The sequence below is a fragment of the Caretta caretta genome, chromosome 2 (assembly GCF_965140235.1).
Source record: "Caretta caretta isolate rCarCar2 chromosome 2, rCarCar1.hap1, whole genome shotgun sequence".
In the NCBI taxonomy this organism is placed as follows: Eukaryota; Metazoa; Chordata; order Testudines; family Cheloniidae; genus Caretta; species Caretta caretta.
Genome location: NC_134207.1, coordinates 71,188,242 through 71,332,420, shown reverse-complemented (window position 1 = coordinate 71,332,420; position 144,179 = coordinate 71,188,242). Strand labels below are relative to the sequence as shown.

Genomic DNA, 144,179 nt, shown 5'->3' with positions numbered 1-144,179 from the left:
TTGTAAGCATAAATAAATATAAAGTGAGCACTGTACCCTTTGTATTCTGTGTTGTAATTGAAATAAATATATTTGAAAATGTGGAAAACATCCAAAAATATTTAAATAAATGGTATTCTATTATTGTTTAACAGTGCGATTAATCGCGATTAACTTTTTAAATCACTTGACAGCCCTAATAATTATATGGTTGACTAGTATATGCTCACTAGCATATATATATATATATCATATTCATAATATATATAATCCACACCATGTGTGTGTGTGTGTGTATATATATATATGTATGTATGTATTAAGTGAAAATAGCATTAAGCACAGATATTAAAGCAGTTACATAGCCTAAATTGGTCCATGATTTTTATATAACCCTACTCACTTATGCCAAATATCCCATAACCGCTGACATTCACTGAAGTAAGTTTTGACACGAGCAAATAGGGAAGCTGTCAAGATCAGGACAGATGAGTGTTTTACCACAGAAGTAGATGGGGAGTTACTCTTACAGGTCTATATTGAGAACAAGACATATGATTGTTCTACCCTAGAATAAACCTAAGAAGTGGCTTCATGCCATTTGGTACCTGAAATGCACATGCTCAGAACAAAAAGATAGGAAAACAAGGTAGAAAGATGATTGATTAAATCTGTTTTCAGGTGACATACACAGCACCTTTTACTTATAAATAGGTACCATATTCATTGGGAGGGCATAAATAGGGTATACATAGCAACTTTCAGTTTAAAGGACTTTGATAAGAAAATATAATATCAATATATTAAGAGCCAAGAACTAAAGAAACCTGAAAGTGGAAATGTAGTTTGTTTCACAATTAAAGTTATACAGAATAACAAATCTAGAAAGGGTAGGCTATTGAAAAGGAGCATAAGATTAGTTCTAATTCATTCTCTACATCTCAGTTCTCCTGACAATCAGTAACAACAAAATCAGGGAAACCCTTCAGCTACAAATCTCCTCAATCTAGTTTCATATCCATCTGAAAATGATTAGAGCAACTGTTTAATCAAGCCTGCAAGTCATCATGAGTTAAATAAGACTTAAGCACATTCAGAGTCTATAATGCTTCATACTATATGTATATTTTCCCTGAACTAATATTTCCAAGGTGTTGCTAGAAACAGCAAGGAGTTAATAAATGCTAAAATTGTGAAAAATATTCTTTCAAACTGTTTATGACAATATTTACTGCCTCAAATTATTGTATACCTATTCAGGCAGAACATGGAGTCAGAGGTGATAGACCTTTATCCCCAAACAATGCCTCAAAGTCAGTCTAGCTCTTTTATTCTTCATCTCTGTGGGGGGGAAGTGTTGTTTTTATAGACTATATCCTTCTCTCATTTTTAAATGCTCACTTACGAGTGTAAATCAGCAGTGACACCACTGAAATCAGTGGAGTGGCTGAGGTAAAACTGGTATGAGAGGGCAATCAGGACCTTTTTATTATTATTTCTTTGTGGCAGGTTTGCCTTTCAGGGATTGGTAGCAAATACCAGATAGTTCATGAGTTTGTCAACATTTTCTTCTCCAAATGCTATAAATCAGTGGAATCCACTAATTAGCTTCCTCAAAAAGAGCAGGTTCACTCTGAGCTAGATTTGGCCACTTAAGCACAGCATTTAGTAAGGGGCAGTGCAGAGGCACACTGCTGTAGGAAGTATTCTTCCTCAGGAATAGCTCCCAGAGCTTACAATATGCCTACTGCTGTATCCTTTTGCGTGCTGCAGCCCTCTCTACCTTGCCCCACTCTTGCCATTTGGGATGCTGTCTGACCCAGGTTAGTAGGGCTGGGGCAGTCCTTGTGCAACTCTGAAGAGCACAGAAGCTGCAATTCTGCCTAACCTCTACACAGCCTTTGGAAGGGTAGGAAACATTCCTCATATCCATGCTCCCTGTACAAATGTACCATCTTTTCTGTAAAAAAAAAAAAAAAAGGGAAAACTGGAAGAACATATAATAGGTACTTACCAGCTGGAAGAGAGAAAGATGCAGTGGCTAATAAAATGGCTACTTTAGGGCTCCAGCTGTTTGGCTCTGCCAGATTTAAAGGACAAGCCCTAGAAAGGCATGCTGGGAAAAATATTTGTTTAAGAGGCCAAGCCTGCACTGTGGAGAGTGAGTAGGGACCAAGAAGTCACCAAAGAAGTATGTTGTGTCCATCATACTTCTGTTAGGGATAGACAGAATTTGCCTTGTAATGAGGATGATTGCCAGGGAAAATATTAATAATTAAGGCACAGAGGGCTAGATTCAGCAGGGAGATTTAGGTACCTACCTCTCTTTAGGTACTGAAGTCTGACATTTAGGTTGCCTAATGCTGGGGGTACCTATGGACACCTGAAATTCCACTGGTGAGATCCCTGAAGTGCTTACATGTCTGCTGCTGGGTGTGCACTCATCTGCCTAAGTCCTGACATCCCTATGTAGCTTGGCACCTAACTAATGCCTAAGCCCTGTGGGATTTACAAACTAGGCATTGCTCCACCTATTTTGCTCTCAGGACCCAATGCTGAGGGGCTGCCTGACTCACACAAAGCACAGCTAGAGGAGATGTTGGTTTCCCCTTTTGTCCAATAGTCAGTGGTTTGAGAACTCACACAGCCTGTGAGAAAAACTGGATCTAAATCCCCATCTGCCTCATGTGCACACAGAGACTTGAACCCAGATCTTCTAAGACAGTGCTCCCACCACTGGGCTTAACATTCTGAGGCAGGTAGCTCTCAGTATGTCCTGTTGAATCTGTCCCCCTGTATGCAAATAATTAAATATTTGTTGGACCACAGAGATAGAAAGTGAAAATGACTATAGCCTACTGGTTAGTGCACTGACCGATGAGACCCAGCTTCCAGTGTCTATTTCATACCAAGTAGAAGAATTGTAGCAGCACCACTATAGCCTACTGGTTAGGGCCCACTGCTAAGACCAGAGAGACCTGGGTTCAAGTCCCTCCTCTATATCAAGCAGAGTGGGGATTTGAATCTAATTCTCTCACAGCATGAGTGAGTTCTCTAACTAATTGGTTAGAAGTGGAGACCACCACTGTTTTCCTTGAGAGAGGGCTGTCCTGGCTAACTCCAGGAGATATGAAAAGGCAGGGATAGAATCCAAGTCTTCAGGATGGTATAGGCAAAAAGGGGACTAATTAAGGTTTAATTGGCAACTTCCATCCTGGCATTTGCTAACTTGAGAGTGTTTGATTTTTCAAACCCTTAATACTTTTTAATCCTTAACTTTGTATTTTCTATTTTTTTATGGTTTAGTTTATTGATGAAAGCAACCTTGACTAATGTTAAATTAAGGGTTTTGGTTTTTCGTATTTCTGTGAATAGTTGTTTAAAATTATTCCATTTCCATAACAAGGAGAGATATTTTTTATGAGAGCTCTTTGTCCCGTGGCATTGGAACAATTTTTATAACAGGGTACTGAAAACCATTGAACTAAACTGTAAAGCCTGTATATGATGGAAACCATTTCAAGACAGGGGATGCTGCCACACCCCCAGTACCCGTATGTCCAGCACCCTGATTATATCTATCTATGTAAATAGTTAATAGGTAAGATGCCAGAAGATGGTGTTCAAGAATATGTAGCATGGTTCCTTGGTTTTATAGGCCAATAAAAATCCTGTTCATGTTGTGCACTGCAAATGGCTTATTCTGTGCAGTAATTTACATCAGCTCATAACAGATAGCAACGTAACTAAAAGAAGAATTTGCGCTTAGTTAATTAATTTTAGCCCCCGAAATAGGCTTGTCTAGTTTATTAGCTGCAACAGAGTGGGAAGACTCAAATAGCACACAAGAGGAACTTCAAAGATTGCATGAACCTTATGCTTTAATCTCCCTTTTTTTCTTTTGTTTTACTTTAAACCATACCTGTTAGTTCCATCATTCTCAGGAAACAAATGTAGGCCCCAGTCCTATAATCAGATCCATGAAGACAGAAAAGTCCCTGTGAAAAAAACGCAGTGAAGTCAACAGGCCTCTGAGTGAAACCAAAGGACTGCATGTGTAGATCTGATTGGAGGATTAGGGCCATGGCTGGCTCTTGAAGATGGTTAAACCCTTTGTGTCATTTCCTTTTCCCAGTAACTTACTCCTTGTGTTTGTAACTATTTTCTTTTAATTAGTTCTCCTGTATTTACTCCACTCTTTGATCATAAATCCTGAACATTTGTATATTCTGTGCCCTTATATTTGAGGCGTTATGTAGCTTAAAAATGTATTTAAGTATATTCTTAACCTTATACATTGTAATTTTTTTATCTGTAGGCCTATTTTAGCATTCAGCTAAGCAATATATTTGAGTTAGGTTTGATATTTTACATTATTTCATGGCTGGAACCAATTTATTATTATTATTTATATTGAGGTAGCACCTAGATTGGCCATGACCCCACTGTAATAGGTACTGTACAAACATGTGAAAAGACAGTTCCTGCTCGAAAGAGCTTACAGTCCAAAACCCTGATCCTGCAAACACATATGCATGTGCTTTACTATACGGTTGTGAATAGTCTCATTTGGACCAACTCCCTGAAACTGTTCATATACAGTTATAAAGTGTATGAAGTTAAGTGTACATGTGTTTGCAGGATCAAGGCCTAAAAGACAAGATTAAACAGATGAGTGAAACAAATATTGGTGACTGGGGGCAATGTCAGGGGGGAAGGAAGCATTAGGTAACAGGAACAAGATGCTTCAGCATAGACTAGCTGTGTGCACAATTTGTAACCAATCAGGAGCAGTAAAGACAACCCACTATCTATCTCGCCATTATTGGATGACAGCTTTCTGTATGCCCCATGACAGAAGTGAATTTCAACGAGAGGCAGGGAGAAGGAGAAGGTGATGACTTCTTGGATTTTGACAAAGAACTTTTCCAATGCATTAATGCATAGAATGGACAGGGGTGCAGAGGAGCTTGTATCACAAGTGGAGAACTGTCGATGTTAGCTAAGGATACTGATATATTTTAATCGGAGTAAATCAGACTACTTTTAATATTATAACACTGATGTTTACTTGTGCAAGACTAGCATTCATTTATCATTGAAAGATTAAAAGAAGAATTTCAGTCATGATGATTTCCCAAGATGTACAACTTCTTTTTTATTGTTCCAAACATCTTTCATTAGCAATATTTTGATTTAGTATTAGCGGCAAAGAGTCCTGTGGGTGAATACCCACTTCATCAGATGTATACATCTGACGAGGTGGGTATTCACCCATGAAAGCTTATGCTCCAAAACGTCTGTTCGTCTATAAGGTGCCAAAGGACTCTTTGCTGCTTTTACAGATCCAGACTAATATAGCTACCCCTCTGATACTTGATTTAGTATTGTGTCATCAGAGGACAAAGTTAGCTTCAGGGAAACATGTGGAGGCTTCTATAGTCTTAACTCGTGTAACTTGCTTTAGGAAGATAATCTTGCTTTGGTTAAATTCTTGATCTTGACTAATTGACTTATTTAGGTTCGATTTAATTAAATATAAACACAATTTTCTTCTTCTGTTCTCTCTTCTGCCCAGCACAGAAGTAATCTCATCAAAGTATGAATTAGTGCAGGTATTGATTCTCTTCTTAAGCAGTGGTGATATGTCTTGATTCCTCACTTACTGCATACCTCTTCTGGTGGCAACAGCCCTGTTCAAGAATGCAGTAGCTTCTCAACTGGCAGCTCATGCCAAAATCATCATGGAAAAAAAAATCTGCTTTTAAGGTGTTTTTTTTTAAAGCACAGTGTGGCAAAGTAATTTGGAATACATTATTTCGATTTGTTTTCAAGAATTAAAATTCAGTAACTTCTTTTAGAAATAAAAATGCATCTTTGGTTGCTTGACATCCCACCCCACAGCTGAAAAAGGAACTCCACAATTCTGGGGGGTCCTTTTTTGCATAACAAGATAACTGACTCACATATTAGTCATGTGGCTGATTTAGCCAATGAGTAGCATTATGTGACTATAAACAAAATGATCCTTTAAAGGGGATCAGGTTTGGTGAGAGTCAGAGAAAAGATCCAAGGCAAATCTTCACATAAAGATCTAGTTTATCTAATCACACCGCTATGAACAGTTATCTGTGCAGCACTTTTTAATGATGTAGCTGAATGATTATCTTAAAGAATTGAAACAAACCCACCATTGAAATGCTTATTGGATAGTGTTGGTCCAGTTCCATCCTAAATTAGATCAGAATTTACACTGGAAGTTCTTTATGGCAGGGACCATTTTTCTATGTGTTTTTATGGTGCCCCTATGTGCTGCTACAATAAAAATCAAATTATATTAATATTAAAAATGAGGGAAGAGGAGCTGTAACCTAAAAAGGCTGATTCCACTGCCTTTCATTCCTACTCTCCCATATCAGGCATTTAATTGGTTCCAGTGCAGGGCTTACAGGTCTTCTACCATAAAACCTGCAACTCAGGGTAGATTCTCCTCAGCCTACCCGCTGGACTCAGCACACTCTGAGTCCTACCACCCTCCCCCCAGAATGGGGACAGAGGGTTCAGAAAGGTGGGGACATTGGCCAATGAGGGCCACAAGGTCTGACCCTATTCCATGAGCCCAAGGCCCCATCACCAAAGTTCCAGGCCTTTTACCTCTGGGAACCATTCATTTTACCCATTTAACCACACTGGAAACCAGGCACAAGTTGCAATGAATCAACAACCAAGACAAGTATCTCGGGTAGGTACCAAGTTCATTCCTACTTAACCTATTGTGGGTTGCAGGCACTGCAAGGAAAGCAAGAAACTGCCCGGTCCTCTGCCAATTGGCCCTTGGGGGAAAAAATTCCTTCCTGATCCCCAAACAGGTGATTGACTAGTCCCACAGCATCTGCCAGGCTAGATTCCCCCACCTAGTCAGCGTGAATAGGGCACAGCTGCTGAAAATAGAGCCAAAAGAGGGCCCATATGGACCCCAGTCAGAATTAAATCCTGGGAGCTAGTAAATGCTGGCCAATCCCCACTCTTCCTCTTCCACCCCCAACAGACAAAGGGTGCTAGAGATTCCAAGAGGGGGCAGCATGGGGAGGCACTACCTGATGACCGTCAGTGAACATCTCCTTCCCTCACTGCTGGGGCTGTCCCCATCATATTCCCCCATCCGTTGAGACATGTGAATGGCATTTCTTATGGCCATCTCCACAAAGTGGCAGCAGGAGCAACACATTACACACATATGTACCCAGATGACACCTTGGCTGGGATTTTTCAAACTCTCTGGAATTAGGCACTCAAGTTTCATTGAATTTCGTAGGCTTTGGGCACCTAACTGCCATACACTCCTTTGAACGTCCTTTTGCATAATACTTCACAAATGTGGGGTATTGCATGCTGTTCCCCTGGTAGGGCAGCCCCAAAATTCTCTTCCCACTAACCCCTTGGGGGTGTAGTTGCAACCACTGGGACACCCACCAGGAGTCGATGCAGACAGAGCTAGTTGGAAATTTTTCAGCTACGTTTTTTCACTGGAAAATGCTGATTCATTTAAATGGTGTGGGGGAAAGGGCTGGTTTCAACGAATTTCCCATTTTGAGGAAAAAAATTAAAAGACATTTTCAGCATTGTGAAAATCTCCTGTTTCGACATTTTTCAGCATGAAAAAGTTCCACTTTTCATTTTGAAATTTAAGTTAGTTTTGAGTAAATATATATATATTAATGGTCAAAATCAAACCAAAAAGTTTTGACACAACCATTTCAACTGACCCAGTCCAAAAATGTATTTATTTAGGATTTTCTGTTTGCAAAAATTGGAGATTTCAATAATAGTCAAAATCTTGAACATTCTTACAGCATGTCAAAAATGTTTGCTGCCCAGCACTAATGACAGATACTCTACACACCAAGTGGAGATAGTTCTTCTGATAAGAAAAGGAATGGACATCACCTACTTGATCCAGCACAGGTCAGTGGAGACCATAATACACTCTTCCGCCCCGTTTTTGTGTGTCTTTTAAAGGCATTAAAATGGTTCTATCTAACCTTCCTCTCCCCTTTTTTATAGAGTGTGTACTTATTCATGTTTTCTATTCTTAAATCTCCTGCTTATACAGAAATGCCTCTACTAAACTTCAGAGACTATCAGCTACTATATGTCTTTTTCCAAATTAAAGAATAAAAAGCAGATGTCGTTCTGCTGAAATATTTTAAAACGGTTTCTGCATTAGGGTTCCGATTGCTTGTTTTCTGCTGTTTGGTTGCTATCAGTGGAAGAGAAGCAATGCTATCTGATTCAGACACTGTGTGCATGGCTACACTTGCAGACGTATAGCGCTTTGAGTTAAACCCGCCTTCGGAGAGTGCAGTAGCAAAAGTGCTGCAATCTGTCCACACTGTCAGGAACGCACACTGGCGTGGCCACATTTGTGGCACTTGCAGCGGCATTGGGAGTGGTGCATTATGGGTAGCTATCCCACTGAGCACCTTTTCCCATTCTGGTGCTTGGCTTGTGGGAAGGGGGTGGGAGGGTGCAGGACATTCTGGGTCCTGTCCCAACGCCCCGGATGCATCGGTTCACATCCCAGCAATCCTTGTGCTTCTGTCCACATTTGGCACCATCTTTCAACATTTTTTGTACTGCGTGCTCTGTCTTCCCTTTCGGTCTGTGGGAATGGAACCCGAACTGCTGAGGAATATGCTGACGAATCTCGCCAGCACGTCACATTTGGCAGTTGAGTTATTCCTTATGATCCAAAGTGACAGTGAGGGCTCCGACGATGATATCGACTCGAGTAACTCATATGAAACGAGTTTGCTTGTGGCATTCACAGACATGTTCATCACCGTGGAACGCCGCTTTTGGGCTCAGGAAACAAGCACTGAGTGGTGGGATCACGTCGTCATGCAAGTCTGGGATGACGAGCAGTGGCTGCAGAACTTTCAGATGAGAAAAGCCACTTTCATGGGACTGTGTGATGAGCTCGCCCCCACCCTGCAGCACAAGGACATGAAATTGAGAGCTGCCCTGACGGTGGAGAAGCGGGTGGCTATTGTAATCTGGAAGCTGGCAACTCCAGACAGCTACCAATCGGTCGCTAACCAGTTTGGAGTGGGGAAGTCGACTGTTGGAATCATGTTGATGCAAGTTTGCAGGGCCATTAATCGCATCCTGCTCAGAAGAACTGTGACTCCAGATAATGTGCATGACATTGTGGGTGGCTCTGCACAAATGGGTTTCCCTAACTGCGGAGGGGCGATAGATGACACACATATTCCAATTCTGGCACCAGCCCACCTAGCTTCCGAGTGCGTTAATTGGAAGGGGTATTTCTCTATGGTTCTCCAGGCGCTTGTGGATCACTGTGGATGTTTCATTGACATTAACGAGGCTGGCCCAGAAAGGTACTCATCTTTCGGAACACTGGCCTGTTCAGGAAGCTGCAAGCCGGGACTTTATTCCCAGGTCTGAAGACCACTGTAGGGGAAGTCAAAATGCCCATTGTGATCCTTGGAGACCCCGCTTACCATTTAATGCCGTGGCTCATGAAACCCTACACAGGGAGCCTTGACAGCAGCAAGGAGCGGTTCAACAACAGGCTGAGCTTGTGCAGAATGACTGTAGAGTGTGCTTTTGGCCGTTTAAAGGGCCACTGGCACTTTCTGTATGGGAAACTGGACCCGGCCAATGACAGCATCCCCGTGGTTATATTTGCGTGCTGTACCCTCTATAACATTTGTGCGGTAGGCATTTCGCAGCTCCTTCACTTTAATCCTGCACTACAGTACATCCTGGTCATGGTCCCTTTCCATCATGTTCTTTGCTATCTGCCTGAAGGCAGCATAATTCCTATGGCTGGAGTGCAGCTGGGACTGGACACCTTCCTCCCCGCAAACACTGATGAGGTGCACCACCTCGCCATTGCTCCATACTGGGGATCGCCTGGGACGTGGAGGCATGGTCACCTGGAAAGATTCGCTGAGAGCACTCCACGCCTGGCTGAGCAAATAGGAAGGGGATTTTCAAAATTCCCAGAGAATTTAAAGGGCGGGTCTGATGGTTGGTTACCTGAGGGCAGGGCAGTAGAGTTCAAAGTGATGACCAGTGTGGCTAGAACAGGCATTGTGGGACACTTCTGGAGGCCGATCAGAGTGCACTAACAGACCAGGGCATCCACACTGGTGCTGTGGCACTCCAGCGGGGGTGCACAAAATGTTATTCCACTTGCCGAGGTGGAGTACCAGAAGCGGACCAGCCGTGGAGTCAGTGCGCTCTACGTGCCTTGCCAGTGTGGACAGGTAGTGAGCTAGTGCACTCGGGGCTCCTTTAATGCGCTCTATCTTGCAAGTATAGCCTGGCACACTTTTAGGCAAGAGCCATTATTGTCTCTTTCTCCTCCTCTTAAATTGATATGCACAGTTTTGTTTAAAAACATGCAAGAAGACAAGATCCCTGCTCTAGGAGCTTACAAAACTAACATATGTTGGACAATTGAGCAGGGGGTTGGACTAGATGACCTCCTGAAGTCTCTTCCAACCCTAATCTCCCATGATTCTATGAAAGCAGCAGGAATATATGCATAATCAGCCTGTATTGCAGGTAGCTTAGGAGAAGTAATGTGAGGGTCTGAATTTTGATGCTAGAACAAGTGAGAGATTTGAAATCTATAATAATAATAAGGCCCATCTCAGTTTCTTAACAGAACTTGGTTTGAGCACCTCCACTTAAATCTGCCTCTGCTATTCCAGTCCTTATGGGGTCCTCACTGGAGACTACCAGTTGTGCTGATAAAATATATGGTGCTTTTGTGAAGGCAGCAACTGTCAATTGTGGGGCAGATTCAAGTCTGCCTCCAAACATCAGGTTTGAGCCAATATTCAAGACAGTTTTCCCACAGAAACAGAATGAAAGAAAAAGAGGCAGAGGTAAGAAAGTAAACTGCTTGAGCGAAAACGTGATAAATATTGCATAAAAAGGAGGTCTCTCATCATGTCCCTGCCCCACATGCCTCCTTGTAACAAAGCATGGGCCTGCACCCGCTCTGACTCAGTTTTCCCAACAAAATTCCCAGCCCACTCTTGTGGCTTATGTGGCTCAGCCCTCTAGAGAAGTTACTACAAAAGGCTCGCCCATTTAGCCCCTTCCTTTAGGCCCAACACCCACTACAGGTATATTAGACAGCAGTGATTGAGCTTAAAGCAGTCCAATAACCCTACCCAGGTTCACGTGAGGTTTGTACACCCCCATCACATGGTCCAGTATAAATAGGGTTGCCACCTTTCTACTCACACAAAGCAATGACAATTTAAAAAATAAGTTTGAAATGTAATACCTTCTTAGCCAGCCAAAAATCATTTGCCAGCTATTTAAAGAACTGTTTAGACACCGAAAAAGACCTATTTGTTACAGAACAAATCTTACTGTGCATAATATGCCAGAAGCCATAAAATGTGTACCAAATTTAGAGATTCTAAAACAGAAACAAGATGATTAGGACTATGGAAAATGGGATGGGTAGCTAGCATCAGCCTCGCAAATGGATTGCTGCCTTTTATAGCAGAATTACATAAGCTGCCAGATTTGTTTGGCATTATCTTGGCATATTATGTTTTAGCAAGGCATTCTTGTTTGTATAACTAAAACTTTCTTTTTCTAAGTTTCAGAGGAACAGCCGTGTTAGTCTGTATTCGCAAAAAGAAAAGGAGTACTTGTGGCACCTTAGAGACTAACCAATTTATTTGAGCATGAGCTTTCGTGAGCTACAGCTCACTTCATCAGATGCATACCGTGGAAACTGCATCTGATGAAGTGAGCTGTAGCTCACGAAAGCTCATGCTCAAATAAATTGGTTAGTCTCTAAGGTGCCACAAGTACTCCTTTTCTTTTTCTAAGTTTGTGGAACTTCTTTCACCCTCACTGCAATAAAAAAATTCAGATTCCTGTACCATTTGGAATCTAATGACACATAGAAAAGAGGTGGGTTGGGCTTCTAACCAAGTTATAAGAAGATTTTAAACTTTGTTTTAGGGTATTAGTGAGGGGTGATATTTCTCACTTAATGTAGATGGACTTAAACCTGTTCAATCCTCACTTAAATCAGTTTAGTTTAATTTAGTAATTTACTAGTACATGCTAAACAAGGTTTAAATGGGTTTAAGTGCACGTACTTTAGGGGCATCACCTATTTAACTACACAGACTTCAAATTAATTTAGTTAAGACTGTACAACTTTTCTGATATATACAAGCCCTAAGTATTAGGACACAATTGCAGATAGATGCACATTGGGTAAACGTCAATATGTATGTGTACAATACCACACTGAATCTGCTCATTAGGTTTGCTTTGTTTGAGTGGGTAACCAGTTTTCTCTTTTAAAAATAAAAAGTCCCTGAGAAGGTGTGTGGGGAAACAGGTGAGGCATTTAATGAACGCTCCTAAGGCTAGAGGGTTTTTTTACATGATTTTTCTGTGGAGTTTTATTGTAGAAAGGAATCAAGCATGAGAAAAAAGTTTTCCAAGAGGCAAAGAACAAACCCTTCTTTTAAACCTCTCATGCAGTTCTAAGTCTCATGAATTAGCACTATCTTGCTCAATCACACTAGCTTCCTGGGAATGGGGAGCGAGCAGAGGGCGGGGCCTCGGGGAAGAGTCGAGGCAGGAGACAGGGCCTTGGGGGAAATGGGGCATGGCCTCAGGGAAGTGGCTGAGCAGGGGTGTCCAGTTTTCGGCAATTAGAAAGTTGGCAACCCTACTGCCTTACACCACTCTTACAGCTGTCTGGCCTGACTTTTTCACAATATACACAGACAAGTACAAACTTCAGATGATACATGAAATTCAATTTTAAAATTGGATGCCCAGATAACCTGCTCTGTCTGAGGACATGTATGGGCATATTTGCACCTTGTACACCATAGGACCCCTGTGGTTGTGTGATTCAAATATAATCAGCAGAAGGGAAGTTGCAACATTATTTTTATTTATGGGACACATTTAGTAGAAAATTAAAGTGCTATACATATTTTGTGTGCAAGTGACAGGTGGCTAGAAGTGACAGAAAGGGTTTAATGTACAGGTTTGGGTTGGCTGGATTACTCACAAATATGAGTCTATGAGGGAGTCAATCGAATTCAGGAACAATGAAATCTTTGTATCAGCACAAACCATCACCTATTTATGCCACATGCTTTTCAGAAAAGCTAATATAGAAAGGTGCAAGAACAAGGCAATTTATATCACATACTTCTGCAATTTCATATGCATTTTTCAGCAAGTCACTTATGTTATGCCCACTAAACTATCTCCAGACACCTTCTTTGACAAACTCCTGATCCATTTTCCTTCTGTAATTTAGTTCTCAGACGTGCACACGCAGTTTTTGAGAGCTGGTGAGGACGTCTGTTTAAATGCCAGTTTCTCAAATACGGCCACCAGGGGATTTCCCTGTGACCACAGCAGTTTCCTGGGTAGTCGGGGGAAACATCAGCCCCTTCCTTTCCTCCCTATTGCTCCTGCATGCGCCACCTCTCTGCAGACACAGGTGGGACACACAACACTTAAGGAGCAAGGTGAGGGGGCGAGGAGGGGGTGAGAAGGCGAGTGGTAAGGCAAGCAGGGGGGCGTGGCAGAGGAGTAAGAGGGCAAGCGGTGAGCCAGCAGCAGGTGAGGAGGTGAGTAGGGGGGGCTGGCTGCAAGCAGGGGGAGTGAGGAGGTGAGCGGGATGGTGATGGTGAGAAGGTAAGTGGAGAGACAAGTGGTGGGGGGAGGTCCTGGCGGAAGAGTAAGGAGGTGAATGGTGAGGCAGCAGCAGGGTGAGGAGGTGGGTAGGAGGGTTTGGCTGCAAGCGGGGGAGTTAGGAGGTGAGCGGTGAGCCACCACTGAGCGGGAGTTCTCACGGTGGGCAGGGGGGTGTCTGTGGCAGGGGAGTGAGGAGACGAGCAGCGGGTGGGGGACTGAGGAGGGATGCAGGAGGTGAGCGGAGGTGTGAGGAAGTGAGCATCAGGCGCATGGACAGCGGGTGGCGCCCCCCTTTGAGGAGGCTAGCCCCTTACTCCACCCTTCTGCCCGCATTTCCCCCGCCTCAGCAGATGGAGCCCCAAGACCCCTGCCAGGAGAAGCCCCAAGTGCCTCCCCTCTCGCAGCCAGAAGAGCCCCAGGCTGGCTGAGGTCCCAAGACCCCCCCACTCGCACCTGCCCGGAGGAGCTCCAGGCCAGCCACACCCGTGCCTTTCCTCCCCTCCTCAGACCCAAACCACCCAGGTATGTTTTTCATTATTATTTGGACTTCTATTATGTCAAAGCATTTTTAAGTTTACTTCAGAATTGTTATAGAGACAACCCCTTTTACTGAAGAAGCAAAAGAAACAATAATATAAAAGACAAGAACATGCAAAGGACCTTATTTGTGTTTCTATTCTGTTAGGTCCAGTAAAGAATAGATATAACTGTGCATGATTTTTATTATTGAGTCTGCAAAAAAAAACCCAAAACCTTACATAAATAAATTACAATGATTTGGATGTATATATGTGCATATTACTTTATTAACTTTAGGAAAGATACAAAATTTGAGGAGAAAGCGTCAGTGTGGCCACCAGGAAGAGTTGGTGGCCACACTCTGAGGCCATCAGAAAAATTGTTTCCAGAACCCCTGGTTTAGATGGCCCTCATCACTATAGAAGAAGAGGGCCTTTAAGGAGAAACATCTGTTTTACACCACCACACAGCTGAAAATTACTTGTTTCTCCTCTAGATCAGTAACAAAATATGAAAACTCAGAAATGTAAGAGAGAAAAAAAGAACATTTACTTGATAGCTTTACAAAACTCTAAAACTATTTCTTGTGGAATAATTTTAGAACAACAATCATATAACCTCAGCAAATTGCTTTTGCACAGAGCTTTACAGATTAGTTTATCCCTGTGACAACATATCCTTGTAGACATCTCATTGAAAATTCCTGCCCAATGTGCAGCAGCAGTGAAAAAGCAAAAAAAAAGGTTAGGATGTAAAAACAATGGGATTTAAAAAGAATACTGAGAGTATTATAATGCCATTTTATATAGTAATGGTATGATCTGAGTAGCAGATTTAGTTTACAGAGGAGACAAATGAGAAGGGATCTGACAGCAGATCTAGGAAAGGTAGATCAGGCACTGCTCTTTACCCCCTTTTGCAATACAAGCATGAGCAACAGCCTGTGGAATTGAATGGCAACAAATTTAAAGCAGTTAAACAACAATAACAACACCGCACATAATTATCCTGTGCAGCTCACTGACAAAATGTAATTGAAGCCAAGAGCTGAGTAGAATTTTATGTCTATAAATAAGATTATCTATAGGCTAGGTAAAACTTCATATTCTTCATATTACAGCATCAAGAGCTTCTATTTAACAGCTACATTATTTTTTAAGATCACATAGCTCAAACATAGGAGAAGGCAGAGCCTGGAATTGACTACAGCCTGCGCCTCACTCTGCCCCTGAACTCAAGGGCTGTACCTTCCAAAATGAAGGGCATACCCTTTGACCTTAGCACCCTACAAACTAGCACAACAAGGGGCTGTTCTACACACATGGGGAGCTTGGGTACTCCCATAATATGAATAATTGACAATAAGCCTTTCACTAACTGCCTGGGATTCAGAAGAAACAAGGGCTGTCAAGCAATTAAAAAAATGAATCACGATTAAAAAATTAATTGCAATTAATTGCACTGTTAAATAATAGAATACTATTTATATAAATATTTTTGAATGTTTTCCACATTTTCAAATATATTTAGCATATATGGCATGTAAATACCTTGCAATGCCAGCTACAAAAGTGCCATGCAAATGTCTGTTCTAACTTTCAGGTGAAATTATAAATAAGAAACGGGCAGCATTATCTCCCGTAAATGTAAACAAACTTGTTTCTCTTAGTGATTGGCTGAACAAGCAGTAGGACTGAGTGGACATGTAGGCTCTAAAGTTTTACATTGTTTTGCTTTTGACTGCAGTTCTGTGATAAAATAAATCTACATTTCTAAGTTGCATTTTCATGATAAAGAGATTGCAGTATGATACTTGTATGAGGTGAACTGAAAAATACTACTTCTTTTGTTTATAATTTTTACAGTGCAAATATTTGTAATAAAAATAATATAAAGTGAGTATTGTGCACTTTGTATTCTGTGTTTTAATTGAAATCAACATATAATCAACTGTTTAACAGTGCAATTAAAACTGTGATTAATTATGATTAGTTTTTTTAATCACGATTACTTTTTTTGAGTTAATCGCTTGAATTAACTACGATTAATAGACCACCCTAAAAGAACCCTTTGTTAAAGCAAAGTTATTCTATAATTACCAGTAATGGAATTTTTGCCTCTTCCTCTGAAGCATCTGATACTGGCTATAGTCAGAGAATACCAAACGTAATGGACCAGTGGTCACATCTAGAATGACATTGCTTGTGTTCCCCTGAAGAATATTTATTCCTCTCAGAGTATTCTTGCTACCTTTGAACAATTCCATCTGACCCTCTGGTAATACTGCTGAGCCCAAAGTTCCTTCATCCTGGTGATACCTACATTCCTTTAATGTACACCTCTCCTTTTCTCAGGAATAATGTTAACTCTTATGGTTCTGTTCTTTAAGGGTCATTGGATGCCTCTTCAGGAAGGAAATATTTTTCAAGTCACCTTTCTTCAGAGTGATATTATAAATATGGCAGTGAGGCTAAGTAATAAGAATATAAAGATGGCTTACTTGTGAAGACACTCTTATTCAAAGGAAACCAAACAGTAGTTCAAATTTTCTATCCATCCTACATTTGGAAAATCTTAAAGAAGAGACTTTGATTTTTGTAGCAAGTGTCATGACCCCATTCCAGTTTATTATCTATTCAACACACTACAAGCTCTATTAGGCAATGGAATAAGCCTGTTTCTGCAGTGAAATAATCAGTAAAAAAAAAACAGATGTTTTCTTAAATATCCACTTTCATGGATGTAGGATTAGTACATTCAGGTCTGAGAGAAAACTTATGATTTTCACTGTACTGTGATAGATCTTACATCTACCAGAAGTTTTTAAAAAGAGAATCTTTTTAAATTCATTTTGTTGCTTCAAAGAGGTTACAAAACATTAAGTGCCATTGGTGTAAAAGCAATCAGAACTTCTGGGCCCTCGTTAGCTCTGGTTTTTGGGTGTTTAAGAAGTAGAGTAGAGTAGATATCCTTCACTGTGCTTCCACCCTGTGTAAAGCTTGCACAAAACTGCTGGAGATCTGAACAGATTCTACAGAAAGACAGAGACTCTAGGTGGCTCTATGGATATTTTTCCCTGCAGAAGACAGTGGAAGCAATAAAGAAGCATCATTTTTGTGCAGGGGTACTGAGGGCTAATTTTAAAACTTATTATGAAAGCTCAGTACTTGACATTTTTTATTGGACTTCTGGTTCGTACATCTTGAGTAGAAAAGAATAAGTTGTCTGTCTTTTTTATTACTACTGAGCTCACTTCCTTTTTCTGATATAAACAAAGTAAAATTCCAGATACAATCAAACATATGGGTTAACAAAACTCCTATAATTTGGCAACAAATCAGGATAAAAGTATCTCTTACAGGCACTGTTTCCAGATTCATAGTGGTTGTAACTCCTATTTTCTGTAATGAGATTAAAATTAATGGATGCAGAAATGTAGTGTTTCTGGATCAAGAGAAAGAACTAAAATATTTTAAACACCTGGATCAAGAGTTTAAATTCTCAAAGGCTTTTTTTCTCCCCACAAGTTAAAATTCTCAGCTAAAAGCTTCATTAAAATGGAATTAACATTATATATATATATATATATATATATATATATATATATATATATATATATCAAAAAACAAAGTAGAAGAAAACTCTGAAAAGAGTTAGGGTAATTCTCTGTGTGTGCACTCTGATGTCCTGCATCCACAATGGAAAGATGCCATGCTCTTTAATATTTTCCATGTATATATATATATATATATACACACACACTTATATATAAGTGTAAGTCAATTTTAATAAAGCCTGTGTAGAAAGAAGGAATGTATTTATCTCTACATTTGCCAAATGTTAAGGTGGTATGTCTGTCATCCATATGAGAGCTGGACCATCAATATGTGCATCAATATTTATAAATTGGTAGAGCTAGGTGGGCAGCTATGGTAAAGAGTTCCTTCTCTATGGCTGAAGGTTAGAAAGGGGTTTGGGCAGGTCCTCGTTCCAAAACAAAACAAAAAAATTCAACTTAAATCAGACACCAAGCAAGGGAAATTTCAGCCTGAAAAATTAAAGTTTGTGAATCTTATAAGCAATGGAAAAGGGGAGATTATAATGCAAAGTGTTAGGCACCCTCAACAATAGGTGTCACTACCGTGCCACCAACAATAGCAATATATACTTGAGGAACAGCCTACACTCCCATGTTCATCTTTATAAAATGATTGTGTGGTATCCAATGCAAAGTTTGTCATATTGGGTGTCTTTAGAAAGATCACGATGCATTGATCATGGTTGTTATAGTGATGTTACAGTAATTGTTATAGTGATGTTATAGGTTATAATTTCATGTATTAAGTTATATGGCTGAAAATGTATCCTCAAGGCTTAAAGCTAGCCCAGACAAAAACTTTCCAGAAGCAGAGGGGCAGTTCACACCTCGTCAGGGCATGGATGGGGCAAACTCAGCCCAGCCTCACAGGAACAATAGATGCTGGCCTAGGCAGCAACAAAAGAATCTGTTAGACTCTCGAGTGAGACACCCCCTTCCTTTGGTCAGTTTGAGACTACGATGAGGTAATGCTCACCTGACTCTGAAAGTGGCGGAGGGGGGAAGCCAAGAGGGAAGAAAGGACATGATAAAAGGGAGAGGCATTTGCCATGCTCTCTTGCTCTCTTCCACCTATGTCTACAGACACCACCATCAACAAGTGACTGAAGCGCTGATCGAAGGGGAGAGTCTGGCTGAAGAGCAGCCAGCCAGCCTGTGATGAGAAGCGTCTAAGTTTGTAAGGGCACTGAAAGTGTTAAGATCAGCTTAGAATGCATTTTGCTTTTATTTCTTTTGATCAAATCTGACTTGTTATGCTTTGACTTATAATCACTTAAAATCTATCTTTATAGTTAATAAATTTGTTTGTTTATTCTACCTGAAGCAGTGTGTTTGGTTTGAAGTGTGTCAGAGGCTCCCCTTGGGATAACAAGCCAGGTACATAACAACTTCTTTGTTAAATTGACAAACTCTTATAGCTTGCAGCATCCAGCGGGCATAACTGGACACGGCAAGATGGAAGTTCCTAGGGTTCTGACTTGGGACCAGAGATATGGGCTAGTGACATTCAATTGCACAATCCAAGGAGCAGCTTACATTCCAGAGGCTGTGCATGAACAGCCTAGGAGCACGGGTTCTCACAGCAGAGATGGGTAAGGCTGGCCCCTAGAGTCAAGGATTGGAGTGACCTAGCAGGTCACCAGTCCAGACAACACCAGAGGGGAACGTCACAATACTTATGGTTATTTTATTTGAAACAAGCCCAGAATCATTGTTAAGCAGACATTCATATCTTTGTTTTGAGTATATTTTAGGATTTTAAAGCCATACAGCTGGTGGTATATTTTCAGTAAAAGTTGTAAAGTTCAATTTTTGCATCTCACACTTTGCCTTTCTTTTTTTCTAATGGACCATGTGTGTCAAATTGATGGGTTAGATAAATGGCTAAATTCTACTGATCTAATATTGACAAGGCTCACATTGAGGTAAGATTCTGATGGAAAAGTTTCCCTGAATATGGACGACAAGATTTGGCTCTGTAATTGATACTCAAATTCAATCATGCCTTCATTCTGCAGAGGCTTATGTATGTGCTTAACTTTATGCACTGAGTAGTCCCATTATGCATGTGCATCTTTGCAGGATCATGGTCTTAGACTGCTCCCACTCGTCGTGTCTGTATTTCCATGAATCTCTTCCCATAACTGGTAATTTGGGAAATATGCACATGAGTAGAAGTTGTACTCCTCATAAATCATGATCTTTCACTCATATTACAATGCATTCACATACTGTACTGTGCTTATAGTACTGTCATAACCACACCAAGATATTTCAGAGTGCTATTTAACATTACTGCACAGGTGGGGGCAAAAGGAGGTAAGTTATAGAGGAGACAGTCATTTATACACAGTTTCATAATCATTTTGTTGGCAAAATGTAACATGGGGCTAGGTGTTAATGGACTTGTTAGACATTTGTAAATCTGATTGAGTATAAATGTTTAGCTTCAAATCATTCCTGCTGTGAAAGGGTCATATTTAAAAAAAATACTAGTGTAATCAGTGTTCAAGAAGCTGTCTCCTTATGTTTGGAATAATATACTTTAAGACAGATATGTATTATACTGTAAAATTTTGACTTAACAGTGTATGTGATTAAACCTTGCCTTGGTCAATTGGCTACTAACGCATAGAAGACTCAGGATGTATGCAGTCTGTCTATGAATAAACTAACTGTTTCTGTTATCATAGAATCATGGAAATGTAGAACAGGAAGGGAACTCAAGAGATCATCTAGTCCATTCCTGTTCCCCATATGCTGAAGGCATGATTAAGTATACCTAAATCATCTCTGACAAGTTAAGAACAGGTTAGACAAACAACTTTCTGATGACAAGAATTCCACAACCTCCATCAGAAGCCTATTCTCGTGCTTAACTATCCTTGTAATTAGAAAGATTTTCCTAATGTACAACCTAAACCTCCCTTGCTGCAAACTAAGCCAATTACTTCTTGTTCTAAACTTAGTGGACCTGGAGAACAGTTGATCACTGTCCTCTTCATAACAACCTTTTATATACATGAAGACTTTTAGCCCACTGCTGTCTTCTCTTCTCCAGACCAAACATGCCACAGTTCTTTCATCCTTTCCTCACATATCAAGTTTCCTAAACTTTTTATAATTTTTGTTACTCTCCTCTAGATTCTCTACACCAGGGATCGGCAACCTTTGGCACACAGCCCACCAGGGTAAGCCCCCCTGGTGGGCTAGGACAGTTTGTTTACCTGCTGTGTCCACAGGTTCAGCTGATTGCAGCTTCCACTGGCCGTGGTTCGCCAGCCCAGGCCAATGGGGACTGCTGGAAGCGGCAGCCAGCACATCCCTCGACCCACACCGCTTCCTGCAGCCCCCCATTGGCTTGGAGCGATGAACCGCAGCCAGTGGGAGCTGCGACCGGCCGAACCTGCGGACGCGGCAGGTAAACAAACTGGCCTAGCCCGCCAGGGGCTTACCCTAGCAGGCCACATGCCAAAGATTGCTGATCCCTGCTCTACAGTTTTTCCACATCTTTTTTAAGGTGAGGTGTCCAAACCGAAACACATTACTCCAGCTGAGGCCTCACCAGTGCCAAGTAGAGCAGAACAATTACATCCTGTCTTACCTACAATACTCCTGTTAATACATCCCAGAATAACATTTTATTTTTTTGAAAGAGCATCACTTCGATGACTTATGATCAATTTGTGATCCACTGTGACCCCCAGATCCTTTTCTGCAGTATTGCTGCCTAGCCATTTATTCCCTATTTTGTATTTGTGCATTTGATTTTTCCTTCCTACATGCTGTACTTTGCACTTATCTTTAATTATGTTATCTCGTTGATTTCAGACCAATTCTCCCATTTATCAAGATCATTTTGAATTCTAATCCTGTACTCCAAAGTGCTTGGAACCCATCTCAGGTTGGTATAATCCACAAATTGTGTAAATCTACTCTCCACTTGATCATCCAACTGATTTATGAAAATATTGAACAATATCAGACTCAGGACTGACTTCTCTGGGATCCCACTTGATGCACCCTCCCAATTTGACAGCAAACCAGATAACTATTGAGAATAGTCTTTCAAGCAGTTATACACTGACTTTATAGTAATTTAATATAGACAATATTTCCCTAGTATGCTTATGAAAATGTCATGTGTCAAAAGCCTTACCAAAATCAAGATACTGTTTCTCTCCCATCCACTGTTATGACCTTGTGCTACAAAGATGTTGCACTTCAACAAACAGAACATACCCATTTTGACCTTAGTAGCAAAGCCACAGTATGTTTTTGGCCACAGTAGCTTTAGAAGCTGTTCAAGCTGCTGATAAATTGTCCTGTTTCCAATCTAGTCACTCATTTGCTAACATGCTGGCCCAGGGACATACACACTCCCCTTAACATTGAGTGTTTTGAGGATGTACACACAAAGGGGCTGAAGATGGCTGCCTGGTGTAACCTTTGATTTCTGTCTTCCCAATTAGTAGTATAAAAATAAGGAATAAAACCAAACTAAATTCTTTAAGGTTCAAGCCTCCAGGGTGGTTACAGATAATTTAGTGGAGGACTGATTAACACAAAGAGTGATAAAATTAAAGACTTTAATATAAAATAGTTGGCTAAGCAAAGAGGCATTACAATATAATCCTACGCTGCATTTATCCTCAAATTCTAAGGTGATATGATGCATTTAGGGGTGATCAGTCCCTAAAAAATGAGAATGAAGGTAATCCTCTCTCTAATGGTACCTTGATGGAGGATGGAGATGCCTAATCTAAAGTTATAATCAATTATAATAATGCCCCTTAATTAACATTAAATAACCTTTTTACCATAATCAAATGTTAATGTTAAATAGCTAATTAGGAAGTAGAAAATATCAGCTTAATTACCATCTGCTTAAATACCATACGAATAACTATCACTATCGATAGCATTTTCCAAAACATTAACAATTTATCTAAAACACTTGTAAAAAACAGTTAGGACCAAAACACATTTAAAACATGACCTGGGGCTATGTCCTTACTTCTCCCTCTAACTTGCTTTTGAGCCATCTTCACTATATTTTATGAGGCCTGCTTGACTATGGTCAAACCTATTTTTAGGTAATAGTATTTGTAACATAAGTAAGCATCATTTCTATAGGATACACTAGACAGATGTGAAGAAAGTAGAAGGATGAAGGCCAAAGGAAATAAGATGAGGTGGATAGTGTGTAGATATGACTTAATCTAGGGAGTGTGACAGGGAGGATGCACCACTGCAGGAAGAACAGGTGATATTAGTCAATATGCAAAGTTCTGTGGAGTGAAAATAAAAGATCCTAATGATGTCACTCGCTGCTGATTTTAAGCTTACATGCCTGATGCTCTCTTCCAGCTCCTACTGGAACTGCTGCTGCTACCTGAGATTGTTTCAAACAGCAGTACGTCAAAAATCACTACCAAAAACTTTTAGCATGTAGTAGCATGATCTACATGGTCAGTAGTACATGGCAGCCTAGAGTAATGTGGATTTACACCCTGGCTTACCATGCACTGACTTTTCAGACAAGCCCGAAGAACCACTTGTCCCTTTAGAGAAAGTCCTGTGTGGGAGGATGGTGGTTTGACCTAAGCCAGGAAGTTAACTGAAGTATACCCTCATGCATTAGATGGGTCTCTAATTTCAGTGAGCCAGAAGAGTGATTACACAAGATTCTCACTGAATACAAAAAAGCCTGAGGAATTTGGCTCATTTTGTTATATCTAGGTACTTATATGGTCCTCATCACCATAGCAGCTGAGCATCTTGTCGTTCAAGATTTCCATTGATTTCAAAACTTAAGCCTTTTAGTTGGTTCAGTGAGCCTTCCAAAATTCCAGCAGTGCATTTTGATGTTTCTTCTGATGGTGGCTTAATATTTCAGTTTACGTGACACATGGAGCAAAGGGCAAATCAAAACACTTATTACACAAAGCTAGGCCTCTTCCAAAACAAAACAACACAATTAATGGATAAACTGAACACAGTTTCAGGTGCAGCTATAGTTCCCCCCTCTACACCCAGTTTGTCCCATATTCTCTGGGTAATTCTCTCCATTCTAGTACTTTCTTTTGCCTCCTCCCACACATGACCAAGTATTCATGCTGCTCTCTATGGTAAGAGCAACAGCACATGATCTCACTCTTTCCAATCCCTGTCAAGTAGTTTCTTTGATTTAGCCATTTAAAAAACACAGTGAACAAACATCAGAAAACCCTGAAGAAGGAAGTTTTATATATAGAACAAAAACATTGTGATTTACTTTTCCAGAGAAAGCATTGCTCTCCCAAGATCACCATTCCTTTGTCATCTTTACTGTTTTCTCTTCATCCTCTCTGCATATCCTGGTCTGTTTTCATTGTGTTACCTATCTAATTGAGAAAGCAAATTCTTTGGGCCAAGACCCTTGTTTTATGTCTATAAGTTCCCATGAATACTGTCATAAATATAAAGGGAAGGGTAAACCCCTTTGAAATCCCTCCTGGCCGGGGAAAGCTCCTCTCACCTGTAAAGGGTTAAGAAGCTAAGGGTAACCTCGCTGGCACCTGACCAAAATGACCAATGAGGAGACAAGATACTTTCAAAAGCTGGGAGGAGGGAGAGAAACAAAGGGTCTGTGTGTCTGTCTATATTCTGTCTTTGCCGGGGATAGACCAGGAATGGAGTCTTAGAACTTTTAGTAAGTAATCTAGCTAGGTACGTGTTAGATTATGATTTCTTTAAATGGCTGAGAAAAGAATTGTGCTGAATAGAATAACTATTTCTGTCTGTGTATCTTTTTTGTAACTTAAGGTTTTGCCTAGAGGGGTTCTCTATGTTTTGAATCTAATTACCCTGTAAGGTATCTACCATCCTGATTTTACAGGGGGGATTTCTTTATTTCTATTTACTTCTATTTTTATTAAAAGTCTTCTTGTAAGAAAACTGAATGCTTTTTCATTGTTCTCAGATCCAAGGGTTTGGGTCTGTGGTCACCTATGCAAATTGGTGAGGCTTTTTATCCAACATTTCCCAGGAAAGGGGGGGTGCAAGTGTTGGGAGGATTGTTCATTGTTCTTAAGATCCAAGGGTCTGGGTCTGTAGTCACCTAGGCAAATTGGTGAGGCTTTTTACCAAACCTGGTCCAGGAAGTGGGGTGCAAGGTTTTGGGAAGTATTTTGGGGGGAAAGACGCGTCCAAACAGCTCTTCCCCAGTAACCAGTATTAGTTTGGTGGTGGTAGCGGCCAATCCAAGGACAAAGGGGGGAATATTTTGTACCTTGGGGAAGTTTTGACCTAAGCTGGTAAAGATAAGCTTAGGAGGTTTTTCATGCAGGTCCCCACATCTGTACCCTAGAGTTCAGAGTGGGGGAGGAACCTTGACAAATACCAACAATACACAAATTATAGCAACAAAATATCAATAATCAATTGAATATGAGCTCCAAGTGTTGCAGTGTGGTTAAAAGGACTAACATGGTCCTTGGATGTATGAACAGAGAAATCTCACGTCAGAGTACAGAGGTTATATTCACAGTTGTCAACTTTCATGCCGTAAATAAGCACCCCAACTTTCACAATAAGCCCAAAATCAAGATAATCCCATTTCAAAACAAGGCCAAAACAAGCCAATCCCTAAGAACCCCAACACTCTATGTGACTAGATCCTCGCCTGCAGCGTGCAGTCTGGGACTGTGGTGGGACCGCTTTGCACCCTGACTCTCTCCCCACCCTTACTTCTGCATGTCCCCCTTTGCCCCGGCTTGCCGGGAGCCAATAAAAAAAAGAAGCAACAAGCTGCAATGAGCAACAAGCTATAAGCCAAAAACTAGCCAACAAGTAGCTCACAAGCCAATTAAGCCAAAAACAAGCCCAATTTCTGTGTTTTTTTCACGGGTTTGGCATGTCTGGTTATATTACCTCTCTTTTTGGCACTGATGCAACTGCTACTGGAATGCTATGTCCAGTTCTGGTGTCCACAATTCAAGGAGGATGTTGATAAATGGGAGAGAGTTCAGAGAAGAGCCATGAACATTATTAAAAGATTGGAAAATATGCCTTATAGGGATAGACTGCAGGTGCTCAACTTAGTTTAAAGAGAAGGTTAAGGGCCATAGTCTATAAGTACCTACATGGATAGGGTGACCAGACATCCCATTTTTAAAGGGACAGTCCCGTTTCTGGGGACTTTTTCTTATATAGGCACCTATTACCCACCACTCCCGGTCCTGTTTTTTCACAGTTGCTATCTGGTAACTCTATACATGGGGAACAGAAATTTGATCTAGAAGACAAAGCTATGGGATGACCCAATGGTTGGAAGTTGAAGCTAGACAAATTCAGATGGAAATAAGAGTGAAATTTTTAAGTGAAACTAATTGGCCATTGAAACAATTTATGAAGGGTTGTGATGGATTCTCTACAACTGGCAATTGTTAAATCAACACTGGATGTTTTCTAAAAGATATGCTCTAGTCTGATCAGGAATTAAGGGAAGTACCATGGTCTGTGTCTGACAGATGGTCAGACTAGTTGATCGCAGTGTTTCCTTTTGGATTTAGAATCTGTTACTCTAGATCTCCTAAAGTAGTTAATAGACAGCAAGTGTTAAATCTGTGTTTGGGTCAAAAGCATCCATGCTTTTAAGATTAATTAGGTCAAAATCATGATGAAAGATATTTGTGGCCACTTCAAGCACCTATACCATAAATCTCAGCCAGTAAGTTGATATAAAAAGGGCTGTATTAAAAAGATATGTAAATTAGTTATAATTTTATGCCCCTATAAAATAAACCACCATACTTATGCATCTGTGTTTCTTTATTGTCTGGATGAGACAAAAAGCAGATTTCTTATCCACAGATATTGCTAGTGTGGTGAATCTCCTGAGCAGTCATAAATGAGGAGAGAGAGGGAAATGAAGGTTCTATGACAGTAGAGAAGTTGATTGGTCAAGGCTGGATCCATGAGGCAGGATGGCCAGGGAACCCAGAAGTATTATGGTGTTCGGAGGCAGCTGAGCTATGAGATCTGGTGCACGAGGATCTAGAACAGCTGCTCCAGCATTGACTGTTTAGTTCAACACCAAGCCAAGCATTTGTGGAGAAGCCTGCTTGTGGGAACAGTACAGAGGCTGTTGCATGTGCACAGAACAATGTAGAGTGGCCCCCCCCAAGGAGATGTACTGCACAACTGACCCCTGGCCAAGAAACCTGCAAGATTCCTAAATACTTCCAGTGAGGAATGGACTAAAAGGAGGCATCCCATGTATTAAGCCTGAGGAGCCCTAACCTTTCGGCAGATTTCTCAAGGCCAAACTAGACACCTTGTGACAGGGTCACTCATCTCTTGAGAGCCTCCTATTGGCTGGGTGTGGTGCTGCAATCCTTTTCCCTAGCACCCCCATAGGTTTTTGACCTTGTTAGGCAGGCCTTCAGTGCTCAGTGCTCCAGCCAAGTCACACAGATGAACCCCACCCAGGGTAGCAAAGAGTTCAATAAAACTGTCTGCCCTCACGAGAATCTTCAGCCCTGTCTCTGGGCCCTTTAAATATAGCCCCTTTTCTTGGGGCTTTTTAAACTAGCCATGCCCCCTTTCTGGGGCTCAGGTCACTCCAGCCCTGGCTGATGGGAGGAAACCTGGGCCCACCCATGACTCCAGGTCCAAATACAGAGACCCTATAAATAGCAGCCACATGTGGCTTCCTTCACTTGGTTGCTGCTACATTCCCTGGGACTCTTTCCACCTGGCCTCTTTACCTCTGTCCATTACCTTAGGTCTACAGCTCTAGGGTCTTCTCACTCCCAGGTGTAACTAATGCAGCCCATCAGTCACTCTTTCGCCAGAGCAGAGCACCCTTCCTTGCCCCTGCCAGGAATTGAGCAGCTCAGCCCCTACAGCTCCTTTTATCTGAGCCTGCTGGGCTCTGATTGACTCCTTCTATGCAGCCTCTCTAGACAGGCCTTTGTGGCTCCTTTCCTGGGGCAGGATGTGGTAGGACCATGGGGCTTCCAGCAGGGATCCTCAAAGGGCCAAGTACTCCCCATCACACACCTCTATTATTATTTGTAATTTTAGGTTACTAAGCTGAGGGTGTTTGCAACCATTACTCCCAGCCCTTATAAACCATCTTTTCATTTGAATCATATGTCTGAGTGCATAGTGGGAACTACCAGGCACTAGAACCTATTGGGCCTAGAAGCTGAAACACCTTTAATGCTTGTCTCTGAGTCCTGGGATACTTGGCACACTAGCAAGTACTGAAAGGGTGAGTGTATCTCAGTGTAACACCGACAGAACCCAGGCATCGGTGGGCAGGACAGAACCTGAGGCCTCTGGAGCTTAGTGCATGAGCCTCTACCACATGAGCTAAAAGCCAACTGGCTGTTAGCCAAGGCTGTGGAGCAGACTCATTTAACTCTCTCTAAGTGGTCTTGGTGCCACTAGCTGTGACAGAACACCACACCCAGGAGGTGTGTGGGTTACAGCAGCACTCCAGAGACCCATAAAGAACAGGGGTAATTAAAATATCTTTAGAAGGGCCCCAAGCAAAAATATGAATGGGACAAATATCTTCCCTCCCTCCCCCCCACACATATACATTTCTTTCCCATTTCCTCATGTTCCTTTCTTCTCTTTCCACCCAGCAGCACCTCCCGGGCACACATCAGTTGATGCACAAACCACCGCCATTCATCTCTGTCCCTGGGCTGAGAAAAGTCAGCAGAAGGCAGGCTGCCAGTTGGTTCCTCCTTGGACTCCTCCAAGGAGAAGGAGGGTTTCAGCCCTCAAATGATTCTTCTCAGTTCCAGTAAAGAGAGTGTGGATTCTTTTTGCCCTCTCCAGAGGGAGAAGCAGGTGGGAAGAGGAACCAGAGGAAGGAGAATGTCCCTGCCCTCAGGAGGAGGTTGCAGAGTTATTCCTTCTCTCCACTCCTCCTTTCAGAGACCAGGGAGAAGAGAGGCCCAAAGGTGGTTCTTATCCCTCCCATCCAGGATGAAAATGGTTATACACAATCATAATGATTTAATAAATGTGTACTAGGTGCAATACAGGCAAATATGAATATTGAGTTCCTGTCCAATGAGCTTACAAAGCTAATATGAGGGCATTAGCTAATATGTTAATAATGTTAATGTGATGGTACCCTCTGACAGTGAATACAAGTTAGCTAATCTGACAATAAGTATGACAGACTGTATAACTCCTCAGACAATATTATTTGGTTTATTGGTACTGAAAAAACCTGTCAAAGTCAGTTCTAGTGTGGGATAAAGAGAGATCATAATATGGTTGACTTTTCAGGTGGTTTGTATTCCTTTAACAAGCCTCTTTCTGTCAGATATGGCATATTTATTTTTGTTCTTCAAAGTGTTACTTGTTGGCTGGAAATTCCACATGAATTACAAAGTTAAAGAAATGTTTATTGCTGCATCAAAGAACAATTTCTAAGTAGCACTGCTGAATGAACGGAAGAAAACCCTTTGAAATAAGGCATTCGCCATGGCCGAAGAATTGGGTTTTTATATAAACTTAAACTGACTTGTTAGTTTGAGATGTTTCCAATTTTTAATTTAACCAAATGATTGGCTCTATCTATTATATGGGATTTTCTAGTGTCATCCCAAAAGTTTTAGGTGTCCTGTTACCCAGTGTTTCCCCTCTCTCTTCCCCACCCCCAAATAAAATAGTGCTGTATTAAGGTACACTTGGGCTGGAGAAAAGTTCTTATCTGCCCCATAGCAATCTGAGCCATCACTGAAGAGCGGTATTTGTAGATGTGCAAGTGACAAACACTAAAGAGGTCAAATAATCTAATCTTAGGGTATGAACGATATTCATTGGTCTTAATATTCAAGTGAGAGTCAGGCATCTGAATCCAAAGAGTTATAAACTTCCCTCCTCTTAGTCTTTGCCTTAGGCCTGGTCTACACTACAAAGTTAGGTTGATGTAAGTCATCTTGTGTCAACTAGTTGTGCGTGTTTCCATTCTTAAATTTATCTCACAGTGATGTAAGAACCTTGTTACGCTGATATAGTAACATCACCTCCCCGAATGGCGTTGGGCTATGTTCATTGTATTGAGGTCAAAGCAGTGTGAGTGAACACTGTGTTACTTATGTCGACCCTAACAGTCCTCCAGCAGCTGTCCCACAAGGCCCAAGACTGACCACGCTGGTCACAACTGTGACCTTCATGGAGACCGGAAGGCCCACCTCTCCTTTAAAGCCCAGCGAATTTTTGAAATACCTTTTCTTGATTGACCAGCTTGTCAAGCAGTTTGTTTATGAACACAGGGATGTCCCTTGAATCCTCCTGAGAAATCCTGATGAAACTTTCATGGAGGTACTCTGCAGTCCTCTCCCAAAGATTTTAGGGATGGCAGCCTTATTTCTTCCTCTGCAGTAGGAAACTTTCCCACGCCAGTCAGTGATAACTTTGGCTGGCACCATTGCAGTACACAGGCCCAGCACAGCTGTGATCTTTCTGCTTTTGTTACCCTCAGGAGTAAAATATCAGCTATAATCACCACCACCTGCAGCAAATAGGTGCCAGTATTCAGTGTTATTGCCATATACTTATCTTTTCAAGCAATTCCCTGACCCCAGGTGGGCCATGCTCACCATGGCTGGTGCAGTGAGTGGTACCATGCACAAGCACTCCCAAGCACAAGTGTAAATGAGCCTATATTGTTTAAAACTTTAGGGGAGCAAGGAAAGGGAATTCTGAATCTTAAGTTTCACTTTCCGTTGTGACTCTACTGTCTAAATTCTGCCAAAAATCATATTCAACTGTCATTCTGCACCTGCGGAGCTGGCAGTTGAATCTTTCCTTGGTGCTGTGGAGGTGGCCAGTGAACAGCTTCGTGAGCCAGGGGAGCAAGGAGTAGGCTGGGTTGCCCAGGATCACTATTGGCATTTCAACATTCCCAATGGTAATCCACTGGTCAGGAAAGAAAGTCCCTGCTTATAACTTTCTGAACAGTCCTGTGTTCTTAAAGATGTGAGTGTCATGTACCTACCCTGACCAGCCCACACTGATGTAGGTAAAGCATCTTCAGTGATCCACCAATGCTTTCATAACCTTAGAAAAGTAGCCCTTTCTGTTGATGTACTCTGTGGCAAGGTGGGCTGGTGAAAAAATAGGGATATGCCGTCTATTGCTTCACCCACTATATGCTGCACATTGCCAAGAGGCACAGTCCTGGGTAACAGAAGGCAATTAATGACTCTGCACATTTGCATGACAGCAGCCCCTGCACTGGATTTTCCAACTCCAAAATGATTTCCCATTGAGTGGTAGCAATCCAACATTGCAAGTTTCCAGAGTGCAATTGCCACTTGCTTCTCCAGTGTTTGTGCAGCTCTCATTTTGGTGTCTGTGTGCTGGAGGGCTGGGGTGAGCTGAGCACACAGAGCCAGGAATGTGACCTTGTGCATCCAAAAGTTCCTCAGTCAATGCTCATCATGCCAAACCTGTATTACAATGTAATCCCACCAGTCAGTGATCGTTTCTGAGGCCCAGAAGTGGCACTCCACCAGCTGTTCTGTGCACACAACCACCAACCTTGTACTGGTTCTTGCTACGTCCCACAGCCATCTGTCCTCCAAGATATTATCATGTTCCCCACTGATTCAGTTCTTCGTGTGGCTCTGCAAATACCAGAAGATTGTGCGTCAGAGATGGTGGACAGTGAAAAGGGCTGAGTGAGTTTGTGGGATTTTTTAAAGTGTGAAAATTATGGGATATAGATAACATGATGAGATGAAAACACTTGCACACTAGGAAGTTGACCCTTGCTCCCAGTCACTCCTGTGTGACTCATTTATGCCCTACCATGCATTGCCGAAACTTCACGAGACAGTGTGCTGGAAGGTGGTGGGCTGCACAGTGAGATAACTAAATGTGGTGCACCACCCCGTGCATCAGTACAAGCACTCCTGGTGAGCACACGCACCATCGACACAAGGAGCCAAGTGTGCATGCATACAAGCAATATACTAACTGCAGCAGCTTTATGCTGATGTAATTTGCATCAGCCAAAGTTTGTTGTGTAGACATGGCCTTAGATCCCTGGGCTTACCTCCACAAAGACAATCAATTTGCCCTCTCCAGACCCTGACGGCCTGCAAGTCATCCACGTGACATCAGGCAGCTGCTGCCTTCCTTCACTGATTTTCAGGGGATGGCAGATAGCCATTCTACCTATCAGCTGTTTTCAGGAACCACCAGATCTGTTTATCTACATTTTTATACCACACTCATGTTAGCATGTATTTGGTGGGTTTTCTACCTGCAGTGCACCCAAAATCCTGGGAAGATTCTTCTTTGCAAGCTGACCATTCTGCAGTAGGAACAAAAGATCTTCCTGTTATCTTTCCACTGCTTTAGCAAGTTATCAAGAGCCAAATATTTTCCAGTTATTTCGACAATCTTAGTTTCCTCAGATAGTCTTATGTAAGGGCCTTTCAGGAATGATATTTTCTCAGAATTCATATCACTATTAGTGATTCTCTCATACTCTAAATGCCACAATATATTCAGGATAGGACTTTCATGAAATCTAAAGGTTTGAAATGCCTGTGAGTAAGTCTGCAATTTAGTCACGGAGGTCACAGAAGTCACAGATTCCATGACTTCCAAAGACCTCTGTGATTTCAGCCAGCACTAGCTGGAAGCTGCAAGGTCCCCTGCTGTCTGCAGAGACAGGGAGCTGCGGGGCACCCCCGCATACCCAGGAGCCCCCCCCCCCACCCCCTTCAGCTTCCAGCCACCGCAGACAGCAGCAGGGACCCCTGCGGCTCTCTGCCTCTGCATATGATAGGGGGGACCTCCAGAGCTCTCCACCTCCAGGAGCGGCAGGGGAGACCCCTACCACTCTCCACCACCCCAGGTGGCAGGGGGGATCCCTGTCCCTCCCCACGGCTGTGGGCGGCAGGGGGGACCCTTGCTGCTCTCATCCACTGTGGGCAGCAGGAGGGACTGCTGGAGCTCCCGGCCACCGCGGATGGCAGGAGGGACCCCCAGAGCCACCAGCAGATGGGGACCCTGGAGCTCCGAGCCCCCAAAGGTGGTGGCCAGGATCCTCATTTTGTCATGGATATGTTTAGTAAAAGTCAGGGGCAAGTCTTGGGCTTCCGTGAATTTTTCATTATTGCCCATGACCTGTTCGTGACTTTTACTAAAAATATCTGTGACAAAATCTTAGCCTTACCTATGAGGTCATCGCGATGCCAATGTGAGCTTCTTCCCTAAAGTGCACACTCGAGGGCTTTGTTTTTTAAGAGTGTTCTTATTAGTCTCGATTAATATCCATACCTATTATAAACCACTAAAAATCCACCATGCAAAGAAGAGTAGGAGGGTTATTCTAAAATGTTCTACAAGATTTCTGCCATTAAAGTAACCCTACCTAAAGCCACATTAAATGCATTTGACTATCTGGGAAATTTACTCAAGGTTACATAGCCAAGGAAGTAAAACTTTTCACAGCTTCTGAACATTGCATTTGGCTGTTGCTGAGCTTTCCAGATGACTATTTCTGCAAAATAAGTTCTGTGTTTAACTTACATACACGCATTATAGAGGCCCTATTTATTCTCTGGCCCCTCTTTGCTGCCTTAGCCATAAAACTAGAGGATCCCACCACCAGTGAATGTCCCTGCTGCAGAGCAATTCCCATGGTAATATCTTTATGCCACCTCCTCTCATATCTGTCAGCACTTGAAACACAGCAAAGAAGCGGCAGTGGTGGGAATTGACTCTTCTTAGCTGCCAGAATGACTCCTTAGGGCAGCTGAGCTTAATTTAGAGCAACCCTGAGAGCAGAGCAGGCTCCCAGACAGTTATGTGTCTTGGCATTTTTAAATTAAAATATATATTATACATATAAAAGCAAAGGAAATAAAGATATACAAAACCTGTGGAGGAAGACATGGTGCTGCTCCCCCTTACACCCAGTATTCCAGTGGGGAGGTCACTCTGGATCAGGCACTTGAATGCAGCTCTCCCACATTGCAGGCAAGCTTCCTAAATCCCAGGCTAGTGAGTATTCTGAGGCATGGGGAGACCTCAATCTTTCCTTTTGAAACTGTTTCACTCCATATGAAATATCTGAACAGTCACTGGGCCAGAGAACGAGCCCAGTGAGAATGACTGTATAGCCTGGTGGTTAAGGTACTCCCTTGAAAGGAGGAAAGACCTACCTTCAAGTCCTTGCTACTGTGTGGGGATTTGAACCTGAGCCTCCCCTCCATCCCAAGTGAGTGTCCTGGATATGGCATTTAAGTTTCCCGGCAAATCTAGTGCCCCCCCACCCCCGCTTTTCCCCCAAAGCTATTCACCAAATTCACAAATTTGACCTGAAACTGCATTCTTCAGTGAATAAACTATTAGTCTGGCCAGGCACAAAAGTGAAATAAAGCCACATTTGTCCCCACTCATCAGTTCCTGCACTGAGCAAAGCTCATCCAGAGGTGAAAAACCAGGCCCCACTCTCTACTTAAGACACATGATAGACACAAACATATTTATTCCAGCTAGCTAATCCAGAACAGGCTGCCACCTTATGTTTTTATTGTGCACAACTCTGGCCTGCAAAGAGCTGTAGTTAGTACATGAGGAATAAACAATAACTGGTTGAAGTCAAAAACATCTTCAATTTCTCATACTAATAGATCTAGAAATATAAAGTGTATCTACTGTGCTGTAGATGTATACTCCAGCTTGTTGTGCAGTAACTCTCTGTGTAGACAAGCACAACATTTTCCATGACATTTAACCAAAACTTTCTCCTTTCTTAATTCTAATTAGCCCTACTTTCAGCCTCGGGTATTATTCCCAGTAATTCCTCTTGATCCTTGATATTTACTAGAAATAGTAAAAAAAAGAAAAAAAAATCTAATTTTGAAAAGTTTTGCCCAAGATGGGAGATGGGAAGGAGAGAATAAATTTGTCATGGAAATATTCATGTAAGTGCATCCCAAATTGGAGCAGCTCTAGTGATTACATCTTTCAAATACTTACAGATTGTTTCGTCCCTTCAACAGCTGTCAACAAAATGCATTTAATTCTTTTACTGAAATTCTTTTTTCATTTCAGTCAATGGGAGCAAAAATTAGACTAAGCATTCTTGAAAATTCCAGTGTATGACTTAAAATGAAGAATTCCAAGTGAAAGTTAAAGATACACATGCAAAAGTGAGGTTGTACGTCCCATGCAACTTTGGATATATACCGCTTCCAAAGCATATCAGTCTTGGTATGTACTACTTGTGTTACTGTGTATATACAATAATTGCAGACAAACATCTTACAGAACCCAATCAGTTAGAATCAGCAATAAATGTGCCAGGATATCATTTAATTGGTTGCTAATGATTTGCCATTACACTTACTGAATTGGGTGGATTATCACTTTTTATTGCTTCTTAGTCCCAGCCAGGGAGTACTGTGTTTTTGATTTTCCTCATTTTCATCAGTGGTTCGGTTCTACTCACTTGCCTATTCTGATAATGAAGTCAAGAGATTAGATATACTATTTGCTTTTGTGGATTCTAGATTCATCCAGCTAAAGTTATGAAAGGAATTAGCTGAAAGCTTGCCAACTGTCTCTCATGGTTTTCCTTGTGACAGATGGATTATTTTTAGATCGGACAGTAAATTCCACGTGACCCTCTTTCCCATGACTACATGCTCTGTTTTTCCAGTGGCTTTTGGTACCATATTTTAGTTAAATTAATGAAATGTTCAATTTTCTCTTTTTGCAGATTGGAAGAGATTGTTGACTTGTAACACAAGAAAAACAGCTTCCATTCTAACTAATTTGTGTATAACTACTGCATCCGTATTATAAATATAGTGCAGAACTGATCATTGGCAGAAATATATTTGGCACTCAGGTACCATTCATACATAATGGACTTGACATTTCCGCATGGATTCTGAACACACCACACAGACAGTGTTTTTTAAAAAACGAGAATCTAAAAAACCCCCGAAAAATGTGTACCATCTTAGTAAGACACGGTGTTCAGTTATTCTGCCTGGGATGGTACTTTCATTCTGAGCTTCCAATTTTAACCCGTCAATGACTAATTTGCTGTAAATGATAGAAAACTATTTGTTCACATCCTCTGTGCATTGATGAAAGCAAAGATTGATGCCTTCAACCATCTGAGTGGTGCACTAATAGCTTACTAATTCATCCCATGGTTTTGCCTATTGCTATTAGAAGATGGTATAAACTTTCATCTGTTGGTAAGGAGTTGAATCTAAATTCCCAAGTGATCATCAATACGTACATTTACCATGCAATTCATCACCAAAACCTGTCACTGAACATCTATTTAAGTTGATAGGGGAACTTGTGGTAATATCAGTCAGATTTTTATGAAGAAGGGTACAGAGAGATACATGAATTTAGGGCCCTACCAAATTCACAGCCATGAAAACTGGATCACAGACAATGAAATCTGGTCTCCTCACCCCGTGAAAGCTGGTCTTTTGTGTGTCTGAAATTTTAGCTTTTACTGACTTTGCTAGTGCTTTTTCTGTAGCCTGTTGTAGAACTAGTCAACTATCCAGATGAGTTGGTGTACCCATTGGAAAACTCCTGTGTACCCTCAGGGGTACATGTACCCCTGGTTGAGAACCACTGATCTATTCTACAGAATGTTGTATAACTAAAAAGTGTGAGATGGGCAGAGAAAAACCTATAGGGTTACAGTAGCTAGGCAAATTATTTCTACTGTAGAGACTAATGACCTGATTTTCAAAGGTGTTGAGCCTCTGCAGCTCCCATTAACTTCATGGAGTTTGTGGGCACTTCTGAAACATCAGGTCCATTAATATTATACTGTTATTGATATAGTACCTATTGTTGAGGTTATCCCCTCACTATTCACAGTAAACTTTAAGCTATCATTGGACCGAGTGCCATTTTCATAGTTTGCATGTACTATGAGGTACATAGATGAGCCAGTGAGATTTAGATTGCATATGCAATATAACCATTCTGCACACTGATAAACATGATTTCCCAGCCCTGGCTGACTGGGGACATCGAAGTTCTATAGTGACAAAGGTTGAGATTACCTAGCCCAGCTGTACTGTACTTATATGAAGTATTTCATTGTGTGAGGTTATACATACAAGCACTGTATTTGTGTGTATTGTTTAGAGAGTTTAATACCAAACAGCCTACTGCACATAAGTTATTTTTGAGTGTCTATAGCTTCATATACAGGATATTATTTAAGCCATCTGAAAATGAAGTTATCTTTTAATTATCTAAGTACAAAACAAAAAAATCCCACCTTTTTTCATACTGGTGATAGTCATTGTTTCATTCTTTGATTGCACAAAAAAGCAACCAAAGAGAATTTTGTAAAATATTGTGTGTGTGTGTTTCTGTCTGTCTCCCTGGAGGGAAAGGAGGGTGGTAGGGAGAGCTGAAAAGGAGAGCGTAAATTCTGTGCTGAAGACAAGACTCTTAACTCAAAGGGGTGGTTACATTTAAGTTTAAAAAAACAAAAACGCATGTTCTTGAAACAGACGTGCCTTCTTTGTGATAACTATTGTGTACTGATATTATAACAGACTCACAGAAACTGACCTAGCAAAACTGTAGTCCCTCTTGGTACCCAAGCGGAAAGAACAGACTTAATATGGAAGATGAATTGTATTTGAAATTTAAAAAATTGTATGATTTGTAGGTGAACAATATAAATGTTCAAGTATTAAGGCTGTGACAGAGTACAGCAGCAATGTTGTCCAATAAAGCAGTAAGACCCAGTTCAGAGGTTTTCCTTTAAAAAATATGCCAAGATTTATTTTAAATAATAGTAATTTCTAAAAATTACCTTCCATAACAACTACAGCATATCCAGATTCCTCCATGTGACTTTTCCTTCTGCAACTCTGACTCCATACTGGGCACCAGGGAATTTTATAGAGTTTTATACACAGAATCCTTTGCAGGGAAGGAAAATCCCTCCTCTGTCTAACTGGGCGATGGATAGCCAATCCAGCCAATTAGTTTTCTTTCCCTCACTCCTGGTACACACAACTGTATACAATATAAAAATCAGATACATGCATATTTAGCTTGAAAAAATAATGTAATATGGCCCAGTTTTGAGCTTGATTACATCAGTGCAAATCCAAACCACTTCTCTAAAATAAAAGCAGTTTAAGTCAAACCAGTTTCTAGTCCCAAATTCTTAATACTGACTAGAAAATGTTCTAAGTGTCTTCATACAGTATAATGTAATGCTGAGCAGTAATCATATTTTAAAATATATAAAAAAATAAATAATTACAATATCTGAAAAGTAGCTCCAAATAGATCAATATGATATTGATGTAACCAAAACTGACAAGACAAATAGAAATGGCTAGTTAGTTTTTCTAGTAACATTTTACTATTTATCAGGTTTTCCAAATGTACCTTAAAAGCAAAAATCTGTCAAGAAATGATGGGTGATATCCTGGCTCCACTGAAATCAATGAAAATTTTGTTATTCACTTTGGTGGGGTCAGAATTTCACCTTAGACCTACAACAGTGATACTAAACAGTTACTGTATGCTTGCTTTGCCATACAGCCAAGTGAAATGAAGGTATTTGCTCTTCTTGGTCACTTGCATGTATATAAATTTTAAATAGATGAACTAATTACAAACTGCTGGATAGCTAATGTCCACATTTCCGCTGTTGGTGTTTTGTTTCTCTCTGGCTCTCTCTCAATTTAGGGTTAATTCTTACCGTGACTTTTTAATAACCCTTAATTATAGATGTGCTGCAAGGAGTCTGAACAAATTATTCCTTAGTGACTTCATCTGCCAGAGGCCTTCTGCTCAGTTGGTGTCCTTTAATTCACATATACCCACTCATAGTTATGTTCCTGCTACTGAAAACTTTTCAATGCCATTTTACCCTTACTAGTCTATTATAACATTTGTCATATCAGCCATTTAAGATCTGGAGGATATTTTTTTTTCCACAAACTGGGTCTGTTTAATGCAAATCTAATGGGCTCATTTGTAAAACCTTCTACTTTGTTGGCAAGCGGCTACTTACACATATAGCCCGATGATTTCCACAATGGGACACTAAAAGTTCTATATTAAAATGACCTGGTTCATCAGCAAATTATCCCCCAGATTGTAAGTATTTAATGCGATGAACATTTTACAGTAGAAGATCAATGGTAAAATGCTGTGAAAAAGCTTTCAATTTCAGAAACATTACTTTGTGCGGCTATATGTGAAATGCAATAAATTGCTGGATCCTAAAGGACACTGAAGTAGGTAATAAATGTGAGCACTGTAAAGACTCGATTCCCACTGCACCACATCTGTTCTGGGAATTGCTGTCTTACTGTTCCTAATTTCCCCATGCTGTTGTCAGCTTAAAAGACAAGTATAGGATTTACATGAGAACAGGCTAATTTTGGAAGAGTGGGATGCAGTAACACTTTCTTTTAGAGAGCATGTACTTGTTTCTGTCTATTTTAGGGTTTTATCTTGCACTCACCACTACAGCTGGTTGGAATATTTTCAAGAAAATGAAATTTCATCATGGAGATGGATCAGTTTCAGTGAAGTTTTCAGCCAGAAAGCATGTTGAGAGAAAGAGACTCCACTCTATAGCCAGGTAGTTAGGACACTGGTCTCAGATGTGGGAGACCCACATGCAAGTCCCTTACTCTGCCTGAGTGGAGAAGAGTTCTTAAATCCCCAATCACTCTGAATGAGACATGGACTTGAAGCTGGGTCTCTCACATCCTAGGTCAGTGCTCAAACGGATATAAGTTCACACACACAGTTTGATCCAAAAATGGACATTTCTACACAAGTCTCTTGTCGCAAAAATGTTCAAAAGGTTTTGTTTTCCTTCCAATACTGAATGCAAACAAATTTTGAACCTCAAAAGTTGTTGGAAAATGGAATTGTCATCCTCTAGTCAGCTCTACTCATCACTAAAGCTCTGAAATCAATGGAAATCAGGCACTTAGGTGCTTATGAAAATCTCACCAGTCACCTTATGTAGAGACCTAAAGCTAAAAATCTTTAAAAATCCAGCCCCAGGTGTGTCTAGAGATACTGATACTAATGTCACCAAGTTCTAGCTCTCTAATGAAAATCAGGACTAAAAACTTGAACCAGCAACAAAAGCAGACGGTGAGCCCACTGTGGGACCTGAGCACAGGGGAAATATGCTCACAACAGCCCAACCCATTATGAAGCCATTTGGCACAAACCTGAACCTCCACATTGAAGCTTACCTTCAAACATTGACACAATGAGTTACAGTAATCGAGTCTGGAGGTGCTGAATGTGTAAATTGCTGTGGCCAGAACCTTGTTAGGGAAGAAGGGACAAATCTCCTAGTAAGATAGAGGAGGAAGATAACATCTATGTCACTGATGATACATGGTGTCCATGTCATGTCACTGCGAAAAATATTTTTCTGAGAAGAGCAGTTGTTCTTTGCCACTTTCAAGGTCCTGTTGGATCAAATGACTGGTCCTACCATAATGCTATGCAATCTCCTCCAGCTAATGTAAGTGAATCAAAAAAAAAAACACCAGATCACCAGTGGATGAACCCTTTTCACAAAGTGATCACTCTATATCTGACCTCTCAGTCTTCATCCTCAAAGGAAACCTGCACAACACTTTCAAAAGATGAGCCTGGGAGCTTAAATGCATAACTCTTCCAGACACTAAAAATCATGGACTGAATGGAGACAGGATTTATGGATGTATGGCTTATTTCAATCGTCTGTAACCCACTAATCCCCTCTTTTTGTCCTATGACTGGAGGGGTATTAGTGGGCCACTCTACTTGAATGTGTGCTAACTACTTCTGCTAAAAGAAAAAGAGTACTTATGGCACCTTAGAGACTAACAAATTTATTTGAGCATGAGCTTTCGTGAGCTACAGCTCACTTATGCTCATATAAATTTGTTAGTCTCTAAGGTGCCACACGTACGCCTTTTCTTTTTGCGGATACAGACTAACACGGCTGCTACTCTGAAACCTGTACTTATGCTAAACAATCTCTTCCACCTTGCATTTAGCTGTGATGCAAGTCCTAAGCTGCTGTTATCCACCTGTAGAGTTTCAGCACTTTTCTTTTTTTCCCACTCTCTTCCCTTGCAGTTCCAAAGAGGTTGCTCTCATTTTGGTTCATTTATGTGCAGTTGGCTCCTTTGGATCACTCTTGTGCTCCAGAATCTTTTGCCCCAGTTCATGGGACACCGGTTTTGAAGCTCAGCTGATTCAAATGCAAATGATTCTGGATTGCTTCAGGAAAACAAAGAGGGACACTGCAGAAACAGTGAGGGAAAAGACACCAGTAGGAGACTAATTGGAAAGGAGAGAGCAATGAGTGATTTTTTTTCCCCAAAAAGGAGGCACCAAATCTTGTCTTTGTCTAGGGTACAAACAAACATAGGGCTGTTCTAGCTACACATACATTGTTTGTCTTCATTTATTCTCACTATAGCTGCAAGAAGCATTTTACCAGAGATCCATGTACTCAGGAGATGAAAAGCAAGCATGAAGTCTCCCAGTGGCTATTGACTAGCACTTGGCGAGTTGGTTGGTTGTAGATTTGGCATCCCTGAACCCAAGTGATTCCTGGCTACATTAATGGCCTCTCAGGGTCCTTGGAAACTGGTGCCATTTAAACCAGCTTTAACCCTGATCCAATATGTGAGGAGACGAGTGGGGGAGTGTAACAGACTAGTGCAGAGCTGCTCAGGGTCAGGAAAGGGCAAAAGACATCTTTCTGCCTCTTCAATGACAGATGAGGATCTGAGCCACTGTATTTATGAGCTTAATTTTGTCAGTCTTGTAGATTTCTCATTTAATCAAATTAAGCTCCGCAAGGGTTGGTGTGGACGTAGCGAGCTTATTAAACAAAAATGGAGACCTTGCTTGCCAACTGGGTTTTTTCCAATTTCCCATAATGATATCTGTACCATCTGTCTGCAAATCATAAATACACTAATCATGAAGTTTATCATTATAAACCCTAATCTCACAGCTCAGTCCTCTCAAATTATCTTTGATTATTTTTCCCGACACTGTTTGCTACCTACTCATCAGCTGTTGTAAGACTTTGAGAGTGAGAGCATCCCACAAAAATAGTCCTGAGACTTGACTTAGGTCATGCAGTTAAAAGGTTCTCTTTGAAACATTTGTTGTTAGCAATTGGTCAATTCATTTTATACACACACTCAGAAAAAAGGCCCTCAAGCCATTGATAGGAACACAAGTTTGGTGTGGTAATTAGATGCAGTATCAGAATCACAGTCAATTCTGCAGGGGTGGATTTGTGTGGGAGATATGGAGGGCAGAATTTGTCCCATAGAAGTTAGAAATATCAGATCCATTGGTCATTAATCCATCTTCCTTCCATTTAGGATTTTTTCCTGCAATATATTTTTTTTCTAGTGATTTGTGCAGTCAGCTTTTAAATATTCCACATGAAGTGGCTTCCACCTCACTCCTTGGAAGATTTTTCCATAAAGGTCTTAATGAAATTGAGATTTTTCTGGTTTCAGTCTTCATTTGTCCTTTTCTTTTGTTAAATTTCATGGAATATCTCAGGCTCTAAAACTGTACCAGCAATTTCTATTACAATTTTTAAAATGATTCTTGGTCAACCATACCACCAGATTGCTTGAATATTACATAATATTAAAATGCTTTTATTTATTTTAAACCTCTTTTCACTACAGTCCCCAAGCAGCGTTGCAAGTAAGTAGGGAGTAGAGAGAGGTAAGATAAAGCAAGCCCCCTTGGTTTGCATTGGCTTGTGCCTCTGATCTGGATTATTTTCACTTCACACAGGTGCAGATGACTATACAAGGTGCAAAACAGGGGAAAATATATTAAATTAAATGGAAGTCTTGAAGATTGGTTAGAAGGAATAGTTCAGCAGAGACAGAGAAACTGGAAAGCTTGAGAAAAAGTGAAACTGGAAGGCCAGAGAAAGGATGGGCCAAGACTTGGAGCAGGCAGAATGTAGCAGCATATCTTTGCAGATATAACCTTTTCAGAGAAACAATGCATGCACCATTCTTTGCCCAATTCACAGTCAAGCAACTATATACCTTTCAGTGACAGATCATGTTGATCACCTCCAAATTAGTTTGGAGAGAAAAAAATTAAAGGCACTATGATACGGTGATTCACGATGTTTTTTTTTAAAATTAAGAAATTAACACCCCCCACACACACAAAAGTAAAACCCCTCTGACAACAGTGCTCAGTTCACCTCAGAAGTGTGGTTTTATGTCTGCTTTCTTTTCCCAATCCTAGAGGTTGCAGGGGACCAAACCGACCTCTGGTGCAAAAGAGAACAGTCCCAGAGCTTCTTTAACTTATTCTGACGGCTAAGACCCCAGTATAAACATGGCAAAACTGAAGGATGTGTAAGTGACTTGCCCATTGTTAAGTGTCCATGTCAGAGAATGATAGATCATGTCCCCACAGTGTTGTTACACAGTAAATCTCTGAGTATATTTGTTTTGGACAAAATTTTATTTTCATCTAAATGAACTGAAAGTTTTTAAAGCATGAAATAAATGACAAATAATGATTTTTAAACTTAAAGGGAGCAATTATTTTTTCTTCATGTAAGAAAAGTAAAAGCAAATTGGTTTTGGTTTTGAAATACAACAAAACTTCCCTTATCTTCCATGCTGCTAACTTATTCCAAGAGAAAATATTTACTGTAATACTCTGAATCCCTTAAAATGTTAGGAAAGCCTACAATAATGATTCAGTCTTGTATCTTTGCCATGATAACTAGGACAATCTTAATTCAAAGATTTGCTGTAAATGTCTGAAAGGGAAAAGGGAAAAGAAAGCAGGAAACTATGTAACTGGTGGTTTAGCTCCTGGTGTTATATTATATATACATATATATGTGCTGTATCATCTATCAAAGTGATTATTGTTTTAGTCTATGCATATTTTAGTAATTTTGGTTCCATGTGCTATTCCCTCCCACCACCGCCATGCTGTGAAAATAGATTCAAGACATTTAGCCTGTGCCTCAAACTTCAGTTTAAAACATTATCCTTTACTTATGAAATTGTAAGTACTGAGCAATTTGGGCCAAAATTATTCTCTCTGTGAAATAAGACAAATTCCATTCAGCTTCCCTTGATGATACCTTCAGTTTTAAAACAATCTAGCAGGTTTTTTTTAAAGTAAGAAGATCATTTGTGCCCTTAATTATCCACATGTTGATTAAGTGGATCACAAGCTAAATATGAGTGAACAGTGTAACATTGTTGCAAAAAAAGCAAACGTCATTCTGGGATGTATTAGCAGGGATGTTGTAAGCAAGATGGGAGAAGAAATTCTTCCACTCTACTCCATGCTGATTAGGCCTCAAATGGGGTATTGTGTCCGGTTCCAGATGCCACATTTCAGGAAAGATGTGGACAAATTAGAGAAAGTCCAGAGAAGAGCAATAAAAGTGATTAAAGGTCTAGAAAGCATGACCTATGAGGGAAGATTGGGAAAAAACTGGGTTTGTTTAGTCTGGGGAAGAGAAGACTGAGAAGAGACATGATAAACAGTTTTCAAGTACATAAAAAGGTGGTTACAAGGAGGAGGGAGATAAATTGTTCTCTTTAACCTCTGAGGATAGGACAAGGAGCAATGGGCTTAAATTGCAGCAAGGGCGGTTTAGGTTGGCCATTAGGAAAAACTTCCTAACAGTCAGGGTGGTTAAGCACAGGAATAAATTGCCTAGGGAGGTTGTGGAATCTCCATTATTGGAGATTTTTCAGAGTAGGTTAGAAAAACACCTGTCACCGATGGTCTAGATAATACTTAGTCCTGCCATGAGTGCAGGGGACTGGACTAGATGACCTCTCGAGGTCCCTTCCAGTCCTATGATTCTATGTGATGAGGCTCTGCAAGTGCTCATGTGCACAAACATGACCACTTCCTTTCTTTGATGCATGTCATGCTGTAATGAAACCTGGATTTCCAGAAATCTTTAAAGATTTTCCTTAAGGAAAACTTGGGATCAGTTCTCACATGAGAGATACAGGTGTTCATTAGTAATTATTATGGAGGCCAAGCACACAGGAAAGTCTGTAAACAGGGAGGTGTGTGACCAGAGCAATAAGACTACACGAGAGGCAAGGATGGCCAATCTACCCCTCCCGCCCAAAGATATATTACGATGCTATGCTGAAATTCAGCATAAGAGAGTTACTTAATGCTCCTGTCATTTATAATTCTGTGTTTCAGGTAACAAACTCACTTCATGTCTTTCAGCTAAGGGCTTCCATGCCTCTAAAAGATTCCCGATGAAAAGCAAATAGCAGGCAGCCGAAAGCCTCTGCGTGCTGTGGAACCATATTCCTGCAGGAACAACACTGATCCCACTGTAAACTAGCAACTTCAGGTGGAGGCTGAGGATTCCATCACTCAGCTCTGTAACTTTTCTATGCATATTCTTATTTTTAGAATTTGATGCTTCCAGAATTTGTATTTTATTCTTCTAATATGCTGTGCCTTTGGTGTATAACATTGCATGAGGGGTGATTCAGAGGAGAGTTAAAAATTTTGTACTTGTCTGATTTCCACCGAGGCCATTTTAAAAGCGTTTAGCTCAAAAAGTAAAATCTGAGGAGTGTTGAAAATAAGTTTAATATCTGCTATATAAATAACTCAAACTGCTGTTACCCAAATCTAACACAAACCATTTGTTTTAACTAGTTTCACTGAAACCTACTATATTTTGTAGAAGACAAAAGACAGCCACTAAACTAGCCTTTGAGGTTTCTTTTAAAATATTTTAAACAAGTGGTGACAGTTGTGCCTAAATAAAACATAAAAAAAATAAATTTTAACAGGGTAATAAAATAACAAAAATAAAACTATAAGAGTTTAGGTCCTAGAATCTACTCGTCTTGAGATCCATGGCAAAATTCCCTACTGACATGGGTGGATCCATCTTTTGGTTATACAGGATAGTTACTACGATAGGAACTTAAGAGGTTCTTTCCTTCTGTTTCTAATAGGAAATTGTCCAGTCTTCACTAGTTATAAAAGACTAAAGTGTTTTTGAGAAGGGGTTATGTCCTATATTTAAATCAGTAAAGTTCTTTACAACCAACTGAAGTAGGTATTATTGTAACTGGTGCTTTTTATCCTTTCTTGACTTACATTTTTTAATGCAGTGGTTCCCAAACTTGTTCCGCCGCTTGTGCAGGGAAAGCCCCTGGCGGGCCGGGCCAGTTTGTTTACCTGCCGCGTCCACAAGTTTGGCCAATCGCAGCTCCCAGTGGCCGTGGTTCGCTGCTCCAGGCCAATGGGAGCTGTTGGAAGTGGTGCGGGCTGAAGGATGCGCTGGCTGCCTCTTCCAGCAGCTCCCATTGGCCTGGAGCTGCGATTGGCCAAACCTGCGGACGCGACAGGTAGACAAACCGGCCCGGCCCGCCAGGGGCTTTCCCTGCACAAGCAGCGGAACAAGTTTGGGAACCACTGTTTTAATGTCTCCTTCTAGGAAGAATAGTTTAAATGACTTCTTATATTAGAATAGGGTTACAAGGGAACACAAGGATCATCTGATCTAACCCCCTGCTGAGATGCAGGATTTGTTGTGTCTAAACCATCCAAGACAGATGGTTACCAAGCCTCTTTTCGAAATCCTCCAGTGAAAGAGCTTTTCTATGCATATTCATATGCATAATGACAATGTTAAACCAGAAAATCCAATAAACCACTAGTAAAATAAACAAACTGATGACTTTTTGCTCTTAAAAATGACTGAAAAGGAAATTAACAATGTGTAAAGTTGTTGAGCACGGAGAAGATACTTCCCTTTGCCCCATCAGTGTCTTCGGTGACTTTTCCTCCAGTGAGCAGGAGGTTCCCTACTGAGACTAGAAAAGCAATGTTTCATTCTGCCAGGGGTTGCCTGTATAGCGATATGAAACATTCTCCTTCAATGGGTCAAAGTGCTATCTTTTGACTAACCATCCTGAGAGCTATGGCAAAGATTTCAGTATTAGTGCATGATGCTGTCACTAGCCCAACAGGGCTGATCTCTAATGGAGCATCTTTCAAAGATTATGGTAGTTATAGTAGCATCTTGAAATCTCCATTGAGACTGAATTCCCATTGAGCTAGGTGCTGTGCATATAAAGGCTTGTCTACCCTTAAAACACTACAGGGGCATCTGTGACACTGCAGCGCTTCAGTGTAGACACTACCTACGCTGAAGGGAGGGATTCTCCTGTCACCAGAGGTAATCCACCTCCCCGAGAGGTGGTATCTAGATTAATGGAAGAATTCTTCTGTCGACCTAGTGCCGTCTACACAGGGATTTAGTTCGGCTTAACTATGCCGCTCAGGGGTGTGAATTTTTCACACCGCTGACCGACTAAGTTAAACAGATCTAATTTTCTAGTGTAGCTCATGCCTAAGAGGCAAACTCTGTCCCCAAAAGTTTATATTCTAAACAGACAGGACCCCCCAAACGTGGGAGGGGAAACTGAGGCACAGATAAGGAAACTGACTTGCCCAAGGTTGCAGAGCAAGGAATAAGATCCAGATCACCTGACTCCCTATCTTTCTCATTACTTTTCTTTCATATTATATATGCAGATATACTAAGTAGCATGCGCCTGCTTCTGATCTCGCTTACAGAAGCATTAAACCAATGTCATTCCTTTTGGCTTCAGTAAAGTAACTTCTGATTTACATGAGTATACACAAAACCAAAAATCAAGGGCTGAATCATTGATCTCAGTTCTATTTTAGATATTCCACTGTGCTGCCATTGGTGCCATCTGAGAGAAGTTGTAGACTTCCAATTAGATTACAGTCTTCGAGTTAAAAGGCAACCTAGACAACTTTAAGACAGACCAATTTGTCATGTTATTCCCTACAGCAGATTCTGGTCATAATTACAGCGTGAAATAAAACAGAACACATTCTCCAAACATATCAGTTCATTCATATCCAAGATATTGTTAGAAAGCAAATCATTTTTTGACTCAGAGAAGCAAACATTGCACAGATAGCTTTGCTAAAATGCGGGAATGATCATTTGAAGAAACTTAAATGACTGTTTATTTTAAGGGAAACATCCAACAGCCACACACACGAAGTAAACGCAGATTAGTATCTCACTGCTTTGTCAGTGGAATCCACCAGGTGTCAGCAAAGTTTATGGCTGAATTTTTAGCATACACAAGCTATGTGCTACAATAAAATTAACGAGATGGTTGGGCAGCAATCACCTGAATCAGATGCACCTGGACCACAAACCAAACTAGCATAAGGTCTCCTCATGCAACTGCGCTGGGCTGTTCGAGGAACCAAAACAATTTTGCCATGATTTTCATGTCCTTTACCTTCCTATATGCTGGTTTTCAGCTACCTGCTCATAGCATACCATTTTAACTTAAGTGAGTCTGTATTCAAACATTTCCCAAATTTTCATTCCCATTTTACTAGTTGTTCTAGTACTTATCGATACTATTACCAGCTATTACAGTACAGCAAAATGTTATCTTATGAAACTACCTCTAGGTGTCAGTAGTGACAAATATACGCCAGGTCATCATCGGAGACTGCTATAACATGAACTATATGACAGAATGCAGGTAAAACACAGCAGGAGACATACAATTCTCCCTCAAGGAGTTCAGTCACAAATTTAACGAACACATTAGTTTTGTAATGAGCATCATCAGCATGGAAGCATGTTCTTTGGAATGGTGGCCAAAGCATGAAGGGGCATATGAATATTTAGCATATCTGGCACACAAATACCTTGCCATGCCATCTACAAAAGTACCATGCAAATACCTGTTCTTGACATTGTAAATAAGAAGCGGGCAGCATTATCTCCTGTAAATGTAAACAAACTTGTTTGCCTTAGCAATTGTCTGAACAAGAGGTAGGACTGAGTGAACTTGTGGGCTCTAAAGTTTAACATTGTTTTGGTTTTGAGTGCAATTATGTAATAAAAAAAATCTACATTTGTAAATTGCACTTTCACGATAAAGAGATTGCTCTACAGTATTTGTATCAGGTGAACTGAAAAATACTATTTCTTTTGTTTACAATTTTTACAATGCAAATATTTGTAATAAAAAATAATAAAAAGTGAGCACTGTACACTTTGCATTCTGTGTTGTAATTGAGCTCAATATATTTTAAAATGTAGAAAAACATCCAAAAATATTTAATAAATTTCAGTTGGTATTCTATTATTTTTTAACAGTGTGATTAAAACTGTGATTAATCGCAATTATTTTTAAGTCATAATTAATTTTTGGAGTTAATTGTGTGAGTTAACTGTGATTAATTAACAGCACTACTAATCACCACAAAGTTTTTACCCCATATGAAAGTATCTAGTGCATGATGTGAAAAGTTTTTGTACTCTTCAGGTAGGTCTTCCCATCTTGGCTGACAGTACTTTTATGGCACTCATGCAGAAAAGCTGCACCAGAAATCCTAATGTTAGAAGGTTTACCACATGCAGGTAGCATGTAGAATTGCTATATAAACAGAATACAATTGTATGGTGTGAACGCACGCAATTGTTAGTACATGATATGTCTATACTGAAACATTGTTCTCATTAATTTGTGTGTTGAGAATGTGTCCTTTATAAGATTCTACAGTAAGGGTTCAGTGCTCAGGGGTAACGTTGTAAGATGTGTGTTTGGGACCTGTAATATATTTAGGATTTCTAGATTTTGTGGGGTTTATTGATTTCATTTGGGGGGTTATCTTTTACCAGTTTTTTAGTTTTATGTAGATGTCCAAAAGTCAGGGGTTTTCAGGTCTCTCTTTGTCTACACTGTAATGTCTTTGTGATGTTCCCTAGTGTGCTTTAACATAGTACTGTTTCAAACAGCGCTATATTAAAGCGCACTAGGAGAACATCAGCATGCACCGGCAGTGTCTACTCGAACTAATTAATGTGCCACACATTAGTGTGCAATGACACCCCTATAGTCCCTAATGATGCTCCATGTAGATAAGCCCTCAGATGTAAGTAACCATTTCTGGTGTTTTTCAGGTGTTTAGTGGATAAACAACTTTTTGTTGGTTTGGTTTCATGTATTGGGGTATTTTATCAGTGTTTCTCAATTAAAACCTAAAGTCAGAAATCTTATATATACTGCCGTGCGTTTTTGTCAGTGGTGTCCCATAGAACCTCCTTTGGTTGAAGGGTGATGGGGAATATGTATGTGTGCGGTTCAAACTTTGCATAACATCCTACTTTAAAGCACACATGTGTCAGCTTCACTTTGTGCATGGTGAACAGATGTGACTAAATGTCAGATCTGGCACATGCAGTATGTTAATACTGTATTGTTTTTCCTCCACAGTATTTTCGTATTGCTCTCTCTATTTCTCTCTTCTCTTTCTTTTTAAGACCAAGGGTAACTCTGGGTTCTCCTAACATGAATTAGGGCAAAACTGTCTCTTGCAATAATAAGTTTCTCATGAGCCTAGCCTTCTCTCACATCATTATAAAACTGATGTTTTAAACTAACTATTCCTTGCCATGATTTAGATTTCCTGACAGTATGGGGCACATCACTAGTGTCCAGAGACTCCTATTAAAATGGGGAGAGAGCCAGACAAGTCAAAACAAAGGACAGGATATCAGATCACCAGTATCTGACCCATGGGAGGTATGACTGTCATCATTACATAAGCTAAGACTGTTTGAATTAGACCAGAGATTAATAAAACCCTTATGTAGGAGTAGTTTAGCATGGATGGATATGTCCCCAGGTATGAATGCATAGCTAAATCTCTGATGGCCAAAGGATCTGTAAGTAAAATAGCTTTCGGCTCCTCCCTTAAACAGCTATAATTTTGTACTGGACATCAGAATAAGATGTTTATTGTGACAATGAAACAGTATTTATATACACTGTATGTACTGCCCTGTCTTCTTTCATTTGCAATATCAGTATTGTCAGAGGATCTTTCATGTGGATGCAACTGTGGCCAAGGCCTGTGTCAAACTGTCTAGAGTGGCTCATGCCCATGGGTGCCAACCCCAGGGCAGACTATTAAAAAACAGGGCACAAAACCCAAATAGGTTGCGTGTTCTATAACTAGATTTTATCAACCGTGTATCAAGTGTGAACACCTCAAGCACTACAACAGCCTGAACATGGAGTCACAGACAGTCCCCTGGGGTTCTCCAGCCTATCTTGCCATCCAGGCAAGCCTGCCTTTGTGGTAGATGGTCCCTTACACCCCAAATCACAACACTATTCAGGTTACTCCCAGGCCCAAAGGACCAATCACTTACCCCAAGCCCACTGCACTTCAGATCTCAAACCAGAGACAATGCTTGTAGCCAAGCCTATAACAAATTAACTGAAGATTTATTAACTAAGGAAAAACTGGTAAACATACACACAAATGAATTACAGTGTAGGTTTCAAAAAGTAGTAGGAGCTGCTGTAATGTGCAAGGTAATATGGCCTTTAAGGCTAACCCAAACTGAAGAGCCAGGCATCTCCTGCTTATGCTTAGACGTCTTGCCCACTCCCTGAAGTTTAAGCTGCATAAGGACAACAATTTCTTCTTGACAGGAATTTTTATTTTCTTTCTCCAGGTCAAACTGTGATGGGATGAGAGTTTGTGCAAATCCCCTCTTCATGGGTGTGGTGGGAGCAATCAACAAAGTCTTTTGTCCACTTATGTTCCACAACGGCTTTTCTGGTGTCTACAAGCCTCCTTTTGTTGGGCAGGAGATGAAATCTCTTGTGGTGAACTCGCCTTTGGTAATGCTTCTGTCCTGATTGTGTAGGTTTTCGGTTTCACCGCAAACACTTCTATAGTTACAGAGCAAAACACTTAAATATTACCTTCTAACATGGGATACAGATATTATAAGTGAGATTACTGCATGCTGCAACTCACAAGCATTTAATAAAGTCCAAACAGTAAACACATCTCTATGCCTATTTAATACCTATTTTAACAATACTAGCAAATGGGTGAGCCAGACTGATTTTTGTCAGTGTTCAGTGAGGCCTACGAGCTTAGCAGGAGCTGGTACCTGCTCTGCCAGTGTCACTGACTATAATATGAACTTTCTTTTGAGAGAGGATTCTGGGAGTTGTCAAGAAAGGTGTTCAATATCCTGTTCGGTCAGAGGCTTATGCTGGCTTCTTGTGCCATTGCCTGGTTTTGATCCTCAACTGGATGGGTATTACATTACAGCAGGAATTCCCAGACCTTTTCAAAGTTCAGACCAGATCTCAATAGAGGTATTTTCTTGTGGAATACTTCCCTCTGTCTAGCAATCATGTGGGCTACCTCACTCACTATCATGTACCACATTACACATGGCACATTAATATTAGAAACATACTGACATATTTTATCTTTAAAATAAGCATTAAGTAATCTGATCTTAATGAAAAAAAGAAAGTTACATTGTCCAGTTTTGCCCTTTATTTAATCTCCCCTCTAATCTGCTGTGTCTGCAGTCAACAAGCAGGAAAGTCTGCACCATACAAGAAGCCAGTAAGCACTGATGTCAACACCTACTGACCTCTGTCATGTGACAGAGGTATTTGGCTTCAGAGCTCTAATCCAAGCTGTGACTAGGACCTAGCTCTGAAATGTGGTTCTTGCTTGCACATCTGTGTCAGATCCCTGTATCAGATAATACCAGCAAGTGACCTTCAGGCCACCAGTGATCCACAGACCAGCTGGCAGATACTTAGTGAGCTGGATATATGTTTCATGGAAGATGGCACTTTGTGTCCATTAACTGGATTGTCCAGTTTAGCTGCTCTAGAGGTAGTTGTTGGCCTTGATGTAGGGGAAAAAATATGGTTGGCATGAATCCATTTAAAATATAGTGGTTAAAAACAGAAAAAAGTGTCATTGCACATAGAACAAGCAGTACCTGTAAAAATGATGGTTGTACACTTGAACAGAAATAATCTATTCTGTGTTCACCAGTCAGTATAAAAGGCTTTGAACTAAAAACTGTAACTCCAAATGTAATCTCAGTTATGGGGTTAGTTTTGGATTTCACACTGTTGGCCCTGTACAAGGGAGCTGTAAATCTAGAAACTCTTTCCCCAGCTGGAACAGCAGCACTCAGGTCTGACGGGCAGGCAAAAGACGTTCAAAAATGAGTTCTGCCATTTCACTGATCTGAAGAGATGCACAGGAAATGGGGTTACTCTCATACCTCAGTGAGTGGAGGATTTAACCTTTATATGTTATTTTTGATCAACCACTAATGTGTTTCATTTACTGTGGAAAATGAACAGTAAACCAATTTACCTCAAATGAAGATCTTTCTAATTTTACATTGTACAGCAAACATGTATATACCTTAAAATTATCTCCACAGTATTTCTTGTTATAATATCACATTAGAGCAGTGGTTCCCAAACTTGTTCCGCAGCTTGTGCTGGGAAAGCACATCCCTCTGCCCGCACTGCTTCTAGCAGCTCTCATCAGCCTGGAGCAGCGAACCGCAGCCACTGGGAACCGCGATCGGCCGAACCTGCGGACATGGCAGGTAAACAAACTGGACCGGCCCGCCAGGGGCTTTCCCTGCACAAGCAGCGGAACAAGTTTGGGAACCACTGCTGTAGACTCCTCCTCAGCAGAGGGAGTTGGAGGCTCGCAAACCCAGAGAATAGGGAAGCCAGATATGTAGGAAGAAGCCCAGGGAAACAGCAGCAAGTGGGAGGACTGTACAGGGACTGGGGCTGCTTGTTATAGGGTCCCTGAGCTGGAACCTAGTGTAGCGAGCAGGCCTGGGTTCCCCTACTAGCCACTTGGGAGTGGCAAGCGTATTGGAGGTGCCAGCCAGACAGCAGGTCTGGAAATACTGTTGAATTCCCCAGAAGGGGAGGACTTTAGAGACCTGGCTGGAGGGCCAAGCCACACCTGCAGACCTGGGAGTGAGCGGGGCATCAGAGCGAGACAAGACAGGAGAAGGCAACATCAAAGGGAGAGCACAAGCTGGCAGAGCTGATCCCCAGGATGGCCAGCAGGCAGTGCTGCTCACAGTGAGTGAACCCATGACAACAATACAAAATAAAAAAATAACATTTCAGAACCAAAAAAACCCTTTGGAAAGGAAATACTGAAATGTTCTGAAAAATGTCAAAACTGTACATTTCAATGGGGTCAGAACCTTCCTTGTCCCCCAAACTTCAGAAAAATTCACAATTTCACAAAGCATTCTGATTTCAGTGGAGCTGCATTTTGACAGAAAATGATTCCAGCAAAATGTTTCCAACCAGCTCTACCAGTAAAACTCACCCCAGTATGTTCACAATTATCATGCACAAATAATGTCCGTCGACCACTAGCTTCACTGAGAAAGCAACAGCAAGGCTAAGATTCATAAATTCAGAAATGACCATTAGACGTATAGTCTGAAATTCTCTATCACAAGCCATTGAACTTCACCCACTAACTTGTTTTTGGCTAAAGCATATCTTCCAGAAAAGCACCTAGTCAGGGCCAGCCCACAACATTTTGGCACCTGAGGCGGGGAGCTCAAATGATGTCCCCATACCCCCTTGCTTGGGCCAAAACTTCAAAAGGTCTCAATTCTGCCTTCTTCCTGTTCTACTCCTCTCATGGCACTGCTCTGCTACCTACCCCAATAAAGGAGAACTAACAACTTAAAATGCCTTGTTCAAAAATTTTAACTTAACTTTCAAACGCCTGACCAGCAAATGTAACTTTTCTTGTCTGCATAGTAAACACTGGCATTTTTATCTGTTTGAATAATCAAAGTGGTGCTTTCCATGCCTTCTTGATTGCAAAGATTTGAACTGCTTCCTGAAGGTCCACAGTCTGGGCCAGCTCATTCTCTATTGAGATGGTCGCAAGGCCAACCAGTCTCTCCTGTGTCATTGTGGAGCTTAGATGTGTTTTTATTAACTTCAGCTTGGAGAAGCTGCGTTCTCCACTGGTAACTGTTACAGGAAGTGTTAGAAGTATGCGCTGAGCAACAAAAGCATTTGGAAAGAGGGTGGTCATCTTATTTGTGCACATATATTCCAGAACAGCCTTTGGAGTTGATCCTGATGAAATGTATCTTGAAAGGGCTTTCAGTTCATCACCTAAATCACTTGCATCAATATCACGCATGCTATCATGTGTCAACACTGTCTCTAGTGCCCTGCATTGCTGTTGTAGGTCTTCTTCAGGTATAGTGAGGCATTTTGGAATATCATACAACATCCCAAATATACTTTTGTGTTCCTTGGGCTGCATGAAACGTTCTTCAACTGACTCTATTGCACAATCTAGCACCTGGGTAAAGAATTCAACTTTGAATTGTTGTTTGGGGTCTCTTATGGGATTATCCCATGCCTCTAATCAAAATGTCTTCTTCTTGGGTGACTCTTGTATTCTTCAATGGGTGGGAAAATAGCTTCAGGATGAAGTTCCTCTGCCAATATCTGTGCACTCTTCAGAACGTTTTGAAATCCCTCATCTGACAGCTAAAATTGTAGGCATGACTTTGCTTTGTCCAGTTGTTCCATTGCTCCAGATATATCAAGGTCAACACCTTGGAGACTCTTGCTTACAACATTTATTTCAAACAGTATATCATACCACAACACTAAGCCACACAGAAATTTGAAGTTATCTACATTTCTGGTGATTCCATTTCCCTCTGGCACTGTTCTCCCACAAACAGTTCCTGTCATAGCATTATCCTCCATAATGGCAACTATGGCATCATGTATCTTCCCAATTTGGTGTTTGATAGGCTTTATCGCCTCCACTTGACTTTCCCATCGTGTGGCACTCAGTGGTTTCAGTGTCAGAGGATGTTCCCAGATGTTACTTCAAAATTTGCCATCAATGAGTTGATGCAGAGAAAAATACATAGATGCTTTGATTTACATTAAAAAATTCAGCAGCCTCACTAGAAGCTGATGCTGCATCATTGACCACCAAGTTCAATGAATGAGAACTGCATGGGACAAAAAAAGCTCGAGGGTTTAACTCTGGGATCCGTGTCTGCACTCCTCTGTTCTTTCCTCTCATGTTGGCACCATTATCGTAGCCCTGACCTCTCATGACATCTATCACAATTTCCGTATCTTCCAGCTTTTTAAGAAGCACATTTGTCGTACCAGCTCCTGTAGTATCATCAATGTCAAGAAATTCTAGAAAATGCTCTCTGACAGTCACCATTGCAGGGACATTTTCACTAGGTTCTGTTGTTGTTGTTACAAAACGCACCATTAAAGTCATTTGTTCTGTATGGCTGATGTCAGGTGTGCAGTCCAGAATAACAGAGTAATATCTTGCTGACTTCCGATCTGCCACAATCTTCTGTTTGACTTTTGTTGCCAGTAACTGTATGATCTCATTTTGAATTGTTTTTCCAAGGTAGTGGTGTGTTTACATTTCTTGGGTTGTGACTCTTCTTAGATGCTCCTGGAGTACAGCATCAAACTCAGATGTCAGCTCCACAATTTTAAGGAAGTTTCCATTGTTTGGCACATACAGCTGATCTGAAGCGCCACGCAGTGCTAGGTTTTGGGTTGCAAGCATTTTCAAAATGGCAATGAGCCTTTTCAGAACATTTTGCCAGTAAAGAGACTCTGATGCAATCTTCTCTTGATGCTGATCATCTCTGGTGGACTTTACTCTTAGTCTCATCTCAAGCTCTTTCCACCTATGGAATGCTCTCTGGTGATTTGCTGCCTTCTCATGGCATGCCAGATTTCTAGCCAGATTTTTCCAGTCCTTTGTTCCTGTGGAACCCAATGTGGCTGGAACATTAGACTGGATGACTTTGCAACAAAAACAGTACGCAGCATTCTGGGTTTTTGAGTACATAAGCCATTGCCTCTCCACTTCGTCACCATTGGGGATTTCACGCCAGTAATGTGTTGGATGAAAACTTCTATTTTCATTGTCTTGGGGTACATGAAGTTTTTCACTTGCTGTGGCCCATGCAGTACAAGAAAGTCCCTAAGGCTACTGCTCAAGTGGGTCCACTGTCCCTGGATCAGCTAGACTTAAGAAACTAAACTCAGCAGCAGATGTTTCTTGCACCTCCACCACACTCTTCTCTGATCTACACTTTTCTTCGGGAATATGCATGGTTACATCCATTTGAGATGGAGATATGGATACTGCAGAAGCTGCCAGGTCACCTGCACTCTGACTAACTGGAAGATCAGGCATCTCCTCACCACTCACATCCTCACTGGGGCCAGAACATTTGTGTTTATGTATCTCAGGAGATCTCCTTCCTGTTTAGATAGAAAAGCTTCCTTTGCTTTCTTACTTTTTCTGAATGCTGCCCCAGAGGGGTGTTTTCTTCTTTCACTCATGACTACTGTTCTGTGCCAGCTGTGCCACTCAGTTGAAGGGGACAAATAAGCAGGCTGGTAGCAGGGCCTGAGTGAGGGAAGATATCAGCGTCTTACGGGCCTAAGTGGCTCCTACTCCTTCAGTTGACTGCCTGTTCTCCTCAATGGGTTCATGGAAGCAGCGGGAAACAGGAAGCTCCCTGAGAAGCTGGTGTTAATCAGTCCAGGCTCCTGGTGGTGTTAGAGGGGTACATAAGAGGCTCCTCCTCCTCTCTGTCCCTGCAGCTCCTGCTGCTTTCTGTTATTCCCTCTCACCTTTCCTTCTGCCTGCCTATTATGTCCCTTGTGCCCTCCTTCCTCCAGCACACCACTCCACCGTCTCTGTGCATCTAGAGCAGAGAGACTACATATGCACCAGCAGCAGACACAATTTTCTACACTCTGGGTCCTTGTGCCTCCCCGCAGTCTAGCACCTGAGGCAGCCACCTCAGTTCGCCTCATGGTAAGGCCAGCCCTGCACCTAGTCTTGATCTGAAGACATCAAAAGATGGAGAATACATTACTTCCCTGGTTAGCTGGTTCCAAAGTTTAATCACCCTCACTTTAAAAATGAAAAAAGTTGTGCCTTGTCTGGTTTCAGCCTCCAGTCACTGGTTTACACGATGCCATTCTCTGCTCGATTAAAGAGCTCTTTAATATCCAGTATTTCCTCTCCTTGAAGGTAACTAGACACTAATCAAGTCACCTCTCAGTCTGCTTTTTGATTAAATTAAACAGGTTGAGCTGTAAGTCTCTCACTATAAGGCATTTTCTGTAGCTCTTTTCTGCATCTGCTCCAATTTTACAACATCCTTTTTAAAACACGGGCACCAGAATTGCATGCAATATTCCAGCGTCAGTCTCACCAATGCCATATTCTGAAGTCAAAATCACCTCTCTACTTCTATTCCTCTGTTTATATAGCTAAGAATCACATTGGCCCTTTTTGCCACCGCACTGTACTGGGAGGTCATATTTGAGTTGCTTCCCAATATGGCCCCTAAATCCTTCTCAGAGTCACTGTTTTCCAGGATATAATTCCCCATTCTGTGGGTATGGCCTGCATTCTTTGTTCATCATGTTTTTGGGAATGATTGTTTTAATAGTCAATCTCAGAGAGGCTAAATTAAAAGAGAAGGATGTATACTACACCTTTTCCCAGCCAGAGCTGGCTGAATTTACCCAACCCATCATTGTAGATACTAGTGGGCCAAAGCAGAAGGCAGCTGAATCCTTCACTCTGCCAGCTTCAGGGGATCAGTGATGTCTAAAAATGGGATTGTTATAGCAACTAGGGAATATGCTGATTTGGTGCGTTGCCACTGCAGGTGGGATTCTATAGAAGCCGCACTGGAACTTGTGACAGAGTGCATCTTTAAGCAGATTACCTGAGGGATCGTTGTCCTGGAGGTACCACTTGCCTTCCCTCCTCTGGGTGCATTTCTTAAAAAGTCAGCTAGCCCCAGTGGGGTGAATCTGGCCCACTTGCTTTAAATGATCAGGTAATAGGACTTCTGCCACAGCATCTTACATAAAGCACAATTCATCTCTTTCCTTAAAAATCACACAGGGAATATGAAAGCTTTTAACAATAAACCATCAAAACAAAAATGTATTGTACACTAGAAAAAAGGTACAGGGGAAGATGTGGAGTTATCTGCACTGCTCTGTGACTTTAATCTCATCATCCAGTTTGCTAGTGTGTGTGTGTGTGTGTGTGTGTGTGTATGAGAAAGAACTGTTTTGTCTGGGCTATTCAGAATTTAAGTTTCTTGAAACCAAGATTATGTCTTTCTACGTTTTGTACCTCAGTGGTGCTCAGTTAAAAATAGTGGTAACCATTTTTTTTCAGATGGATTTGTCCTTAATTCCTGATTTTGACACCTACTTTCAGAAAGATATAATCTGAGCACAAACAGGGTTAAACCAAAGAGATGAAGTAATTTAATCATTCAAATTGAAGATTATCCTAACTTTCCTAAAGCAAAGAAAGCAGTTACTTTAATAAACTGTAAAATATCGTGTTTCTGGGGGGTTAGAAATCTTTTAAAGTGCAGATAATTCTTTATGTATTGTAAAGATCTATGTTTTAAACGATCTATAAAAAGGATGTCCATGGCATCAGTGAAAATATACTAGTTTAACAAGTTGCATCTCTGTCTCTCACACACACACGAAGTATTGCCCTTTGTGACTTTGTTTTATTACCTGTTTAATGCAGTAGTATCCTTGAGATGCTGAAATGTATTCATCAGTACAGTGTGTAAAAAGCCTTAGATAACATGAATATGCCATCAATTGGCTTAAGTATTTGCAGTTTATGCAAATATAATGTAAAGTAATTTAAGAAGTATGACCAGCCAATTTTCTTGTAAGGAGCAATGGCGTTTTGACTCTGTACATCATTGTAACGTTCACAGGGGTCTATTCTGATCTTAATTCATGAACAAGCTCCCGAGGGGCAGTGTGGTCCTGGTCCATGACTAGGGCTCCTAGGCACTACAGTAATACAAATTTGTAATTATAATGTAATTATTAAGTCATCCTAATGTGTATTGTAGACGTTGTCAAAAGCATCACGTAAAATATTATGGCATTCTGACCAGTGGAAAAAAGACTTCTGCATCCTTAAAATGGCAAGAACACTAATAAATGTGTATGTACAATGCCTCTGGGAAGAGTAGAGATCACCCTGTGGAAGCAGGAATCAACAATGGGTTTCCAGGTGTACATGGAGGAAAGGATGTGGGACAATGAAAGGATGTTGCACCCAGCTTTCGTAAAAATTCCCACTCAACTTTAGAGCCTGCAGCTTCAATAAACATTTGTGTATGCCAGAGAGATTTATTGAGGCTGTAGCACATGTGATAAAGTATTGTAGTGTTTCCCAGCCTGGGCAGAGCATCAGCTGGACCGATGCCTTGTTGTATGCACCCAATAATCCACAAAGGAATAAGGAGCCTACTGAAAAGCATGCTATTCTTCTCTTCCCCCTGAAGAAGTGAAGTGTTTTTTGTAATTATTATTTCTTGTTTTTCCCTGTCACTGTGGGCCAGAAGCACATTTTTGGTGCTAAACAAATTAATGATGATGATATTAATGCTTTTTTTCCCCCCTGCTGGGCAAAATTAAGTTCAAAGGTGAAAAAAGAAGACAGTCTTGAATCACAAAGAAAAAGCAGCCCCTTTTTTTCTTGGCCAAAGTAGAATTGTCAAAAAGCCAGAAACAGCAGTCAATTGCTGAGCCAAGAGGGTTTCTCACAGCTCATGTGTTGACCCTTCATTTTCAGGAAAAAAAATTACATTCTACATATTTTACCCCTTTAATAGATCTTATAGAGCTGCACTTTTCTTGGGCCCTTTCCTGGATCTATTAACCATGACAACAGGTTCCATCTGGGCCATTGGCCCCTACCTTTAATTTAACATAGTTTTGTTAATGTTTTCCAGTCTTTGTTGGCACTGCCTGCAGAGTTCTAGGATGGATTCCATCTGAACCTTATGTCTGGCTAATCTTCAGGTTCACTTCCCTTGTTCCCCTCTTCTGGCAAGATTGTGATTGTCTTCAGGTTTTCCCCATCCCTCCCCATTTTGAAATACATTTTTTCCATCTGGCATCTGCATTTCATCTTCCTTTATTAATCTAAAAGTAAATAATTAAATTTTAAAGAATTCTAGGAAGAGTCAGTGCTCTGCTTAAAATCCAGAACCAGCCTGGGTTTCATTTTTTTCCTCTAAATATATATATTTTTAAAATACTAAAAAATATCTTTAACAGTTTTCCCTTTCTTCAAAACACATCTTGCTTTATCCCACTCTACGGTCTGTAGTTGCTCTTGGCCAGAACTAGTTCAGTTCTAGTTCAGACAGCCTCGCAGTCCTGCATAAGCTACTGTTATGTCTCTTTCAAACAAGACTGTAAATTCATTGTGTCTTTTACTGTATGTTTGTACTTTGATTAACATAATGGGGCCTTGTCCCAGCCTTTATGCAATATTTAATTCAAGTAAGGCGTTATAATAAAAAATAGCACTATGCCACAACCCTCAAGACTTAACTGTCAAGTTAACTATAGATTCCAGTCAACCACCCAGCCAGTTCAATACTGCATTTAAAAAATGTATAGATCAGAACCAATGTCAAAGAGGTGCACATCACTGAGATGAAACAGGCTGGGAGTAGCACGTGATGTTTTACTGCTAAGTAACCACACAAAACTCTTCAGTTCATAGCCTTCCTGACCCTCTACATCACTGCAGATTTGTTTGATCTCCCCCAACACCAGTGTAATAAGAGTGTAGACCAGGGTAACCAGATAGCAAGTGTGAAAAATCAGACAAGAGAGTGGGGGGTAATAGGCACCTGTATAATACAAAGCCTGGAATATCAGGTCTGTTCCTATAAAATTGGGACATTTGGTCACCCTAGTGCAGACTAGCCTGAACTGGTGGCTAGGAATTCAATTCAGGCAAACTGTGTCACCTGGATAATCAGCCAGAATCATAAGCTTTAAGGCCAGAAGAGACCACTGTATTATCTAGACAGATCTCCTGTGTAACAGAGGCCATAGGATTTCATCCAGTACTCCTTCATTGAGCACGAGATTGTGTCTAGCTAAACACAATCTGTGACCAAAATAGCAGTTTCTTGAAATATTTTTGGGAGATTTTACTCTATTAAGTTTATATATCATTGTGGGCCAAGGATTGCATGTAATTCCATGGATCAGGGTGACCACAGTTCCTTCAGGTTTCAGAGTAGCAGCCATGTTAGTCTGTATCCGCAAAAAGAAAAGAAGTACTTGTGGCACCTTAGAGACTAACAAATTTATTTGAACATAAGCTTTCATGAGCTACAGCTCACTTCATCAGATGCATGCAGTTTCCTTCAGAAACTAAGAACTCTGTGTGGGGAGGGAGCTTGGGCAAGTTATCTCAGGTTGTAACACCTTCAGAGAAGTATCATCACTTGGAGAGACTTGCATATACTAGTTCAACAGACAAGGAATGGACTTTTGGATAAATAGCCTGAGTTGAGACTGACTCAGGACCTTATGTCCAAGGGGGGCTCAACCTTTCTTGGGAAGGGTAGGAAATACTTTGGCCTACTTAAGCCCCATAAGGCTGATGGGTGACCTCTGGTAAGCTTTTGGCATACATCTAGGAACTTTTATTTTCTCTGTAATGCTTTCACCTTAAGAATAAATGTGCTTGCTTAGAAAGAGCTGTGTGCTGACTTGTGACTGCTGGCAATTACAGGTGTTCATAGCCTTCAAAGAGAAACCAAAGTATAGATGCTCGCCCGTTTAGGCAGTCTGGCTTTCTCGGGATATCACAGTATAGGCAGAGAACTGTGTAGCCTAGAAAAAAAAAACCCTTTCAGCAATCAGAGAGACATAGATCTCTGCCCAAGAGAGGTATTGATCAAGGAGCCAGGAACAGCAAGTGCATGTCCTTGAGGGACAACAGATGGGGAATACTGGTGCAGTTGCCCTGAACTGTGAAAAACCTCCAATCTGGTTTGAAGACATGAAAAGATGGAGAATCCACCACTTCTCTTGGTAGTTTCCTCCAATGATTAATCAGCCTTCCTGTTAAAAAATTGTGCCTTTAAAGCATGAATTAATCTGCCTCAGGGCATGAATCTGGCAGAGACACTAGTAATGAGCAACTCAGTCAAGGTTAAGACCCCCCCAATATGGCAAGCCTCCTCCTAGATTGCCCATACTTCCATTCATGACCTCTATCCAGACTCCACAGACTTGTTTGGATGGTGCCTTTATCGATGCCCCAATCTCATGTAGACATTGAATTATTTATTCTAATGCTGCAGCTGGGTCAGATGCAATGGAAGCATGGAGCAGGGTGTTTCCAGCATGATGAATACACAGGAGCTGTTATCGCCTTGCTAGCTCTGTCAATGGCCTCATACACATGTGCAGCAGGAGAGTTAACAGAACAGATACCACCATAGTGTCTGAGAATGCACCTGGGGCAGGAAAGCAATTGCCCAACACTATACTCCAGACCTTTTCACAAAGATAGGATCTGAGCCATGCCAGAACAATGTTTGCCATTGCCATTGTTGTTGCTCCCATTGCTTTTACCCCCTGCAAGGAAGTGAAGAAACTTTGCTACTGTCTGTGCCCCATGCTCTGGAATGACAACAAATCTCTACTCCTGCTCCAGCAGCCTGGCCCCACTGACCGGCTCTCTGTAGGGTGCTAAGGACCTACAGCCACTGTTCCTGGTTCTGTCCCTTTAACTTTTTGCGCATCAAATTTTGATTTTTGGGGGGCATTGAGGAGGAAGGAGTTAAGTCATGAATTTGGAATTTTTGCTATCATAAATCACCATGCTTTCTTCTGGTCAATAGGATGCTGACAGATCTAAAAGAATTGGTGTTAATATCTTCAACCATTGCTTTAGAGATTGGACTGATTGACCTAGTCAGTGAGTTTCAATACTGTACCTCAAACTACAACAAAATTGACTGGAGTTGAAGCTATCCGAGGGCTAATTAAACCAGCAGTCAACCAATCTGTCACAACCTCCTTAATGACTTTTCCTTATAAAAGGAGTTTAGGTGCAAGTCAATAGTTGGCAAAATGGTCCATGTCAAGAGCTACTTTCTTGAGTAGAAGCTTCATAGCAGCTGCCTTAAGGACAGCTGGCGTTTCCATAGGTCTCACCCATTGGTGATTTCAATCAATCAACAGTAGACCCATGACGTCCCCTATGGCCTTCAGCAGCCAGGAGGCTCAAGGGTCCATCTCACAACTTATGAAGCAGAGCACCCATGGCATCTCATTGAGTGAGACTGCTCAACACTCAACCAGAAGAGCGTCAGCATTTGCTCCCTCAAAAATACACCCTGTATCGATAAAGACAGACAGCCCAACCTGCATTTGAGCAATTTTATCTGTGCTGCAACATGAGAACACCTTTGTAATGAGCAGAGCTGGTTGAAAATGCTATTTTTATTAAAATCTTCAAAAAAAATGTTCCAATGTATTTGAAATGGACCTCTTTTCTATTATTTTTCCAAAAAAATTAATTACTTTTTAAAAATAAACAGCTATCGGTAAATGAAAAAATGACACACTTTTAAAAACTTTTTTTTTCCAAAAAGGCAACCCTGATTAACTAGACTGTCCACTGCCCAGTATAGTTCTGTTGTGGGAGACTGTGAATGCTCAAGTTGAGGCAAAGAAGCCATACTTCACTTCTAGCACAGACATGGCAAAACTATATCTCACATTTAAATAGACTTCTGTTACCTGTTCTGTAGCAGTCTCCACGCTCTTAACTGTCAAAGGCCATCTATAATCCATTAGTGACTTGAGTGTAGCACCAGGGACGAGGGAATTTAGCAGCCAAAATTTCCATATCTGAGGATAAAAGCTGTTAGTAAAATTCTACTAGATTACCTATGGAGTGATCTCTCAGCAAAACAGAACTCTAACCCCAAACCACCCAAATTTAGGAACTCAGAGGATTAGAAGAGATTGAAGGAGAGTCCCTTTTCTCCCTGCATCACAAACAAGCTTACTTGTCCAATTACAGTTATAGCAAAATTTGCAATTATATGTTCACCTGTTCAAAATCTTTGATGCCTCAGGAGACTCAGCTAAACCTGTATGAATCTTTGTAACTAAACATTAAGATGAAATCCCAACAATGGAGCTCCATCAGAAAGAAAAATAGGATACGGGCTCTGCTGCACTGTTGCGGTGACCCAGTCTAGACATAGTGCAGTTTGGGGCTAACAATAAGAAAAGATATGGGGTAAAAATCCTCACAAGCGCTCAAGTCCCTTTGACATTCAATGAGATTTAGGCTTCTAAATCACTTGGGGCAAAATTTTCCAGAGTGTGTTCGTTATTAACAGGTTCCAATTTACCCTTCAGACAACTAGTTTTCCTTTGATCCCTTTATCCACCTATGAATGGTTACAAAAATCTACATATTTTAGAAGCCAACTGCATTATATGTTTGACAGAGTTGGGTGCCTATATTTTAATTTTGCATTCATTTATCTCCGATTACTCCAATGGTGCTATTCTTGATTTACATCTGTGGACAATTGGGGTTAAGCCTTGAATGGCTGGAAAGAGAGACATAGATCTCCTTCATCATGGGGAAGCTATTACTAGTCCTACAAACAAAGTGCAAGATTTTATTGCTACCATTCTTTGACTATATGTGGAGGTACTTTACAAATGCTAGCAGACCTACAATTCTCAGATCTTATTTTTATATACATAATTGTATGATTACTATCAACATCCACTTGTACGTGTCAGTCATGTGATCTAACCTACCTATGATTCAGGAACGCATAATGATTTAGGTATCCCTTGGAACAGTACTAATATATTTCTAAGCACAGTAACCAAAATGGAAGATATTTTTCATCTCCTTATTAGCGGAATGGATTTCTTTCCTTTTTAAAAAACAATAATTATTCTTTAAAAGGGTGCATGCATTTTTATCCAAATGGATTTCTTCTCTTTTTTAAAAAAAAAAAAATACTTGAGGGTTATTGCTTTTAAAAAAAAGTTAAGTTCTCTTTCTTTGGCCTAGCTGTAACCTTGTTTGCATTTGATTGAAATCTGAACAGGTGTGCAGTGCCTCTTGAGTGGTGCTTTAAATGTGTTTCCCAAAAGAAAGTCAATATCAGAATACCAAACAGTGGTTAGAATGAATTTATGCAACTACTATCTATTTGCAGTATTGTTGTAGCTGTCTTGGTCCACGATATGAGAGAGACAAGGTGGATGAGGTAATAGCTTTTATTGGACCAACTTCTGTTGGTCAAAGAGACAAGCTTTCGAGCTTATAAACAGCTCTTCAGGGCTGTGGAGCTTGAAAGCTTGTCTCTTTCATCAACAGAAGTTGGCCCAATAAATGAAATTACCTCACCCACATTGTATCTCTACTATCTGTGAAGATATTTATATTGTCCTCATGCTATCTACCTTCTGAATAAATAAATAAAGAACAAAAACCTAACAAGACTCTCTCTTCCCCTTCTTAGCCTTCAGGAACAGCTCATTTCCTAGGGCAGTATTTAGTTTAAAGAGAACATGATCTGTGTATAAGATAATGAATGGTGTACAGAAGGCAAATTGGGCACTCCATTTTACCATTTCTCCTGTGTACAGGGGGCAAAGTACATGAGATTAGCATAATGCGTATGTGCAAAGGGACTGAATTAAGGATGAACAGGCAACCTTAACTCTGGTATTTCCTAATTTATGAGTGCTTGATCTTGCAGCCTTAATAATTGTGTGTGTAATATTCTATGTAAGTACTTATGCCACCTTTGTCAACCAGGCACCTTCCAGTAGTGCATTAAATAATGTGACTAACTTTGCTCACCTGTGGTTCATTCTCTCTCCAAAGATAAGGAGGCCAAGACTGTCATAGAATTCAAATGAAGATAAGATACTTGTATGGATGAGAACATCCACAGTTACATTCAATAGGATAAGAGAGTGTGTGTTTGTTTGTTTGTTTGTTTAAAATATGGAATAAGCCCTCATGCTTAAGAGCATAATGCAGTCATAACTGATGGGAGCTGGGAAGAAGCTTTGCCTACGATCAAGTTATAACCACTCAAGTGTTTCTTGCAAGTGTTCCTCTGAAAGTCTGGTACTAGCCACTGTTGTGAACCACAAATCTGACAACTCCTATTTTCCTATAAAAGGTGTGGGTTTTATTCAGATGTCATGGTTATGTGGCAAAAGTAAGACGTATAGTTATGTCATACTTGTATGCTCCAGCTCAGAACAACTACTTGTGTATTTCAGCATCTAGGATATAAAAGAACAGGACCATTGACTCTGGAAAAAGGGACTGCTCCTCTGAGAAGAATTTGTGCAGAATATAGGGAGATAGGGTCACATGTGTCCTATATACTACAAGTTTAAATACTCGATTTCCTGACACACAAAAATATGGAATATTTAATCAATGTATTTTCAAAATAATTCACACTAGTCATCTGATTGGTCTTGAAATTGTGTTACTGGCCAGATTTTCAAAGTTAGGCACATGCAATTGCACATCTATATCTGTGCTCACTTAACACACAGCGTGGGATTCACAAAGGTATTTAGGAGTTGATTTCAATGGGAGTTAGGTGCCCAAGTACCTTTGTGAATCCCATCCAGTGTGTGCACATCTACACTGAGTAGTTGCACTCTTTAAATATCATTGCCCCCTCTCTCACACACATTGGGAGCTGAGGATTCTCAGCACCTTGCAAAAGGCATTGAGCACCTTGAATGCAGATTATATGTCCAACCCAATATGTCCAAATTAATATGTCTAAATTAAAATTTCTAGATAATAAGTAGCTTAGATTTTAATATAATTTGATGTTTCACAGCATCCATAGACACAATCTAGAAAAAAAAATTCTGTTTAAGGTGTCAGAGGTGATTTGCTCACAGTGTTCTAGCTTATGTAATTTTAATATGTCTGACAAGACATATGTTAAAGAGATGACAAACACAGATGGCTAAATGGGAATGGCATGTCAGAGAAGGTCTTAACAACAACTAATTGACAAAATCAGAACCAAATAACTGAGTACAATTTTTATATATATATTTTTATGTCTTATAGTATATGTAGATCAAGAGAGAATAAAAATAAAATAGTAGGTTGTTTGGTAAGGCAGATTTTGAGATATATATATATATATACATATTTTAATGTTAGTAGAGACTTAAGTCAACAGCATGTGGGAAGAGGGCCCATCGTATCATTTCTTCTAATAAATTAAAATATTTCTGATAGTATACTACCTACAAGATTGATTCTGTCCATACAACTTTGTTTGCTCAGCAGAGATTTTGTAGGGTTTGTTTGTTTGTTTTAGTTTCAAGTGCCCGGAAATCATATTTGCGTGGCAAAGTCTTCTGTGCAGTGCTGAAAGTATGATATTTCATTCCAGTTTTTAAAACTCATTCAGTTGGACCAAACATACAGATGCGATTTTGACAAAGGAGACAACTGAAATTTTAAAAATTCATCTATGCAACAAAGACTGTGATGTTTTATTTTTAATTGAGTCACTAAAATAACATGTTGCCAATTTTTGTGGCACAGTATGACTTAGAACATGTAAAGTATATTTAGGAATGGATAGAGAATATTGTACGGTGTGGGAAACATATAACTTAGCTGTAATTCACAACTCATGTATACAACAGAAACTCTGACAGTGTGTGAATTTCAATGAAATTTTTATTGCTTTAAGTTCACGACTGCAGTACTCGCAAGAAGCAGAACTACAAATTCCAGTCTTTTTCAACATATGGCAATAAACATCTTATTGCATTCTGCATTATATATTTCTTTTATGCTTCATATTTTTTTCATTCTGTGTCAGTTTTTACTACTTTACTTCTTGAATTCCTTTTGGAGCAAGGAGTTTTAATCACTTTTTGATCCTTCAATGAAAGGATCTAAGCAAGTGCGACCAATTATTTATCATTCGAGTTAGCGGTGGCACTCATCCATTAGAAATTTTCAGTCAATATTAATGTATTTTCATGGCACATTTAAGGAGTTTTCAATTTTAAACTTTTAGAACTTTTAAATACCAATACATGTTGAAGTTATAGCGATGATCTAAACTATAGCTTTTGCTAATCTGCTGTAGGAGTGGCTTAGCAGTTTAAGCAGTTTTTAGATTTAAAGTGTTTAAACTGCTCTGAGATTGAGATTCACCCAATCTAGAGCACCCTCTGAGAGGCCCTATTCACCTATTAAGATCTGTTTCAAAGTTGTAAGTAGCCCTTAAATAGGTTTTACGTGGGGCTTAGTCTTTGTGTGGCATATTTGGAGTGAATATCAAAAAAACCAAAACTCTTTCTATTGTAAAATGGACTTCATGTAATGGGAAAGAAGAAACATTTCCCTAGATGCCCAGATTTACAGCACCATTAATTTCAGTTTTGCCTGTATTCTGTACGTTTGTTCAGGAATCGGGATGAGTCGTGCCCACATTTACTTATGCAAAAACGTTAATTGATCACTTATGTGAAGTGGGTCTTATCTGAATAATGGGTCATAAAATGAGACCCATAGATGGTAATAAGGTAAAAATACAGTACCTATATACTTACAATACATGTATTTCAACCATGCTATCTATCTTGTTGTTTTCCCACCATAGGATGCAATGATTAAACACAAGGGGTTGTCATCAAAGCATTGTGCAAGATTTTTTCAGAATTCCCCTGTCTTTTTAGACTGTTAAAGCCTCCCCATTACTTTGCCATATTATTTGATGCTTCTGTAATTCATATACCACTGGCAGTCATTAAGGTCAAGGTGGCCCCTGCAGTGAAGTGAATATATATACTTGTAATTAAGCTGCCAACACACGTTTCTGTAACCTCTGGGTTATATTTCCATCTATACTTGGACTATGGCCTTTTCTTTCTGCATTCTAAAGGAACGAGAAAGTTAAAAGGACCAAAAAATAAATCTCTATTGGTACCATCTGCCAAGATGCTCATTCCTGGGCCTTAGTTCCCTAGGATGAGATTAGCATAACTTGCACTGCTCTTATAGCATATTGACCTCTGGGGCCGTGGTAGTGGAGAAAGAGCATTAGCCGGGCCCACTAATGGATATTGATACGATCCCCTGCAGGGTACAAATGCTGTCCTCTGAACATTCCACTGAGATCCTTCCAGGCCAGGCTTGGGGGGAAAAGCTCCCTGTGGCTATGCATCTGCACTGTGTTAGCTTTTCTATGTGACCTCCACATGTTCCTACCTACTATATAGCCCCACTGCCCACATTGTATAGCCTTTGCCTCCAGCTGCTTTATTGTATTTTCGTAGTCTTTCTATGCCCTCTTTCTGTCTCTGTGCTCTAGTGCCTTGCAGTGCATCATACCTCCCTGTCATTATTGGCAGCTGCTTTGATCTTCCCTTAATACTTCATCATGAAGACTGATTTCTTCATCTACATACTAGCATTTGCGCAAAAGCAACCCAGTGCTTTGTTTCAGCAGTTCTCTTGGCAAATAAATGCCTGATCTCCATTTCAGCCCCTGGTAATTTTTGCTTGCTCGCTTTGCCTCATAACAGTTACCTATGCCATCACCATGAAAGCTGACCGCTCCACCAAATGTTGGCTCCTCGATACACTCAGGGCAGGGATTAAAAGTGGGTGGTATCAAGCTCCAGGCCACAGAGGGAGCCTCCACACAAAAGACTGAAGCAAAAGAGGGGGGCTAATGCCTGGGTGCCCCAATATTGAAAGTCCCAACTCCAGGTAGTTGATGGAACTACGTGAATCCCAGAAAGACTGTAGCAATTAAGGGCCAAACTTAAAAAGGAATGGTGTCTAAATATATCTATAAAGTATATGCATGCGGTTAGTGGTTTGTATATGCAGGCACAACCGAGACTCCTGTGGTCTTGAAAGTGTGGCCCAGCAACAAATTTTATCATCTTTGAGATTGAAAAATGCTGCATCTAAATATTTCTGGGGTGCCCTTCATGTAGTAGAATATGAGTTCAGATTTCTACTCTGATCTGTTTAGGTTTGTATCAGACAATTGGGTTGAAGGAATGTGGTAAGAAGGTAGCCACATGGGGAAGTCAGACAGTAGGTGTGTGTTTCACAGCCTGGGAAAGGCTAGTTTTAACTCCAGCTCGTCACAAGATAGCAGGCTCTAAGAGTCCTAGCCCTTCAAAGGCTAACCAGAACAAATAACCTTCTCCGCACCCAAGGTTCCCAGCAAAACATGACTTACCTCAGCCAAGGCACCAGAAGAAAGCTGAAAGTCTGATTCTTAGGTTTAGTTTCTTCCTGGTCTCAGTCCTGAGGGCTCACAAGCTTATGTTTCTTCCCTCATTCAGTTCACTCACATTCTTTTTCTCTCAGCCCCAGCATCTGAGTGTGAGAAGGAGGGACTTCCCTTCGCCACATATGTTTCCACCCTCTCTTGATTATCCCTGCACTGAGAGAAGATAGCTGCACCCTTTCCTATGGAAAGGCAATTAACCATTTCCCTGACAGTCAAGGACCAGGGTCTTTACCTCCTATCATGGGGAGGCAAAGCTTATGATTTAGTTACAGACCTTCAAATTACTATATTATTATATGTTAGCCAAGAATGACATTAAATAGCCCAGATCAGGCTTCTTCAGCCTGAAAATAAGAAACTGCATGGGATTTTCTTTCAAATTGAATGTGTGTCTACGTGTCTGAAATGACCTTGGATATTATGCATCCAGCAGGGCTTGGGCAAGGTTTTCCTGCAGTGACTCTTCCTACCCATGGCTATGATGCAGAAACTCATGTCTGGGAGACAGTCTTTTCTCTTCTGCTCTCATGGCTTTCAGTCATATGGAGACACTGAAAAGGAGAAAGAGGCAGCCTATGGGCCTTGCTAGCAGGGAGGTAAACAGAACAGAATGGATGCATAGAAGCTCTCCGAGAACTGTCTGGAGTGGGGAAAGGTATTCCCCATGAGCCTCTGGTCTTCCCCTATTCTTTGATCCCAGAACTCCTGGGATCACTCAGTTTCCCTCCCATCCTGCCTCACTGCTCCTTGGAAAACTAGAAGAGCATGGTCCAATTTCAGTTTGGGGCAGTCTTTCTACTACTAGAGAAGGTATGTGCAGAGAAGCAAGCTCATCTGTCTCACTGAAATGTCTCAGGGAAAAGATCCTAGAATTTCATAGTTCAACATTTCATTAATAAGAATACTGTCTCCATTATGCATCAGGTCAGGGCCTGAGCTCTTCTTCACTTTGAGAAAAGTAGGATGTGATGGTAAAAAGTTTGAGAAACAACAACAACATGAATTTATAAAGGAAGAGCAAATGTTACCTTAATTGCTGGAGCTGCTCAATCATTAAAGAAAGATGTAGTAGTTAGAGATTTTTCTAAAATATTTGAACTTGTCATATTATTGTCCAAGTTCTTACACTATGTCCAAGAGGCTTCAGAGCAGCAGCAGCAGAAGCATATATATGCAGTGTGGTATACTCTGTGTAATACAAATCTTGCTTTTCTTGGGCAGGATGGCAAATTGAATTGGCCTAGTGCATTGTCCTTACTGCAGCTTGCTGTGGTGCATTGCACTTGTTCTGGGTGGCTGCCAGCTGGGTTTGTAGGGGGTTGTTCCTTCTAAGCATGCTCCTTCTAGCACTTTTATATTGATCTCTGGCATTACTTTTGTGAAAATATTTCTACTGTTGTGGGCTGTGTCAGGATGCTATCTTTAGCCCTATACTAGGTGCTGTGTTCATTGTGCACTTTAGGTACATTCTGTACTCGCATTCACATACTTAATCACCTGCAGACTGAACCCGTAGGCAAATGTAGCTCTTAGGAAGCAAACTTTGTGAAAGTCCTGTGCTGTGTAAAATCAAGGGTTAGATCTCTTAATCAAATTTTATTGCAAGTTCTCCAGCATTACATTAGTGTTCTGTTACAGCTAAAGTATTATGTTATCTCTGTAGTAAGTTCCAACTCCATCCAAGGTGTCAATAAAAACAACTTAGAAACAGGTTATTTTTATATTCTTTATTCCACCAAAACTGCATTGCAGTCTTCCAGTCTTTTATAGTATTTACATTATTTGCAACTCTTTCCATAAGTGCCAGTACAAATGTAACTGATGATCATCCAGAATAGCTGTACAAATGTTCCTGAAAGCAAGGTGCATTTCTGGGAATTATTTTCTTATGTGCAATAATATATAAAGTATATATTTAACAAAGCTTCATAATATACAATATCTTCCATTGAAAGTAGAACATCCCACTTACAGCTTATTCAGATTTCAGTTACATAGACTTTTGCATTTCAAGTTAGTGCAAATAATGAAAGTAGGAGCCTGAGCAAAATGGTGTAAATACAATGGAACAAGAAAATCAACAGCAAAAACTAACCAACTCACTGCATATGATAACATTTAATTAGTATATTATTATTCTTTATATACAATATATTTAAATAATTGGCTTATTTGAGCTATAGGAAACAAATTTACAAATTAAAATAAAATAATGTTTCCTTCACACAAATATGGAATGTCCAACATATGAAAATAAAATGCATCTAGTAACAAAACAATGCTGTAAATCAAAAAGATACAAGATGACTTTTCTATTATCTTGGGGAAGATTTCAAGGCACTTTCTCGGCAAATCAGAGTTCTCTTGTAATAGAAAGGACTGCAAGAAGAACAAACATATCTGGTTTCAGAGCTGTGCAACACTGATGTGGTCTGATTAATCCAAATCTGTTTACAAATTACAGTTTTGTGTGAACTAAAGAAACCTCTAGATTTGAAGAAACCTTTAGATTAACTCTGTGGTGCAGGTGGATCTGCTGTGAGCACTAATGAGTTTTGCATCTGCAAATCCTAACTAATGGTGGTAAGAGGCTCAAAAGTTAGTGGTGCATGCTGAAAGTTTCCCATGCATACTGTACAAATGCATTGGCTGCCATTTAAATCTTTATTATCGCCACTCCCAAGTACCATTGTGTACTACCTGTTCTGCAATAAACCACAGTAACTTTAATGAGACAAAACTATAAAGATTGTAATTGCAACCACGTAATCATTCTTCATATAAACTATGTTCCTAAATGCCTTACAGCGTTGTCATTTTTGTAACCAAGCTAACAGGTCACCTAGCCAATCTACACATATTGTATCACATCAGTAGACTTCTCCGTGGTCCTGAAATGGAAACAGAGGAAACCTTTGTTCATCCCTTCCTGGAAAGGTTGGTGTAATACACTTTTGGAAAGAGAGCTTGGGATTTCCAAAGGAAAACCTGAGCCATAATGTACAAATACCACTCCATCCTTTTCTCCCAGGGCATGGAAAGCAGGGGGAAGAACAAGCTTGTGCTCCCCTCTATCGCAGTTGCTGTTTTGGTTAAACAAAATTATCAAGGTCACTTACATCCTAAAATGGGCCTATTTTTTATGTTGCGGGGGGGAGAAGGTACTTAAATATCTGCGGTGAGGTTAGTCCTGCTGTTGGTGCCATGAAGGAACCCAAAAGGGCTCTCTCAGATGTAACACAAGGAGCAGGTCCTTCATGGGAGACAGGAACAACAATAATTTTGGTTCTCTGTCAGCTGCTGCAGGGAGCACTACATTTGACCTTATTGAGCCAGCAGGAGGAGAAGAATCAATCACACCAATTAAATCCTCAACTAATGGGGCAAGGAGAAGCACCAGTCCTGCCCACTGCTGCCAAGACAAATGGCAAGGGAGCAAGCAAAGACACCCCCATTGCATGATGGGTAAGAGGTAGGGTAGAGGAAGGTGGGTCAAACATACCCCTTGCCCTTCACCCCCCATCCCAAGAGAAAAGCCTCAGCTGCTGTAAGGTACTAGGGTTGGAAAAAGGGGCACAAAGAGCAGGCTCTGATCTCCCCTGCAGGGGGATAGAACATGGGAGAGGAGAGGGAGGCAAGGAAGACTTGGGACATGTTTATACTGTCTGACTGTATTACTTTTTTCCTCTAACCTTTACTTTGTTTTTTTTTAAAGAAAGCCCAAATGCATGTTAAAGAGAACATGGTGAGTGGGAAGCTGCTCACATTGCCTGCCCTTCTAACCTCCAAATCAGCTCTTCATTTTCTATCCATTTGGCAAGTGAATTAGGACAGCTGGGTCCATAAATCAGGGGCCACTTCTGATCTCCTTACCCTGATTTTTAGGATAAAGCAGAAGGCAGTAAACTTTCTGGGGAATAGGCCTGCACTGAGGCTACAGCAAACATCTTTAGCTATCAGTTAGAAGACCATGTGAAGAGAAGAATGGGAACATAGAACTGTCTGTGGGAATCCTGCAGAGCGAGCTGGAGGGGTAAAAAAAGACATGGAGGAGGGAAGACGAGGCAGAAGAGAGGCAGGGAAAGCAGACCAGTGAGACATAGTGTAAGAAGGAGACAAGGAGCAGGAAAAAAATAGAATTGAGTAGGGGGGAAGATAAATATTGTAGAAACACACAGGAAGAAAATAAAAAACAGAGATAAACAGAAGAGGGATGTTAGGAAAGACACCTGCTTCTAGTCAGTGAGGAGACAATGGGCTAGAATCAGTGGTGTGCTGTGACAGTGGAACAAAGCATGTTGAGATAGTGATGACTCGGGTTTAAACAAGGAAAATAAAGAATACCGGGATAAAAGAAAGAGTTGTCTCATTTCTTCTGGCACTAGAATATTGATATATTTTTCTAAGCTCTCCCCCCCAACCAACCCCCCCACCCCCAGATCTTCCCATTTTCACTTGGGAATCAAATCAGCAAAGGCAGCTGCTTTTTATCCTGCTCTTCTTTCCTTATTCCCTTTCAATTTGAACTGAGGTCTTGATACCAAAAAAAAGACACAGCTTCTTAAATCTTAAGGCTATCACTATATTTTAAAAGGAAAATGTTTTTGAAATCATGCTACCTTGTGGTAACTTCTTTTCAAGCATTGTTTGGGTGTAGTAAGAAGTGAACACCAGCAGAAGATATTTAAATAAACAAATATCCCAGCTTTTGATATTTATAAGCTATGATGACTCTAGAGTGCTTTTAACAATCAGCATGAAAAGTTTGAACATTCTAAACAGCCTTCTGAGAGTCTATGTGGTTGAGTGACGTTCTTTCAAAGATGTGCATTGTTTTCTTCCTATTTATGATACTGTGCCCCATATTTAACCACAGGCAATGGATTGGTATCCAGAAAGTGTGCTGCCCAAGAGTTAATAAAGCCTCAGGCTGTATTATGTTTTCTATGCTCCCCCAAAACCTCCACTTTGATGAATGCAAACCCTCCTTCATGCTTGTTCCCAGGGGCAGATTTTGGAGTTACAGATGCACCTGAATCTGGTGCAAAGGCACAGGACGTTTTGCACTGTGCCTTTAAGGGATTCTAGCCCACCTGGGATCTTCACAGATATCAGGGGAATTGTGGGTTGGGAACCAGACTTCCTATTTTTTTCCATGGAGGAGCAAACCCTGCCACATGGAAGAAAGAATCTGGAGGAAATACTGTGAGGGAGCTTCACAGATTCCCTGCCCTCCCACACCTTTCCAGGTTCCTTCTCAGATATTTCCATGGAAGTGGGTCATCTCACCCATAATTATTTAGTGCCAGAAACATCACATGGAGCCATGAGCTAATATAAGAATACTACATTGGAGCATGCATAACAGATGCAGGACAGGTCTATACATTAATGTGCTATCTCCATGATACACCAGTAGGTGCAAAATTCAAACTGTGGCACAATAGAGCACATTAATACCAAAGCAGCAGGTTATAAACACTAACATATTTCTGTTTGTTTTCTAGATAACAGGTGAAAGGTATCAAGCAAATCATTAGGCCATAAAGTAAACAAGGATCAGATGAAGAAAAAGGATACTTACACAGCAAACTTTCTAAGGTTGTGTACACAAAGGACTCATTGCCAACCTTGTTAGTAATCTTGCACACCTTTTGTAATCTATAAAATAAAATAATTCACAACAACAATAAATAATTGGAATTGCCATGTATTCTGGGTGAGCAACATTAATGTTCAGAGTGGGAACCAGGTTTATGTGAACTGCACAATAAAAACATTTCTGTTTGAAATACATGAAATAATTTGTGCTGGTTGCAAAATGATACCAGTAGCTTATTACAATTTTGCTCTTCATCACACACCTATGGTACACCATTGTATTAAAAGAAGGTAAATTTTGTCTTTTGCTCCTTACAAAATCTATATAATATGAAGGAATCACATGGCTCTGTGAATTTAATAAATATACATAACGTGCAAGGCCATATATACAATCCTGTTCTGGCAGGGTTTTGGTGTCTTATGAGATAGAAGATAGTGAGGTCACAAACCAATTAAAGGGATATTATTCAATCCCTATACACTACAGGAAAGAGGAAGTAATTTTACTACAATGAACAATATTATTTATTCTTTACAGGATCAGGCCTTGATTTCTATATTCCCAATTCTACACAGCACAGGGATTGGAGAACTAGGGCCTAGTATTATTCAGTCAAGTTCGGACTTGGCTGTTCTGGGTTGTATGAAGGCCAGATTCTGTGAGGTATTAATGTTCAATGGGACTTGAGCTCTCAACACCTCACAAGAACTGTTCTCTACTTTTCAGAATGATGACATATGTCTGGAAGTGTGAGGTTTTGCATGACTAATAGATTTAAATGTTGTAGACAAACAGTGCTGTTGATTGCCAGTCAGTTTCTCTTTTCCTTTCAGTTTCACTAGAACAATTTCTTTGTTAAGAGTTCCATTTTCCCCCCTTTTAATACATTATTTAGAAAAAAAAATTCTTAAACAAAGCTCTGGTACAGATTTAGCACCTGGCCTTGAAGTCCTTATTCAGGTAAACCTCCCATTGAGTTGAAATGGGAATTTTAGCTCAGTAAGGACTGTAGGACCGGGGCTGTAATCTGTCAATAGTAAAAGCAATGATTCTCTTCTTGCTGGCATTATTTTTATTTGCAAAAAACAATTGAAAATTGGGAGTTCATTGGTTTTCATTCTTTGAGGTGTGTATGTAATTACAGAAAATTCTTCTAAAAATTGGCATTTTATTGCTACAATGTATCCATTTTCCAGAGGCCTGGTTCTCTTCTCACTTACATTAGTCTTATTTAGGAGCATCTCCATTGAAGTTAATGGAATTACACTAGTGTAAAACCAATGAAAGTGAGAGACAAATCAGACCCAGTGTATTTTCCATGGTATGGCGTGAGGACCGCTATAAGCAAAGGTTATGATCAGGCCTAGCATGGCACACATTTAGGCCTGGTTGTATCAGCATAGCTACATTGGTCAGGGGGTGGAAAAAAACACGTCCCAACTAATGTAGCTATGCCAACATAGCCCCCAGTGTAGACACCACTATGTTAACAGAAGAGGCCTTCCATCCATTCAGCTAACGTCCTTTGAGGAGGTGGTATTCCTGCACCAACAGAACACATGTTTTTGTTGGTGTCAGCTGCATCTACGCTACAGAGATATGCTGGCATAGTCTACATAGTAAAGGCATACCCTTGGGAGGCAAAACAAGCATGTTTATAGACGGAAAAACACTGCTGTTAGAGCTAAAAATCATTTCATCTGTTACTTACATGCTGGTGTTGAACAGTCCCTTGTGTTGTGATAGAGCCGATGGAAATGCTTGCTGCACTCAGCTGAGAATGAGACTGGCCCTGTTGGATCGCAAATAGCAGTTAATGACAAAAGGAAATGTTTGAGTATTTCAAAGCCTGTTTGATAGCTAGTACATGTGTATATAAATCCCCCTGCTCCAACATTCTTCTGGATGAAACACAATCTTCAGAAACAGATCTGTGTTTGCCTAAGACATCACAGGTTGAAAAAAGCAAGTCTGAGCCATCTCACAACTGCTAATGTTTTACAGCCTTAATACAATTATGCTTAATCTGTTAATACAATTTAAACAATTACATTGTAATCTGATTATGATGCCACAAGATAACAGAAAGGTGTTATGTAAATTGGTGTGGAGGTAGTGAGAAATTTTAAATTCCAAAGTCAAAATATTTTTATCATTAAATTTTCCCTTATTTCCTTTTTTTCTATTTAACACATTATCTCACCGTAATGAGGTCCTATCATGCATTCTTTCACTGATATGATCATGGTCTATGTGTCAGGAATACAGTCCTTTGAAAGTGAAACAGCTCTTTGTCTTGAAGTCCCAGAAATAAGTCCAAAGCCAGGAGTAAATTTTCCAATAAAGTAAAAAACAAAATTGTGTAGCTACCACAGTGCCCACTTAGCTCAATATACAGTAGTCTAATGTGGAAGGAATAAATATGATGTAGTTCATTGTTTGGCTGCTATAATTTTTATCTCTAAAGAAGCAACATTTTAAACAAAGTTCCCAAGTCCAGCAAAGCTAAAGTAATTAGACTACAACTTCAGTTTGCTTTAGATGCTGCATGGAGACTTTTTGATTCTATGTAAGGATTTGTTTTATTAAACTGTTTTAATAAGATAGCAACTTGCAGGATTGGCCCCATAGTGCCTCTTGCAAAGTATTATGCATCCTCAACCACTCACTGTGTTTCAGAGTTAGGCTCAAAGGAAAGTAACTGGTTTGCCTCTGCTATTTTGGATCCATGACATCTTCCTAGCTGTGCTTCCTAGTCTGGGCATACGGTCAGTGTCTTCTGTTTGCATGGCACAAATATGCTGAAACTGAGGAGGACTTCAGAACTTGGCTCAAGAGTTAAAGAAAGTGAAACAAAATAGCCCAAAAGTAGCTAATAAGCCAGGAAGTCAGATGAAGGTGGTAGGAATACCTGGAAAAATAGTTATTTTCCCCTCACACATGTGAGATGAAACAGAAGTAAAATCTTTAAAATTGATTGTTATATTAGGGAACATCTGGGGTTTTAAATTAAACCCTTATTTTGTTTAATGTGTTTATTGTCCAAGAATCTTATATACAGTACTTATTCAACATTTAAATTGATCGTAATCTCTTGGCATATTTGATGTGTAGAATATTTTTCTTAATTTGGAAGCATATGGACTATGGAAAAATGTTGATTATTTTTCCGCATCCCGACCCCTTCATAAATTTAGGATGCCCTAAAACTAACAATGAATGTCTGTAAAATGGCTTGTGTTGTTTACAGTGATGCAAACAGGATTATAATTTGGAATAATAGGATGAAATTAAGACATTGAAAATGTAGACTAAATTTCAAGAAAAATTTACTGATGGTGAGATCTACTAAAGTTATGGAATAGTCTTTCAAGGGAAGTGGCCCCATTACTTGAGACCTTTAAAATGTATATCGGGAACATTACAAAATATACCATAGGGAATAATCCTGGGCTACGTGAATAGACTACGTGATCTACGGGATAATCCAGCTTTCCCTATTCATGCAAGGAATTCTTACTGAGGTAAACAGTCTGACTAATTTCATTGGGATTACTCATACAGAAATGGACTTATATGATTAAGGGCTTCAGGATCAGGCCTTATTTAGGTCTTTATCCATCGCTAACTTCTGTATTCTGGTCATATGTTCTACAGTATTCATGGATATTTTTCACTATCATTTTTAACCAATGTACTCTGTTTTAGGTACAATTTCTATTCCATCTAAGTTCTTATACTGTACCCACTTCAGTATTTGAGCAGTTAATGTTAAACAATATGACTAACATCAGTCTAGTGACATTTTCTTTTTTCGCTCCCCAAAAGAGAACTCTTATGAGTGTTTTTAGTTGTTGTTTTTAAAATAAATAAAATGGGTGTATTACGCACTGCTACACTGGAAAGCAAAGTCAAAGACTTTTGCTGCTGGTGGTTTTATGTGTGTTTGTTTTTGTTTTTTTAAGGTGTGCTGGACAGGGGTAAGGTTTGCAGTCACTCTTAGTTCCTTCAACTAAAACTTCTAAAACTGGGGATCAGGCACTAGAAAACCCTTCTCTCCTCTCACACATGCTTTATTCAAAGTAGACAATTCTACCATTCCTGAGAAGAGTCAAAAGTGAAGGAGCTTCCACAGGGTGAGACAATACTTTATGTAACCTGAGCCCCATCATTTAGAGCCTTAAAAATATGGACCAAGACCTTCTATTTGACCCATTGTTCTATAGGAAACTAGTAAAGTACAGGATCATGTGCTGGTTCCATTCTGTATTTCTGAGATGTGCTACTACATTCCACACCATTTGTAATTTTATCAGGACTCACGTTTTCAAGCCCAGGTACACTGTCTTGCAATAAACCAGTTAGGAAGTAACAATGGCGTATATGATCAAGGCCATGTCTTTATTGGTTTCTAAAGCCTCAGGTGATAGAGTAGATTCTGTGCAGATGCAACTGTGCAAAAATCCACAGTCATCAAGAACTCTAGAATGACCCTTAAACTGTGCTTAGCTTGAAGATTTGTGGACATTTGACCCTGAGTGAAGGAGACAGCACTGAGGTAGCAAGCTCTGTGAAGCATTGCCTTTTGCCTCTAAATATCGCTTGGAAATATCCAGGAAAAATATGTTCAAACCAATTTTTATTTTTAAAGAAATCTCTCAGTGATGTAGGAAAAAGTCAGAGATGAATTTACAGAGGCATATGAAAGAGTTAGAAGGAGAGGCTGAATGGTTAGGGAAGATTCTGCTGAATTTTGCCTTTAGTCCATTGGTAGAAGAACTTCAGAATCTGAAGACATTTTAGTAGATGGAAATGGATTTCCACTGAAAAAGGGAGGACTTTGGCATAGAGGAACAGGATAAGATAAAAAAATATCATGTTATTAAACCAACTCCGAAGGTGATTAAGGAGGCTTGAAATGACTGAAAGCTTAGAGGGGTTAAAGAGAAGGGAAAGAGAGGGAGAGAACGAGAAGGAGCTTTCTGCTTTTCAGTGTTATTGTTTTATTTAGAAATAAAAAATCACTTGATTTGTGTTTTGAGTATATGCATTTTAAGTAATTCAGGCCACCCTTCCTTTTTTAAAATTTTTTCCTATCTTGGAAAACAGTACCTACGATACACCAAGGCAACTCACTTCTCAACATCAGTAGTATCCAGAACACTTGAAAAACCCAAGAGACATTGAAAGTTAAAGCTGCTGGAAGCAGGCCCTGTCCAGGAGGAGTAAAATTGTAATCTCACTCCACTAAATCTTTCAGCAAAGAGGTAGATACGGGTTCTTAGTTTAAGAACAACTAAGGAAGAATTAGTAAAAGGAAATTTGGTTATCAGTTGAATGTACATTCTTCTATTCAGCCAAAAAAAGCTTAGAACAACTGGATTCCTTTACACCACAATTGTGGCACTTGGGAACTACAGGACTTTTAATCTCATTGTATTTCTCTTTGTCTCTTTCTCCTAATCTTCCCCCTCCTTCCTCGCATATTTTCAGTCCACCCTGCTGCCCCTCTATCTCCTTCGACCCTTGCAGAGAATCCTCTATATCACCTAGTTGAGTTACTTTCCACTTTGGCTGGAGCTACGTCTCATCCCTCTGCTACCTGGGGTCATATCTCCTGCTCCTCCTTACCCACCAGGACTTCCTCATCTCCCTGTCTCCTCTCCAGTCTCCTCTTTGCCACTCTTCCCTGCCCTAAGCTGCGTCTCGTTCTCCTCCCCACAGGCCTGGGGCTTCTCTCCAGCTTCCTTTTTCATTTGGTTGCTGCTATTTCCCCTCCAACCTCCTGTTCCTCTCTCCTGTTCCAGTTCTCTTGTTCCCAAGTCCTCTATGCCCCATAATATTCAGGAGCACTCTTCTACAGGTCTCTCACCATTACCACTCATCTGATATTCTCCTACCCCTTAATTCCTGAACATGGTGGGGGGGAGAGACTGGAGAGGAGTTTGGGAGGTTTTCAAGCTTTGAAATTGAAACCAGTGTTTGTTTTTTTAACCATTTTATACATATATATTTTAAACAATGAATGATTCTTATGATTTTTATTTGATTTAATCTTTTTCATTTCCTAAATGTCTACTTATTTTTGCTCTTTAAAATAAACTTTGATATTTACACATCAATCATGGTCCTGTGTGTGACTGAACATAAGAACAGAGAGAGAGGCACTTCACTTTTAGGCTGATGAGTGACAGAGAATTGCCTATAAATAAGCTTGGCAGAATCCTTTTTTTATTTTTATTTTTTATAATTTTGACAGAAAATATTGATGTTTATTTTTAAGCATTTTTTTAGATTTGGATTGATTTAAATGTTCAGTTACATAAAATTATGGGGTAGCCACAATTATTTAATGACAGTAGACACTGAAATTCAAAACGTTTAAGCTTTACAATCTGTTAAAACACAAATTGTCAACATCACATGTCAAAATGTACACACTTAAATCAACAAATTATACCTGCTTTTACTACTCATTTGCTAGTCCTTTTCTAATAAGCCTAATTCAAAAGTCTAAATCACTGCATTTTGACTCTAATAAGTTCTCAGGTAGCATTTTCCCTACTTTGCCTATTTGCAATTCAGTTATCATCGGTGGAAATATTTTGTCATCAGTTTGTGTGTATCGTGACATTGATGTTTACTAACATTTAATCAATAAAAAATTAATCTTTCTGAGCCTACCTATAAATAATAAACATAGCCTAGAAACAGCCATAATACTAATGAAGTTGAAAATAAGAACAGTAAGATAGCTCTGACATAACTTTATGGTCAAGGACAGAATAGGGTAAAATTAGAGATGAACTCAAGGTGACTTTTCAAAAAATCATCAAGAAAAAGCAGATGTGATTTACATTCATGTATACCTCATTTTCCTCATATCAAATTGCAAATGGCAATCTGATATATATATATATATATATATATATATTGCAGTATATGGATATATTCAGTTCATCAATAGCACTGGCAAGCTGTTAATTTAAATCCAGTGAGATTATGGGGACTGAACTCCCTTAGTCTCTTTTGAAAATTCCAGCCGTAATTTAATTTCACAAATGTTAAATTCAGAACCAGACATTAAGAATGATATTAGCTATGTAACTAGTTTTTCATGTCTGTTTAGAATATAATTATGTACACGAATTAAAGCAAAGAGTTGTCCTTACCTGTAAAGTGTTTTATGAACTTGTCTTTTAAATTGGAATCTCTTGGAAATATTTCTGAAGAAAAAAAAATATACACATGATACTTTTATTACCATAAGCTAAGAATAATGTGCACACAAATATGCTATACACACACAATAACCTCCCATATTGGTAAACATTCTCGGTTTCATAGATATGATATAGTTTATTAAATTAGCTTCAATATTTTTTCCAAATAATTCATAGGTCGATCGATTAATGCCAGAAGGGACCATTAAAATCTTCTAGTATGACCTCCTGCATCAAACAGGCCATAGAATTTCACCCAGTAATTCCTGTATTAATTAAATCCATATCTTTTAGTAGACCTAGACCATATTTTTTAGAAAGACCACAATCCGATGAAGTGAGCTGTAGCTCACGAAAGCTTATGCTCAGATAAATTTGTTAGTCTCCAGGGTGCCACAAGTACTCCTTTTCTTTTTGCGAATACAGATTAACACAGCTGCTACTCTGAAACCAATCTAAACACAGGAATGCTGTGCTAGACTGTAAGTACTCAGGTACCACAGTGACTGGGGCCATATAAAAAACTAGATAGCCGAATACAGTATCTTGTTCTACAGATACCTAGAACTTCTGGCTTCGGAGGAAGGGGGAAACACTCAGTAATACACCTAAAACATGATTAAATTCCCATTAAAGTAAATGGAGCTTTTCCCCTGATGTCAGTAGGAGTTAGATCTTGCCCCTTCTCCAACATCTATTCCTTATAACTCTGCATCATTCAATTTACACTTAATTATAATTGTATCAGATAGTAAATACTTGGATCATAAAATACATGCTAATAAGTAGACAAATTAGGAGTTAACATTATGGACTTGTCACTAAACATATATAGGCACTATAAGCTGTTTCCTTCTTGTTTATATAGTGTTAAAGTCTCTGTATTCTTCTGCTGCTCTCTACCCAGTTCCCAGAGACAAACAATAGGAAATAGCTCTACCTGAATTTTTTTAATATTATCAGCAATTAATCCAGCTCTGGTCTGAATTAACTCCCATTCAACTAAAGATAGAAAGCAAGTTCCCTTTCATAGATTGGAAGACAGCAGCAATCTGTCAAAATAAATTGTTAGTGACTCTGGGCAGGGATTTTGGTTTGGGGTTTCTTTTGGCTGGGGGAGGGGGCAGAGATGGGGAGAGACTGTATTTTTTAGGTTGTAATTTTCAAAGGAATTTATGTCCCCTAATCCTACTGAATTTCGGTGAGACTTGGGCATCTAACTCCCATAGGCACCCTGGAAAATCCCAGCCTGATCTGACATGGATTTCATTCGTTGGCCAATTCATTTCTTCCCCAGCACACTGAAGTTATTTTCATGAAATGTCAGGGGATTTAAAATTACTCTCAGCGAAATGTGAAAAAGGCCTTTACTTTCATTTCACTAGAATAGTCCCAGAAAGTGAACACACACACACAAGCCATAAACACAGCTGAAATAAATCTGTATTAAAAATGTGAATAGTCACAGATTTTTTGGGTAGCATTTTCCCAACTGCACCTGCTAACATGAGCAGCTCTACCTGAAACTAACTGGTAGCACTAGGGGAGCAACAGTAACTTGCACTCTGAAGCAGTTCTCAATTTAAAGGAAACATGACCAGACTATGAGGCTAACAATGAGAGCCAGCATCCTGGTACTATTGTTAAGAGAGTTAATTCTCATCTTTTTAGTTGTGTCTTCTCAGTTTTAAAAGCAGGCATGTTTTCAAAATTACCGACACTAAAGATCAACAAATTCTACCAAGATTTAAAGGACTACCAAAAAAAAAGCCATATTCCCAAAGCACTTTAAATTAAGTGAAACCAATGGCAGCCATTGCTGGATAGACTGTATACGATGGACCCAACAACAGAAGCCAGAAGCAGAATCTTGACACAGAGTAAGCTTCCAAAAGTTGGTGTAAAATTCCCAAGATAAGAGCCCTGTGCTACTTTAGCCAGGCTTGCGACCAGCTCTTTTTAACAGTTTTAGTAACATTTCACATGGTACGCATCACCTATTAAAGGATGCTCATGTAGCAAGGTAAATTGCTTAGATGCATAATCATTTCATGAAGGGAAAACAGCATGTGTAGTAGAAATGAGCTATATTTGCAAAGTTTTGCTTAAATTATCTTCCTATGGAGCTGCACTGGGCATAAATACAGCAGAATAGTATCTTATGTGTGGAAGATGCAAAGGAAATTTTTACATGGGTAAGCAGCATATATATTTTACTCTTTGAACATGAAGAGAATGTGGCTGTCATAAATATAAAGGGAAGGGTAAACCCCTTTGAAATCCCTCCTGGCCAGGGGAAAGCTCCTCTCACCTGTAAAGGGTTAAGAAGCTAAAGGTAACCTCGCTGGCACCTGACCAAAATGACCAATGAGGAGACAAGATACTTTCAAAAGCTGGGAGGAGGGAGAGAAACAAAGGGTCTGTGTGTCTGTCTATATGCTGGTTTCTGCAGGGGATAGACCAGGAATGGAGTCTTAGAACTTTTAGTAAGTAATCTAGCTAGGCATGTGTTAGATTATGATTTCTTTAAATGGCTGAGAAAAGAATTGTGCTGAATAGAATAACTATTTCTGTCTGTGTATCTTTTTTGTAACTTAAGGTTTTGCCTAGAGGGGTTCTCTATGTTTTTGAATCTAATTACCCTGTAAGATATCTACCAGCCTGATTTTACAGGGTGGATTTCTTTATTTCTATTTACTTCTATTTTTATTAAAAGTCTTCTTGTAAAAAAACTGAATGCTTTTTCATTGTTCTCAGATCCAAGGGTTTGGGTCTGTGGTCACCTATGCAAATTGGTGAGGCTTTTTATCCAACATTTCCCAGGAAAGGGGGGGTGCAAGTGTTGGGAGGATTGTTCATTGTTCTTAAGATCCAAGGGTCTGGGTCTGTAGTCACCTAGGCAAATTGGTGAGGCTTTTTACCAAACCTGGTCCAGGAAGTGGGGTGCAAGGTTTTGGGAAGTATTTTGGGGGGAAAGACGCATCCAAACAGCTCTTCCCCAGTAACCAGTATTAGTTTGGTGGTGGTAGCGGCCAATCCAAGGACAACGGGTGGAATATTTTGTACCTTGGGGAAGTTTTGACCTAAGCTGGTAAAGATAAGCTTAGGAGGTTTTTCATGCAGGTCCCCACATCTGTACCCTAGAGTTCAGAGTGGGAGAGGAACCTTGACAGTGGCATAGGGAGGTCAAATACAATCATAGTACTATTTAAAGACCACAAATATATGGGTATAGGATACTAAGCCATGTATGTACTCATATAGAACATACATGATGCAACATATTGTGCATAGATTTATAATCTTGCATTTCCCCTTTATATTGATGGGCAAAGTTACAAATTAATTATAATGACATGTATTATATAAGCAAGAGTTCCATCCCTAGTATAATCCCAATTAATAATCATAAGAAATCTTCTTTACTCAGGGATTTCTTCCTTGGTTCCAGTGGGATCTCTCATCTTGGATGTCTAGTCTCCTTTGGATAATTAAGCACAACGGGGGCAAATCCTGCCCCTCCACAGGTGGTGATAGTCATGAAAATTACTAAGGCTGGAACAGTGGTGCTAGAACTGTTCTACAATTGCTCTGATGCCTGGGGGAGGAATGATGGTTTTATGGTTAAAGTATCAGAGGGGGATTGAGAGCTAGGCTTTTCCTTGGCTCTAACCCACAGATTTTGTGCATTACTTTGCTTCTGTCTCCCTTCTCATTCTTTGTCTTGTCTAGATATACTCAAAAAGAAAAGGAGTACTTGTGGCACCTTAGAGACTAACCAATTTATTTGAGCATAAGCTTTCATGAGCTACAGCTCACTAGATATACTGTGAGCTCACGAGGTCATGAACTGTTTTCTACTCCGTTTGAACTGTACTTAGCATAATGGTGCCCTGGGCCTTGGCTGGGCCTCTCTGTGCTACTTTACTCCATTATTCTCTTCCTACAACAAAACAAGTGACTCCATGTTCACTTTCTGCATTCCAAGGTCTGGGTTATATGTAAGCGGGAGAATGGTCCTGCTATTGTGGGGAACTTTCCTGGCTTCTGCACTACCCCGGTGAAGTGGGCTAGAGAAAGGATCTGAGTCCTCGCTCCCACTTCCTTTACCCAGAGGCCTCTCTGCCCTTGAGGACTCCCCTTCCACAATCCTGTCTGGCACAGTCCTCGTAACCCCGACAAGGCTGGGTCCAGGCTTCCTGAGGGGCTCAACCCCCAACCCTGCTGTGGTCACCTAGGACAGGGGCTAGGGTGTCCCCACTCTGGGGTACTCTCTCTGCACTGGGCACTTCCCTGACCCACTGACCATTTCATACAATTTAAAGCAAACACAAGTTGTTTAATTAACAATTAATTTTAAAAAAGAACAAGGAAAAATGGGAAAGGTTAAAGGAAAACACATCACCCCGCTCTGTGGCACGGAACATCACAAACAGTGTCTCTGGAATGTCAGGGCAGTTCACAGTCTGTTCCTTGTAGGTCCCAGGCCTTCTTCTCAGGCCCTGGCTGTGCTGCAGGGATGCTGTGGGTTGGAAACTTGCTCTGGTGGTGGCCACACACCTCCGGCCTTTGGGTGGTGGGACCCTTCTTCCCAGCATCAGCCCCCCGTCGGGTTAAGATTGCCCTCTAAGTCAGGCCTGCAAGGACCCTTGGCTGGGGAGGGGGTCTTTCTGTGCTGGGCCCTTTGCCCAAGGTCTCCCCTTGGCTGGCCCCAGTTGCTCACCACACCTGGCTCTGTGGCTGCAGCTCTGTTCCCAGCACAGGATCTGCTCTCCCTGGGCTGCTTCTGTGACTCTGCTCCCAACTCTGACCTGCCTCCTGGGCTGCTTTTCTGGCCGCTCTGGATCCGACACGGCTCTGCTCCCCAGGTCAGCTTGGGCCCCTGCTTTCTCCTTAGCTCGGCCCCACTCTGTCTGACCCAGGCAATTCCACCTGACACGGAGGATAGGACCCCTTTGGCTTCCTGACTCCCCAATTAGCCTGCCTGCCCTGTCAATCAGGCTGATCTGGAGCATTGGCCTCCACCCTTTTGGTACTGGGAGCTAGCCAACAAAAACACCCCCACTGAATGTTAGTAAGGGGACAACCCCTTACATATAGAACATTACATTGTGCAAGTCTCTAGTTATCATTACTGTACAGCATTTACTTTTGCAAATATTGTGTAAGTGGTTTTAAATAAATTATTTTTCAAGCAGAAAGCAAGCGGTATTTCATTCTGGTTATATGACCAAACATTTTCATGCAAAGCTGTTTTGTTTCATCCTATTTCTCAGGAAAAATGCCTGAAAAGGTGGGTTTTATTTTGTGGTTCTACTGAAGCTAAATTAATTCCATTACTAAGGAAGAGTTTGGAACAGATCCTGCACTATGTTTTAGTAGTATTTTTTCTATTAGTCTAGTTTAGAGGTACTTAGACTTTGTGTAACTGAGAGAGGCAATGACAACTTGTCAGGAGCCCAACGGATACACCTACCTTGCCTATAGGAACATACTTTTCATGGATTTTACACAAATTCCCAGAATCATCACTTCTATCTTTGAATCCCTCCATTGAAATATTTAGCATTGTCTCTGCTTACTCCTCTGTGAATGGTAATCTTAGAAAAATATACATTTAAAAATATCTGCCTTAAAAAAGAACCAAATGTTTATAAGTCAGCTCTGGACTTATTTCCACATATTTGGACTTCAAATTCTTTTACAACTATAGTATTTTAAGCTCTATGTAAGCTCTTTTTTTGTGTATTTTCCTGGCACCAGTATTGCAGCTAGAGAATGAGAATCTGGCTCTTCCGCTATAAACCTTGATGCTCAGTCATCCCAAATCACATTTTGGCATGTATGCCATAAATCCAAGCAACATTTTCTCCAAAAAATTATTTCAATTCAAGATACTGTTTATTATGTTGTATTTGTTGTTGTTATTGTTTAACTAAAAAGGGGGAGGGGGTAAAAAAAAAGATTTTGCAAAGCTCTTGTCCTTAGTGTGGACTGGGCTTGTTTGTTGGTTTAGGAATAAAACTTTAAAATGGCCAAGAATATATTTTGATTTGAAACATACTGGAACACACTCAGTAGGAAAATTCAGTAGCATTCTTTGTCACAACAGAAATTCCCCATTCATTTCTATGGGGCTTTTCTTCAGCAAAACCATCCCATAATGTCTAAGGAGCCCATAGATAGCCGATTAAGACAATATTACAATGCCAAGATGAAACAAAGTTATTGTGAGATTGTCTAGATCTTGCTACACCCAGTTTAAACATTTAAAATGTATATAAATAGAAAGTGTTACAATGCTAAAAGCAAAAACAAAATATTGCCAATGCAAGTTAATTAGTCAAATCATTCACTGTGACAACTGAGAAGAATATTTCCTCGCCCATTATTTTGGAAATCCTGCAGACTGGTGGTGACCAAAGGGAAATGCATAGTCCAGTCCTTGCTGGACTCTATTCAGCCCTATGTGCCAAAATCCAGTTTCAACATCATATTTGGCCTGGCAAGTTCTGGCAGAATATCATACACTGTGGGAACTGTCACCTTTTCAGTTCCTGACACAATGGCTATGGAGGTATGGAGCACCTCAGTTTGCCTCACAAATTAATGCACAGCTTATTCGGGCAGTATTGCAACTCTAAGATACACCTCTTCGCACATTCTTGCATTCCTTGCAAACTGTTGCTAGGATTGTATTTTGAGTTTGTTACTGAGAAATTATATTTACATACTAGGTGCCTTGTGCTTTCATTGTACAATATCACAGTGTTCACTTTCCTTAATGATAGCTTCTGGGTCTAGTGCACTATGGGGAATCATGTTGCACAGTGTCCCACTTTGCAAATGGGCTGAAATCATCTTCCTGGAGCAAGTGTACATGAAGGTATAGAGCTCCCTGAAATATGATGGCTGCTAAATGAGAAAATATTCATCTCAACTGTCTAGTTCAATACTTGTAAATCAATCCATCTATGTTGGCTCCCAGATCTATTTCAGTCTTTGTTCTATTTTTGAGCTTCTCTCTTTCTTTCTCCAGATACAATCTAATTGGTGCAACTAATAAATGCATAGTTAACTCGGTAGATTTCCTGCCCTCCCCCTCGCCCCCAATAAAAAAAAAACCCACCTCGTATATATATGGTGTGTATACTATATACACACCATATATATCATTATATCAATATATATCATTGCTTCCATCAGCCTAAGTGAAATATCTCTTTTTGTTTAAGAGGAGGCACTGTATATATCTTGTGTTAAGAAACATGCTCAACTCTCATTGACTGAAGGGTTATTTTGAGGGTTTGGTATGTGTATTCTGTTTTATGGGGGATTAATGGGAAATGATTTGACACTCAGTAGGGATGTTACACCCAGAGAAGATCTCCCTCCCATGAATAGTACAAATCTGTTTGAAATTCAGAACTGACAATGCACTGCATTGTAGTGTAATGAAGATTTAAGGACGTTAACTAATGTTTTATCACTTTCTAAGGGTGGTCTATTACCGGTGACACCACAAGTGAAAATGGATTGGCTGGTTTCATCTTTGTACAGGACTCAAAATAAATCAATAATAAAACAAGCCAAAAAACACTGTCTGCTCAATAGAATATCATGAACTTATATACCACTGCCGTCTACAGAATGGAATATGCCAGACATGCTCAGGCATATCATTCCTCTCTGCTATTTGAGCTAACTGAGCTGTTAATTTAATTCACCATGTAATGGCCACTCCTATAGCTCTCCAAATAAAAGTCTGTTTTGGGGAATGAAAGCTGTTAGTCAAGTGTAGTAACTAATTCACAATGAAGCATTTGACTAATTTATTTTCCTTTTCTACTTACGCAATATCTTTGAACACAGCACCAGCCTAGTGGTTTTATTTGCTGTACAACAAATCTGTATTCAGTATTTTTACTCTAGTTGTAGAGAATATTCAAATGTAAACTGTGATAGTTGGTTGCGATTTGTCAGCCAAGCCACATGGCACTGTTGTTGTTCCCTTATTAGATGAGTGCATTTATGATCTGCCTATTCATTTGTCCAAATTTTAAATTTTGCTTCTGTATATACTCAAGCTAGTGAATTTGCAATTCACTTTTTGTGATTTTTCTTCTGAGTAAAAATTTTCTGATGTTCACAGAAAGTGAGCCTCAAAGGGGGTATGAACATGGCCAAGAAAACGCTATTAAATGTTGAAGGTAGAACATTTTATACACTCTTCTCCCAGCTTTAGTTAGGAGCACTATTGTGGTATTACATGAACACACACACACACACGCACATAAAAACGCCAATAGATAGTCCCAGAATGTCTTTATTCAGTAACAAGTCATTAAAAAGCCAAAGACTAGAAGAGTAGGGGCATGATGTGAGTCATGACTGGAGTGTAACAGTGTCTGCAATTTAGCCTGACAATGCTTTCCTGCACTATGGCTGATTCATGCCAGTAATATCAGTCACTTGCTGACATGAGCTCTACATTTATATATAAATACCATCCTGGTATATTTTTAGAGGCAGTGCAAGAGGGCACAAAGGGAGCACCAGTTTCTTCAATCTTCATCCTTCACCTCCATCACACACACCCCTGCAGCACAGGGTTCCAGCCATTTGCACCAATGCCAGGCTCTGCAAAGGCCCCAAAAACAGCGGAGGGAAGAAGTGGAGGTATTGTCACCGTTTCTCCTTTTTTCTCCTTTCCATCTGAATACTAGGTGGTAAAATGAGGGTTCTGCAAGGTTCTGGATGTGGAGGGAAGGAGAGGATAGTTCAGATGAGGCATTGTCTGATCTGCTGAGAACTTCGCTCTACTGCCTGAAAATTTCCCACTGAATGTTATTGCTATTCAGAGCAGCATTCACTCTTAATTAGCAAGAGCCCCACAAGGAGCAAAGCCACTTGTGGTCAAGCGATGCTGTCTAGAGAGGATCAAGATGGGGTAAAGCACAGAGGGCCTGTCTCTCTGCAGGGATATCTCCAGTTTCCTCTTGGATATGAGAACATATCCTGGTTCCCATTGTACAGCCCCAAATTCTTCCCCTACAGGGTTTGATGCCTTAGAATCTTCACACAGGAAGCTATTTCTGAGTTTATGGAATGAATTTCCTCCTCCCACGATCTTCATGCAGAAGGGACACTATAGCCATTATTCTTAAAAGAGTTACTTGCTTTGTTTATCCTTTTTTTCAGTTACCTAACTATGGATAGTTTCTGAATTAAACACTGTTATTTGTTGCTAACGTGCAATAAAAAAATAGTTGACTAGAGCTGCACAAGAATCACATGAGATTAAACTTGAAATGCCCAAATAACAACACTTCCTCCCAATGTACCATAGCCCATGTTTGTTTCATAAATAGCACCCTGCTAAATCATCTGTCTTTTATGATGTCCTTTGTGGATATGTTTTACAACTCTAAATGACTGATAGTTATTAACATACCAGCATTGGCTCCAGGCACATAGAATTCTTCCCTCTCTAACGTTAAATAAGTCTGTTGAAGAAGACGCTCTTCAGTCTCCCACAAGAGGAGAGAAGCACAAGTGCTGCTTTTACAGGATGTATATGCAACAATTTGCGTGAGAAATTACACTTACCATGGTGCCCCATATTCTACTGTGACAGTTGTTCCTGCATAGCAGAGTTCCATGTCCTAGAGTTTTGATTTGTGGAGTTTCCTTTTTGTTCTTCTGGTGGAGGGGAGTGTGGGAAAGTTGGGTTTCCCCTCCTGTCCAAGAGGCAGGGACTTCAGTCCCTTTAACTTGCTTCCATTAGGCGGCCCCTTAACGCTGCACTGCTATTCTCGAATCAGTTCCTTTTAAGAGCATACTTAAGGTCTGCTGCCTACCAATGCTCTCCCTATTTCTGTGCCTTCCCAAGCCCAGATTTCCGATGTTTGGCTCCCCTCTCTCATGCAAGCAGGGGACACACAAAGTCTGTTCACATTTGCAGAGAAATTAGTCCCGCAACAGTGGCTTTCGCAGTCAGGAAAACTAGAAGAGAACAGACAAGGAAAATGCAAACTGACTTTACCTGCATTTCTCTTTTCCATTTTCTATTACTGCTACCTGTGTGGATTTATAACCCAGCTTTCTGACTTGGTGTCCATGCAGCAAAGTTGTAATCCTGTCTTTGTGACATTATAACAGCTAGTGCTGTCCAATTTTCAGCACGTATAACTTCACTGAGGAATCAGCAAACAAAAATAACATAGGATGTTTGTATGATAAACTTTTCTTTAAACAAAAATGTTATTGGTTATTAGCAACACTCATATGCCAAATTACCAAAAAAGCTAAAACTAAACAAATGAATATAATATCAAAATAAATGTGAAAGTATTTCTCTCAGATTAAAGTGCTTTTTAAATAAGCATAACGTACAAATAAGTACACTAGTATGGCTATCTCATACGGCATTTCACTCACTGTTCAGCTAAAAAAAAAAGAGGTATCCTAAAGAGGTTAACATTACAAGTGTAGAGGTTTAATTGTAGGACAATGTATTATATTGAGTGGGTACACTTAGTCGCAAAATAATATGCCAGATTCATCCCTGAGGTAAATCTGCTGAAATCAACGGAATTGCACCAGAGATTAATTTGACCCATTATGTCACTCTAGCAGCAAAAATGATGAGACCAGCACATGTGCACAGCACTAAAGTGAATCTGATCTAAAAAGTTACTTAAACATGCCTGTGCGTACTTTTTTGACTGAATATTATTTTGTGTTTCAGTTACGCATTTCAAATCAGAATGGTAGAATTCTACACTCACTTTTCACCAGTGTAAATGATTACATAACGTGAAAGGCAAGGCTGAATAAGGTCTAGAATAGCACTTCAATAATCTCTACATGAATACTTCAGAAATGGTGAGACAAACAAAATGCCCCTCTCTCTCTCTCAGCAAGAAGAAATTTTGGTTGAACCAGAGGTGGGATGGCCAACTCCTGGGAAGGGAACGGAAGAGCAATTAAATTGCTTAAATTGCACCTGGGGATGTACTTGGGGGGAGAGGATTCTCTGCCTTTGATTAGTTAGTCAGGGGGTGTTGAGGGAAGCTTATTGGCTCTCATGTATCCCCTCCCTCCATTAAACCCCTGCTATGTGTCTGTTGGACATCTTGCCACTGTTGCTGGCCTGATCTCCCTCCCTATAGTTGAAGTATACTGGAGCTGTGTTTCCAGGATTCTGCAGATCTGACCAATCACTTCTTTTGGGGGTGGATCAGGAAGGAATTTTTATTTGTTGGGCCAAACTGGCAAGCGTCTGCAGGGTTTTTTCCCTTCCTTACAGCACTATGGAGCCCACTTTAGGTAAAAAGGAATAAGGGTGGGATTCAAATGTTAGGAAGTAATAAAGGAATGTTTAGTTTGTCAAAACTTGCAGCTGGCGTCCAGTGTGCATAAAGGCTAAAAGGACCAGTTCTCTGAAGTAAATGGACAGTAGGATATGGCTGGTGGACTTCTTGCCATAAAGAGAAAGGGGAGACCTGAAGTCTTTACAGACCAAGGTCCCCCTTGGTATCCATCATTCCTCAGCCTTCTCTGATCATGGCTCTATGGCCTTGAAAAGTTTGTAGGTGAGCCCCTGATTGCCTTCCACTTTCACTAGCCTGATCTGGCTCAAGTGCTCAACCAGAAAACTCTCACCTTTCCTTTCTTCGGGGGCATCCCCATGCTCAGGCTCTCAGCCCAGCTCTGCTCTGCTCTTTCTTTGAGCTCTCTTTACCCTGAGGACACTGGGATCTCCCTTCCTAGCCTCTGGGTTTTAAACTCTCCCTCTAAACTTTCTCAGGATTCTAGCCTCCCCTCTCAGCTTTCTGAACTCTCATTAATAATTCCCAAGAGCAACCCCACCCTCTTCATTACACCAAAGTAGGGTGTACCTGGACTAGAACAGAAGCACTGCGCCCAATTTCATTTAAGGGCCAGCTCTCCTATTATACTGACGAACGGTACAAAGGAAAATAAAAGCTGTCTGAAGACAGCACCTATTAATTTCTCTAACAATTTGGGCATTTGCCTCCACTGTTTTCCAAACACCTCTAAAAATTTGCCACTGTATTAAGGCATTTCTATATATCAGCTCATTTACATTATGAACAATTACATATAATATCTATATTCATTTACCTTCCAGTCAGAATTTATACCAATACATGTTAATCCATAAATTGACTGTAGATCTTCTCGAATACTTTCCTACTGTCATCTGTCAGCTTGTATTTCACTCTGCGTCCGTAATGCCTTGTGTAGGCTTTTAGCTATGCAGCAGAAATATATTTTCAGCTGCACATGTGAAAGCTTCACCCACTGTCTCTCAATCCTTAATGCAAGGAGCAAGACTATCAAACAAATCTAGAGTAAATTTAATTCTAGTTATGCTTAAATTATCTTTTCCAGTTTCCAGTCACTGCTCTCTTTCTCCTGATCGTTTGTTTACTGCAGCAGAAACTCCATGATTAAATATGTTTTTATTTAATATAAGATTTTAAAATGTCAAAGGAAACATGTAACATCAGTGGCTAATTTTATAAAAGGAAATTTGCTTTAAATGCTTTAGTTTTCAAGAGAAAATAACCATTTCTGATGAATATGTTAAGGGGGAAAAAAACAAACATTTTCACTGAAATGTAATCAAAGAAAAACAGATCAAGAGAATTACTCAAGTTATCTATAAAACACTAAACTCTTTCATTCAGGACACAAGTGTCATTTTTATTCCATCAGAGTTTTAAGATAGAATGTGTTGAGAAAAGGAAAATGTTGCTACTATCACAATACATACCTTCTAAATATTATTATCTATTATCATAAAACTGGAAACTGAAACTGATGTTCCTATTATGATACTTAGAATCATTCATGTCATTATTAGAAATCTTGTATCATCAAAGTATAAAAAGGCTTTGTATAAAATCACAACCAAACAATGACGGACAAAAAAATACACCATTTTAGATAACTGACTTACGTCTAAAGTAGTAAACTGAAAAGCATCAGTAGCTGTTGTGTGGGGTGCCTGGTAGGTATATTTCCTAAAGGTGTAATATTCACAGGTGATACAGCTGTGGCTGCTGAAAGACAGTACTGTAGTAGCAGATTTAGGGATTGATCCTGCTCCCTTTGACTTCAGTGGAAGCAAGAAGAGGTCCCCAATCTGTGTGTAATTCAAATGATCTACTTAGCAAAACAATTAAATCAGCGCTCTAACAGCTGAAATTTATTTTAAGTTCGTTGAGCCAGATTATCTTCTTCAATCCAGCCTTTTTTTCTCTGCTCTGGTGGCACAAAGGACATAATACCAATAGATTTTCCCAGTTGGAGATTCCCCCAGAATGAGTGAGTTTCCAGTTTGTATAGTCATCTTCTATGTTATATTCCCTCCCTCTGGCCCCTTCAGTCCTTGGTATAGAAAGGGGCATGACTAGCGCACTACTGTACTCTAGCTATTCTCATCTTGTGTACTGGTCTCTTGAGGCATTAGAGTAGCCTTGGGACTGTTTTAAACTAAAATGAGGCCAGAGTACGATCAGGGAACTGCAACTGGCTCTTTTGGTGCAAGCAGCTCTGCCCAGCAAGATATGAGGTGCAACTGAGAATCTAAAAATTATATCTGTATATCCCCAAGCCCGACAAATAAGAAGGTATCCAATAAGTGTGCAACCAAAGGAATCGACGCTTCTACTTTTTAGTACCCATTCTAAGAAGGAGCTGAATTTTTCAGAGGATGCTCAAGATACGAACCACCATGTTGAAAGACTATGTCATGACACTTGTAACCCCAAATAAACAACCTCCCAAGAGATAACTCATTTAGGCGCATTGAGAGGAGCCTGAAGGTAGATTTTATACTTGCCGATCAAGATCCAAATCCCTCAAATTTGAACACAATTCAATAGCACTGGCATATCACAGGATATTCAAATGGATCCAAATGATTACTTGCTAACCATTCCCTGGGTCAGGTCTTATGGGTAACAACTGTTCTCCAGATCAGAAAGATCTACAAAGAGAGTGGTTTAAAGGAAACAAAAGGGGCCAATAATCTGCTCCATTGCTGCCTTTTTTTCATTATTATTATTTGAGCTTTGACAAATGACATGTAGACTTGGGTATCTCTGCTGTGAAATGCTAGTGCAGAGCATGGAATGAAATTTGGAAATCTGCAGAGAAACTCACTTATTATGCTTCTGAAAGCATGTGAACTGTGCTAAGCACCAGTCACTTTAAAAAGATAATCAGTCTTTTTTGCTTTCTTAATAATTCAAGAGCTATCCACTTCAGACACAACTGAAAGAAACCAGGCCCCAATCAGATATCTGAGGGGGGATGACACCAAGAACACTAGTCAGACAAACAGAATGGTGGAGCAAGGCGGGCACAGTGAGTTTCACCTAGCTTTTAATGACCTTCTGAAGGCCATTAAATAACCTTGTGGGTCCCTTACTTGGCCATCACCTTTACCTAGCCACTTGTGACTGCCTATTTGGACCCATACTTGGGCAGACTCCCATCCTCCTTTGTGATCCCCATGTGCATCATTACAGAGGAGGGATCAAGGCCCACCTCAGGCCAATTTAATTTTTGTATTTATTTATGTATATACCAACCATTTCTATTCTCTGGGACATGCATTTCTTCTCCATGTAGTGGCCCAGCAAATGAAGCCCATAACTACATGGGCCATGATCCCTCACTTGCCAAGGGATTTTGATTCCTTTGCCAGTGAATGAGTTAACTTAGCAGATAAATAAAAATCATTAAAGAATAATGTTCAAAATACAATGGTCTCTTCTAAGCCAATGCTTTCTAATCTTTCATTAATACTTGACTTAGAGAGTCTGAAATGCCAGCTTCTTCTTCAGCCTCAACCACAGTGAAATTATCAGGATATATTTACAAGGCTGATTGTCTTTGAGCACAAAAAAACAGCCATAGCAATGCTTATTAATGATTCTTCTATGGTCTCTCTCAAAAAGCATAGTTGTGTGAGTTAACCCTAGCCTGTAGAAACTTTGAGGTTTCACTTAACAAAAGACCATTAAAAAACATAACTTCTCCTTCTTTTCCATTGTAAGCTTCTGCTTCAATCCATCAGTTTGGCAGGAGAGTGAAATAAACCAAACTTACTACATATATGCATAAATACACACACGCACACAATTTTTTCCCCACTTCATGCTAGACTGGTCTTCCCAGCAAACTGTTTAAAAATATTCCAATGGAAGTAAATGTAGATATATGCAGTTTTTCAGGTTTTATATTAAACAAAATGAAGAAAAAATATTTTAGCAACCATAGTTTTTATCATGAGTCTGCTTATACCAAACAATGAATTCGAATTTAAGCATCATTTGGATGCCAGTCTAAAGCTCCCCAGTAAACTATTCCTCTTTCTCCTGTGTCAGAGTTGTAGATATGTGCTTAAAAAGCCCTCTTATCAAGTTTTCTTATATGCCTGTTTTTTACATTTAAAAAGGCATTAAGACCATTATATATACCACACACAAATTAAGTTGAGTGAGAGCATTCTGTTATATTAATCTATTAGATACTGTATTAATCTGAGTACAATCTGAGAGCATTAGTGAGAGATTTCAGTAAAAAGAGAGGATAGGATACTACCCTAGCTGTTTGTGAGACAAAGTAGCAGGCACACCTGACTGTGGAACAAAAAATATTTATTACATTTTGAACAAACCCTGATTTACTATAAACATTAACTGCTTATAAAGCTTTAAAAGGACAAGTTATTTAAAGTAATGAGACATATTAGGCTCCAGTTTACTTGCAGTGTAGGTGGTAATGTTTCAGTGTACTTGACATTTCCTATGCTTATTTTAGAAATGTTTCTATTTCTTCTTTGAATTAGAACAGTAATGGTGCAGATAGAGTAATTAGTAATCTGGACTGAATATCTAAATAAAGGACATACCAGTCTACAAGGAATCCTTACACTTAAAGCTTAGGGCCAGATTCTCATTTACACCTTTAGACTGCTCTGTTAGCCTAAAACTGCTTCAAAGTGAACACAAATTACATTTGCACCCATATTGAGGACACTTTACACTGCCAGAGTGGTATAAAAAGGCCTTTCTATAAATAAGAATTAGACTCAAAGTATTTGCTTATCCAGTGTGTTAAGTCTTTAATGTATTTATGAGATGTTCATACACTATGGTAATGGGGACCTATCTAGGAAAGATAAACCAAAGGGAAAAATGTGAAAGCTTCACATTGAAATGGGCCAAAGTTTGGGCGGAAAAGAGTGTTAGCCTTAAACAGAGCCCATCTAATCCCCTACAAATAATCTCCATATACTATGTCCCTGTTGTTTCCATATTTGTTCTTTTATGTAATGCCTATCACCACTGTAATTTACCGTGTGTGTGTGTATACGTACATACGTACGTACACAGCTGGGGAGAAAGGGCGCTGGGCCAGCAATTGTATCATTACCCACAAAACCCAGGAGGATTTTTCTAGGCAAGATAATGCTGACCTTGATAGTATTATCTTATTCTCAGTACTGTTTGTGACACCATTCTCTGCCCCTACAGGGGATGAAGAGCTGTTTTAGGCAGAAGTGAGGAGCCAGGGGGAACAAGGTTAGAGTGCAGTTAGTGGGCAGCAGAGTCCCTGGGTCTCAATGTAGATGTGCCAGCCTTTTGCAGATTCTTCTGTGATCCATGAGCTTTCCCTGCAGATCTCAGGACATCCTCATGTTAGTACGGCTATCTATAAAGCTCACCTCTCCATGGTGTGATGTGAAAGTAACTGCAAGATTTAATTTGCAGAGTATCCCAGTTCTGCTGTGGGTTTTCCAATATTTGGCCCTGAATACTCAGATCTATTGTTTACTACAAAAAGCTTGACAAGGCTAATCATGGTGTTCATTTGGAAATGGTACTTTGAAAAATTACCAAATGAAGGATTTATGCTTTGCTTCTGAATACGTAGGAAGGAGTTTTCACAGCAATTTTTTTTTCTACCAAACATTGAACTGTGACTTTTTCTGGTCTCCTAAGTTACATTATTCAGTGCAGAAATAGCCACAGCTACCTGAAAGCTAAACGCCTTAGATCCCATAAGCACAATGGCATTGAATTTAGTAATAATAGTGAATAGAGTTGTTGATACAATGAAATCTATTACAATATGTCCAGGGAATACTGAGAGGCCACTTAAGATGAGGACAAGATTGTACAATGCCTGATGTAGGTGCTCTGCAATTTATTAGAATCAGTATAGTAAGATATATTGGATTTGTAATGATTTAATTTGCTTGATTGTGGCACAAGCAGCTGGAGGCTCAAGCAGATAATTACATTTCTAAGCCACCAAGTAATCCTTCTATGGGGGTTGTGTAATTGTCACTGATGACAGGAAGCCAGTTGGAAACCAACATGCGCTCATACCCACATCAGTTTTCTAGTCATACAAAGTTCAGTGAATGATTAGCAGTCGGGTGATTAGGGGTTTCACTTCATTGAAAAGGTATCATGCTGTTATTGTCCGAAAGGGCTTACTAACGTCTTGTCAAAGCAGGTAAGGATTATAAATTACATTGGTTATACTGGAAGGGGTGTGGTGGATAAAGGATCACAGGCCATTTTTCTGAAATCTTTCACCAGCATTACATGCAAGAAAGAATATTCTATGGTTTCATGGTTATTACAAGCTGGTGATGTAGTTGAAGCCATATCAAATAATTTTAAGAAGATGTAAATGGATATAAACAAACCATACTATGTACAATACAAGACAAAAATCTCTAGGAAATTACTAAACTTGTTTGACAAACTAGATGTCTGTTGTAAATAATACTTTTCAGCAGTAGATCTCATAGCACTTTACAAGGGAGACCAGTATCATTACCTCTATTTTATAGATGGGGAAACTGAGGCACAGAGCAGCAACATGACTTGTCCAAGGTCACCCAGCAGGCCAGTGGCAGAGCCACTAATAGAACCCAGGTCTTCTGAGTAGCAATTCGCTACTCTATCCACTATGATACACTGCCCGTACATTAGTTATGATATGTCATTAACAGACAAAGAAAGAGTAACTGCTTTATCAAAGCTATTCTAACAACATCACAGCTAACTCTTTGGCTATTTTAATCCCACAGGATTTAATAGGTTTGCCGATCTACTGTACTTATCTAGTGCTGCCGCATTTATCCACTGCTGCTTCCACATGCACTGTTAAGTATGCACTACTTACTAACACTATTTCTCTAAAGCTATCTTCCACTGAAATGCCTAACCTTGGTTCATAAATAGTGAAAGGGTGAGAAACAGTGTACTGAAGGATTTAATAGGGTTGTGAGCACTACGCTTTATAAGGCAAATCTATCATTGTACTCGTGTCATAGCATCCCTAATCTTGCAGTAAATCTTAAAGCTGACAATAGCTGCAGTAAGTGGTGGAGCAGTTTAATTTTTTTTTTTCCATCACCATCCCCAGACACTTAGGTTCCAACTGTGTCATAATGGAATATTTGCTAAAATGAAACTTAACTACCATAGCTGAAAACACCAAGAAAAGAACTAAGGTTACAATTATTACAGCTGATTTCAATTTTGGAACAAAAACTGGCTTTTTTCTGAAATGAAATGTTTCACAAACAATTGCTGACTCTGTTTAAATGTTTCATTTTTGAGACAAATTGTGCCATTTCCCCCATTATTTTTAAAAGTATTGAAAACATTATTGAACTTAACCATTTTCAAAAACAAAAATTTAAGACAAAAAAAATCACATATTTCAAAAATAAAAAGGATTGATTTCTAACACTTCAAAACAAAAAACTTCAAATTTTCATTTTTTTTGTAATAGGTTCTCATTTTCAATCAGCTCTAGTGTTTGCATTAAACACACTTTTCTTCTTTTGATGAGACAATTCACCTCTTGTAAGAGTAACCACAGGTTTATTGAAATTAGCAGGGTTAAATCCACTTGCGCAGCACTGAATTTTACCCATTAGGCATAATAAAATATAGTAGGAATAGAATGATATCAAGAATGTCAGTAGTCAGGCAAATGGCTGTATTCTAAATGTCTCTGATTCAGTTCCTATCAGTTTTGACATACTGTACAAATGAACAATCACATGATAGCAAAATCAATATTTTCACTAGAACCACCATGTTTCAATCAACTGATATTAAACATGTCCAAAACATGAATAAATAGCCTATAAAAAGGTCACTGAAGCAACAATCAGTAATAACCTCTGTCTCACACATACAACCATGATCAAGATCTCTCTGGCATCAGGCTGCCATTCTGAGTCCTAATCCACTGGACCCAAGTGCTTTAAACTTCCCTTTAGCTGAGCAGGCTCCAGCAGTGTCTGTGGCCTCTCTGTAACATTTCCAACCAAATGTTCTATCTGTTATCCCTTCACAGAAATGGGTAGTTCTGCTACCAGTGGCCACCAGGACCAGGACCGACCCCTCAGATTTCTCCACAGCTTAAGTACACCTCTTCCTGGAACTGCAACCATCTGGGTGCTTTGGGATAACCGTTTAGCTCTTCATTGAACAACAGATAGACACACAGGTAGATTTGCAAGGGATTCTAAAGGCAAATACTCTAGACTTAGATAGCACAAGGGAAACACAGATCTAGACAAATGACAAATACTAATACTCATTTCCCTGCATCAGTTTCCTCACCACTCTGGAGCATTTTCTGGAATTAGTACAGAGTCCTCTGGGGTGTCCAGAATCCTCTCTCTCTAGGTCAGCTAGCTCCTTTTTTCCTCAGCTGCTCACACAATTAAATAGGACCCCCCTGCTAAAAAAGCATAGAATAGAAATGTGTGGTTGGAGAGGACCTCAAGAGGTCACCTAGATCATTCCCCCATGCGGAAGAAGGACCAAGTATACCATCCCTGATAGCTGTTGCCTCTTTCTATCTCTTCCTTTTTCCTGCCCAAACCTCCCTGTGTGTTTCTGTGAGTCTCCTCTGACTCATCCAGTCTCTGTAGTTTTCAAAGGCTAGCATCAACACTTTGGTTTCTTTGTTCTGCATCTGGGGACCTTCCACTCTCCAGACCCCCTTTCTGTAGACAGACTGGGTCAAACTGTTTTCCCCAGGCTTCAGCCATCCCACTATCCTAAGCTGATTATTAACATATTAGAACTAAACAGTGTATCTTGTCTGACAAACTCCAGTCAATTTAAGGCTGACTCACTATGCACTGAGGCATTCCATGAGGCATCAATTTCACAACATCAGCCTGAATTCATAAGTTGTGTGCAGACAAATTTCCAAAATCATCACCAGCCCTAATGTAATAACGATGACTAATAAAAGTATGTAGTGTGAAAGAAATCAGGCTGTTAACTTATTAGCTATTGTAACGGTCACTTTAGAAAGTAAAACTCACTTCCAGGCAGTTCTGTGTCACGTACCAGAGAGATTTTGTAAGTGAATTAGACACAAAGCCCACTGAGATCAATGGAAGTTCTTCCATTCTGTTTGGTGGGTTTTGGCTCCTCCCCAGAGTGTCCTGCTAGGTATTTCTCCTGCAGTATATATTAGCCATTTTTAGAGATTTGGTAAAGTATAGTTAGACATTGCTGATTTTCCTTCAGAGTAATTGGAGGAATTATTTTCATGCATATGGAATTTATACTATTGCTTAAAAACTTATATTATTATAAAAGCCACAAATAATCAGTTGAAAAGATGTTTTAATAGAAAATACTATCCCACTGTGTACATGAATGTGTGTATATATGTCCACAGACACCATACCCTTTTCTAACAACCCACGGTCAATTCCTACCTCATCACCAAAAGCAAACCTACTCAAAGCCCAAACATCAAAATATTACTCAGGAAATTATAGCTTTCAATACGGTCTCAATCAAGGACTTCTTCTACAGAAGAAAACACTTGTGATATGTTTATATAAGTGTAATTCTTTGAAATAAGGATATATTGAGAAAATATTTTTAAAAAAAACATTTTAAATGGCACTGTTTAGAAAAAGCACAAAATGTGTTATTATTTTAGTAAATTTATTTGTGAAAAGTGCTAGATAAGCAGTGCTGGAGATTAAATTCTCTAGAATACAGACACAGCACAGGCATACTTTTACCCTGGCAAACTCCCTCCACACTCACTTGGAAAGAACATCTGTAAAAATAAAAGATCAGCCTCTGGCATCTGCTGAAACTGGCAACAAGGCTTCCAAAAACTGCTGTGATGTGGACACTTTTCTGATAGAAACTGGACTATGGCAAACTGAATCAGTTTCCATCCTACCTCTCCAGTCACTGTATTACTAGGTAGCCCCTCATTTTCTTCTTACATACTTTCCACTCTCATCCAGTGTCTCTCAGGACCCCTTCACTCCCTCCCTTCTCTTCTCACTTTTTTGTGGTATACATGGGTGATCCCACCAACTCTCACTGATTCAGTTATCACCCCCTAAGCTGATGATACCCAAATCCACTTAGCACTTCTGACCACTCTCATTCTATCTGGCCCTGCTTCTTTAACTGGGAAATATCTCTCAAATGTGCAGACATCGATTTAAACTCAAAATGAAAAGGAATTCAGGAACTCCTTATTTTTCCTCCCTCAAAAAAAAAAAATGCTCCCTCTTCTCTGTCACTATCAACAACTTCACCATCTCTCATGACACCAAGGTTAACAAACGTAGAGTAATCTAAGGACACCCTTTTTCCTTTCCTCCGCCACATCTAGGGCTTGTCTAAATAAACAATTAGTTTGTGGCAAACTGGAGTGTGAATCTACCCTGGACTAGCCCGCCTCATATTAATTGTCCACGTGAACTCTTCTGCATTAACTTAGAGTTTCTCTAAAATTCATCCCTTCCTCTCCATTCCCACTACTCTGGTTCTGTTGACTCCTGTAACATCCTCTCACTGGCCTCCACAAATTTCACAGTATACCCTTCAAACTTATCTGCATCTTCTTTGTGTACTGCTTTTGCACGTCAACCTTCCTGAATGTTTGCACTGGCTTCCAGTTTACCCCAATATCATATTCAAACTCCTTATCCTCACCTATTGCACCCTATATATCATTTCTTTTCTACTCTGCTTCGTGTGTCCTATGTTCTGCCACTTCCACTTGCATTAATGCTCCCTTTGGACAAAATATAGTTTTGGCATAAATAAGTGTGATTGCACTTGCTTATGCCAGGACTGAGTTTGGCCCTGTGTCCCTTCTCCCACAATGGTTTCTGTACCTTTATCATCCTGCTCCCTGTTCATAAAAGTTTCTGTGACCATACGCAACCATTATCTATCTATGGTGGGTGGGATTTTCAAAAGTACTATGAGATTTAAGAGCACAAGCCCCATTAACATGTACCATTTGTACTTGCTGAGGCACTTACACACTTTTGAGAATCCCACACAGTATTTCTAATGCAACTACTACTGTAGTACTCAAAAACCATGATATCAAACAACCTCATTCTCTGCCTGAAAATCCCTCCAGAAAACTCACTTCTTTCAGAAAGCTTTTCCCCATTGTCCTCCACCCTGTCAGCGCTGGCATTACCATATCCCAGACTGTGGGGGCGACACTAGGACCCAGAGTGTAGAAAATTGTGTCTGCTGCTGGTGCATATGTATTCTCTCTGCTCTAGATGGACAGAGATGGTGGAGTGCTGGAGGAAGGAGGGCATAAGCAACATATCAGGCAGGCAGGAGGAAAGGTGAGAGGGAATAACAGAAAGTAGCAGGAGCTGCAGGGAAAGAGAGGAGGAGGAGCCTCTTATGTACCTCTCTAGTACCCCCAGGAGCCTGGACTGACTAACACCAGCTTCTCAGGGAGCTTCCTGTTTCCTGCTGCTTCCATGAACCCATTGAGGAGAACAGGCAGTCAACTGAAGTAGTAGGAGCCAGTTAGGCCCTTAAGACACTGATATCTTCCAACACTCAGGCCCTGCTACCAGCCTGCTTATTTGTCCCCTTCAACTGAGTGTTGAGAGCCACTCTAGCTGGCAGAGAACAGCAGTCATGAGTGAAAGAAGAAAACACCCCTCTGGGGCATCATTCAGAAAAAACAAAGAAAGCAAAGGAAACTTTTCTATCTAAGCAGGAAGGAGCTCACCTGAGATACATAGACACAAATGGTCACAATGAGCCTTCCGGCCCCAGTGAGGATGTGAGTGGTGAGGAGATGCCTAATCTTCCAGTTAGTCAGAGTGCAGCTGACCTGGCAGCTACTGCAGCATCCATATCTCCATCTCTGATGTAACCATGCACATTCCTGAACAAAAGTGTAGATCAGATATGAGTGTGGTGGAGGTGCAAGAAACAGCTGCTGCTGAGTTTAGTTCCTTAAGTCTAGATGATCCAGGACAGTGGGCCCACTTGAGCAGTAGCCTTAGGGACTTTCTTGTACTGCATGGGCCACAGCAACTGAAAAACTTCATGTACCCCAAAGACAATAAAAATAGAAGTTTCCATCCAACACATTACTGGCGTGAAATCCCCAATGGTGACAAAGTGGAGAGGCAATGGCTTATGTACTCAAAAACCCAGAATGCTGCATACTGTTTTTGTTGCAAAGTCTTCTAGTCTATTGTTCCAGCCACATTGGATTCTACAGGAACAAAGGACTGGAAAAATCTGGCTAGAAATCTGGCATGCCATGAGAAGGCAGCAAATCACCAGAGAGCATTCCATAGGTGGAAAGAGCTTGAGATGAGACTAAGAGTAAAGTCCACCAGAGATGATCAGCATCAAGAGAAGATTGCATCAGAGTCTCTTTACTGGCAAAATGTTCTGAAAAGGCTCATTGCCATTTTGAGAATGCTTGCAACCCAAAACCTAGCACTGTGTGGCGCTTCAGATCAGCTGTATGTGCCAAACAATGGAAATTTCCTTAAAATTGTCGAGCTGACATCTGAGTTGGATGCTGTACTCCAGGAGCATCTAAGAAGAGTCACCACCCAAGAAATGTACACACACCACTACCTTGGAAAAACAATTCAAAATGAGATCATACAGTTACTGGCAACAAAAGTCAAACAGAAGATTGTGGCAGATCGGAAGTCAGCAAGATATTACTCTGTTATTCTGGACTGCACACTTGACATCAGCCATACGGAGCAAATGACTTTAATGGTGCGTTTTGTAACAACAACAACAGAACCTAGTGAAAATGTCCCTGCAATGGTGACTGTCAGAAAGCATTTTCTAGAATTTCTTGACATTGATGATACTACAGGAGCTGGTATGACAAATGTGCTCCTTAAAAAGCTGGAAGATACGGCAATTGCGATAGCTGACATGAGAGGTCAGGGTTACGATAATGGTGACAACATGAGAGGAAAGAACAGAGGAGTGCAGACACGGATCCCAGAATTAAACCCTCGAGCTTTTTTTGTCCCATGCAGTTCTCATTCATTGAACTTGGTGGTCAATGATGCAGCATCAGCTTCTAGTGAGGCTGCTGAATTTTTTAATGTAAGTCAAAGCATCTATGTTTTTTTTTCTGCATCAACTCATCAATGGCAAATTTTGAAGCAACATCTAGGAACATCCTCTCTGACACTGAAACCACTGAGTGCCACACGATGGGAAAGTCAAGTGGAGGAGATAAAGCCTATCAAACACCAAATTGGGAAGATAGATGATGCCATAGTTGCCATTATTTGGGATAATGCTATGACAGGAACTGTTTGTGGGAGAACAGTGCCAGAGGGAAATGGAATCACCAGAAACATAGATAACTTCAAATTTCTGTGTGGCTTAGTGTTGTGGCATGACATACTGTTGAAATAAATGTTGTAAGCAAGAGACTCAAAGCTGTAGCTCATGAAAGCTTATGCTCAAATAAATTTGTTAGTCTCTAAGGTGCCACAAGTACTCTTTTTTTTTTTGTGAAAGTTAAGTGTTACTTAAAATTTTTGAACAAGGCATTTTAAGTTGTTAGTTCTCCTTTATTGGGGTAGGTAGCAGAGCAGTACCATGAGAGGAGTAGAACAGGAAGAAGGCAGAATTGAGACCTTCCAAAGTTTTGGCCCAAGCAAGGGGGAATGCGGGCGTCATTTGAGCTCTCCGCTCAGGGGCCAAAATGTTGTGGGCCAGCCCTGTTGACCCTCATTCCAGACATAGTCCCAAACATTTAAAATTAATTTAAAACTAAATCCAAAGAATAATAAATTTATGTCCATAGATAGATTTTTTTATGTATATCAAGAATTAAAGGAATCCTAACAATGGCAGAGTCCATTACTAGATGGACATGTAGAATTCTATATTTGGAGAGAAAACTGTATTCATATCATATGATGATGATGAAATAGTTTCTGTTGGAATGGAAAGTAAGGATGATATTAAACAGCAGCTACTAAATTTAAACATTTTTAATTAGCAGGTCCAGATAACTTGCATCCAAGAGTTTTATAAAATCTAACCAAGGATCTCTCTGGACTGTTAATACTGATTTTCAGTAAGTTGTAATAAAGGGGAAGTTCCAGAGAACTGAAAGAAAGTTAATGATGTTCCAATGTTTTAAAAGGTAAATGGGATGACCCAGGTAAATACAACCCTGGTAGCCTGACATCGATTCCAGGAAAAATCATGTAATGGCTAATAAGTGACTTGATTAATAAAGAATTAAAGGAGAGTAAATAATAATGCCAATCAACATCATTTTATGGAAAACAGATCTTGTCAAACTAATTTCATATCATTTTTTGATGATGAGATTACAAGTTTGGTTGATAAAGGTTATAGTGCTGATATAATATACTTAGACTTTTGTAAAGGCATTTGACTTAGTACCACCTGACATCTTGATTAATAAACTAGAATGATACAAATTTAACATGGCATACATTAAATGAATTAAAAACTAGTGAAATGATAGGTCTCAAAATGTAATTATAAAGAGGGATTCATTGTCGATGGGCTGTGTTTTTAGAGGGGGTCTCAGGATGATAGGTGCCTGGCCCTATTTAACATCTTTATCAATGACTTGGAGGAAAAAAACATAAAATAATCACGGATAAAATTTTCAGATAATGCATAGATTCAGGGGGACCTGGTAAATACTGAAAAGGACAGGTCACTGATACACAGCAATCTGGATATCTTGGATAAGCTGACTGCAAGAAAACAGTATGTGTTTCAGTATGGCCAATGTAAAGTTATATTTTTTCATACAAAGAATGCTGGCCATAAGTACAGGATGGAGGAGACTCTATCCTGGGAAGCAGGGACCCTGAAAAAAATGTGAAGGTCATGGTAGATAATCAGCTGAAAATGAGCTCCAAGTGTGATTCTGTGGCCAAAAGAACGAATGTGATCCTTGGATATATAAGCAGGGGAATATCAACTAGGCATAGAAAGAGTAGGTTTCCTCTGTATCTTCCACTGGTACAACCACTGCTGGAAATCTGTGTCCATTCTGGTATCCACAATTCAACAAGGATGCTGATAAATTAGAGAGGGTTCAGAGATGAGTCACAAGGATGATTAAAGGGTTGGAAAACATGCCTTATAGTGAAAGATTCAAAGAGCTCAATCTATTCATTTTATCAAAGAGAAGGTTAAGGGTTGATTTGATCCTAGTCTATAAGTACCAACACAAGGAACAAATATTTGATAATGCACTCTTCAGTGTAGCAGAAAAAGATATAACACAATCCAAGGAAGGAAACTGAAGCTAGACAAATTCAGACTAGAAATAAAGGTGCAAATTTTTAACAGTGAAGATACTTAACCATTGGAACAACCATGCCTGGATTAACCAATGTCTGTTTAGTGCACTTGCACAGGATTTGGGTGGGTGGTGCTGTGACCTGGAACACAGGGACTCAGAGCCGCTCAGGTTTGACCTAGCTGCCCCTCAGTCATGACGAGGGGGAAGCCAGGCCTAATTTGAATGAAGGTGGGCAGCCCACAATTTCCAGAGTGCATAGCCCAAATATCCTTTAATCTGGCACTAGGAACAATTTATCAAAGGTTGTGTTGAATTCTCCATCAAAGGAAAATTTTAAATCAAGATTGGATGTTTCTCTAAATTATATGTTCTAGTCCAAGCACAGCTGTTAGACTTGAAGCCAGAATTAACAGAGACAAGTCTTGTGGCCTGTGTTATACAGAAGGTCAGACTAGATGCTCACAGTAGTCCCTTCTCGCCTTAAAAATCTATGGGGGTGTGTACCACTTTGTTTGGTGGTGTGTACTGTACATACTCATACTGCCCCTCTAGCATGGGTATAAATAGCAGTGTAAACAGTGAGGCGTGGCTTAGACAAGTAAAGACATGCCTGAAGAAAGTGGATGTGTATTGAAGTACATCCCCTAAATGATGTTCTACTCACCCAAACTGTTCCTCCCCACCTACAATGATGTTTTAGCAGTGTAGTGTCCAGCTGGATCCCCACGGCTGGAGCCTTTCCCTGGAAAAGACTCAGGAAGTGGCGAAAGGCTCTGGCGGGGCGGGGGGCTGCTCCCCGCTGCTGGAGTCCTTCCCTGCCACAGTAACAGACTCCAGCAATGGGAAAGGCTTTGCCAACAGCTGAAGCCTTCCCCCGTCTCAAGGCAAAACTCCAGCAGCTCTCCACTGCGGCAGGGAAAGATTCCACTGCAGGAGCCTTTCCTTCACTTCAGGGGAATACTTGAGCAGGGGGAAAAGGCTCAGCCTTTCCCTGCTATCTCTCCCCCACCAGCACCTTTTCTCATCCCAGTGAATAGCTCCAGCAACAGGGAGCTGCAGAAGCCTTTTCCCACTGCCTTGCCTCTGCCAGAGCCTTTCACAGCGTCCACACTGCTGTCTGTAGCTACATGTACTCTACATGCCACTGTATAGATGCCTATATAACAATAAACATATCCCATAGTCTTACCCTATTGTAACCCTTGTTCATCCATACCATCACCCACCACCTTTGACTCATTGCTGTGCCCCTGCTGGGTTAACAAGTAATTGGATAATAATACAGAATAAAATAAATAGCTTATTGATTCATGTCAGTCAATAGTTTGGTCACAGTCTCACTACCAAGCTAGGCTGAGTCACATTGCTGGCATAGAGGTAAAAATGCACATCCCATTATTGATCCTGTGGACCATCCAGTCCTCGTCACAGATTATTCTGAAGCTAATTTATGTTACCTGTTATTTGCTTACTTCTATTTTGGGTAAAATCTTGGCCCTATTAAAGTCCATGGGAATTTTGCCATTGATTTCAATGGAGCCAAAATTTAACCCATTATTCATTGGGGCTCATTTGTCATGCTAAATATACTTATACAATACAAACAGGATTCCAGAAAGCATCAGAAGATTTTCCCTTGTTTAGTAATGGAGACATCACTGTTTTTTGTTGTTGTTTTTAAGCCTTTCCTAATACCCAGCATCCAAAGAGGGCTCCTGGCTGTAAATTGCTCAAAGGCAGGGGCCTCTCTGCAGCCCAGATTTAAGTGTTTATCTCTCAGAGAGGGATGGAGCTTAGCATATACCCCTCTGGTTGGCAACTCCCATTGGCTAGCTTTGGCAGCTTCCTGACAAGCACGCTGACTTTTGTGAATCACAGTCTGGCATCTCTCTCTTCTCCTTCATTCTACAGGGAGCCTAGGCACCTAATTCAGCTTGGTGAATCATAATATGCTCCTGTGATTTTCTAGGCACCTAAACATTAGGTGCTGTGACTCTGAGTCACAATGCCTAACTTCTTTCGTGTATCCAGGCCTGAAGTGCTGAGCAGAGCCTGCACTGGGCATAAGAAGACTAAACAATTCCTTAGAGCCCTGAGCAGCTCAAGGGGGTCCCCAATTAATTATTAGTATGTGTTGTATGTGAGGGCCTCCAAAAATATTCCTGCTTAGGGCCCCCCCTGGGCACTGGTGCTGAGCACCTTACTGGGTCAGGCCCCTACTAATATTAATAAGATTTTTTTTAAGTTACTCACCTCTCAAAACTTGAACATCTAAAGCATTAAACTGTATACAAATTGCTTTAAACAACTACATGAATATTATATATTTATTATGCTGATTCTAAATTTGCATAAGGTAAAAATACTGTAATGAGCAATTTTTTAAAAATATTTTTACAAATTTAAAATATAATCTGATCAGAAGACAACATGGTTGATTAATTTACAGTTAAAAGTAACATATTTTATGGTGGATCCTTAGAGCATATTGTGTGAACTCATGATTCCAGTTCACTGTGAATTTATTACTGATCACATGTTTATGGTTAAACAAATCATGCTAGTAAGGTGTTTTTATTTGTCTCCCTTTACTTAGGTCTTACATTGAATTATTCTGTAGGTTCTTCAGGGCATGGATAGTGGAAAGATTCTTGACTGTATCCAAACTCTGCACAGATGCAGTGTGGGGGATTGCCGATACAGCGCCATTTACAGCTCTTTGAGCCTCACCTACACAGACCCAGCTCAAGTTTCAGCTGTGGGGTATAGCTCTAACTTACACATTTGGGGTCCTTATGCCCAAGAGGTATCAGGCTTAGTAGAGTGCTATTCTACCACACTCCCTCTCCACTCAGCCACCCCCTTCATCCTTTTCTACAGTGGGAGTGGGTAGGACAGCTGTTACAGGAGGTGGCTGATCTGCATCTGCCAGGTTTCCATCAGTGGGTGAGTTCCCCTGCACGAGGGGGTCCTCCACTGGCCCTGTTTGGCCATGTTAAGTCAATTTGTGGACCTAGCAGACCAGTGAAACCAGCCCACTGTCAATTTATATGGTTGTACAATACCTAGCACAGGCCCTTGACCCTGATTGGGCCCTTTGGATGTTACTGGAATACAGTAAATAAGAAGTCCATGAGAAAGCACGGAAAAGAGGAAATCCCATACTGACAGCTATCACCTTGCATCGGACCAAATCCCATGAAATCCCAGTACATGGTGAGCCAGAAGAATTTGAAATGTCAGCTGTATTGTACTAAGAGCAAAATAGGATTTCAAGAAAACTGGGCCTGAGCTACAAAACCACTACACCTAGCGGGGAGTAGCTAATGCACAAATGGGTATTCGTAACACAGTCTGTAATCACACCCATAATGCCTTCATAACCATTAAAAGGGGTGAGCCCAATATCTGTCAGCATTTACTTATAGGATGGGGCAAACCATCTTTAATCAGGGTAACAGAAGAAGAGCTGCTAGAGTGGTATATAAAGCGAGTCACAAAAGGGAAAGAGACATGAACTCAGCAAAAACACTGCCTCGTGCAAAATATGTGAGCACCCATCCAGGTTACAGATTGGGGAGAAGTTTGCAAAGCCATCTATGGAGGCCTGGGTGCATAGTTTTTAATAATTTTAATCCTTCATGCAGCACTGAATATCTCAGCCCAGACGGTAAAAGTTAGGCTTCTAAGTCTTTATCTAGATTCCTAAGTAAGTGACCTGATTTTCAAAAGTGCTGAGCACCCAGCTGTTTTCATTGAAGTGCTCAGGATTTTTGATCATATCACTTCATTAGATCCCTAGATATGGATTAGGAACCTAACCTTAGGCCCCTATTTTTTAAAATCTTGGCCTAAACCAGTGGTCCCCAAACTTTTTAAGCCACACCCACCCTTGCCCCTAATATAATCTGTCTGTGCACTCCTCCAGCAGCTGTGGTTGGGAGCCATGGCCAGGAGCGGGGCTGGGGGCTGAGGCCAGGACTAGAGCCAGGGCCAGGAGCTTAGGCTGGGGGCAGGACCGAAGGGGAGCTGGGGGAAGAGCGGAGCTGGGTGGCACTTCCCCACCCTCCCGCCCCCCGGGAGTTGGCCTGGATCCTTCCACACACCCCTGAACATTCCTCTGTGCACCCCTAGGATGGGGATTGCCCCACAGTTTGCGGACCACTGGCCTTAAAGGTCACACAAGGTGGGGTTTTGAAAACACCTAAGTGGATTAGAAGCACAATTCTTACTGAATTTCAATGGGACTTGTATTCCTAAATCACTTAGGTGTTTTTCAACATCCTGTGAAATATGTCCTGTCTGGCTTTCATTTGTAAAAAAAATATGCAAGAGTCACTGGAACTTATCTAATAATTTTTATTTGATGGATTTCATTATATTTTAAAACTCAATATATTTGTACTTTTAATTGTTCACACAGTAGCTGGGACAGTGGCCTGTAGGCTTGACCCCATCCAGTATGGGTTTGAGAACTGCTGGCAAATCATAGGTTGTAATAGCTGTCCACATGTGAGTCCATATCCCTTTACAGCATGTCAAACCCTGTTTGGCAGGCACACACATAGTGATTTCAAAATGTAAGTGTGATACTGTGCACAATAATCCTGAGGGCAGAACCATCAGGTGAGAAACTGTAGCAGCACAATTGTAATCCACTGAGACCTCAGTAAATTCAATGACAACCCTAACTAACCCTTTAACACTTGCCCTGTGCTTGGGGCTCAGGGAACACATATTCCTATTCTGTGTGGAGATTATTTAAATTAAGAGCCAAGATAAAGATGACATTCTTATAAACTAGGGAAATGTGGTCTAGGATGAATTACTTTAAGGTAGGTGCATAACTAGTTGAAAAACCAAACTCAAATAGTAGTTATCAATGGTGTTCTGTCAGACTGGGAGGGTGTATCTAGTGGGGTCCTGCCAGGATCAGTGCTATTCAATATGTTCATTAATGACTTAGATTGGGGATCGGCAACCTTTGGCACGTGGCCCATCAGGGAAATCTGCTGGTGGGCTGGCACGGTTTAATTGCAGCGTCCGCAGGTTCAACCGATCGCAGCTCCCACTGGCCACGGTTTGCCGTTCCAGGCCAATGGGGGCTGTGGGAAGCAGCGCGGGCCGAGGGATGTGCTGGCCGCCACTTCCCGCAGTCCCCATTGGCCTGGAATGGCGAACCGCGGCCAGTGGGAGCTGCAATTGGCCGAACCTGCGGACTCTGCAGGTAAACAAACCATCCCGGCCCACCAGCGGATTTCTCTGATGGGCCTCTTGCCAAAGGTTGCTGATCCCTTACTTAAATAATGAAGTGTAGAGAATGCTTAAAAAATTTGCAGATGATACCAAACTAGACAGGATTGCAGCGATTTTGGAGGACAGGATTAGAAATCAAAAAATCTTGACAAATTTTGGAGAATTAGTCAGAAGTCAATGCAGGCAAGTGCAAAGAACTTACTTAGGAAGGAAAAAATCTGATGCACTACTACAAAATGAGGAATAACTGGTTGTAATATCACTGAAAAGGATCAGGGGTTTTGGTGGACCACAAACTGAATGTGAGTCAACAAGATGATGCAATTGTGAGAAAGGGTAATATCATTTTGGGCTGTATTAACAGGACTGTTTTATGTAACACACAGGAGGTAATTGTCCCACTCTACTTGGTTCTGGTGAGGCCTCATCTGGAGTACTGTGTCCAATTCTGAGTGCCACACTTTAGGAAAGATGTGGACAAATTGAAAAAAAGAGTCCAGAGGAAAAATTGATAAGAGCTTTAGAAAACTTGAACTATGATGAAAAATTTAAAAAACTGGGCATGTTTGAGGTGGACCTGATAACAGTCTTCAAATATGTTAAGGTTGTTATAAAGAGGACTGGGATCAGTTGTTCTCCACATCCACTGAAGGTAGGACAAGCTATAATGGGCTTAATATGCATCAAGGGAGATTTAGGTTAGATATTAGGAAAAACCTTCTAGCTATAAAAGGGTAGTTAAACTCTAGAATAGGCTTCCAAAGGAGGTTGTAGAATCCCCATCAGTTGAGGATTTTAAGAACAGATTGGACAAAAACCTATCATAGATGGTCTATGTTTACTTGATCCTGCCTCAGCACAGGGGGCTGGACTTGATGACTTCTCAAGGTCCCTTCTAGCCCTACATTTCTATGATTTGATGTCAGTAATAATACAAAGTAACATTTCATCTGGTAGGAAAGGGTGGGTCTAAAATGGCTCCTGAACAGGTGGAGGGGACAGACTGAGATCACAGAGGTTCGTTCCAGGGAGGGGAGTTGAGACAGAGAAACAGGGTGTCAGATAAAGGAACAAAATGAAATAAAACAATAATAATAGCACTGATACAGGTTGAATTTGGTCTGCCATCACATTGTTCATGGCTTGGATGTTCTACCCCTTCCCCTACCCTTTGTCTGTCTTGCCTATTTCATTTGTAAGCTCTTCAGGGCAAGAACCACCCTCTATCCATTGTTTGTACAGTACCTAGCACAATGGAGCGCCATTCTTGGTTGGCTCTTAGGCACTACCATAATAAACACGATATTATTAGATTCCCCTCAAAACAGAAGAAAACACAAAGAGCTAGTTGAATTGCAAAGCACATGGTATAACCCTGTGCTAAATATAATCTTCCTTCCAAAATAACTATACAAAATACACATTAGCCATTATAAAATAATAGCGAACTGTGAACTAACTGAAACCTGATAATCCTACAAACACTGTCCAGAAATTCTGCTGAAATAGCTCTTGATAATTACTTCAACAAGAAGATAATCAGAAGAGCTAAACATGCTATGGTTTCTTTACTCCATAAGAATTAATTTGTTGTCTATTAGCTACTAGATTTTGAATACACACACAATTATAATTTTGCTTACCTATCAATTTATTTCCTTCAAAACAGCAAAACTACTAATCCTTAATCATGGATTAAGTGGCTGGAAGCAGCTCACAGAAGGACTTGCTCACCAACCTTCCAATAAAAATGATTGACTCACAAATTGTAGATTTGGAACCACAAGATTAACTAAAAGAAAAGGAGTACTTGTGGCACCTTAGAGACGAACAAATTTATTTGAGCATAAGCTTTTGTGAGCTACAGCTCACTTCATCGGATGCATCCGATGAAGTGAGCTGTAGCTCACGAAAGCTTATGCTCAAATAAATTTGTTCGTCTCTAAGGTGCCACAAGTACTCCTTTTCTTTTTGCGAATACAGACTAACACGGCTGCTACTCTGAAACCTAAGATTAACTAAGGAAGTCAAATAAAAATATTTGACTTCTTAACTTAATAAAGTAGAATTACTTATAAAGTGGCTCCATCTGTTACTTTAGCTGATCTTTAGGGGTGGTTCTGTCTGGTGAACATGTTATTCTGGAGAATGGAAAATTTCGATTAACTGTTATTTCCTTTTCTCCCAATATCCAGAAATCTTTACTTTCACACTATAAGTAGGAAAAGGTTATTTCAAAATTGAAAATAATAATAAATAATAATAATTAATAGAAGGCATAGGCACTGCCTGGAATATCCCATGTGCATCATGACAGAACATACTTTTTAATTTCCTATTATTTTTATAATAATTAGCAAGTTTCTATTCTTCATCAGCCTCAGTTCTGTTCTCCATTACATCATTTAAAATCTGAAGTTGTCTGTTGAATTTACACTGGTGTAACTGAGAACAGAACCTGGCTTTGTGGCCTAATATCCTGGAAAAAAATCAACTAATATCTTTTAAAATAATGTCCTGTCATAACAAAGGCAAAATTTGACCTATCTAGCTGTTGTGAATTTAGATGACTCTTTCTTCTACAAAAAGCAAGAATAGTGAATACATACAGTCTTTTAATTTTTAGGACTACTTTAGCATGTAGGATACACCAAAGCTGTCCTGTTTTGAAGAAAGTATTTGGATAAAAGGCAGCTAAGAAATTCTCATGAAATTAATGAAATGTTTATGTTTACCCCAACATTCAATTAGAAGATAACCTGAGGACCACCTTATCTTTGTGGAAAATACTGCTTTAATTTTCAGATGAAAAGGCTGAATTGAAAACTCATGTACTCAGAGTAATGATGATTAGGAAGCCACAGTTACATATAGGGAAGGGAGAAAATTTCAATCATGGTTCAAAAAGGAGGGACCCATAAAAACTTTTCAAAGCAAAAAATACGCTTCTTAATATGACGAGTTGTCAGCCTTATAGAGGCTCAAAATATGGATGATTTAATTGGGGATTGGTCCTGCTTTGAGCAGGGGGTTGGACTAGATGACCTCCTGAGGTCCCTTCCAACCCTGATATTCTATGATTCTATGTTGCAGTAGCAAATTTAACTCCATTAGGGATAACACTCTTCAAAGGAACAACGTGTCTTTTTAGTCATATTCTAGAAGAAATCCTAGCAGAAGATTGTCTTTTGTTTGCTAGATATTACTTTGTCTGAATACCCCTCTGGGAATAGATTCTCACTTTCCTTAATCAAAATTACAAGTGTAACTTGGAAGGATCTGGGCGATGGATGTTCCTGTGACTTGGGTTCTGAGTAGAGAGAGAGAAAGTGATGATGAAGCTGACATCTTCACTGGATCTGGAAATAATGGTCTCCATGCACAATATGAGATGATTTAGTATAATCTAAGACCTCTTTTTCCAAATTTATTAAATGGCTCCTAGCAGAAAAGGGAAAGGAAGGACATATAAAATAGGTGTTTCTCCTACTGTTCCATAGCTCCATGTACCTTTTGTTTTTGAAAGAAGAAACAAAAAGGGGTACTGAATTGTCATTTGACACAAAATGATCATTTTCAAAAATGAACATAAGAGTGATGATCCAAATAAGGAGTTCTGCCTGAGTCCTGAGCTGATTGAACCAGCCTTCTGACTGAGAAATCCCTTTATCAATCCAGTTCAATAGACACTTTATGACCATCTGAAACAAAAGTTGTCACCATGCCATTGACATAAATGAAAAGAGTTGATGAACTAAGTCCAGTTCCAAGTAGATGGGTGACCACCTCAAAAACCTCAGCCATAAAAACAGGTGCTAATTGGCACCCTTGCTGTCTATTGTGTCAGTAAATCAGAAGCTGAATAAGCATGAAAATTTCTAAACTCTAGAGAAGCTCTCTCTAGATCAGGGAGGAAGCTTACTTGGTGGTTAACCATGTTGTACCTGTTCTATGGATAACTGGAGGTCTGTAGTTTCCAAGGTTATCAGTTCTGCATTCTTCACAAGCACCACATTCTCTAAAACTAAGTCTTTAAAGAGAAAGAAACCATGCTGTGTGAACTGCACTCAAAAGTATTTCTCTGTCTATCAGAAAAGATTCTAAAAAATAGAGATTTATATGGGTAATGAAGAGTCACCGTTACATTAGATATGATATAAATATTGTATATGCTTATAACTTTTATATTTTAATGCATAAGAAACTTCCTCTATGATAGGTATTGTATAATTATGTCTTCCTTTAAAGCATCTGATATTAGCAACTGTTAGTGACAGGATACAGAATTTGATGGCCCACTAGTCTTTTCCAGTATGTCAATACCTATGTTCCCTGCTATCACCCTTCTTGTCAGCACATGAATCTGTGGGGATATTGTCTGAACATGTTTTCTAGTAGACTTTTTCATAACTACCAGGGTTAGTCTGGCTGCTCTCAGCGCTAAAAGGTTTATCCTTCTTTTGCATCTATCATGCTTTTTTTTAAAAAAAAAAATATTTTTTTAAATAGCACTCCCCAGCCTGAGGATTTCTATCCATAGACGAGGGGGTGAAATTATTCTGTCCTTCTACCATCCAGTCATGAGCATAAATTACTTATGGTGGAACTTGGTCAAGCATCCTGCATGTTGCCTTGGAAAGGGGACCAGTGAAAAATCAGACATATTTGCAGTTGTCTCACATGTAGTCCAAGCCAGGATAGTGATAGATCATGCATCCTGGGCACCTCTCTTTTCAGGAAACTGGTGGTCTAAGCACTGGAGGAAACTCTGGCAGGTTCATTAAGGATACTCTCCTTTCTGGGACTGTATTCACTAATTACATCTTCCTGCCCCTTTGAAAAGTAGAAGTCGAGAACTATGTATAGAAGAGGCATAAGTACAATACTGAAGGGCCAAACTTTATTTGTTTTTGCCATGTCAACTTTTCTAATGTGTCTTTTCCTCAACATCATCAGGAGGAAACAGCAGTGAGCCTGATGGAAAACGCCAGTGGGCTACAGCTGGGATACATTCACGCTTTAATCTACTTTTTGTAAATCTTATAATGCTACCTTCATACAAAAATACCACTATTGTAGAATGTACATAGCCTAACCATACATAGACAAAAGACTGTGTGGTACACTTATCTATTAAAGAATTCTGCTAACTATTCACTGTAACTCAGTGTATTGGCATCATCAGTGGATACAAGATGTTATCATCACAATAAGACCTCAGTACCTGATCTGTGTTGATCAACACAATTGACTTTTGTGCCCAAACCCACAATTCATTCCCCTGCCATACTTCATTGTTTAATGGTACCAACGTTTCTGACCTACTCTGAGCTTCTTCACACAAAAAGAAGGAAACTTAAACTGCATATCCCCCACGCAGACTCATGAAAGTGGCTAACATTTAATTAATATCTGGACCAAATGGTGCTGTCAGTGTCAATAAAACTGAAGACATCTTGAATTAATAAATCCAGAGCTAAATGTAACACCAGTTATTTTCTCTGTGCTTAATTCTAGGAAGAATACAACTGCCAGCGCAGAATGTGGGTAGGAATTCGTTTTCCTGCGAATTGTTTCTGTGCTGACCCAAGGAGAGAACAAGTCAATGTAGTCAATGTAAATGTGAAAAGCGAAGGGCTTAATTTAAAACAACTACTCAGTAGTTTTGTTTTTGCAAAAAAGTATGAAGCTCGATTTTTGCAGCCAAAGTGACAATCACATGGCACCAGTAAACTCGATTGCCCCTCTCACACCTCCGGATAAGGACCACATGATTTGGTAAGTTTGGTGTAACTTTATCCTCCCCCCTACACACACACACACACACACCGAGACAAGCTGAACTGCTAGTTTGGGGAATGGAGCCAAAGCGGAGGCGGCAGGATAACAAATCGCTTCCTATATTTGTTTGCTAGTTGTCTTTGCGTCTGCCCCGGGAGGGACGCAAAGGCAGAAACAAATCCAGGGGCTGCCGAGAGTAGAGCCGCCTGGAAACGAGGGCGATTGATAAAGAAGCCCCTGTTCTGCAAGAGCCTCTCGTGCTGCCGCGGCTCACCCCCGCCCCCAGCGGCTCTCCCTACCCCGGCGCTTTCCGCCGCTGCAGCCCGTCATCTGACTTCCTGCGGTGTGTAAGGGAGAGGGACAGCGGCTCACGGGTAAACGCAGGCTCTTAGCCTCGGGAGACCTGCAGCACTTAAAGGCTAACAAGGCACCCGAGGACCTGAAAGCGAGTGGGAATCGCCTAGGTAGAAACTTTTAAGGACAGGGTGGGGAAAGTTCTGCAGTTCATACGGGCAGCAGCATCCAATCCCGCGGCATCGGGCCACGCGCTCGGCTCCAGTCAAAACATCCGCGCGCTGCTCCTGCTCCTGCCTGCACCGAAAGTTTGCAGCTTTCGCGCCGCGGTGGCTGCAACGGGAGCCGAGCAGCAGCGACAAGGACACTGGGGCAAAGGGGGAAGGAAGAAGAGAAGCAGATTTCTGCTTTTGTATTTCTACAAGGCTCAGGCAGGGATCCCCGTGAAAGCGGCAGATCTCAGACCAGCCAGGATGACGGTCAGCTTGGCTCCTGCTGGCTCTAAAGCCATCAGCACGTCCCGCTCCCGCAGATAGAAGGGCAGGGTCGAAATACAGATCCCCACGGAGCACAAGACAACGCGCGTGATTACCCTCGGGGGAGCAGGGGAGACGCGCCCTTCCTCCCAGCCTAGGTCTGACAAGTACCGCAGCTGCTGAGGACAAGTTCCCTCCGCCAGGCCAGGGATGGGGAGAGAGGCTGAGCGGTTAGTGACTGAAACCCGTCCCCCGCCTGCTGGGCTCCGGGGTGCGGAGGGGAAAGGAGGGGGGAAAGGGACGCTGCTCTTACCTACGTGCCTGGAGCTGGTGAAGAGCCGGGGCACCTGCCCCCCTGCTCGCTCCCTGGAGGCGGAGGAGGAGGAGGTCACCCGGGGGTCTTGGTCCACAGCTGCGGAGTAGAGGGCGCTGCCGCTGTAGCGCCGGGAGATCACCCTGTCCCCCCTTGGAGAGGGGTGGAGCGGGTGGCTCTCGCTGTCCCCGATAGCTTGCAAGAGGAGATTGAGCAGAGTCCTCCTGTCCCCTCCTGGCGCCTCCAGGTCCCTGCTGCTGCCCTCGACCCCCGGCGGCGCAGGGGCTGAAGTGAGCAGCAGGAAGAAGATGGCAGGCAGAGCGTGACATCTCTTTGCCCCTCGCATCTCTCTGGCTCCTGGGAGAAGAGAGAGCAGAGCACGGTTAGCTCCTGGCCATGCCCGCACCCAGCCCTCTCCTCATGCTGGGGCCGGCTCCTGTCCCACTGGGTGGGGAAAGCGAGCGAATCCAATGGGGCTGACTGAGCCGGCTGCAGGGCGCGGGGGAAGAAGAGCGCTGCTGGGACCAGGCTGGCTGGAGCGCCGCGGAGGCGCGTGTCACTGGGCGCGCAGGGGAGCCGGCTGGGCGCAAGGGCGCTGGGCTCAGCGCACCCCCTCTCCTCTCGCGCCCCTATCTCCAAGTGCGCGCTGCCGGGCTGGGGACCTTGCTAGTGCCAGTCCCGCTGCGCTCGGGGCGGTGGGGGGCGGCGGGGGAGGAGGAGGGGTCTCGGGATTGCCTGGCCCCGCCACACTTCCCCGCCCACCGCGCCAAGCGCTGCAGTTTCATCTCAGACCCCGGATCCCTTTAGGACACATTTATAGACACGGATTAGGACAAGGGTATTAACCAAGCAGCACATATTACAATCCAGGGCTTTATTGGGGGATTTGCCTGGCTTTCTTCTCCCAGTGTGATCACTCTTGAGGCTTTAGTCATTCAGCGGAATCACAGCCAGTTTTAACTTTCAGCTGGACACAAATAACCGAGACAGAGGCGTTTCTTTTAATGGGGAAGGAGGGAGAAATCTTCCCAGGACTTGTAAACCATAGAACTAGAAATCCCCACACTACTCTGGCATTGCCGTGGAGTCTCATACTGATATTCATTATATAAAATACCCTTTCTCGGTCTCTCCCCTTAGAATGACAGTTTCCCCCCGTTCTGGTTAAGGGCTTGCCTTTCATCTCTGGTTTCAGAGTAGCAGCCGTCTTAGTCTGTATCCGTACAAAGAAAAGGAGTACTTGTGGCACCTTAGAGACTAACCAATTTATTAGAGCATAAGCTTTCGTGAGATGCATCCAATGAAGTGAGCTGTAGCTCACCAAAGCTTATGCTCTAATAAATTTGTTAGTCTCTAAGGTGTCACAAGTCCTCCTTTCCTTTCATCTCTGGGAATCTACTAGGCACTTTCATTGACCAAACTCCTGGCATTCGGGGAGGAGGGGGGGGTAAGGGACTTGGCTAGGTGACTGGTAAGAGAATTTAGGCGCTTTATTGTTCCATGTAGCCCGTGTTCTGATACGAATACATTTTAAAAGTCCAAACCTCTAATTTGCTTTACTATATCAGGGTGAGAGCTCAACGCCCTCCACGCGAGCACATTACACACGTGTGGATACTACAGCCAAGATACTTCCATAAGTATTTTAGGAAAACGGATGCTGGGGTGTTTCATTATTTTGGACCGGAGACAAATATGAAAGGCTGTTTAAAAGGCAAACACAATAACGACGGGCTGAGACTCCTAGCAGAGAGCTTAATACATTTAAGTAAGCTACTCTAAATATAGCAAACAATTAGGATTATGAAAGGGGGGGATAATTCGGTTATTTACAAACCGATTTATGTTTGCATCGCTTCCAACTCCCTTTTGTCAAAAGAGTTAAAAAGATCTCACAGCAAGCGAACTGCCTCCAAAATGGTTCAGGTTTCCAGCCCTCCCCCGGCAGCTATTGCATATGACTAGCTCTGGGAATGAATTAGGAACAGATTTAGCCTTTCATTCATTGATGCGGCGAGCGGATCCTGATTATTCTAAGTGGTGACAATACCCGTGGAATAATTAAAGAAATCGCTAAACCCCAGCCACCACATCTTGATTACAAAGAGAATTGCAGCAGCCTGGCAAAATGTGTCTCTCTCTAAACAGAGAACAAGGGGGAGCGCTTACCTTGAAGTAGAATCAAATTTTGCTCAATTCTGGTATCTCTAAGTTGCTAAGAGACTTTCCTTCTTCTTCCTCCAAGTGCAGACTTACTTCTTTGGTAAGGGAGTGAATGGGGAGCGATCGGTTCGAAACCCAAAACAGCAGGATGCGCATTTAGCAGCCATTCACCTGTCTTATATAGTTCACTGTCGGCGTATTCATTTGAGTACTATCGACTGTAGGTGGGTGGCAGTCAATGAAGACCTCTTTGCTAATCATTCTTCTGCTCAGCGAAAGTGTTTCTGACAAACTTCCTCCTCCCTTTTCGTCCCCCAGTGGATAGAAATTGAAAGCCATCAGTTGAAGTGGCTCGGATCTATTTGTGAAACTAGATTTTTTCTGTGGATTAGGAAATGCTTGCTCATAAACCTACACGTATAAGAGAGGAGAACACTTTTGAACGTAGTGGAATTCCCTTGTACAACTATTAATTCATCGGGAGAAAGTAAAATTAATTGAACTCATATTGTTGAATGGAGAGGAAAAAGAAGCCATCAGAAAAGAACAGTGTGTATAAATTGCACACACCCAGGTTTGTCATGGTTGAAAGTGGTTATATTTTGAGGGCAGATAGGGAGAGAGAATTTCTAAGGAACCGATAAACTAAAGCACATTAAAAGTTAATACTTTTCTTTAAAAAATAATTTCCAAACATGGGAGACAAAAAATAAAATGGCAAAATAGTTACCACTCCCTTAGCAAAATCATTAATTCCAAAATGTATGTAAATATGCCTTGAAGATTCATAAAGATGGAAAGGAAGCTTTGAAATCATTGGGAATTGGACCTCTGCACTGGAAGAACAGTCAGGCACAGAAGGTACTGCAGTAAATTGAAAAGCAGCACATTTAAAAATGATAGGAGAAAATACTTCTTCACAGCAGCACAGAATTAGCCAATGGAGCCCTTTGCCACAAGTTACCTGAGGCCAAAGTTTAACAGGATTCAAAAAAGAATTGGACATTTATATGGAGTAACAAAAGTTGTAAGAGTAAGGGGTTTTTTTAAGCAAGAGTTTTGGAGGTGATATAAATCTTACTTTGTCATACTGACAAAATCATTTCAGTGAGACACTCTTGAATTTTCACCTTATCATAGAATCATAGAATATCAGGGTTGGAAGGGACCTCAGGAGGTCATCTAGTCCAACCCCCTGCTCAAAGCAGGACCAATCCCCAATTAAATCATCCCAGCCAGGGCTTTGTCAAGCCTGACCTTAAAAACTTCTAAGGAAGGAGATTCTACCACCTCCCTAGGTAACGCATTCCAATGTTTCACCACCCTCCGAGTGAAAAAAAATTTCCTAATATCCAACCTTAACCTCCCCCACTGCAACTTGAGACCATTACTCCTTGTCCTGTCCTCTTCTACCACTGAGAATAGTCTAGAACCATCCTCTCTGGAACCACCTCTCAGGTAGTTGAAAGCAGCTATCAAATCCCCCCTCATTCTTCTGTTCTGCAGACTAAACAATCCCAGTTCCCTCAGCCTTTCCTCATAAGTCATGTGTTCCAGACCCCTAATCATTTTTGTTCCCCTTCGCTGGACTCTCTCCAATTTATCCACATCCTTCTTGTAGTGTGGGGCCCAAAACTGGACACAGTACTCCAGATGAGGCCTCACCAATGTCGAATAGAGGGGGACGATCACGTCCCTCGATCTACTCGCTATGCCCCTACTTATACATCCCAAAATGCCATTGGCCTTCTTGGCAACAAGGGCACACTGCTGACTCATATCCAGCTTCTCGTCCACTGTCACCCCTAGGTCCTTTTCCGCAGAACTGCTGCCTAGCCATTCGGTCCCTGGTCTGTAGCGGTGCATTAGGTTCTTCCGTCCTAAGTGCAGGACCCTGCACTTATCCTTATTGAAACTCATCAGATTTCTTTTGGCCCAATCCTCCAATTTGTCTAGGTCCCTCTGTATCCTATCTCTGCCCTCCAGCGTATCTACCACTCCTCCTAGTTTAGTATCATCCGCAAATTTGCTGAGAGTGCAATCCACACCATCCTCCAGATCATTTATGAAGATATTGAACAAAACCAGCCCCAGGACCAACCCCTGGGGCACTCCACTTGACACCGGCTGCCAACTAGACATGGAGCCATTGATCACTACCCGTTGAGCCCGACAATCTAGCCAACTTTCTACCCACCTTCTAGTGCATTCATCCAGCCCATACTTCTTTAACTTGCTGACAAGAATACTGTGGGAGACCGTGTCAAAAGCTTTGCTAACGTCAAGAAACAACACATCCACTGCTTTCCCTTCATCCACAGAACCAGTAATCTCATCATAGAAGGCGATTAGATTAGTCAGGCATGACCTTCCCTTGGTGAATCCATGCTGACTGTTCCTGATCACTTTCCTCCCATGTAAGTGCTTCAGGATTGATTCCTTGAGGACCTGCTCCATGATTTTTCCGGGGACTGAGGTGAGGCTGACTGAGCTGTAGTTCCCAGGATCCTCCTTCTTCCCTTTTTTAAAGATTGGCACTACATTAGCCTTTTTCCAGTTATCTGGTACTTCCCCCGTTCGCCACAAGTTTTCAAAGATAATGGCCAATGGCTCTGCAATCACAGCCACCAATTCCTTTAGCACTCTCGGATACAACGCATCCGGCCCCATGGACTTGTGCACGTCCAGCTTTTCTAAATAGTCCCTAACCACCTCTTTCTCCACAGAGGGCTGGCCATCTACTCCCCATGCTGTGATGCCCAGTGCAGCAGTCTGGGAGCTGACCTTGTTAGTGAAGACAGAGGCAAAAAATTATTGAGTACATTAGTTTTTTCCACATCCTCTGTCACTCAGTCAACACAGCTCAGTTGCAAGTGGGTGACCTGCTTGCAAGTGTTGCTTTAGTGATGAGGTTTTACCACAGATTCTTAGGTACTAAAATACACAAATTACCTAAATTTACCCCAAAATTATCCATATAACTGAAAGCAGATAAAGTGAAGATTCAAAGGATAGGTGCCTGACTGAGTCAAAGTGAATCTGTTAGCATGTCTTTCATGTCAACCCGACTACACAAGAAAACCCAGAAGGTGAAATCCTGCTCCTATTGAAGTCAATGGGAGTTTTAACTTATAATCATCAATTTTATGTTACTCAGTACATTTGCAGGTGGTTGAGGTGGATGCCCCAGCCTGTTCCAGAATCATCCATGATAAAAGCTATCATCAGGGAAGTGACTGAAAACGTTACCCTTTTCCACACATTCAAGGGGTCTATCCACCAAATGAGCGCTCACCGGACCTGAGGCAGGACCATGTTCATGAGCCATCTGGATGAGGAGGCCAAAGTTGTAAGGACCACAGGTGAAGTTTGGCAAGGTGCACACTGACATGTAGCCTAAGAGCTCCAGACACATAGGGACTGTCATAGTCTATTTCATCTGTGAATTGTTTATGACAGACTGAAGAGACCAGAACGTGTCTGCTGGCAGGTAACCACTTGCTGCTCTGAAGCTGACTAAAGCTCCTATTAACTCTATTGTGTGTGATGGTATGAGAGACAATTTACTGTAGTTCACAAGCAATCCTGGTTGAGAGAACAGAGAAAGGACACAATTTAAGGTTGTCTCAAGCTCCTGCTGGGACCTGCTACTAATCAGCCAGTAGGGGTAAATGTGGGTTTCCTGTTTTCATTAATGTGTTGCCACTACTTCCAGGCACTTGGTAAACACTCTTGGTGCCATGGAGAATCAGAAGGGCAGAACCCTGTATTAATAATAGGCCCCACCGTGAATCTTAGATACTTCTTGTGGCCTGAGTGGATGGTGATATGGAAGTAAACATCCTACGAATTAAAAGCTACACACCAGTCTTGAGCTTGGAGAGACTCTCAGTAGTGCCACGGTAGCATACCTTGTGCATATGGAAGGTTCACTGGTTCTTGGCTAGACAAATGCGAGTCTTGACTAACCAGTGGCAGCTGGGTCCTATAGGAGAATTCTGTATGTCTCTTGGTGTTGCTGATTGCAGACCTTAGAGGAGAAGGTTCTTTGTTCAGTGATGGGGAGAACGTATTTCTTTACAGACATCACCCATGTTTAAAGTGTCAGAGTCAGTATCAGAGTCAGTACTGATGTTGGTAGATTTTTCAGCACCAGTGAAGGACCTTGTTCTGTCTGAGTCTCATGCCCCAATGGGATCGATACAGAGAGGAACACACCATTAAGTCTGTTGCATTAATATCATGCAGAGTTTGTAGGATTTCTCTCCAGAGGCTTTGCTGTGACTGTCCTCATGGGAGGACGCTGAGCTCTTTTCTTGAATTTCTGCCTTGGTGCTTGGAGCAACTCCTTTTGGTGCTCTACTTCATTGCTGGAGGTGTTGCTGCAGGCTTCAACGTTTAAGCTGACTTTAGTGCCAGTACCAATATCTATTCCAGATCTTTCCTCAGTGCTGTCTTCTCCATGGTGATCTTAGATGTCACCCTCCCCCTTTCTTGATAGTATGCTTGAAGATGCTGGCTTGTCCACCAGTAGGATTCTGGAGCTTGTTTCCACAGGGACTGATGAGATCTGCCTGGACTGTTCCAGAGAGTGGAGTCTCTGCCTCTCATATCAAGACTGGATAAGAATACCAAGCATCGGCTCAGAAGGTGATTACCCCAGGCAAAAGCGAAATCTACTCTGCCTGCCCTTTAGTAGAATTAGTTTATCACAGAATGGACAGAATTGGAAGCCTTCACGTTTGAGTCTGCCATTCTGAAGAGCCCTGTATGGGTTGGGAGGTGGGGGAAATGGTCCGACTAACAAAGTTTGGTCCAGATAGTTGGAATCAGATCATGGTGAGGGAAACAGGAGATCAGAAGTGGTTCTGGAGATTTTGGATATTAACCTGAGCTAAGAACTAGTGGATCAGACAGTCACCAGATTCTGTCTCATGGCCATGGGTGGTAAAAGGGAACTGAGAGAAGGTTGTGGCCACCCCACCCTTTGGCCTTTGTACAGGAGCATGAGGAGCCACAGGTCCTATGGACAGTCATGACAGACACTGCTATTAACAACCTCCCCAAAAAACTACAGTCTCACACATGAGGCACATGCTCATCTGCAGTGGGCTACACACTGACACATACTTGAAGAATAACATAACTGGCTGTGGCCAAAAGGGCTGAAGTTATCTTTGGAAGTATAAACAATACAAGTCAGAGTACAAAGGTAATAGTATCTCTTTGTTTGACACCAGTTTGACCACCACTGGAATACTGTGTCCAGTTCTGATGTCCACAATTCAAGAAGGATTTTAATAAATTGGAGAGGGGTCAGAAAAGACACACAAGAATGTTTAAAGGATTAGAAAACATGTCTTATAGTGAAAGAGTCAAGGAGGTCAATCTATTTAGTTTATCAAAGAGAAGGTTATGAGGTGACCTGATCACAATCTATAAGTATCTACACAAGGAACACAAATTTGATAATAGAGCGCTCTTTAGTCCAGCAGACAAAGTATAACAAGACCCAATCACTGAAGTTGAAGCTAGAAAAATGTAGACTAGAAATACAATGCAAATTTTTAACAGGGAGGATAATTAACCATTGGAACAATTTACCAAGTCTGTTGTGGTTTCTCCAGCACTGGAAATCTATAAATCAAGACTGAATGTCCACTGAATGCATCCGATGAAGTGAGCTGTAGCTCACAAAAGCTTATGCTCAAATACATTTGTTAGTCTCTAAGGTGCCACAAGTACTCCTTTTCTTTTTGCGAATACAGACTAACCCGGCTGCTACTCTGAAACCATTCTTCTAAAGATGTGATTCAGTTCAAACAGGAATTAATTCAAGGAAGTTCTGTGGCCTGTGTTATACTGGAGGTCAGATTAGATGATCACAATGGTCCCTTTTAGTTTTATAATCCATGACATTATTATCCATATAAATTTTCATATCCTCTTTGGAATCACATAATCTCTTGGCCCCAAGTGTATTTTATTGTAAAAAATTTCACAGGCAAATTATGCATTATTTAGTAGTGTGGGTTTTTCCTATGAATTTAAAATTTTTTGTATTTCACTTTCAGTTAATTTCCCCTTTTTGTGTATTATGATACTGGATGCATTGACGCACCTATCCTCAAAAGCTTAAATATAATGAAAACACTAATTCTTCCTAGTCTTGTTACCTTTCTGGCCCTTTTTCATCTTTTCCCTAATTTCTGTCGTGGTATCCTCTGCAACAGTCTCTCTGCCTCTTCCTACAGGTGCCTTTAAATCTTTCCTTCTGTTGCTCAGTCATCCCTTCCATCCATCCATGTATCCACCCACACACAGAGAAATCTCTCATCCCTTATATTTCCTTTTAATTTAGAAACACACGCACACACGCACACACACACACACACTGCAGTTGCAAGATCAAACACCGAGAAATTCCAAGAATTAAGGCTTCAATGTTGTACATCCCATATATTTTAATAATAGACAGCAATATTTTAAGATGTACATTTAACATGAGAAAATGCTGAATATGTGCAATCTATCAGTCATATCATGCTCTTCACTGTGGCATTTGAGTTGTGCCCTAGTTATTGTTGAGGCAACCTTAACACTTTTAATTCCCTAACTTTTAATGGCCCTGCAACTGTAATGTTACATTAACATTTTTGTTAGTTCCATGGAAATCTTTAAGGGGAGAAAAGAAGAAAAAATATAAGAGAAAATCAGGAAGTGATCAATGTGAATGACTTATAAGCTCTTCTATTGTAGGCTTTTTCTCAGTTTAACTGAAATGGAGGTTAATTTATGCTGAGCTGTACAGTTCTCATTCCACACCTGTTCATCTCCTTTCACCACAGGTATTTGCCAGGTACAAGAATTAACAAGTGCATATCTAATTGGGGCCCAATAAAACCATTGGGATGCACACTTGAAGAGTACCATCCAAATGGAATAATGGGTCACGCAACTATCTCCTCATCAACATCTTCCTTTTTCTGGTACCTCATAGAGAACTCTACACTGAAAATATAGACCTGCACATGAGGAGAAAACTGGCCCGGTGCATAAGGGGCAGAGTGGAACTGAAAAGAATGTATGTCATCCCCCCTCAAGCCTGAGAGAATCAGTACACAATAGAACATGAAGCCAGACTGTACTGCATTTGGGCGGAGTCTGGTTGTGAATTCCTTTTTAAGAGGATTCTTTGGGCAGCTAAGGTCTCCAAAGGAGCTACATGGACCCGGAGTGAGAGAGACCCCAAACCCAGCATAGACACACACAAGGCCTTCCCCATAGATAGTCCCAGCCTTCTCTTGGTTCCCCAAGATCAAATCAGTATCTTAGATGTCCATATAATAATGCAAGAAGTATGGGAAATAAGCAGGAAGAACGCTAAATGCTAGTAAATAAACACAACTATGACATAGTTGGCATCACAGAGACCTGGTGGGATAATACACATGACTGGAATATTGGTATAGAAGGGTACAGCTTGCTCAGGCAGGGAAAAAAAGAAGGAGGTTTTGCCTTATATATTAAAAATGTATACATTTGGACTGAGGTTGAGATAGAAATAGGAGACAGACTTGTTGAAAGTCTCTGGGTAAGGATAAAGGGGGTAAAAAACAAGGTGATGTCATGGTAGGGGTCTACTACAGGCCATCTAATCAGGAAGAAGAGGTGAATAAGGCTTTTTTTAAACAACTAACAAAATCATCCAAAGCACAGGACTTGGTGATGATAGTTGTCAGCTACTCAGACATCTGTTGGGAAAATAACACAGATTATCCAACAAGTGCTTGGAATGTATTGAAGACCATTTTTTATTTCAGAAGGTGAAGAAAGCTACTAGAGGGGAGGCTGTTCTAGATTTGATTTTGACAAATAGGGAGCTGGTTGAGAATTTGAAAGTGGAAGGCAGCTTGGGTGAAAGTGATCATGAAATGATAGAGTTCATGATTCTAAGGAATGGTAGGAGGGAGAACAGCAAAATAAAGACAATGGATTTCAAGAAGGCAGACTTTAGCAAACTCAGGGAGTTGATAGGTAAAATCCAATGGGAAGCAAGTCTAAGGGGAAAAACAATTGAAGATAGTTGGCAGTTCTTCAAAGAGACATTATTAAGGGCACAAGAGCAAACTATCTCACTGCGTAGGAAGATAGGAAGTATGGGAAGAGACCACCTTGGCTTAACCAGGAGATCTTCAATGATCTAAAAATCAAAAAAGAGTCCTACTAAAAGTGGAAACTAGGTCAAATTACAAAGGATGAATATAAACAACACATGTATGTAGGGACAAAATTAGAAAGGCCAAGGCACCAAACAAGATCAAACTAGCTAGAGACATAAAGGCTAACAAGAAAACATTCTACAAATACATGAGAAGCAAGAGGAAGACCGAGGACAGGGTAGGCCTGTTACTCAATGTGTGGGGGGAAATAATAACAGAAAATGTGGCAATGGCAGAAGTATTTAATGACTTCTTTGTTTCGGTTTTCACCAAGAAGGTTGGTGGTGATTGGTCATCTAACATAGTGAATATCAGTGAAAATGAGGTAGGATCATAAGAGGCTAAATTAGGGAAAGAACAAGTTAAAAATTATGTAGACAAATTAGATATCTTCAAGTCACCAGGGCCTGATGAAATGCATCCTAGAATATTCAAGGAGCTGACTGAGGAGATATCTGAGCTATTAGCGATTATCTTTGAAAAATCATGGAAGACTGGAGAGATCCCAGAAGACTGGAAAAGGGCAAATATAGTGCCAATTTATGTAAAGGGAAATAAGGACAACCCAGGGAATTACTGACCAGTCAGCTTAACTTCTGTACTCAGAAAGATAATTGAGCAAATAATTAAGCAATCAGTCTGCAAACATCTAGAAGATAATAAGGTGATAAGTGACAGTTAGCATGCATTTGTCAAAAACAAATCATGTCAAACCAACCTGGTAGTTTCTCTGACAGGATAACAAGCCTTGTGGATGGGGGGAAGCAGTAGACGTGGTATATCTTGACTTTAGTAAAGCTTCTGATACTGTCTTGCATGATCTTCTGATAAACAAACTGGGGAAATGCAACCTAGTTGGAGCTACTATAGGGTGGGTGCAAATCTGGTTGGAAAACCGTTCCCAGAGCATAATTATCAGTTGTTCACAGTCATGCTGGAAGGACATAACCAGTGGGGTCCAACAGGGATCAATTCTGGGGCCGGTTCTGTCAATGTCTTCATGAATGATTTAGATAATGGCATAGAGAGTACACTTATAAAGTTTGCGGGTGATACCAAGCTGGGAGGGGTTGCAAGTGTTTTGGAGGATAGGTTTAAAATGCAAAATGATCTGGACAAACTGAAGAAATGGTCTGAAGTAAATAGGATGAAATTCCATAAGGACAAATGCAAAGTACTCCACTTAAGACAGAACAATCAGTTGCACACATACAAAATGGGAAATGACTGCCTAGGAAGGAGTACTGCGGAAAGGGATCTGGGAGTCATCGTGGACCACAAGCTAAATATGAGTCAACAGTGGAACCATGTTGCAAAAAAAGCAAATGTCATTCTGGGATGTATTAGCAGGAGTATTGTAAGCAAGACACAAGAAGTAATTCTTCCGCTCTACTCCTCGCTGATTAGGCCTCAACTGGAGTATTGTGTCCTGTTCTGAGCACCACATTTCAGGAAGGATGTGGACAAATTGGAGAGAATCCAGAGAAGATCAATAAAAATGATTAAAGGTCTAGAAAACATGACCTATGAGGGAAGATTGAAAAAACTGGGTTTGTTTAGTCTGGAAAAGAGAAGACTGAGGGGGGACATGATAACAGTTTTCAAGTACGTAAAAGGTTGTTATAAGGAGGAGGGAGAAAATTTGTTTTTCTTAGCCTCTGAGGATAGGACAAGAAGCAATGGGCTTAAATTGCAGCAAGGGCGGTTTGAGTTGGACATTAGGAAAAACTTCCTAGCTGTCAGAGTGGTTAAGCACTGGAATAAATTGCCCAGGGAGATTATGGAATCTCCGTCATTGGAGATTTTTAAGAGTAGGTTGGACAGACACCTGTCAGGGATGGTCTAGATAATACTTAGTCGTGCCATGAGTGCAGGAAACTGGACAAGATGACCTCTCGAGGTCCCTTCCAGTCCTATGATTCTGTGATCCAGAGGGTCAATAACTGCTGCTCAAGGGCATCTTTGCAGGATTTTCCTCCCTACAGATTACTTCCCAGGGGTATTTCCATTGGAGAGACTGTTCCAGGCTTAGCTGTGTACTTTTACTTTTGCTGAGTATGTGTTTGAAGTGCTTGGCTGTGAGACAATGTATCGTGTGAACCTTCAGAAGCATTTCTAATCACAACTGGGACTCATGACCACAGGCACTGACTTTCAGTTTTCCCAAGGGGTCCTCCACCCCTGCTCTGTCCCGAGGCCCCTCCCCTTCCCCCAAACTCACCCTCACCCTGCCTCATTGGGCCCCCCACTCGCCTCCTGCCCACCACCAAACAGCTGATCAACAGCGGGCAGGAGGCGCTGGGGGGGAGGCGGAGGAGCTGATGGGCAGGGCCCACCGAACAACTGATCGGCAGGTGGTTGGTAGGTGCTGAGCACCCACTATTTTTTTTTCCATGGCTGCTCCAGCCCCAGAGCACCCACAGAGGCAGCGCCTATGGCTCATGACTGCCCTTTGCTTTTCCTTTCTTCCTTAAAATGCGGTTCCTAAGCACACCTGAGTAAGCCTGGCTGGCAAGAGGAGTAACTGGATATCTCTAAAAATGGCTGCTTTGCCTGTCAGACCCCATCCTCCTCTTGCTGAAATCAATGGTAAAATTCCCACTGACTGGATGGAAGGAGGACTGGGCCCATTATTGCACTCACAGACTGCATTTAAGACACCAATGCCCTTTCTATGGCTCTCCTGCATCATGACCAGGTATCCTCCTCAACTATGCTCTTTTCATCATGGAGAAGGAAATTTGCTCACGTTGCTGAGCAAAGGGTACATTTCTGTGGACTATTTGGAAACACTCTGCACCCATTCTAATACCGAGCACACAGCAATGTCACATCGATCTTAAACCCAGATCGGAGCCACAGCTCCGGAGTCACAGTAGGAGAACTCTAAAAGATAGAAGGGTTGGTCATAGATCAGAAAGTAATGTGCACACACATTGTGACCCTGCATTTGTTACTCTCTTAGTTTGACTAACATGCATTCTTTGATTACAGTGGTTGATTACTGACTATTGATAATTGTATAGACCATCAGCTTTACTCAGAGATTTAAGAAACGGGGGGGAAACTGAGACAGGGCCCCCCACCCCAACTAAAAGGAGGGAGATTCCATGAGCCACTAAGGATGCTTTAGAAGTGCTATAAGACCCATTGAAAAATCCATTACCAAAGCTCATGGGTCTGGGATAACTAGATGTTCTCATCCCAGACAAAGGAATTTATCTATTTCAAGAGAAAAAAATAAGAGTAGGGCTAGCCTTTGACAGGGTCAAGCAAAGAACATTCATTAAGAGCCCCAGATTGCCTGCACCATATGGCCCTTTATTAAATCTAACTTGATCAGGTTTAACTAATTTGAGCCTAAGCCTTTCTAGACAGTTGGAGAGTAATTTTACTTAAAAAAAATCAACCAAGTGAGATGGATTATCGTAGTGCCCTCTTCAGTCTTTCTATAAAGCACAAAAGTAATAATTGCATCATGTGGATATGTCTACACTTCAAGCTGGGCATTTCATTCCCAGCTTGAGGAGACATACCTATGCTAGCTCTGATGGAACTAGCATGCTAAAAATAGATTGTAGCTGCAGCAGCATGAAAAACAGGAAGGGTTAGCTGCCCAGAATACAGCCTGGAACCCTATGTACGTGCTAGGGGAAGTTAGCTCCTCGCACCACTGTGACTACATTCTAATTTTAGTGTGCTATCTCAACCAGTGGAATTTATACTCCTGGTTTGAAGTGTAGGCATTCCCTAAGTGCCAGATGGCCAACCTCAAGGATTCCACCAAAACGTTCATGAGGGTTTTATTTTAGACAGAAAAAAAATGTTTGATTATTCAGTGTGCTAAAATTTTGAGCGTTGATAATCAATTGATGGAACACAAACTGAATTATTTCTGTAAAAGGTGGGAAGAGAAAGAAGAGTACAGAAGTCACTGGTACCACCAACACAATAGCTCCACCCCTCATTTTTAAATTGTCTCCTCAAAATGTACTTCAAGAGACCTTTAAACCTTGTGCCCTTGATTGCCTGCTGTCTGGCTTATTAACTGGCTTTTAAGCCAGCTGAGCAGCTGGGGAACTGTGGAGTTGACTGGGAAACCAGGCTGCCCAGCAAACTGAAAAGTTCCATCTAAATTCTGCCAAAACAGATTTTTTTGGAATTTCGTTCCCACAAAAAATTACAAGTTTTTGACGTCCTGATTTGAGACAAAACATTTCTCAAAAACTCAAAAAAAATTCACAGGAGGGAAAATTCTAACAAACACACATTGTTTTCTGCTCTGAAGAGCTTTCAATATAAGCAGGAAATACAGCCAAAAAGTGGGAAGGTGAACAGAGGCACAGAAAGATTATATGACTTGCCCAAGGTTACACAGAAAAGTAAGGTCTCCTGATCCCCACTCCAGTGCCCCATCCACTTGGCCATGCCACCTCCCTTATCTTAAACAAACAAGCAAACTAAAAATCTCTGCAGCCTGCTGTCTCTCTAATTACTGTTCCATTACCTCCATTATCCAGACTCCTTACTTTGTTAGATTCTGTTTTCACTCTTTGATTTCCTCTCTTCAGTAGAGTTGTTTGGGAATTTGTTAATTATTTTATTTTATTTTATTTTTGGTCAGAAAATGCAATTTGTCAGAACCAGAACTTTTTGCAGAAAAGTATAATTTTTAACACAGTGTTCACCGGGAAAGCTTCTGAAGTCCAGGATAGAATTTCTGGCCAAAATGGAGAAAGAAAGTTTAACTCCTCCCCACCAACAAAGGCTAGTAGTTAGGACATTCAGCTGGGATGTGAGCGATCTAGGTTCAGGTCCCTGCTTTGAACCAGGCAGAGCAGGGAGATAAACCTCCGTTTCCAGTAGCTCAGCTGAGCATCCTAACACTGGGCTATTGGCTATTCTAGGGGAGTGGTGTCTTTCTCTTGTGTGATTTTTACACACACACAAATTCAAAAGATCTCAGTTGGATAAAAACAAATTTTGAAACCTCAAAATTTTTCCTCTTTTCTGGCCAGCCCTACTCTTCAGCTCTGAAACATGGTAGAATGACTCATGAGAAAACTCCCCTACTGCAGTCAGCCAAGTGTCTTCCATTCATGACAAGAAAGCAAAATAAAGAACATACTCAGAGAGTAGAAAATCTCCACAGTTTAAGGTTCAGTTCTTGTCAATGACTCCTTGCTGTGGAATCTGAAAACATTCTTTCCACTTGTTTCCCAAGCACCCTTACCTGTGCAAGGGAAGGGAGGAGCTGAGCTCAAGTTACCCATCTGTCACAAGGGACAAGATAGCCATCCTGAGTCCTGTCATAGCCTCCAATCTGATGCTTGTCCCCTTCATTACAAAAAACCCACTCTTACTAACAAACATCACTAATGCCCACCTCCTAGCTAATTTCAACAACTTCTTCTCTGTCTTAACTCTTCTCCCCTTTCTGTTCTTATTATTATTAATAAATAATAATAATAATAGTTACTGTAACACCAATATTTAAGAAGGGCTGTAGAGGTGATCCTGGCAATTACAGACTGGTAAGTCTAACGTCAGTACTGGGCAAATTAGTTGAAACAAAAGTAAAGAATAAAATTGTCAGACACATAGAAGAACATAAATTGTTGCACAAAAGTCAACATGGTTTCTGTAAAGGGAGATCATGTCTTACTAATCTATTAGAGTTCTTTGGGGGGGGTCAACAAACATGTGAACAAGGGGGATCCAGTGGACATAGTGTACTTAGATTTTCAGAAAGCCTTTGACAAGGTCCCTCACCAAAGGCTCTTATGTAAATTAAGTTTTCATGGGATAAAAGGGAAGATCCTTTCATGGATTGAGAACTGGTTAAAAGAAAAGGAACAAAGGGTAGGAATAAATGGTAAATTTTCAGAATGAAGAGGAGAAACTAGAGATGTTCCCCAAGGGTCAGTCCTAGGACCAATCCTATTCAACTTATTCATAAATGATCTGGAGGAAGGGGTAAACAGTGAGGTGGCAAAGTTTGCAGATGATACTAAACTGCTCAAGATAGTTAAGACCAAAGCAGTCTGTGAAGAACTTCAAAAAGATCTCACAAAACTAAATGATGGGGCAACAAAATGGCAAATGAAATTTAATGTGGATAAATGTAAAGTAATGCATATTGGAAAAAATAACCCCAACTATATATACAATATGATGGGGGCTAATTTAGCTACAGCTAATCAGGAGAAAGATCTTGGAGTCGTTGTGGATAGTTCTCTGAAGACATCCATGCAGTGTGCAGCAGCAGTAAAAAAGCAAACGAGATGTTAGGAATAATTAAAAAAGGGATAGAGAATAAGACAGAGAATATCTTATTGCCCTTATATAAATCTATGGTATGCCCACATCTTGAATACTGCATACAGATGTGGTCTCCTCATCTCAAAAAAAATATATTGGCATTAGAAAAGGTTCAGAAAAGGGCAACTAAAATGATTATGGGTTTGGAACGGGTCCCCTTTGAGGAGAGATTAAAGAGGCTAGGACTTTACTGCTTGGAAAAGAGGAGACTAAGGGGGGATATGATAAAGGTATATAAAATCATGAGTGGTGTGGAGAAAGTGAATAAGGAAAAGTTATTTAGTTGTTCCCATAATATAAGAACTAGGGGTCACCAAATGAAATTAATGGGTAGCAGGTTTAAAACAAATAAAAGGACGTTCTTCATTCAGCGCACAGTCAACCTGTGGAACTCCTTGCCTGAGGAGTTTATGAAGGCTAGAACTATAACAGGGTTTAAAAGAGAACTGGATTAATTCATGGAGGTTAAGTCCATTAATGGCTATTAGCCAGGATGGGTAAGGAATGTTGTCCCTAGCCTCTGTTTGTCAGAGGGTGGAGATGGATGGCAGGAGACAGATCACTTGATCATTACCTGTTAGGTTCACTCCCTCTGGGGCACCTGGCATTGGCCACTGTCGGTAGACAGGATACTGGGCTGGATGGACCTTAGGTCTGACCCAGTATGGCCTTTCTTATGTTCTTATGTGACCTTTGAGAAGTTAGTTAGACCTTTCTCCTTCACTCTCCTTGCCTTGGGCTTCCAAAATTCACTACTCTCGTAGTTATCGTCTTACCTTTCTGACTGCACCTTCATTGTCTCTTTCAGAGACTTCACAGCCTCTTCCATCTGCCCTTCTATGCTAGTCCCTCAGGACTCTCTCCTAGGTCCTCTTCTGATTGCACTTAAACATGTATTTATGTCTCAAAGATAAGCATGTGCTTAAGTAATTTGCTGAATCAGGGCCTGTAAGAGGGCAGGCTTTCCAGCAATCTGATGGGCAATGAACTTATGCCTTATGATTTCCTATGAAGACATATTTCATGCTGACATTAGCAACATTTCAGCTGATTGTTTTATGTGTTCGGTTACTAAAGAACTTGAAAAGTGCATTATTAAGATTTTTTCAAGTAAAAGAAAGGGAATCATGAGAAAATATGACAGTTTGTTGACTTGTTTGGAATAATTTCTCAAACATTATTAATTATATCTCACTGGATTAAAGAACACTTTCTGAAACAAGGAATGAGCCCAAACTAAACTATGCAAATATCACATTTCTTCTTATAGTGTTAGTGAAACCTTATTCTCTTTTAACAACAACAAATCTAATGTTTCAAGCATAGAATAATATAATAGAGACTGAGACCTTCAGAATAAATACAGTTATTAATGCCAAAATTATCTACTTAGCATTAGCAGGACACAAAACCTACCATTCTAGAAGTTTTTCTAATAATAAATAAAATAATAACCCTTTTGGATAAAAAGGCTACAAATTCATTAAAATATTATTTTAAAACAACAGAAACATTTTAAACTTGACAGACATTATGCAAATAATTGCTCACCAATGGGAGTAAGGAGTTCACTATCTAGCCCATAATAAGAACACCAAACCAGGTGCTGTACAAAACCAAATGACTCTACACCACCTTCAGCCTCCTACGTGCTCATATGCACACAATGATCCATTCATTTTCCTAGGGTAACATCTCAGTGGACATAGTGTGGATCCCAGCCTGCAAACCTTATTCAAGCAAGTAGTCCTTAACAACACAAATAATCCCTTTGATTTCAGTGGATCTATTGTCCCAGAACCCTTATTTAACCACTGCATCAGCATGCTGCAGTGCTGGAAGCTTAGAGGTAAAATCCTGGCCCTATTGAAGTCAATGGCAAAACTAGCTTGATTTCAGTGGGGCCAGGTTTTCATCCAAGGTCTTGATTTCTGTGTGACAGGGTCATAAATACCTAGCTATGTTCCACAGCCGGTGTACATTAACAGTCATTGAGTCTTGAAAAAAAGTAAAAGGTATAAAAAACAAAAAATAATACCTTATATGCCCAAAATATGTGGAAATGGTAACATCAGATGAGCATTATATAGTTTTTAAGATCTGCTTTTGGGATATTTGGTCTTCTTATTGCCCTGGTGTTTGGCCCTCAAAATTAGCTGCCAGGTGATCTGCCGCAACCCCATCCCCTGTCAGAAACTTTTCTTCCTTTGTTTCACAGATATTTTGGAACACGCAGCAGGCAGCAATAACAATGGGGATATTGCTTTCACTGAGGTCTAACCTAGTAAGCTAACTGTGCCAGTGACCATTTAAACATCCAAAGGCACATTCTACTACCATTCTGAACTTGCTTAGCCTATTGTTGAACCACTCCTTACTGCTGTCCATGTGGGAGAAGGGGTAGGCTGAGTGTCCCAGGATCACAATTGGCATTTCAACATCATGAATGGTTAGTTTGTGATCTGGAAAGAAAGTCCATGATTGCAGCTTTCTGAACAGACCTGTATTCCTAAAGATACACAAGTCATGCACCTTTCCTGATCATCCCAAATTGATGTCAATGAAATGCCCTCTATGATCCAGCAGCGCTTGCAACACCATTGAAAAGTACCTCTTTCAGTTTATGTATTCTTTGGCAAGGTGGTCTTGTGCCAAGATAGAGATATGTGTTCTGTCTATCACCCCACCATAGTTAGGGAACTCCATTGCTGCAAAACCATCCACTATGTCCTGCACGTTGCCCAGCTTCACTACCCCTCTTAGCAGAAGTCAATTAATGGCCCTTCACATTTGGATCACAACAGCTCCCACAGTGGATTTACCAACTCCGAATTGCCCACTGACTGGTAGCAGTCTGGCATTCCAAACTTCTACGGAGCCATCACCAATTGCTTCTCCTCTGTCAGAGCAGGTCTCATTTTAGTGTTGCTGTACTTCAAGGCTGGGGAAAGCTCTGCACACAGTTCCTGGAAAGTGGCCTTCCACATTCGAAAGTTCTACAGCCACTGCTCATCATCCCATAGCTGCATAACAACGCAATCCCACCCGTCAGTGCTTGTTTCCCGGGATCAGAAACGGCACTCAACCATGTTCAGCTGCTGAATGACGGCCATCAACAACCGGGAATTTTTTCAGTCTATGGCTTGCAGCAGGGCTGCTTGAATGACATCGCAATGTTCTGTGTGGCAGCTCCTGTCTCGACTCTGGAAATACTGTGGGATAAGGCTCAAGGTGTTTGTAATGCTCTCAACAAGAGTTCACAGCTGAGTGGGGTCCATGCTTCTCAGGCTATGGCATATGCACGACTAAGCCAGGCTTTTGAAAAAAGGCACCAAAAAACGTGAGTTGTTTGCCATTGATATCAGGGAAGGGAGGAAGGAAACTGCATCATGGAAAGGTGAAGCCCTGTTCCCATTCCTCTTTGTGACAATGTTTTTGGCAGGTCATTAGTTGTCCCATAATGCATTGCAAGCCCATCCCAAAACCCCTTGTGACTAGTTGCACTCTGGTGTACTGCTCTGTGCATTGATGCAAGCGCTGCTAGTGAGGATGCAATGAGTGTGGTGTGGACATGCCCAACTGACTTAATTACTGTGGCATCTGACTGTCAACTTAAATTAAGAGAACTTAACTTTGTAGTGTAGACATGCCCTTAGAAGAGATGTCCTGCTTTTGAGAAAATGAGTGGGACATTTTATACAACATGTGCCATAAAAATATTAACTATTAGAACAGACGAAACATTGAGATTATATAAAGGAAAGAAGTTTTATTCTGTGTTATAGTTTTCTTTTATAAAGAAAAATAAATCATTGTGATACCAAGTGGAGTGACAGTACATATAATCATACTTGTTATAACAATGTAACATGACAATTCTTAGGTAAATGCAGTAGCTTCTAGTACACTGGTGAGAAGGTAATGTTCTTCTGTGTATCTCATCTACCAATAGATGGCAGCGATCCCTCACTTTCTTGAAGACATAATATTGTTGCACTGAACAATAGTCAGGTACATGCAAATGGACCACTGCACATACACATTTTTCTACTCCCTAAGTTTTTCAATATGTATTTTGACAGAACATTTCCATGGTTTCATGTGTGCAGGTGTCAGGCCATCTAACCCTCTCAGGCAACTAGAGCCTATTTTGATGCTATGCCCTACAGCGTGGTTCTCTCCAGTTTGGTTTTTGATGGCTTGGAGTTTTCATCACTGGACTATTTATTCCTTCAGTATCTTAGTTCAGTGGTTCTCAAAGCTGGTCCACTACTTGTTCAGGGAAAGCCCCTGGCGGGCCGGACAGGTTCGTTTACCTGCCGCGTCCGCAGGTTCGGCCGATCGCAGCTCCCACTGGCCGCGGTTTGCTGCTCCGGGCCAATGGGGGCTGCGGGAAGGGCAGCCAGCACATCCCTTGGCCCATGCCGCTTCCCGCAGCCCCCATTGGCCTGGAGCCGCGATCGGCTGAATCTGCAGATGCAGCAGGTAAACAAACTGGTCCGTCCCACCAAGGGCTTTCCCTGAACAAGCAACGGACCAGCTTTGAGAACCACTGCCTTAGTTGATCAGTATAATTTCTTCCTGTCCATTGCCATTGAATAAGTGGCTCCGATGCATCTCTTCCCTTTTCATTGTTCCCTTCTTCCTTCCCTTTGTGGCTACCTTAGGTTCAATGATCAGCCCCGGGAGATGAAGAAGTTGGGAAGAAGACTGGAGTACGGCTGACAGTGACTTATTTTGAGGTCAATCACAGATTCTATTTGGA

The 144,179-nt window shown here is 40.8% G+C and overlaps 1 protein-coding gene across 2 annotated transcripts; it reads right to left on the bottom strand.

Annotated features, from left to right (window-relative positions):
• Positions 1 to 72,781: 72,781 nt before the first annotated feature.
• Positions 72,782 to 125,119, bottom strand: ALKAL1 (ALK and LTK ligand 1). Of its 2 annotated transcripts, XM_075124729.1 has the most exons (6): positions 124,878 to 125,119; positions 122,709 to 123,065; positions 83,847 to 83,900; positions 78,386 to 78,466; positions 76,654 to 76,730; positions 72,782 to 73,448 (listed from the first exon to the last, which is right to left on the bottom strand). In XM_075124729.1, exons 2-5 carry the CDS (start codon positions 123,052 to 123,054, stop codon positions 76,666 to 76,668), a joined length of 546 nt encoding a protein of 181 aa, XP_074980830.1. In that variant the 5' UTR covers positions 123,055 to 123,065; positions 124,878 to 125,119; the 3' UTR covers positions 72,782 to 73,448; positions 76,654 to 76,665. The 2 variants fall into 2 exon arrangements, with proteins under 2 accessions (XP_074980830.1, XP_048696606.1); XM_048840649.2 differs by lacking the exon at positions 124,878 to 125,119 and having other exon boundaries at positions 122,709 to 123,377.
• Between the last annotated feature and the right edge of the window lie 19,060 nt (positions 125,120 to 144,179).

Bases quoted from the DNA above. Each gene is read 5' to 3' on its own strand.
- ALKAL1 (XM_075124729.1), bottom strand. From the start codon at position 123,054: ATGCGAGGGGCAAAGAGATGTCACGCTCTGCCTGCCATCTTCTTCCTG. The intron at 83,901-122,708 runs GTAAGAGCAGCG...TTTTTTCTTCAG, and splicing joins CACCAGCTCCAGGCACGTAG to AAATATTTCCAAGAGATTCC. The intron at 78,467-83,846 runs GTAAGGACAACT...GCGATCCAACAG, and splicing joins GTTCATAAAACACTTTACAG to GGCCAGTCTCATTCTCAGCT.